At 45.9% G+C, this 104,870-nt stretch overlaps 3 protein-coding genes across 3 annotated transcripts; all 3 read left to right on the top strand.

Annotated features, from left to right (window-relative positions):
* Positions 1-2,319: 2,319 nt before the first annotated feature.
* LOC116974690 (deleted in malignant brain tumors 1 protein-like) lies at positions 2,320-29,937 on the top strand. Its single transcript, XM_033023410.1, has 10 exons — positions 2,320-2,410; positions 3,847-4,161; positions 5,873-6,028; positions 7,765-8,079; positions 11,753-12,067; positions 12,831-13,145; positions 15,458-15,772; positions 21,117-21,431; positions 28,517-28,831; positions 29,609-29,937. The coding sequence occupies exons 1-10, from the start codon at positions 2,320-2,322 to the stop codon at positions 29,935-29,937; spliced, it is 2,781 nt and encodes a 926-aa protein (XP_032879301.1).
* A 2,678-nt stretch (positions 29,938-32,615) lies between these two features.
* Positions 32,616-36,336, top strand: LOC116974689 (scavenger receptor cysteine-rich type 1 protein M130-like). The gene is made up of 3 exons (XM_033023409.1): positions 32,616-32,779; positions 33,557-33,871; positions 36,197-36,336. Exons 2-3 carry the CDS (start codon positions 33,592-33,594, stop codon positions 36,334-36,336), a joined length of 420 nt encoding a protein of 139 aa, XP_032879300.1. The 5' UTR covers positions 32,616-32,779; positions 33,557-33,591.
* Positions 36,337-38,806: 2,470 nt separating this feature from the next.
* LOC116974688 (deleted in malignant brain tumors 1 protein-like) lies at positions 38,807-72,465 on the top strand. The gene is made up of 14 exons (XM_033023407.1): positions 38,807-38,870; positions 39,020-39,334; positions 40,812-41,126; positions 41,838-42,152; positions 43,631-43,945; positions 47,324-47,638; positions 49,114-49,428; positions 50,144-50,458; positions 53,001-53,315; positions 54,233-54,547; positions 64,512-64,826; positions 67,060-67,104; positions 71,716-71,816; positions 72,379-72,465. Exons 1-14 carry the CDS (start codon positions 38,807-38,809, stop codon positions 72,463-72,465), a joined length of 3,447 nt encoding a protein of 1,148 aa, XP_032879298.1.
* Positions 72,466-104,870: the final 32,405 nt, after the last annotated feature.

The raw sequence follows: 104,870 nt of genomic DNA, 5'->3' as shown, positions 1-104,870 counted from the left end.
CACCAGGATCTGAGGAGACAGATGGACCTTCTTCAGTCTCCTCAGGAAGAAGAGACGCTGGTGAGCCTTCTTGATCAGAGTTGAGGTATTGTGGGTCCAAGAGAGGTCATCGGAGATGTTGACTCCCAGGAACCTGAAGCTAGAAACACGTTCCACCTCCGTCCCGTTAATGTGGATGGGGGTGTGCGTGCCGCCCCTGGACTTCCTGAAGTCTACAATGAGCTCCTTGGTCTTCTTGGAGTTAAGGGCCAGGTTGTTGACAGCGCACCATGCTGCTAAGTGCTGGACCTCCTCCCTGTAGGCCGACTCATCGTTGTTGCTGATGGGGTCAATCACCGTTGTATCATCTGCATACTTGATGATGGTGTTAGTACCATGTACAGGTGTGCAGTCATAGATGAAGAGGGAGTAGAGGAGGGGGCTCAGCACACAGCCCTGTGGAACGCCGGTGTTCAGGGTGAGGGTTGAAGAGGTGTGCTTGTCTAACCTAACAGACTGGGGTCTGTTGGTTAGAAAGTCCAGTATCCAGTTGCAGAGGGAGGGGTCGATGCCCATGTTACCGAGTTTGGTGATCAGTTTTGATGGTATAATGGTGTTGAATGCTGAGCTGTAATCGATGAACAGCATTCTTACGTAAGTGACCAAAGAGTAAGTGACCAAAGTGATCATTCACTCATTGCATGAGACCAAATGCACCCGGGAAGTACACAGTAAATGGCAGGACCCTCAGGAGCATTGATGTACAGGGATAGCGTAAGTTAACAAGAGCTTGTTGAGGATGACATTCATCCACAATTTCCATGTAAAAAATACTCTTCATTGGAAGAGTATTTGTTACATGGAAATTGTGGATGAATATGGAGTATTTTTTCTGAAGCGTTGATGCTGTTGGGTGACTAGGTGGAAGAATATGAAATTTCCTCAACTATTAATTTCCCACTCTGTCTAATCCACTCCCCTCTCACGGCTGGAACGACATCATATTCCAGAGACTCTCCTCCCCTTTCACCAGTCTCAGAAGCTTTTGTTGACTTGATTCTGAATCTAACCTCATTCCATATCTGGTCCAGGTAAGATTCAGGAGGATTTTACCAGGAGTGAAGGGTTTGAGTTATTGGGAGTCACTGGATAATATAAGAGAAGTTAATAGATGGCAAACAGGAGGATAGAGCAGGGAAACTGGCCCTTCAGTCCACCGACTCCGCACTGATCATCACCCATTCACGCATACTAATCTCAGATCACTCTCCACACATTCCCGTCAACTCCCCAGACTCCCACCCTTATTGACACACTCGGGGAATTAACGCCAGACGATTAACTCAATCAGCTGAGATATGAGAGAGAGAATTGGAGCATCCGGGGGGAAATTCATGCAGATCAGAGGGAGTGGAAAGACCGGATAAGCTGGAGTGAAGCGACCAGGGTCTGAAAGAGGTTCATAAAATCACAAGGGGCACAGATAATGTGGACATTACAACATAAATTACAATAGTAAAGCTTTGCAGGGATATGGACAGAATGCAGGAAAGGGAACTGGTGTAGAGGGAGCATGCTGGGTCGGTTTGGGTGATGTGCTGAAGGGCCTTCTGCTCTGCAGTGTGACACAGAGTCTTTTGGGGTGGGAGTCGAGGTTTGTGGAAGAGTCAGGTTTTGTTGGGTGGTCTTGTTCTCAAGTGGCTGTGCAGCATCCTCCTGTCACCTGCGCTGTGATGAGCAGAGAGCAACCTGCTGGCTACCCTGCTGAAAATCACATGCAATCCTGCAGCAGATTTAACCTCATCCCCCCTCTATTGCAGGTCCGGTGCCCGTCCGTCTGGTGAATGGGAACAACATGTGCTCCGGGAGAGTGGAGGTCTATCATAACTCCACCTGGGTCACCGCCTGCGACAGGAGCTGGGATATCAATGCGGGGAACGTGGTCTGCAGGGTGTTGAACTGTGGGACGGCCTGGTTAGTCTCAACAGCTGCCTCCTACGGAGAGGCCACTGGGAACATCTGGCTGGATGGGGTGACGTGTAACGGGACAGAGCCTGCCCTCGACCAGTGTCCTGCCCGCCCATGGAGGGTGAATAACTGCACACACGGAGAGTACGTTGAAGTCTCTTGCTCAGGTGAGTGTGAGTGGGAATGGTCCCTCCTTGAGGAGTGGGTTTCATTGCACGGGTAAGGAATTTTACATTGAAACTGAAAGTGATGTTAGCCATAAATAAAGACAACATGAAAATGAGTTGTGGGCAGTGAGGGAGGTTGTGAATGGATGCAGCGGGATATAGATTAGTTGGGTATTAGAGAAGAGAAATGGCAGATGGAGCTTAAATGTACAAGAACGAAGTGATGCATTGCAAGAGAACAAATGCACCCGGGAAGTGCACAGTAAATGGCAGGACACTCAGGAGCTTTGATGTAGGTGAACAAGAGCTTGTTGAGGATGACATTCATCCACAATTTCCATGCAACAAATACTCTTCATTGGAAGAGTATTTGTTACATGGAAATTGTGGATGAATGTGGAGTGTTTTCTCTGAAGCGTTGATGCTGTTGGGTGACTAGGTGAAAGAATATGAAATTTCCTCAACTATTAATTTCCCACTCTGTCTAACACACTCCCCTCTCACGCCTGGCACCACGTCATATTACAGAGACTTACCTCCCCTTTCACCAGTCTCAGAAGCTTTTGTTTACTTGATTCTGAATCTAACCTCATTCCATATCTGGTCCAGGTAAGATTCAGGAGGATTTTACCAGGAGTGAAGGGTTTGAGTTATAGGGAGTCACTGGATAAAATAAGAGATGGCAAACAGGTGGATAGAGCAGGGAAACTGGCCCTTCACCCCACCGACTCCGCACTGATCATCACCCATTCACTCATACTAATCTCAGATCACTCTTCACACATTCCCGTCAACTTCCCAGACTCCCACCCTTACTGACACACTCGGGGAATTAACCCCAGACGATAACTCAATCAGCTGAGATATGAGAGAGAATTGGAGCATCCGGGGGGAAATTCATGCTGATCAGGGGGAGTGGAAAGTCCGGATAAGCTGGAGCGAAGGGACCAGGGTCTGAAAGAGGTTCATAAAATCACAAGGGGCACAGATAACATGGACATCACAACATATGTGTGGGAAGAAACTGCAGATGCTGATTTAAACCGAAGATGGACACAAAAAGCTTGTGTAACTCAGTGGATCAGGCAGTCTCTCTAGAGAACAGGAATAGGCTTCGGTTCGTGACCCGTCTTCAGACTGAAAAAGGGTCTCTACCTTAAAAATCACCTATTCCTTCTCACCAGAGATGCTGTCTGCCCACTGAGTTACTCTAGCTTTTTGTGTCGATCACAATATATGTCCCAGGGCATGAGAGTGGGACGACATAGAGGGCACAGGTTGAAGGTGAAAGGGAAAAGATTTAATAGGAACCTGAGACGTAACACACAGAGGGCAGTGGGTGCATGGACAGAGCTGCCAGAGGAAGCAGTTGAGGCAGTTGCAGCAAAAGCAACATTTAAAAGACATCTGGACAGATAAATGAATAAGAAAGCTTTGCAGGGATACGGACAGAATGCAGGAAAAGGGTCTGGCATAGAGGGAGCATCTTGGTCGGGTTGGGTGACTTGAGCTGAAGGGCCTTCTCCTGTGCAGTGTGACACAGAGTCTGTTGGGGTGGGAGTCGAGGTTTGTGGAAGAATCAGGTTTTGTAGGGTGGTCTTTTTCTCGAGTGGCTGTGCAGCATCTTACTGTCATCTGCGCTGTGATGAGAGGAGAGCGACCTGCTGGCTACCCTGCTGAAAATCACATGCAATCCTGCTGCAGATTTAAACTCATCCCCCCTCTGTTGCAGGTCCAGTGCCCGTCCGTCTGGTGAATGGGAACAACATGTGCTCCGGGAGAGTGGAGGTCTATCATAACTCCACCTGGAGCACCGTCTGCGGCACAAGCTGGGATATCAATGCGGGGAACGTGGTCTGCAGGGTGTTGAACTGTGGGCCGGCTTGGTTAGTATCAGCAGCTTCCCCCTATGGTGAGGCCACTGGGAACATCTGGCTGGATGGGGTGACGTGTAACGGGACAGAGCCTGCCCTCGACCAGTGTCCTGCCAACCCATGGAGGGTGAATAACTGCACACACGGAAAGTACGCTGAAGTTTCCTGCTCAGGTGAGTGTGGGTGGGAATGGTCCCTCCTTGAGGAGTGGGTTTCATTGCTCGGGTCAGGAATTTTACATTGAAACCGAAAGTGATGTTATCCATAAATAAAGACAACATGAAAATGAGATGAAGTTGTGGGCAGTGAGGGAGGTTGTGAATGGATGCAGCGGGATATAGATTAGTTGGGTATTAGAGCAGAGAAATGGCAGATGGAGCTTAAATGTACAACAACGAAGTGATGCATTGCAAGAGACCAAATGCACTTAGGAAGTACACGGTAAATGGCAGGCCCCTCAGGGTCAGTGATGTACAGGGATAGTGTAGGTTAACAAGAGCTTGTTGAGGATGTTTCCTCCAATGAAGAGTATTTGTTACATGGAAATTGTGGATGAATGTGGAGTTTTTTCTCTGAAGCTTTGATGCTGTTGGGTGACTAGGTGGAAGAATATGAAATTTCCTCAACTATTAATTTCACACTCTGTCTAATCCACTCCCCTCTCACTCCTGGCACCACGTCATATTACACAGTCTCACCTCCCCTTTCACCAGTCTCAGAAGCTTTTGTTGACTTGATTCTGAATCTAACCTCATTCCATATGGGGCCCAGGTATGATTCCGAAGGATTTTATCAGGAGTGAAGGGTTTGAGTTATAGGTAGTCACTGGATAAAGTAAGAGAAGTTAATAGATGGCAAACAGGAGGATAGAGCAGGGACACTGACCCTTCAGTCCACAGACTCCGTACTGATCATCACCCATTCACTCATACTAATCTCAGATCACTCTCCACACATTCCCGTCAACTCCCTAGACACCCACGCTTATTTGCACACTCGGCGAATTAACGCCAGACGATTAACTCAATCAGCTGAAATATGAGAGAAATATGAAATATGAAAGGAATTGGAGCATCCGGGGGGAAATTCATGCAGATCAGAGGGAGTGGAAAGACCAGATAAGCTGGAGCGAAGAGACCAGGGTCTGAAAGAGGTTCATAAAATCACAAGGGGCACAGATAACGTGGACATCACAACATATGTGTGGGAAGGAACTGCAGATGTTGATTTAAACCGAAGATGGACACAAAAAGCTTGTGTAACTCAGCGGATGAGACAGTCTCTCTAGAGAACAGGAATAGGCTTCGGTTCGAGACCCGTCTTCAGACTTAAACAGTGTCTCGACCTTAAAAGTCACCTATTCCTTCTCACCAGAGATGCTGTCGGCGCGCTGAGTTACTCTAGCTTTTTGTGTCAGTCACAATATATGTCCCAGGGCATGAGAGTGGGACGACATAGAGGGCACAGGTTGAATGTGAAAGGGAAAAGATTTAATAGGAACCTGAGACGTAACACACAGAGGGTAGTGGGTGTATGGACAGAGCTGCCAGAGGAAGTCATTGAGGCAGGTGCAACAAAAGCAACATTTAAAATACATCTGGACAGATAAATGAATAGTAAAGCTTTGCAGGGATACGGAAGAATGCAGGAAAGGGAACTGGTGTAGAGGGAGCATCTTGGTCGGGTTGGGTGACTTGAGCTGAAGAGCCTTCTCCTGTGCAGTGTGACACAGAGTCTGTTGGGGTGGGAGTCGAGGTTTGTGGAAGAATCAGGTTTTGTAGGGTGGTCTTGCTCTCGAGTGGCTGTGCAGCATCCTCCTGTCCTGGGATATCAATGCGGGGAACGTGGTCTGCAGGGTGTTGAACTGTGGGACGGCCCGGTTAGTAACAGCAGCTGTCTCTAACGGAGAGGCCACTGGGAACATCTGGCTGAATGAAGTGACGTGTAACGGGACAGAGCCTGCCCTCGACCAGTGTCCTGCCAGCCCATGGAGGGTGAATAACTGCACACACGGAGAGTACGCTGAAGTCTCCTGCTCAGGTGAGTGTGGGTGGGGATGGTCCCTCCTTGAGGAGTGGGTTTCATTGCTCGGGTCAGGAACTTTACTTTGAAACCGAAAGTGATGTTATCCATAAATAAAGACAACATGAAAATGAGGTGAAGTTGTGGGCAGTGAGGGAGGTTGTGAATGTGTGCAGCGGGATATAGATTAGTTGGGTATTAGAGCAGAGAAATGGCAGATGGAGCTTAATTGTCCAAGAATGAAGTGATGCATTGCAAGAGACCAAATGCACCCGGAAAGCACACTGTAAATGGCAGGATTCTCAGGAGCAGTGATGTACAGGATAGCGTATGTTAACAAGAGCTTGTTGAGGATGTTGCCTCCAATGAAGAGTATTTGTTACATGGAAATTGTGGATGAATGTGGAGTGTTTTCTCTGAAGCGTTGATGCTGTTGGGTGACTAGGTTGAAGAATATGAAATCTCCTCAACTATTAATTGCCCACTCTGTCTAATCCACTCCCCTCTCACTCCTGGCACCACATCATATTACAGAGACTCACCTCCCCTTTCACCAGTCTCAGAAGCTTTTGTTGACTTGATACTGAATCTAACCTCATTCCATATCTGGCCCAGGTAAGATTCAGGAGGATTTTACCAGGAGTGAAGGGTTTGAGTTATAGGGAGTCCCTGGATAAAATAAGAGAAGTTCATAGATGACAAACAGGAGGATAGAGCAGGGAAACTGGCCCTTCAACCCACAGACTCCGCTCTGATCATCACCCATTCACTCATACTAATCTTAGATCTCAGATCACTGTCCACACATTCCCGTCAACTCCCCAGACTCCCACGCTTATTGACACACTCGGGGAATTAACGGCAGCCGTTTAACTCAATCAGCTGAGATATGAGAGAAAATTGGAGCATCCGGGGGGAAATTCATGCAGACCAGAGGGAGTGGAAAGTCCGGATAATCTGGAGCGAAGGGACCAGGGTCTGAAAGAGGTTCATAAATCACAAGGGGCCCAGATGACGTGGACATCACAACATATGTGTGGGAAGGAACTGCAGATGTTGATTTAAACTGAAGAGGGACACAAAAAGCTTGTGTAACTCAGCGGATCAGACAGCCTCTGCAGAGAACAGGAATAGGCTTCGGTTCGTGACCCGTCTTCAGACTGAAAGAGGGTCTCGACCTTAAATATCACCTATTCCATCCCACCAGAGATGTTGTCTGCCCGCTGAGTTACTCTAGCTTTTTGTGTTGATCACAATATATGTCCCAGGTCATGAGAGTGGGGCGACATAGAGGGCACAGGTTGAAGGTGAAAGGGAAAGGATTTAATGGGAACCTGAGACGTAACACACAGAGGGTAGTGGGTGTATGGACAGAGCTGCCAGAGGAAGTGATTGAGGCAGGTGCAACAAAAGAAACATTTAAAAGACATCTGGACAGATAAATGAATAGTAAAGCTTTGCAGGGATATGGACAGAATGCAGGAAAAGGAACTGGTGTAGCGGGAGCATCTTGGTTGGGTTGGGTGACTTGAGCTGAAGGGCCTTCTGCTGTGCAGTGTGACACAGAGTCTGTTGGGGTGGGTGTCGAGGTTTGTGGAAGAGTCAGGTTTTGTAGTGTGGTTTTGTACTCGAGTGGCTGTGCAGCATCCTCCTGTCACCTGCACTGTGAGGAGCGGAGAGAGACCTGCAGGCTACCCTGCTGAAAATCACATGCAATCCCGCAACAGATTTAACCTCATCCCCCTCTGTTGCAGGTCCGGTGCCCGTTCGTCTGGTGAATGGGAACAACATGTGCTCCGGGAGAGTGGAGGTCTATCATAAATCCACCTGGAGCACCGTCTGCGACAAGAGCTGGGATATCAAAGCGGGGAACGTGGTCTGCAGGGTGTTGAACTGTGGGACAGCCCGGTTAGTAACAAGAGCTGCCTCCTATGGAGAGGCCACTGGGAACATCTGGCTGGATGGGGTGAGTTGTAAAGGGACAGAGCCTGCCCTCGACCAGTGTCCTGCCAGCCCATGGAGTGTGAATAACTGCACACACGGAGAGTACGCTGAAGTCTCCTGCTCAGGTGAGTGTGGGTGGGGACGGTCCCTCCTTGCGGAGTGTGTTTCATTGCTCGGGTCAGGAATTTTACATTGAAACCGAAAGTGATGTTTTCCATAAATAAAGACAACATGAAAATGAGATGAAGTTGTTGGCAGTGACGGAGGTTGTGAATGGATGCTGCGGGTTATAGATTAGTTGGGTATTAGAGAAGAGAAATGGCAGATGGAGCTTAAATGTACAAGAACGAAGTGATGCATTGCAAGAGACCAAATGCACTCGGGAATTACACTATAAATGGCAGGACCCTCAGAGGCATTGATGTATAGTGATAGCGTAGGTTAACAAGAGCTTGTTGAGGATGTTGCCTCCAATGAAGAGTATTTGTTACATGGAGATTGTGGATGAATGTGGAGTGATTTCTCTGAAGCTTTGATTCTGTTGGGTGACTAGGTGGAAGAATATGAAATTTCCTCAACTAATAATTTTCCACTCTGTCTAAGCCGCTCCCCTCTCACTCCCGGCACCACGTCATATTACAGAGACTCACCTCCCCTTTCACCAGTCTCAGAAGCTTTTGTTGACTTGATTCTGAATCTAACCTCATTTCATCTCTGGCCCAGGTAAGATTCCGGAGGATTTTAACAGGAGTGAAGGGTTTGAGTTATACGGAGACACTGGATAAAGTAAGATAAGTTAATAGATGGCAAACAGGAGGATAGAGCAGGGAAACTGGCCCTTCAGCCCACAGACTCCGCACTGATCATCACCCATTCACTCATACTAATCTCAGATCACTCTCCACACATTCCCGTCAACTCCCCAGACTCTTACCCTTATTGACACACTCGGGGAATTAACGCCAGACGATTTACTCAATCAGCTGAGATATGAGAGAGAGTTGGAGCATCCGGGGGGAAATTCATGCAGATCAGAGGGAGTGGAAAGACCAGATAAGCTGGAGCGAAGGGACATGGGTCTGAAAGAGGTTCATAAAATCACAAGGGGCACAGATAACGTGGACATCACAACATATGTGTGGGAAGGAGCTGTAGATGTTGATTTAAACCGAAGATGGACACAAAATGCTTGTGTAACTCAGCGGATCAGACAGCCTCTCCAGGGAACAGGAATAGGTTTTGGGTCGTGACCCGTCTTCAGACTGAAAAAGGGTCTTGACTTTAAAATCACCTATTCCTTCTCACCAGAGATGCTGTCTGCCCGCTGGGTTACTCCAGCTTTTTGTGTTGATCACAATATATGTCCCAGGGCATGAGAGTGGGAAGACATAGAGGGCACAGGTTGAAGGTGAAAGGCAAAAGATATAATAGGAACCTGAGCCGTAACACACAGAGGGTAGTGGGTGTATGGACAGAGCTGCCAGAGAAAGCGGTTGAGGCAGGTGCAACAAAAGCAACATTTAAAAAGACATCTGCACACTTAAATGAATAGTAAAGCTTTGCAGGGATATGGACAGAATGCAGGAAAAGGAACTGGTGTAGAGGGAGCATCTTGGTCGGGTTGGGTGACTTGAGCTGAAGGGCCTTCTCCTGTGCAGTTTGACACAGAGTATGTTGGGGTGGGAGTCGAGGTTTGTGGACGAGTCAGGTTTTCAGATTCAGATTCAGATTCAGATTCAACTTTAATTGTCATTGTGCAGTGTACAGTACAGAGACAACGAAATGCAGTTAGCATCGTTGCCCTCAGCATCCCTCAGCATGCCCTCAGCATCCATAAGGACTCATCACACCCCTGCCACGGTCTGTTTCAACTACTTCCCTCCGGCAGACGTTACAAGGCCTTCTACGCCCGAACCTCTAGACTCAGGAATAGTTTTATCCCAAGAGCTATAGCGGCTCTGAACCGGCCCTAATGAGTGCCCCCCCACCCACCCCCTTTGGACAGTCTCCCTCAGATGGTCACGTCAATCAATTCAGCTTGTTTATTTATGTATTGTATTTATTTACCTTTCTTGTACATCAGTGGAGCTGCATACTTAATCTCGTTGCACTGACGTGCAATGACAATAAAAGATATATTATATTATTATATTATATTATATTATCTCCCTAGAAGAGCGACATAGAAGATGAGCAATAAATAAATCTATTTACGTGCATACAGTCATAGTATTGTGTTTCCTGTGGGAGGAGTGTCCGGGGGGGGGGGGGGGGGGGGGGGGCGATTGGCAATCACCGAGGTACGGTGTTGAGTAGTGTAACAGCCGCAGGGAAGAAGCTGTTCCTAGACCTGCTGGTCCGACAACGGAGAGACCTGTAGCGCCTCCCGGATGGTAGGAGGGTAAACAGTCTATGGTTGGGGTGAGAGCAGTCCTTAGCGATGCTGAGCGCCCTTCGCAGACAACGATTGCTTTGGACAGACTCAATGGAGGGGAGTGAAGAACCAGTGATGCGTTGGGCAATTTTCACCACCCTCTGCAGTGCTTTCCATTCGGAGACAGAGCAGTTGCCATACCATACTGTGATACAGTTGGTAAGGATGCTCTCGATGGTGCAGCGGTAGAAGTTCACCAGAATCTGAGGAGACAGATGGACCTTCTTCAGTGTCCTCGGGAAGAAGAGAAGCTGGTGAGCCTTTTTGACCAGAGTTAAGGTATTGTGGGTCCAAGAGAGGTCATCGGAGATGTTGACCCCCAGGAACCTGAAGCTGGAAACACGTTCCACCTCCGTCCCGTTAATGTGGATGGGGGTGTGCGTGCCGCCCCTAGACTTCCTGAAGTCTACAATGAGCTCCTTGGTCTTCTGGGAGTTAAGGGCCAGGTTGTTGTCAGTGCACCATGCTGCTAGGAGCTGGGCCTCCTCCCTATAGGCCGACTCATCGTTGTTGCTGATGAGGCAAATCACCGTTGTATCATCTGCATACTTGATGATGGTGTTAGTACCATGTACAGGTGTGCAGTCGTAGGTGAAGAGGGAGTAGAGGAGGGGGCTCAGCACACAGCCCTGTGAAACGCTGGTGTTCAGGGTGAGGGCTGAAGAGGTGTGCTTGTCTAACCTAACAGACTGGTTAGAAAGTCCAGTATCCAGTTGCAGAGGGAGGGGTCGATGCCCAGGTCTCCGAGCTTGGTGATCAGTTTAGAGGGTATAATGGTGTTGAATGCTGAGCTGTAATCGATGAACAGCATTCTTACGTAAGTGTCTATGTTGTCGAGGTGGGAGAGGGCGGAGTGAAGTGCCGTTGAGATGGCACCCTCCGTAATCCCGTTCTTGCGGTAGGCAAACTGATAGGGATCCAATGTGGGGGGTAGGCAGCCTTTGAGATGTGCCAGGACCAGCCTCTTGTAGCACTTGGTGATGATGGGAGTAAGTGCAACTGGGCGGAAGTTGTTGAGGCTTGCCGCAGTGGAGTGTTTTGGCACCGGCAAGATGGAGGTGGTTTTAAGGCACGTGGGCACAACTGCTTGGGGAAGTGACAGGTTGAATATGTCAATCCAGACGTCTATCAGCTGCGCAGCACAGGCCCTGAGGACGGGCCCTGAGGATGTTTAAATCAACATCTGCAGTTCCTTCCCAAACATATGTTGTGATGTCCATGAAGTGTGATCTTGCTCTCGAGTGGCTGTGCAGCATCCTCCTGTCACCTGCGCTGTGAGCAGCGGAGAGTGTCCTGCTGGCTATCCTGCTGAAAATCACATGCAATCCCGCAGCAGATTTAACCTCATCCCCCCTCTGTTGCAGGTCCGGTGCCCGTCCGCCTGGTGAATGGGAACAACATGTGCTCCGGGAGAGTGGAGGTCTATCATAACTCCACCTGGGTCACCGTCTGTGGCACGAGCTGGGATATCAATGCGGGGAATGTGGTCTGCAGGGTGTTGAACTGTGGGACGGCCCGGTTAGTAACAACAGCTGCCTCCTATGGAGAGGCCACTGGGAACATCTGGCTGGACGGGGTGAAGTGTAACGGGACAGAGCCTGCCCTCGACCAGTGTCCTGCCAGACCATGGAGGGTGAATAATTGCACACACGGAGAGCATGCTGAAGTCTCCTGCTCAGGTGAGTGTGGGTGGGGATGGTCCCTCCTTGAGGAGTGGGTTTCATTGCTCGGGTCAGGAATTTTACATTGAAACCGAAAATGATGTTATCCATAAATAAAGACAACATGAAAATGAGATGAAGTTGTGGGCAGTGACGGAGGTTGTGAATGGATACAGTGGGATATAGATTAGTTGGGTATGAGAGCAAAGAAATGGCAGATGGAGCTTAAATGTACAAGGATGACGTGATCCATTGCAAGAGACCAAATGCACTCGGGAAGTACACTGTAAATGGCAGGACCCTCAGGGGCATTGATGTACAGGGATAGCGTAGGTTAACAAGAGCTTGTTGAGGTTGTTACCTCCAATGTAGAGTATTTGTTACATGGAGATTGTGGATGAATGTGGAGTGTTTTCTCTGAAGCGCTGATGATGTTGGGTGACTAGGTGGAACAATATGAAATTTCCTCAACTATTAATTTCCCACTCTGTCTAATCCATTCCCCTCTCACGCCTGGCACCACGTCATATTACAGAGTCTCTCCCCTTTCACCCCTCTCAGAAGCTTTCGTTGACTTGATTCTGAATCTAACCTCATTCCCTATCTGGCCCAGGTAAGACAGGGAAGTTTTAAAGGAGATTTACGAGATAGTCAGATCTTTATTCCTGTGATGGATTTGTCAAATTCTAAAGGGCACAGGTTTAAGGTGAGAAGGAGAAGGTATAAAGGAGAGTTTTGAGAACTTGACTCTAATTTCAACCTCATTCTCCCCCTGTTGCAGGTCCGGTGCCCGTCCGTCTGGTAAATGGGAACAACATGTGCTCCGGGAGAGTGGAGGTCTATCATAGCTCCACCTGGGGCACCGTATGCGGCAGGAGCTGGGATATCAATGCGGGGAATGTGGTCTGCAGTGTGTTGAACTGTGGGACGGCCTGGTCAGTACCAACTGGTGCATACTACGGAGAGACTACTGGGAATATCTGGCTGGATGGGGTGAAGTGTAACGGGACAGAGCCTGCCCTCGACCAGTGTTATGCCAGGTCATGGGGTGTGAATAACTGCACACACGGAGAGTACGCTGGAGTCTCCTGCTCAGGTGAGTGAGGGTGGTGAGGCAAGGTTGCAAACCTTCTACTGAACTTTGGTTGTATATTTGTGCTCTCATCCCTCCAGTCTTATCATCTTGGTTTGTAGTTTGGTTCACTGTCTTGCTGTGACTATAGAACTGCAGAATGCAGGGGATTTCATTTGTCTATTTCATGTGCGCCTCTAGTGCAATATAGGCATGTTTAAGGATTCAGATCAGTGAATGAAGAAGAACACTTCAGATTACAAACAGCTATCTTTATTAAAGTAAATCAGAAAAAAAGGTTAAAGGCCACGGTTTATAAGTCTTTTAAATGTCACTTTAGCATCTGCCTCCACCACCACATCTGGCATTGCGTGCCAGGCACCCATCACCCTCTGTGTGAAAAAGAACAAGCCCCATACATTGTTGTTTTCAGTGATATGACTACAAATTCTATCTGTACGGAGTTTGCACGTTCTCCATGTGATCACGTGGGTTTTCTCCGGGTGCTCTGGTTTCCTCACACACTCCAAAGACGTGCAAGTTGGTTGGCTTCTAGTGTGTAGAATATGACTATTGTATAGGCGATCACAGGTTGGCATGGACGGTGGACTGAAGGGCCTTTTGCAACGCTGTATCTCTAAAACAAAAAACTAAAACTACATTGGGAAAGTGGGCCAAGGACCGGCAGACGGAGTTTAATTGTGACAAGTGCAAACTGATGTATTATTGGAAGTTAAAGCAGAGAACAATTTACAGAGTAAATTGTAGGGCCCTGGGAAAGTTTGTAGACAGAGAGACCTAGGGCTACAAGTACTCGATTCCTTGAAAGTAGCAACACAGACAGATGGTGGTGAAGAAAGCATTTGGCACAATTGCCTTCATTGGTCAGGGCTTTGACTAGAGAAGGTGGGAGGTCTCAATGTAGCTCTATAAGGCTTTAGTTTGACCACTTTTGTAGTAGTCTGTTATATTCTGGTCTGCTCCATTACAGGAAGGACGTGGAAGCTTTGGAGAGGGAGCAGAAGTTCACCAAGAAGCTTTTAGATAGGCACATGGATATGGAGGGAATAAGAATATGAACTATGTGGAGGCAGCGGAGAATAGCTTATCTTGACATGACATTTATGCACAGGCATTGTGGGCCGATGAACCTGTTCTGATGTACGTGATGTATTGTGTGTGGTCTGGTAGTTCAAAGATTGCAGAAAAGATTCAGGAGGAAATTACCAGGAGTGATGGGTTTGAGTTACAGGGAGGCACTGGATAGAATAAGAGAAGTTAATTGATGGCAAACAGGAGGATAGAGCAGGGAAACTGGCCCTTCAGCCCACAGACTCCGCACTGATCATCACCCATTCACTCATACTAATCTCAGATCACTCTCCACACATTCCTGTCAACTCCCCAGACTCCCATCCTTACTGATACACTCAGGGAATTAACAGCAGACGATTAACTCAATCAGCTGAGATATGAGAGAGAATTGGAGCATCCGGGGGGAAATTGATACAGATCAGAGGGAGTGGAAACCCCGGATAAGCTGGAGCGAAGGGACCAGGGTCTGAAAGAGGTTCATAAAATCACAAGGGGCACAGATAACGTGGACATCACAACATATGTGTGGGAAGGAACTGCAGATGTTGAATAAACCGAAGATGGACACAAAAAGCTTGTGTAACTCAGCGGATCAGACAGTCTCTACAGAGAACAGGAATAGGCTTCGGTTCGTGACCCGTCTTCAGACTGAAAAAGGGGCTCGATCTTAAAAATCACCTATTCCTTCTCACCAGAGATGCTGCCTGCCCACTGAGTTACTCTGGCTTTTTGTGTCGATCACAATGTATGTCCCAGGGCATGAGAGTGGGACGACATAGAGGGCACAGGATGAAGGTGAAAGGGAAAAGATTTAATAGGAACCTGAGACGTAACACACAGAGGGTAGTGGGTGTATGGACAGAGCTGCCAGACGAAGCGGTTGAGGCAGGTGCAACAAAAGCAACATTTAAAAGACATCTGGACAGATAAATGAATAGGAAAGGTTTGCAGGGATACGGACAGAATGCAGGAAAAGGGACTGCCGTAGAGGGAGCATCTTGGTCGGGTTGGGTGACTTGAGCTGAAGGGCCTTCTCCTGTGCAGTGTGACACAGAGTCTGTTGGGGTAGGTCGAGATTTGTGGAAGAGTCAGGTTTTGTAGGATGGTCTTGCTCTCGAGTGGCTGTGCAGCATCCTCCAGTCACCTGCGCTGTGAGCAGCGGAGAGCGACCTGCTGGCTACCCTGCTGAAAATCACATGCAATCCTGCAGCAGATTTAACCTCATCCCCCCTCTGTTGCAGGTCCGGTGCCCGTCCGTCTGGTGAATGGGAATAACATGTGCTCCGGGAGAGTGGAGGTCTATCATAACTCCACCTGGAGCATTGTCTGCGGCACGAGCTGGGATATCAATGCAGGGAACGTGGTCTGCAGGGTGTTGAACTGTGGGACTGCCCGGTTAGTAACAACTGCTGTTTCTAACGGAGAGGCCACTGGGAACATCTGGCTGGATGGGGTGAGTTGTAACGGGACAGAGCCTGCCCTCGACCAGTGTCCTGCCAGACGATGGCAGATGAATAACTGCACACACGGAGAGTACGCTGAAGTCTCCTGCTCAGGTGAGTGTGGGTGGCGATGGTCCCTCCTTGAGGAGTGGGTTTCCATGCTAGGGTCAGGAATTTTACATTGAAACTGAAAGTGATGTTATCCATAAATAAAGACAACATGAAAATGAGATGAAGTTGTGGGCAGTGAGGGAGGTTGTGAATGATTGCAGCGGGATATAGATTAGTTGGGTATTAGAGCAGAGAAATGGCAGATGGAGCTTAAATGTACAAGGACGAAGTGATGCATTGCAAGAGACCAAATGCACCCGGGAAGTACACTGTAAATGGCAGGACCCTCAGGGGCATTGATGTACAGGGATAGTGTATGTTAACAAGAGCTTGTTGAGGATGTTGCCTCCAATGAAGAGTATTTTGTGGCCGTCCGAAAGGGGAGTACGTTGGGTGCGACCGCACCCTCCTTTTTTCCCTCCAGAGTAAGAAAAATTCCACACAAAAAAAAAATATCGGAGAAAAAAAATCTGCGTTTCCACTTTGGAAACGGCCAGTTCTCCGTTCTCCCGTCGCCGAGCGGGAGTGGCTGAATCTGTACCCAGTGGCTGTAACCCCAACACCAGATGCCATTTCGGCGGGGCCCGCTCCCCTCGCCTCCCCCCACCGCCAGGTCCAAGCCATCTTCCGCCGACGCCACACCCGCTGACTCTCGCTGGGCCCACGCCAACCCCACTGACTCCCGCTGGTCCCACGCCACCCCCGCTGACTCCCGCTGGGCCCATGCCAACCCTGCTGACTCCCGCTGGGCCCACGCCACCCCCGCTGGGCCCACGCCACCCCCGCTGGGCCCTCGCCACCCCCGCTGGGCCCTCGCCACCCCCGCTGGGCCCTCGCCACCCCCGCTGGGCCCTCGCCACCCCCGCTGGGCCCTTGCCACCACCGCTGGGCCCACGCCACCTCCGCTGGGCCCACGCCACCCCTGCTGGGCCCACGCCACCCCAGCTGACCTCCTCTGGGCCCACACCACCCCCACTGACCCCCACTGGTCCCACGCCACCCCCGCTGACCCCACGCCACATTAACCCCCCCCCGCCCCCTGGGTCACCGCTGGGCCCGCGCCACCTTCAGCTTCGCCCCCCCGCCAGAAAGAGGGGGGTGTGAAAGGGGGGAACGGGGAGAGAGAGAGGGGAAGGGAGGGGAGGAGAGAAATGGGGGAGGGGAGAGCTATTATATTTTCTCCTCCATATGAATAATATTAAACAATATCAAATAATATCAAACAATTGGAACTCCTTTCTTTTCCTTGATAACAATACTGAAAAATATGAATTCCATAGTTTGTGACATAAATATACATTTTAATGGGATCATTATATACAGATGTAACATTTCCATTTCGAGGTGGGGGGGGGGGGGGTTGGGGGCAAATATGCGTCAAGCCGATAGCCTAATCGTTAAAGAGTTAAAAGATAGCCTAATCGATAAAGTGCTGAGAAGAGGAATCAGAGCTGCCAAGGAAAGGTACTCTGAGAAGTTGAGGAGCAAGTTCTCAGCTAGTGACTCTTCTTCAATTTGGAAGGGCATGCAAGAAATCACCAGCTATAAGAGGAAAGCCCCCCGCTCTTTGGACAATCGTCAACTGACGAATGACCTGAATGAGTTTTACTGCAGGTTTGAAAATCAGAAACGTAACCCGGGTACCTCTTCCCCAACAAACACAGCCAGTCCCCAGTCTGCAAAGAATGGACCCTGCACCCTCTTCTTCCCATTCACCACTTCACACCTACTTAAGGCAAGACTCCAGTATGAAAAGAGTGCGCCCTTTCCCACCCCAACCAACATCTCACACCCACTCACAGCCTGGCCTCAGTCTGCAAAGACTGGGCCCTTATACACCCACCCCACTCCAATCACCACTTCACACCCAATTACTAATTTTTAATCAGGCCCTGCAAAGATGTACTGACCCTGCCTGCTTGAGGACGACAGATGGCACAATGGGCTAAGTGTTCGGCTGGCAACCGGAAGGTAGCTGGTTCAAATCCCGCTTGGAGTGCATACTGTCGTTGTGTCCTTGGGCAAGACACTTCACCCACCTTTGCCTGTGTGTGTCCTTGGGCAAGACACTTCACCCACCTTTGCCTGTGTGTGTGGATGTAATTATGTGAAGCAATTTGGGGTCAATGTAAGTTGACTAAAAATGTGCTATATAAATAAAAGAAATTTAAAAATTTAATTTAAAGTCTCCACTATTGTCCCTGTGCCCAAAAAGGTAAGGATTACTGGTCTTAAAGACTCCAGGCTTGTCGCATTGACCTCTGTAGTCATGAAGACCATTGAAATGCATGTGCTGGCCAAGCTGAAAAATATCACAATCCCTCTGCTGGACCCCCTGCATTTTGCATATTGGGCTAATAAATCTGTGGATGACGCAGTCAATCTGGGCCTGCACTTCATCCTCCAGCACCTAGACTGCCAGGGGACCTATGCGAGGATTTTGTTTGTTGATTTTAGCTCTGCATTCAACACCATTGTGCCAGAGCTACTTCGCTCCAAACTTTCTGAGTTGACTGTGCCTGAACCCCCCTGTCGGTGGATCACCAGCTTTCTGACAGACAGGAAGCAGCATGCGAGGTGGGAAAGCATATCACGGACCCGCAAACGCTCAGCATAGGAGCACCGCAAGACGCGTATTCTCCCCTCTCCTCTACTCTCGCCACACCAATGACTGCACCTCCACAGACACCTGTCAAGCTTCTCAAGTTTGCGGATGACACAACCCTGATTGGACTGATCCAGGATGGGGATCTCTGTACTCTTTTCAGTTTGACATCTTTCCTATAACATGGTCCCCAGAACTGAACACAATATTCTAAATGCGGTCTCACCAACGTCTTATACAACTGCTACATGACCTCCCAACTTCTATACTCAATACTCTGACTGATGAAGGCCAAAGTGCCAAAATACTTTTTAACCACCGGATATACCTGCGACACGACCTTCAAGGAACCATGCAACCATTCCTCTGCCCACCTGGCTAATTGGTCCAGATCCTGCTGCAATCTTTCACAACCATCTTCACTATCTGAAAAACCACTCACTTCTGTATCATCAGCAAACTTGCTAATCTTGCCCTGTTCTGTGTCGTTTCCCAGAGTGCTGGAGTAATTCAGCGGGTCAGGCTGAGTATAGAAGTTGGGAGGTCATGTTGCAGTTGCATAAGAAGTCGGTGATGCCGCATTCAGAGTATTGTATTCAGTTCTGGGCACCATGTTATAGGAAAGATGTCATCAAACTGGTAAGGGTACAGTGAAGATTTACGAGGATGTTGCCAGGACTAGAGGGCCAGAGCTATTGGGAGAGGTTGAGTAGGCTGGGACTCTATTTCATGGAGCACAGGAGGATGAGGGATGATCTAATAGTGGTGTACAAAACCATGATTTGAATAGATATGGTTGAGTCTTTTGCCCAGAGTAAGTGAATCGAGGAGCAGAGGACATAAGTTTAAGGTGAAGGGCAAAAGATTTAATAGGAATCTGTGGGGTATGTTTTTCACATAAAGGGTGGTAGGTGTATGGAACAAGCTGCCAGAGGAGGTAGTTGAGGCAGGGACTATCGCAATATTTAAGAAACAGTTAGACAGGTACATGGATAGGACAGGTTCGGAGGGAATGGATCAAACGTGGGCAGGTGGGACTAGTGCAGATGGGACATGCTGGGCCGAAGGGCCTGTTTCCACACTGTATCACTCTATAACTCTATCTATCTTTCCCTCTCAAACCCATTCTACTACCTTCTCCCCATTACCTCCGACAGCCGTATCAATCAAGAATCTATCATCTCCTCCTGAAAAATGTCCATTGAATTGATCTCCACAGCTGTCTGTGGCAATGAATTCCACAGTTCCCCACCCTCTGACTTAAGAAATTCCTGCTCATCTCCTTCCTAAAGGAATGTCTTTTAATTCTGAGGTTGTGGCCACTGGTCCTAGACTCTCCCACTAGTGGAAACATCCTCTCCAAATCCACTCTATCCAGGTTTTTACCAGGCTGGGAAAGATGGCAAAAACTTCACACCATGTCCCAAAGCTTGTGTCCTGTCCTGCATCACCCAAGGCAGCAGAGACATTATAGGAGAGGGCAAGCACCGTAACATAGTAGCTCATGATGGTTTGGGTAACATTCAGGAATATCTATGCATGTCACATCATGAATATTACTGAAGAACGGCCTTGACCCGAAATATAATCTATACCTTTTCTCCAGAGATGCTGCCTGACTCACTGAGTTACTCCAGCACTCTGTAACATGTCACCTATCCATGTTCTCCAGAGATGCTGCCAGACCCGCTGAGTTACTCCAGCACTCTGTGAAACGTCGCCTATTCATATTCTCTGCAGATGCTGCCTGACCCACTGAGTTACTCCAGCACTTTGTGACTATTTTCCCTTCACCCATCTGCCCAAGCTCACTCTCCCATCTTTCCTATGTTCCTTTCCACCCATAAACCTCTCTCTGCCTTTACATTTTACTCCTCTTTCAAATCTGCTCTACTTATCTACATGCATTTTTCTTCTTCATTTTTTAGTCATAGAAAGATGCAATGTGGAAACAGGCCCTTCAGCCCAACTTGCCCACACCGACCGACATGTCCCATCTAAACTAGTCCCACTCACACACGTTTGGCCCATATCGATCTAAATCTGTCCTATCCATGTACGTGTCCAAATGTCTCTTAAACATTAGGATAGTTCCAGCCTTAACTACCTCCTCTGGCAGCTCGTTACATACACCCAGCACCCTTTATGTGAAAAAACTACCTCTCAGATTCCTGTTAATTTCTGAAATATTGGTCTTAAATTTGGTGCAAAAATGCCCCAAAATAAGGCTCAGAATGCATCAGAAAGCATCTAAAACCCCTGAGCTTCCAGGGCCCTTAAGCGGGCCCTGGACCCCGGCATCAAGGGACTTCACGCTTCGCGCTCATGATGTGCGCAGCGCGCACATTATTTCACATTAAGTTTTTTGTAATCCTGTCATGCCACCCCGTTCTTTGAAAAGCTTCGTAATGGCCTGTATTTGTTACATGGAGGTTGTGGATGAATGTGGAGTGTTTTCTCCGAAGCGCAGATGTTGTTGGGTGAATAGGTGGAACAATATGAAATTTCCTCAACTATTAATATCCCACCCTGTCTAATCCACTCCCCTCTCACTCCTGTCACCACGTCAGATTACACACTCACCTCCCCTTTCACCAGTCTCAGAAGCTTTTGTTGACTTGATTCTGAATCTAACCTCACTCTATATCTGGCCCAGGTAAGACAGGGAAGGTTTAAAGGAGATTTATGAGGTGAGTTTTGAGAACTTGACTCTAATTTCAACCTCATCCCCCTCTGTTGCAGGTCCGGTGCCCGTCCGTCTGGTGAATGGGAACAACATGTGCTCCGGGAGAGTGGAGGTCTATCATAACTCCACCTGGGGCACCGTCTGCGGCAGGCGCTGGGATATTAATGCGGGGAACGTGGTCTGCAGGGTGTTGAACTGTGGGACGGCCCGGGCAGTAACAACTGGTGCATTCTACGGAGAGGCCACTGGGAACATCTGGCTGGATGGGGTGAAGTGTAACGGGACAGAGTCTGCCCTCGACCAGTGTTATGCCAGCCCATGGGGTGTGATTAACTGCACACACAGACAGTACGCTGGAGTCTCCTGCTCAGGTGAGTGAGGGTGGTGAGGCAAGGTTGCAAACCTTCTACTGAACTTTGGTTGTATATTTGTGCTCTCATCCCTCCAGTCTTGTCATCTTGGTTTGTAGCTTGTTTCACTGTCTTGCTGTGACTATAGAACTGCAGAATGCAGGGGATTACATTTGTCTATTTCATGTGCGCCTCTAATGAAATATAGGCATGTTTAAGGATTCAGATCAGTGAATGAAGAAGAACAATTCAGATTACAAACGGCTATCTTTATTAAAGTAAATCAGAAAAAAAGTTTAAAAGCCACGGTTTATATGTCTTTTAAATGTCACTTTAGCATCTGCCTCCACCACCACATCTGGCATTGCGTGCCAGGCACCCATCACCCTCTGTGGGAAAAAGAACAAGCCCCGTACATTGTTGTTTTCAGTGATATGACTATAAGTGCTGTTTGCACGTTCTCCTAGTGATCACGTGGGTTTTCTCCAGGTGCTCCATTTCCTCACACATTCCAAAGACATGCAGGTTTGTAGGTTAATTGGCTTCTAGTGTATTGAACAGGACTATTGTATAGGCAATCACTGATTGGCATGGAATCGGTGAGCTGAAGGGTCTTTTGCAGCACTGTATCTCTAAAACTAAAAACTAAAACTACATTGGGAAAGTGGGCCAAGGACCGGCAGATGGAGTTTAATTGTGACAAGTCAAACTGATGTATTATGGTAAGTTAAAGCAGAGAACAATTTACAGAGTGAATTGCAGGGCCCTGGGAAAGTTTGTAGACAGAGAGACCTAGGGCTACATGTACTCAATTCCTTGAAAGTAGCAACACAGACAGACAGGGTGGCGAAGAAAGCATTTGGCACAATTGCCTTCATTGGTCAGGGCTTTGACTAGAGAAGGTGGGAGGTCTGAATGTAGCTCTATAAGGCTTTAGTTTGACCACTTTTGTAGTATTCTGTTATTTTCTGGTTCACTCCATTGCAGGAAGGATGTGGAAGCTTTGGAGAGGGAGCAGAAGTTCACCAAGATGCTTTTAGATAGGCAGATGGATATGGAGGGCATAAGAATATGGACCATGTGCAGGCAGTGGAGAATAGCTTATCTTGACATCACATTTGTGCACAGGTATTCTGGGCTGATGGACCTGTTCCGATGTAGGTGATGTACCGTGTGTAGTCTGGTAGTTCAAAGAGTGCAGAAAAGATTCAGGAGGAATTTACCAGGAGTGATGGGTTTGTTATAGGGAGACACGGAATAGAATAAGAGATGTTAATAGACGGCAAACAGGAGGATAGAGCAGGGAAACTGGCCCTTCAGCCCACCGACTCCGCAATGACCATCACCCATTCACACATACTAATCTCAATCATTCTCCGCACATTCCCGTCAATTCCCCTGACTCCCAACCTTACTGACACACTCGGGAAATTAACGCAAGACGATTAACTCAATTAGCTGAGACATGAGAGAGAATAGTAAGATTAAACGAGAACTTACCAGTTTGATGTTTAATTTATGAGGAGTTGCGATGAGCGATTACGTGAAGAAGGCCGTGAGCCCGCATGCGCGTCAAACTTCAAAGCAGCGGTGTGAAATCACAGATAACAGTAGTTGAACTGAACATAGTAAGATTGGAGAGAACTACAACCTACCAGATGACCTTTATAATATGATGGTGGGAGCGGTGGGCACGTAATTGCTCATCGCAACTCCTCATAAAATAAAGATCAAACTTCAAACTGGTGAGTTCTCGTTTAATCTTACTATTTTACTTCGGAGTCACGTGAGTGACTACGTGAAGATTTTAAAGCTCTGTGATTTCATGCTGGATACGAGTCCAAGCGTCACACACTGCATCAATTGACCATGGATGAGTGAAAGAGATTAATGCATTCAGACATGACATAGTTTGTTAAAAATGCTGATGCTTTAATCATCAAAGGAAAATAATGGTGATGCCTCCCATCCTGGGGGGAAACTATGAAACAGAACATAAATAGAATTTGGCAAAAAAAAACCCGATCTGGAAATGGGTTATTATTAAATGTTGGAAAATTTGTTCATTTGACCATCCTGTAGCCGCTAGGATGTGGTCCAGTGGAACGTACAAATCCCTTGCTGCTGATGTTGTAGCAGCCCTAGTGCAGTGAGATTTGAAAATATTTCTCTCCTGCATAAGCCAAAACCCGTTTTGACCACCTGGAGATGGTCTGGATTGATACAATGTTATGATGTTTTTACTAACTAACAAACATTGCTAGTGCAGAGCCTCTAAGGCTCTAGGTGACCTGACGTATTGTTGTAAATGTGTGACCACACACAACCAAAAGTCCATGGGGTATGCCATAAAAACTTGTTTGGGACCTGACGCCCCTGGTCTGCCCTGCTTAATTACATCATAAACATTAAAAAATTATATTATTAGCCGATGTAACCATCCTGTGCAGTCGCAATTTATGTAGTGACTGGACCCGTTGCGCTGAGACTAGCGCCATGAGCATAACTACTTTGTAAGTGAGTTTGACCAGGGATAGCTGGGCCCCACCGGCGAAGCAGTTTTAGCTCAATGCTACCGTCCCATATCTCCGAGTACCTGGGCCTGGGAGGATTTGCGTTAAAGATATCCTAATAAATCTGGATATCAGAGGGTGAGATCGCAGCAGCAAATATGATGAGAAGGTACGTTGGCAAAGTTAATGGTACTATAACTTAATTAATTGTCAAAGACCCATATGAAAATGAACTCCGATGTTAGTTATGCGTGCCGTATTATATGTAACATTGGTAGTTAAACAAAACACTACCCATCTCCTGATGAGGAAAATGTACTGCTGTTTCGGTGCTGTCCCTGCCGTCTGCAGTGAGCACGTATATAGATCGGTCTAGCAACCCGAGCTGCAGGAACGGTCTTCTCAGAGTCTGCAAGCCTATCTATTGATTTTATCATGCCGAGGATGGTTTCCCAAGTCACGGGGTGAACCAGCAAATTTTTGTGTTTAGGATGACCATATAAGGTCCTATTATCATTCCCAACATAAGCGGGAACCATGGCTGCATAGGCCAGTCAGGCAGTACGAAATGCCTGAAGCGAGATCTTGCTGGATTTAGTGCAAGACCCGACTGATGAGGCAAAATGGAGGTAAGACATAAAGAACATTCCTCCTCTGTGTAGCGAGTATGCATCTGGTGATTGAACCTGGATGCAAACATATTGATATTCGGTGTTCCATTGAACCACAATGTCATTAAATACTTTGTGATACAACATTCATTCTGTGTTGTCATAGATTTTACGTGATGATACACCAGCGCCTAGTGAGGTTAGGTAAATTATCACGGAATATTTAACTTGACTGCACCCATGTGGTTAACATACGCCACCACCATAGTGTATCAACTCGGAGTTGAGCATGCATATTTGCACAATAAACCTTTTAACCCATGGAATACACCTAGTGTCTATAGGTAGTTGATACCATATAATTGAAGAATTGGTAACTCATGCAAATCCTATCCGCCCCGTAACTAGAGATGGTATTCGTGATTTTCATCTTTGAGCACTTGCATCAGCTTGTAATATAACTGAGGAGTTACTGAGCAAATGTTACTGGAGCAATGTTGAACACTGTTTGTCCACCATTGTGACTTTGATAGCTTCAGCTGGTAATAGCATAGGTCGGTTAATAATGACCTACATGGCACTTAAGAGGTTACTCCTTTGCACGTTTGTAAGTTCTGATAATGCAAAGGTCCAAATGCACTGCTGAAACACAGCCACCATATTGCCAATTACACTTGATGTATAGAGGCTGCTTCATAACAACAAGGATGTTACAGGCTTTTATTAATTCCAATCTCTTGCCCCAGGGTGGAGTCACAGACAAATTAATAGAGTTAAAGGTAAATCCCAATATTCAATAACTCTAGTTGGTATCAACTTAAATTTTAACTGGATGGATGAGAAACCCCAATTTCTCAAATATAGTGTGTGGCTGAAACAGTTAATTTTAGCAAAATACAGCATTAGAATATCATGCAGATAGGCCATAACAAGTGTTTTTGAGCTCTGAGCAGCCCAAGCTCCGGTTTTAGTAATTTGGTAAATAGCCTGCGAACTGAAGTTAGCATATTTTGCAACGCTTTAACTGTTATCATGCCGCATCCAGCTAAATTTCAAATATCTCCGGTGATCCCTGTGAATGAGAACTGAATAGTGTGTATCTTTGAGATCAATGCTTGCCATAAAGATCCTATGGAAATCAGTTATTAGACAGTAACGAAGTTTGCTATGCTGAAATGTCTATACTGCACATGCGAGTAAATTCGAAGATGAACCGACATCCTGCACCTTGCACAATGATCAGGCCATGCCTGCCATAGTTCAGAGCCTGCCTTGAAAAAAGACTCTGGTCATATTTCCGAGCCTGTGTCGAAAGGCAATCCTGGCCATAATACTGAGCTTGCTTCGAAAGACAACTCTTGGCCATAATTCCAAGCCTGCTTGGAACCCTTGTATAGAGCAGTATAAACTTTTCACATGTTTACATAGTCATTTGTACAAAAAACAAGTGTAAAAATTACTAACTTGTAAATGGTCCACATACCCCATGTTTTGGAAAGAACCAGACCCACCTACCTTCATGGTTACCGGTGGTCTTATGGTAAGCCCAAAGACCCCTGATGCGGGTTCTATTTCCGTCCTTATTGGAGAATAGGATTGGTAGGGTACGTGGATTCCATATTTTCCCTGAGACCGGCTTGGGCCTTGGCCTGCAAGACCTCTGCCCAGCTTACAGGCTGCCACCAGCTTCAGTGAACCGTTTACTGCCGATGGAGGCATGGGGTGTGTTCACACCGCAACGATGAAGCTGTACTCGTCGTTGGTACCTTGATTAGTTCGACAGTTTTGCTTCCTCATCTAGGTCTTACCTGTTGGATAGGTTTTCCCTGAAGAGAAGATTCGGCGGCTGGTTTCATTTCCTGGGTTTTCATGCCCACTCCAATGTCACCCCTGATGGTGCTGTTCACTGCCGGCACTTTCAGGAACAATTTTCAGGTGCATGGTATCTTACAGCCATCACCTGTTCCTGTTATGACGTGACGTGAGGTTTTTCTGCCAATGGCTGGACTTTCCTGCAGCAACTCCTTTGTTTGTGAGGATGTTGCAACCCTCGATGCCATGACAGACATTTCTTGTACCTCACACATGTACTCCAGTATGTTCCACGGACATACTTCCGAGTTTGGAGTCAGTTACATACTGACCCCACGCACTCCTCTCCATAGCGAGGGCGATTAGTAAGCAGCCCTGAACAGGTGCTGCCGCAGGCCCCCGAGGAGACCTGCGCTGATATGGTCCCTCCACAGACCATACCCTTCGTGCCTCATGGTATGTTCCCGGCTATACCTCCGAACTCCGAGTCAGACAAAACTGACCCCGAATGCTCCCCTCCTCAGAGAGGGACACATTGTGCAGCCCTGTAACAGGTGCCGCTACCGCGGGCCCCAGAGGTGACCCGCGGTGATATAACTCCCTCCTTTGGAGCATATCATTGTGGAGCACCTCTCCATCAGGTACTCCATGTGGGTTAGACGTCGGAAGACGCCACCTATTGAAGGAGGGGATCCTCTCCATCAGGAATCCTCCTGGCCTGACTCGTTTGAGTCAACGGGCCGTACAGACTTTCTTCATGGCTACCCTCCAAGCGGGGTTTCCAAGGTGCTACGGCACCAGTCTGAAGCCGCTGGCTCCACCGCCAGCGACTCGGAAGGCGAATTGGACCGTCACCTGCTGCCCGCACTTCCGCGGCCTCCGTAGCCGGTTACCCGCGGTCCATGCCGGGATTCCCCGAGGTCGTGACCGGGATTCCCCGTGGTCCGTGACTGGGATTTCCCACGGTCCATAAAGGTTTCGGACTTCGCCCTGAAATTCAGCAGGTGAAATCTGAAAATAGAGTTTCCTGCAAAAGAAAACATAACCTGGAAATAAGTTTAAAACTTACCTTCAGGTTTAAACTTACCGCTGGCAGGAGCAGCGCGCCTACCAGTCAGCCGTTGCGCAATGCACCAGACGTAATGACGCGCATGCGGCCTTCTTCACGTGGTCACTCACGTGACTCCAAAGTAAAATTGGAGCATCCGGGGGGAAATTCATGCAGATCAGAGGGAGTGGAAAGTCCGGATAAGCTGGAGCGAAGGGACCAGGGTCAAAAAAAGGTTCATAAAATCACAAGGGGCACAGATAACGTGGACATCACAACATATGTGTGGGAAGGAACTGCAGATGTTGATTTAAACCGAAGATGGACACAAAAAGCTTGTGTAACTCAGCTGATCAGACAGCTTCTCCAGAGAACAGGAATAGGCTTTGGTTCGTGACCCGTCTTCAGACTGAAAAAGGGTCTCGACCTTAAAAATCAACTAATCCTAGCTTTTTGTGTCGATCACAATATATGTTGCAATCCATGTTCTCGGGATACCTAAATCTAAATTTTATTAGTTATTTATGTTATGACATCGGATGGAAGCTGCATAACAAATCTCGTTGCGCTTATGTGCAATGACAATAAAAGATATTATCATTATTATCATTATTATTTTTATTATTATGTCCCAGGGCATGAGACTGGGACGACATAGAGGGCACAGGGTGAAGGTGAAAGGGAAATGATTTAATAGGAACCTGAGAGGTAACACACAGAGGGTAGTGGATGCATGGACAGAGCTGCCAGAGGAAGTGGTTGAGGCAGGTGCAACAAAAGCAACATTTAAAAGACATCTGGACAGATAAATGAATAGTAAAGCTTTGCAGGGATATGGACAGAATGCAGGAAAAGTGACTGGTGTAGAGGGAGCATCTTGGTCGGATTGGGTGACTTGAGCTGAAGGGCCTTCTCCTCTGCAGTGTGACACAGAGTCTGTTGGGGTGGGAGCCGAGGTTTGTGGAAGAATCAGGTTTTGTAGGGTGGTCTTGCATTCGAGTGGCTGTGCAGCATCCTCCTGTCACCTGCGCTGTGAGGAGCGGAGAGCGACCTGCTGGCTACCCTGCTGAAAATCACATGCAATCCTGCAGCAGATTTAACCTCATCCCCCCTCTGTTGCAGGTCCGGTGCCCGTCCGTCTGGTGAATGGGAACAACATGTGCTCCGGGAGAGTGGAGGTCTATCATAACTCCACCTGGGTCACCGTCTGTGGCACGAGCTGGGATATCAATGCGGGGAACGTGGTCTGCAGGGTGTTGAACTGTGGGACGGCCCGGTTAGTAACAACTGCTGTCTCTAACGGAGAGGCCACTGGGAACATCTGGCTGGATGGGGTGAATTGTAACGGGACAGAGCCTGCCCTCGACCAGTGTCCTGCCAAACGATGGCAGGTGAATAACTGCACACACGGAGAGTACGCTGAAGTCTCCTGCTCAGGTGAGTGTGGGTGGGGATGGTCCCTCCTTGAGGAGTGGGTTTCCATGCTCGGGTCAGGAATTTTACATTGAAACTGAAAGTGATGTTATCCACACTTAAAGACAACATGAAAATGAGATGAAGTTGTGGGCAGTGAGGGGGGTTGTGAATGGATGCAACGGGATATATAGATTAGTTGAGTATTAGAGCAGAGAAATGGCAGATGGAGCTTAAATGTACAAGGATGACGTGATCCATTGCAAGAGACCAAATGCACTCGGGAAGTACACAGTAAATGGCAGGACACTCAGGGGCATTGATGTACATGGATAGAGTTGGTTAATAAGAGCTTGTTGAGGATGTTGCCTACAATGAAGAGTATTTGTTACATGGGGATTGTGGATGAATGTAGAGTGTTTTCTCCGAAGCGCAGATGCTGTTGGGTGACTAGGTGGAACAATAGGAAATTTCCTCAACTATTAATATCCCACTCTGTCTAATCCACTCCCCTCACTCCTGGCACCACGTCATATTACACAGTCTCACCTCCCCTTTCACCTGTCTCAGAAGCTTTTGTCGACTTGATTCTGAAGCTAACCTCATTCCCTATCTGGCCCAGGTAAGACTGGGAAGGTTTAAAGGAGATTTACAAGGTCGTCAGATCTTTATTCCTGGGATGGATTTGTCCAATACCAGAGGGCACAGGTTTAAGGTGAGAAGGAGAAGGTTTAAAGGAGAGTTATGAGGTGAGTTTTGAGAACTTGACTCTAATTTCAACCTCATCCCCCTCTGTTGCAGGTCCGGTGCCCGTCCGTCTGGTGAATGGGAACAACATGTGCTCCGGGAGAGTGGAGGTCTATCATAACTCCACCTGGGGCACTGTCTGCGGCAGGAGCTGGGATATCAATGCGGGGAACGTGGTCTGCAGGGTGTTGAACTGTGGGACGGCCCGGTCGGTAACAACAGCTGTCTCCTACGGAGAGGCCACTGGGAACATCTGGCTGGATGGGGTGACGTGTAACGGGACAGAGCCTGCCCTCGACCAGTGTCCTGCCAGCCCACGGGTGGTGAATAACTGCACACATGGAGAGTACGCTGGAGTCTCCTGCTCAGGTGAGTGTGGATAGCGCTCAGGGTGTGGGCAGTGTTATGCCAGCCCATGTGGTGTGAATGACTGCAACCACAGTGAGGACGCTGGAGTCTCCTGCTCAGGTGAGTGAGGGTGTTGAGGCAAGATTGCAAACCTTCTACTGAACTTTGGTTGTATATTTGTGCTCTCATCCCTCCAGTCTTGTCATCTTGGTTTGTAGCTTGGTTCACTGTCTTGCTGTGACTATAGAACTCCAGAATGCAGGGGATTACTTTTGTCTATTTCACGCGCGCCTCTAATGAAATATAGGCATGTTTAAGGATTCAGATCAGTGAATGAAGAAGAACAATTCAGATTACAAACAGCTATCTTTGTTAAAGTAAATCATTAAAAAAATGTAAAAGCAACGATTCATAAGTCTTTTAAATGTCACTTTAGCATCTGCCTCCACCACCACATCTGGCATTGCGTGCCAGGCACCCATCACCCTCTATGTGAAAAAGAACAAGCCCCGTACATTGTTCTTTTCAGTGATATGACTACGTGCTGCCTGTACAGAGTTTGCACGTTCTCCTAGTGATCACGTGGGTTTGCTCCAGGTGCTCCAGTTTCCTCACACATTCCAAAGACTGCAGGTTTGTAGATTAATTGGCTTCTAATGTGTAGAACAGGACTATTGTATAGGCGATCGCTAGTTGTCGTGGACTCTGTGGGCTGAAGGGCCTTTTGCAACGCTGTATCTCTAAAAGTAAAAACTAAAACCACATTGCGAAAGTGGGCCAAGGACCGGCAGATGGAGTTTAATTGTGACAAGCGCAAACTGATGCATTATGGGAAGGTAAAGCAGAGAACAATTTACAGAGTAAATTGCAGGGCCCTGGGAAAGTTTGTAGACAGAGAGACCTAGGGCTACAAGTACTCGATTCCTTGAAAGTAGCAACACAGACAGATAGGGTGGCGAAGAAAGCATTTGGCACAATTGCCTTCATTGGTCAGGGCTTTGACTAGAGAAGGTGGTAGGTCTGAATGTAGCTCTATAAGGTTTTAGTTTGACCACTTTTGTAGCATTCTGTTATATTCTGGTCTGCTCCATTACAGGAAGGATGTGGGAGCTTTGGAGAGGGAGCAGAAGTTCACCAAGAGGCTTTTAGATAGGCAGATGGATATGGAGGGAATAAGAATATGGACCATGTGCAGGTAGCGGAGAATAGCTTATCTTGACATGACATTTGTGCACAGGCATTGTGGGCCGATGGACCTGTTCCGATGTACGTGATGTACCGTGTGTAGTCTGGTAGTTCAAAGGGTGCAGAAAAGATTCAGGAGGAATTTACCAGGAGTGATGGGTTTAAGTTATAGGGAGACACTGGATAGAATAAGAGAAGTTAATAGACGGCAAACAGGAGGATAGAGCAGGGAAACTGGCCCTTCAGCCCACAGACTCCGCACTGATCATCACCCATTCACTCATACTAATCTCAGATCACTCTCCACATATTCCCGTCAACTCTCCAGACTCCCATCCTTACTGATACACTCAGGGAATTAACAGCAGATGATAAACTCAATTAGCTGAGATATGAAAGAGGATTGGAGCATCCGAGGGGAAATTCATGCAGATCAGAGGGAGTGGAAAGTCCGGATAAGCTGGAGCGAAGGGACCAGGGTCTGAAAGAGGTTCATAAAATCACAAGGGGCACAGATAACGTGGACATCACAACATATGTGTGGGAAGGAACTGCAGATGTTGATTTAAACCGAAGATGGACACAAAAAGCTTGTGTAACTCAGCTGATCAGACAGCTTCTCCAGAGAACAGGAATAGGCTTCGGTTCGTGACCCGTCTTCAGACTGAAAAAGGGTCTCGACCTTAAAAATCAACTATTCCTAGCTTTTTGTGTCGATCGCAATATATGTTGCAATCCATGTTCTCGGGATACCTAAATCTAAATTTTATTAGTTATTTATGTTATGACATCGGATGGAAGCTGCATAACAAATCTCGTTGCGCTTATGTGCAATGACAATAAAAGATATTATCATTATTATTATTATTATTTTTATTATTATGTCCCAGGGCATGAGACTGGGACGACATAGAGGGCACAGGGTGAAGGTGAAAGGGAAATGATTTAATAGGAACCTGAGAGGTAACACACAGAGGGTAGTGGATGCATGGACAGAGCTGCCAGAGGAAGTGGTTGAGGCAGGTGCAACAAAAGCAACATTTAAAAGACATCTGGACAGATAAATGAATAGTAAAGCTTTGCAGGGATATGGACAGAATGCAGGAAAAGTGACTGGTGTAGAGGGAGCATCTTGGTCGGATTGGATGACTTGAGCTGAAGGACCTTCTCCTCTGCAGTGTGACACAGAGTCTGTTGGGGTGGGAGCCGAGGTTTGTGGAAGAATCAGGTTTTGTAGGGTGGTCTTGCATTCGAGTGGCTGTGCAGCATTCTCCTGTCACCTGCGCTGTGAGGAGCGGAGAGCGACCTGCTGGCTACCCTGCTGAAAATCACATGCAATCCTGCAGCAGATTTAACCTCACCCCCCCTCTGTTGCAGGTCCGGTGCCCGTCCGTCTGGTGAATGGGAACAACATGTGCTCCGGGAGAGTGGAGGTCTATCACAACTCCACCTGGGTCACCGTCTGTGGCACGAGCTGGGATATCAATGCGGGGAACGTGGTCTGCAGGGTGTTGAACTGTGGGAACGCCCGGTTAGTAACAACTGCTGTCTCTAACGGAGAGGCCACTGGGAACATCTGGCTGGATGGGGTGAATTGTAACGGGACAGAGCCTGCCCTCGACCAGTGTCCTGCCAAACGATGGCAGGTGAATAACTGCACACACGGAGAGTACGCTGAAGTCTCCTGCTCAGGTGAGTGTGGGTGGGGATGGTCCCTCCTTGAGGAGTGGGTTTCCATGCTCGGGTCAGGAATTTTACATTGAAACCGAAAGTGATGTTATCCACACTTAAAGACAACATGAAAATGAGATGAAGTTGTGGGCAGTGAGGGGGGTTGTGAATGGATGCAACGGGATATATAGATTAGTTGAGTATTAGAGCAGAGAAATAGCAGATGGAGCTTAAATGTACAAGGATGACGTGATCCATTGCAAGAGACCAAATGCACTCGGGAAGTACACAGTAAATGGCAGGACACTCAGGGGCATTGATGTACATGGATAGAGTTGGTTAATAAGAGCTTGTTGAGGATGTTGCCTACAATGAAGAGTATTTGTTACATGGGGATTGTGGATGAATGTAGAGTGTTTTCTCCGAAGCGCAGATGCTGTTGGGTGACTAGGTGGAACAATAGGAAATTTCCTCAACTATTAATATCCCACTCTGTCTAATCCACTCCCCTCACTCCTGGCACCACGTCATATTACACAGTCTCACCTCCCCTTTCACCTGTCTCAGAAGCTTTTGTCGACTTGATTCTGAATCTAACCTCATTCCCTATCTGGCCCAGGTAAGACTGGGAAGGTTTAAAGGAGATTTACAAGGTCGTCAGATCTTTATTCCTGGGATGGATTTGTCCAATACCAGAGGGCACAGGTTTAAGGTGAGAAGGAGAAGGTTTAAAGGAGAGTTATGAGGTGAGTTTTGAGAACTTGACTCTAATTTCAACCTCATCCCCCTCTGTTGCAGGTCCGGTGCCCGTCCGTCTGGTGAATGGGAACAACATGTGCTCCGGGAGAGTGGAGGTCTATCATAACTCCACCTGGGGCACTGTCTGCGGCAGGAGCTGGGATATCAATGCGGGGAACGTGGTCTGCAGGGTGTTGAACTGTGGGACGGCCCGGTCAGTAACAACAGCTGTCTCCTACGGAGAGGCCACTGGGAACATCTGGCTGGATGGGGTGACGTGTAACGGGACAGAGCCTGCCCTCGACCAGTGTCCTGCCAGCCCACGGGTGGTGAATAACTGCACACACGGAGAGTACGCTGGAGTCTCCTGCTCAGGTGAGTGTGGATAGCGCTCAGGGTGTGGGCAGTGTTATGCCAGCCCATGTGGTCTGAATGACTGCAACCACAGTGAGGACGCTGGAGTCTCCTGCTCAGGTGAGTGAGGGTGTTGAGGCAAGTTTGCTAACCTTCTACTGAACTTTGGTTGTTTATTTGTGCTCTCATCCCTCCAGTCTTGTCATCTTGGTTTGTAGCTTGGTTCACTGTCTTGCTGTGACTATAGAACTCCAGAATGCAGGGGATTACTTTTGTCTATTTCACGTGCGCCTCTAATGAAATATAGGCATGTTTAAGGATTCAGATCAGTGAATGAAGAAGAACAATTCAGATTACAAACAGCTATCTTTATTAAAGTAAATCATTAAAAAAGTTTAAAAGCAACGATTCATAAGTCTTTTAAATGTCACTTTAGCATCTGCCTCCACCACCACATCTGGCATTGCATGCCAGGCACCCATCACCCTCTGTGTGAAAAAGAACAAGCCCCGTACATTGTTCTTTTCAGTGATATGACTACGTGCTGCCTGTACAGAGTTTGCACGTTCTCCTAGTGATCACGTGGGTTTGCTCCAGGTGCTCCAGTTTCCTCACACATTCCAAAGACTGCAGGTTTGTAGATTAATTGGCTTCTAATGTGTAGAACAGGACTATTGTATAGGCGATCGCTAGTTGTCGTGGACTCTGTGGGCTGAAGGGCCTTTTGCAACACTGTATCTCTAAAAGTAAAAACTAAAACTACATTGCGAAAGTGGGCCAAGGACCGGCAGATGGAGTTTAATTGTGACAAGCGCAAACTGATGCATTATGGGAAGGTAAAGCAGAGAACAATTTACAGAGTAAATTGCAGGGCCCTGGGAAAGTTTGTAGACAGAGAGACCTAGGGCTACAAGTACTCGATTCCTTGAAAGTAGCAACACAGACAGACAGGGTGGCGAAGAAAGCATTTGGCACAATTGCCTTCATTGGCCAGGGCTTTGACTAGAGAAGGTGGTAGGTCTGAATGTAGCTCTATAAGGTTTTAGTTTGACCACTTTTGTAGCATTCTGTTATATTCTGGTCTGCTCCATTACAGGAAGGACGTGGGAGCTTTGGAGAGGGAGCAGAAGTTCACCAAGAGGCTTTTAGATAGGCAGATGGATATGGAGGGAATAAGAATATGGACCATGTGCAGGCAGCTTATCTTGACATGACATTTGTGCACAGGCATTGTGGGCCGATGGACCTGTTCCGAAGTACGTGATGTACCGTGTGTAGTGTGGTAGTTCAAAGGGTGCAGAAAAGATTCAGGAGGAATTTATAGAAGGTGAACAGGAGGATAGAGCAGGGAAACTTGCCCTTCAGCCCACAGACTCCGCACTGATCATCACCCATTCACTCATACTAATCTCAGATCCCTCTGCACATATTCCCGTCAACTCTCCAGAGTCCCATCCTTACTGATACCCTCAGGGAATTAACAGCAGATGATAAACTCAATTAGCTGTGATATGAGAGAGGATTGGAGCATCCGGGGGGAAATTCATGCAGATCAGGGGGAGTGGAAAGCCTGGATAAGCTGGAGCGAAGGGACCAGGGTCTGTAAGAGGTTCATAAAATCACAAGGGGCACAGATAACGTGGACATCACAACATATGTGTGGGAAGGAACTGCAGATGTTGATTTAAACCGAAGATGGACACAAAAAGCTTGTGTAACTCAGCTGATCAGACAGCTTCTCCAGAGAACAGGAATAGGCTTCGGTTCGTGACCCGTCTTCAGACTGAAAAAGGGTCTCGACCTTAAAAATCAACCATTCCTAGCTTTTTGTGTCGATCACAATATATATGAATGTTGCAATCGATGTTCTCGGGATACCTAAATCTAAATTTTATTAGTTATTTATGTTATGACATCGGTTGGAAGCTGCATAACAAATCTCGTTGCGCTTATGTGCAATGACAATAAAAGATATTATTATTATTATTATTATTATTATTATTATTATTATTATTATTATTATTATTATTATTATTATTATTATTATTATTATGATGTCCCAGGGCATGAAACTGGGATGACATAGAGGGCACAGGGTGAAGGTGAAAATGCAAAGATTTAATAGGAACCTGAGACGTAACACACAGAGGGTAGTGGGTGCATGGACAGAGCTGCCAGAGGAAGTGATTGAGGCAGGTGCAGCAAAAGCAACATTTAAAAGACATCTGGACAGATAAATGAATAAGAAAGCTTTGGCCAGCAGGGTAGCTGCGACCTGCTGGCTACACTGCTGAAAATCACATGCAATCCTGCTGCAGATTTAACTTCATCCCCCCTCTGTTGCAGGTCCGGTGCCCGTCCGTCTGGTGAATGGGAACAACATGTGCTCCGGGAGAGTGGAGGTCTATCATAACTCCACCTGGAGTCACCGTCTGCTGGCACGAGCTGGGATATCAATGCGGGGAACGTGGTCTGCAGGGTGTTGAACTGTGGGACGGCCCGGTTAGTAACAACTGCTGTCTCTAACGGAGATGGCCACTGGGAACATCTGGCTAGGATGGGGTGAAGTGTAACGGGACAGAGCCTGCCCTCGACCAGTGTCCTGCCAGCCCATGGAAGGTGAATAACTGCACACATGGAGAGTACGCTGAAGTCTCCTGCTCAGGTGAGTGTGGGTGGCGTTGATCCCTCCTTGAGGAGTGGGTTTCCATGCTAGGGTCAGGAATTTTACATTGAAACAGAAACTGATGTTATCCATAAATAAAGACAACATGAAAATGAGATGAAGTTGTGGGCAGTGAGGGAGGTTGTGATGGATGCTGCGGGATATAGATTAGTTGGGCATTAGAGAAATGGCAGATGGAGCTTAAATGTACAAGGACGAAGTGATGCATTGCAAGAGACCAAATGCACTCGGGAAGTACACTGTACATGGCAGGCCCCTCGGGCAGTGATGTACAGGGATAGTGTAGTTTAACAAGAGCTTGTTGAGGATGTTGCCTCCAATGAAGAGTATTTGTTACATGGAAATTGTGGATGAATGTGGAGCATTTTCTCCGAAGCGCAGGTGCTGTTGGGTGACTAGTTGGACCAATATGAAATTTCCTCAACTATTAATATCCCACCCTGTCTAATCCACTCCCCTCTCACTCCAGGCACCACTTCATATTCCACAGTCTCACCCTCCCCTTTCACCAGTCTCAGAAGCTTTAGTTGACTGATTCTTAATCTAACCTCATTCCCTATCTGGCCCAGGTAAAACAGGGAAGTTTTAAAGGAGATTACGAGGTAGTCAGATCTTTCGCATGTACAGACCTGGGTGTCATAGTACATCAGTCATTGAAAGTAGGCATGCAGGTGCTGCAGGCAGTGAAGAAAGTGAATGGTATGTTAGCATTCATAGCAAAAGGATTTGAGTATAGGAGCAGGGAGGTTCTACTGCAGTTGTACAGGGTCTTGGTGAGACCGCACCTGGAGTATTGCGTACAGTTTTGGTCTCCTAGTCTGAGGAAAGACATTCTTGCCATAGAGGGAGTACAGAGAAAGTTCACCAGACTGATTCCTGGGATGTCAGGACTTTCATATGAAGAAAGACTGGATAGACTCGGCTTGTACTCGCTATAATTACAAAATTTTGTATAACTTACAAAATTCTTAAGGGGTTGGACAGGCTAGATGCAGGAAGATTGTTCCCGATGTTGGGGAAGTCCAGAACAAGGGGTCACAGTTTAAGGGTAAGGTGGAAATCATTTAGAACCGAGATGAGAAAAACATTTTTCACACAGAGAGTGGTGAATCTCTGGAACTCTCTGCCACAGAAGGTAGTTGCGGCCAGTTCATTGGCTATATAGAAGAGGGAGTTAGATGTGGCCAAAGGGATTAGGGTTAATGGAGAGAATGCAGGTACAGGATACTGAGTTGGATGATCAACCATGATTATATTGAATGGCGGTGCAGGCTCGAAGGGCCGAATGGCCTACTCCTGCACCTATTTTCTATGTTTCTATGTTTATTCCTGTGATGGATGTGTCCAATACCAGAGGGCACAGCTTTAAGGTGAGAAGGAGAAGGTTTAAAGGAGAGTTATGAGGTGAGTTCTGAGAACTTGACTAATTTCAACCTCATCCCCCTCTGTTGCAGGTCCGGTGCCCGTCCGTCTGGTGAATGGGAACAACATGTGCTCTGGGAGAGTGGAGGTCTATCATAACTCCACCTGGGGCACCGTCTGCGGCAGGAGCTGGGATATCAATGCAGGGAACGTGGTCTGCAGGGTGTTGAACTGCGGGACAGCCCGGTCACTAACAATAGCTGCCTCCTACGGAGAGGCCACTGGGAACATCTGGCTGGATGGGGTGAAATGTAATGGGACAGAACCTACCCTTGACCAGTGTCCTGCCAGCCCATGGGGTGTGAATAACTGCACACACGGAGAGTACGCTGGAGTCTCCTGTTCAGGTGAGTGAGGGTGGTGAGGCAAGGTTGCAAACCTTCTCCTGAACTTTTGTTGTTTATTTGTGCTCTTATCCCTCCAGTCTTATCATCTTGGTTTGCAGCTTGTTTCACTGTCTTGCTGTGACTATCGAACTCCAGAATGCAGGGATTACATTTGTCTATTTCATGTGTGTGAAATATAGGCATGTTTAAGGATTCAGATCAGTGAATGATGAAGAACACTTCAGATTACAAACAGCTATCTTTATTGAAGTAAATCAGAAAAAAAGTTTAAAAGCCATGGTTTATAAGTTTTTAAATGTCACTTTAGCATCTGCCTCCACCACCACATCTGGCATTGCGTGCCAGGCACCCATCACCCTCTGTGTGAAAAAGAACAAGCCCCGTACATTGTTGTTTTCAGTGATATGACTACAAGTGCTGTCTGTACGGAGTTTGCACGTTCTCCTTGTGATCACGTGGGTTTTCTCCTGGTGCTCCGCTTTCCTCACACATTCCAAAGACATGCAGGTTTGTGGTAGTTCAAAGGTTGCAGAAAAGATTCAGGAGGAATTTGTGGAAGAATCAGGTTTTGTAGGGTGGTCTTGCTCTCGAGTGGCTGTGCAGCATCCTCCTGTCACCTGCGCTGTGAGCAGCGGAGAGCGACCTGCTGGCTACCCTGCTGAAAATCACATGCAATCCTGCTGCAGATTTAACCTCCTCCCCCCTCTGTTGCAGGTCCGGTGCCCGTCCGTCTGGTGAATGGGAACAACATGTGCTCCGGGAGAGTGGAGGTCTATCATAACTCCACCTGGGTCACCGTCTGTGGCACGAGCTGGGATATCAATGCGGGGAACGTGGTCTGCAGGGTGTTGAACTGTGGGACGGCCCGGTTAGTAACAACTGCTGTCTCTAACGGAGAGGCCACTGGGAACATCTGGCTGGATGGGGTGAATTGTAACGGGACAGAGCCTGCCCTCGACCAGTGTCCTGCCAAACGATGGCAGGTGAATAACTGCACACACGGAGAGTACGCTGAAGTCTCATGCTCAGGTGAGTGTGGGTGGGGATGGTCCCTCCTTGAGGAGTGGGTTTCCATGCTAGGGTCAGGAATTTTACATTGAAACAGAAACTGATGTTATCCATAAATAAAGACAACATGAAAATGAGATGAAGTTGTGGGCAGTGAGGGAGGTTGTGATGGATGCTGCGGGATATAGATTAGTTGGGCATTAGAGAAATGGCAGATGGAGCTTAAATGTACAAGGACGAAGTGATGCATTGCAAGAGACCAAATGCACTCGGGAAGTACACTGTAAATGGCAGGCCCCTCAGGGGCAGTGATGTACAGGGATAGTGTAGTTTAACAAGAGCTTGTTGAGGATGTTGCCTCCAATGAAGAGTATTTGTTACATGGAAATTGTGGATGAATGTGGAGCATTTTCTCCGAAGCGCAGATGCTGTTGGGTGACTAGTTGGACCAATATGAAATTTCCTCAACTATTAATATCCCACCCTGTCTAATCCACTCCCCTCTCACTCCAGGCACCACTTCATATTCCACAGTCTCACCCTCCCCTTTCACCAGTCTCAGAAGCTTTAGTTGACTGATTCTTAATCTAACCTCATTCCCTATCTGGCCCAGGTAAAACAGGGAAGTTTTAAAGGAGATTACGAGGTAGTCAGATCTTTCGCATGTACAGACCTGGGTGTCATGGTACATCAGTCATTGAAAGTAGGCATGCAGGTGCAGCAGGCAGTGAAGAAAGTGAATGGTATGTTAGCATTCATAGCAAAAGGATTTGAGTATAGGAGCAGGGAGGTTCTACTGCAGTTGTACAGGGTCTTGGTGAGACCGCACCTGGAGTATTGCGTACAGTTTTGGTCTCCTAGTCTGAGGAAAGACATTCTTGCCATAGAGGGAGTACAGAGAAAGTTCACCAGACTGATTCCTGGGATGTCAGGACTTTCATATGAAGAAAGACTGGATAGACTCGGCTTGTACTCGCTATAATTACAAAATTTTGTATAACTTACAAAATTCTTAAGGGGTTGGACAGGCTAGATGCAGGAAGATTGTTCCCGATGTTGGGGAAGTCCAGAACAAGGGGTCACAGTTTAAGGGTAAGGGGGAAATCTTTTAGAACCGAGATGAGAAAAACATTTTTCACACAGAGAGTGGTGAATCTCTGGAACTCTCTGCCACAGAAGGTAGTTGCGGCCAGTTCATTGGCTATATAGAAGAGGGAGTTAGATGTGGCCAAAGGGATTAGGGTTAATGGAGAGAATGCAGGTACAGGATACTGAGTTGGATGATCAACCATGGTTATATTGAATGGCGGTGCAGGCTCGAAGGGCCGAATGGCCTACTCCTGCACCTATTTTCTATGTTTCTATGTTTATTCCTGGGATGGGTGTGTCCAATACCAGAGGGCACAGCTTTAAGGTGAGAAGGAGAAGGTTTAAAGGAGAGTTATGAGGTGAGTTCTGAGAACTTGACTAATTTCAACCTCATCCCCCTCTGTTGCAGGTCCGGTGCCCGTCCGTCTGGTGAATGGGAACAACATGTGCTCTGGGAGAGTGGAGGTCTATCATAACTCCACCTGGGGCACCGTCTGCGGCAGGAGCTGGGATATCAATGCAGGGAACGTGGTCTGCAGGGTGTTGAACTGCGGGACAGCCCGGTCACTAACAATAGCTGCCTCCTACGGAGAGGCCACTGGGAACATCTGGCTGGATGGGGTGAAATGTAATGGGACAGAACCTACCCTTGACCAGTGTCCTGCCAGCCCATGGGGTGTGAATAACTGCACACACGGAGAGTACGCTGGAGTCTCCTGTTCAGGTGAGTGAGGGTGGTGAGGCAAGGTTGCAAACCTTCTGAACTTTTGTTGTATATTTGTGCTCTTATCCCTCCAGTCTTATCATCTTGGTTTGCAGCTTGTTTCACTGTCTTGCTGTGACTATCGAACTCCAGAATGCAGGGATTACATTTGTCTATTTCATGTGTGTGAAATATAGGCATGTTTAAGGATTCAGATCAGTGAATGATGAAGAACACTTCAGATTACAAACAGCTATCTTTATTGAAGTAAATCAGAAAAAAAGTTTAAAAGCCATGGTTTATAAGTTTTTAAATGTCACTTTAGCATCTGCCTCCACCACCACATCTGGCATTGCGTGCCAGGCACCCATCACCCTCTGTGTGAAAAAGAACAAGCCCCGTACATTGTTGTTTTCAGTGATATGACTACAAGTGCTGTCTGTACGGAGTTTGCACGTTCTCCTTGTGATCACGTGGGTTTTCTCCTGGTGCTCCGCTTTCCTCACACATTCCAAAGACATGCAGGTTTGTGGTAGTTCAAAGGTTGCAGAAAAGATTCAGGAGGAATTTGTGGAAGAATCAGGTTTTGTAGGGTGGTCTTGCTCTCGAGTGGCTGTGCAGCATCCTCCTGTCACCTGCGCTGTGAGCAGCGGAGAGCGACCTGCTGGCTACCCTGCTGAAAATCACATGCAATCCTGCTGCAGATTTAACCTCCTCCCCCCTCTGTTGCAGGTCCGGTGCCCGTCCGTCTGGTGAATGGGAACAACATGTGCTCCGGGAGAGTGGAGGTCTATCATAACTCCACCTGGAGCACTGTCTGCGGCAGGAGGTGGGATATCAATGCGGGGAACGTGGTCTGCAGGGTGTTGAACTGTGGGACAGCCCGGTTAGTAACAACTGCTGTCTCCTACGGAGAGGCCACTGGGAACATCTGGCTGAATGGGGTGAGTTGTAACGGGACAGAGCCTGCCCTCGACCAGTGTCCTGCCAAACGATGGCAGGTGAATAACTGCACACACGGAGAGTACGCTGAAGTCTCCTGCTCAGGTGAGTGTGGGTGGCGTTGATCCCTCCTTGAGGAGTGGGTTTCCATGCTAGGGTCAGGAATTTTACATTGAAACAGAAACTGATGTTATCCATAAATAAAGACAACATGAAAATGAGATGAAGTTGTGGGCAGTGAGGGAGGTTGTGATGGATGCTGCGGGATATAGATTAGTTGGGCATTAGAGAAATGGCAGATGGAGCTTAAATGTACAAGGACGAAGTGATGCATTGCAAGAGACCAAATGCACTCGGGAAGTACACTGTAAATGGCAGGCCCCTCAGGGGCGGTGATGTACAGGGATAGTGTAGTTTAACAAGAGCTTGTTGAGGATGTTGCCTCCAATGAAGAGTATTTGTTACATGGAAATTGTGGATGAATGTGGAGCATTTTCTCCGAAGCGCAGATGCTGTTGGGTGACTAGTTGGACCAATATGAAATTTCCTCAACTATTAATATCCCACCCTGTCTAATCCACTCCCCTCTCACTCCAGGCACCACTTCATATTCCACAGTCTCACCCTCCCCTTTCACCAGTCTCAGAAGCTTTTGTTGACTTGATTCTTAATCTAACCTCATTCCCTATCTGGCCCAGGTAAAACAGGGAAGTTTTAAAGGAGATTACGAGGTAGTCAGATCTTTTGCATGTACAGACCTGGGTGTCATGGTACATCAGTCATTGAAAGTAGGGATGCAGGTTCAGCAGGCAGTGAAGAAAGCGAATGGTATGTTAGCATTCATAGCAAAAGGATTTGTGTATAGGAGCAGGGAGGTTCTACTGCAGTTGTACAGGGACTTGGTGAGACCACACCTAGAGTATTGCGTACAGTTTTGGTCTCCTAGTCTGAGGAAAGACATTCTTGCCATAGAGGGAGTACAGAGAAAGTTCACCAGACTGATTCCTGGGATGTCAGCACTTTCATATGAAGAAAGACTGGATAGACTCGGCTTGTACTCGCTATAATTACAAAATTTTGTATAACTTACAAAATTCTTCAGGGGTTGGACAGGCTAGATGCAGGAAGATTGTTCCCGATGTTGGGGAAGTCCAGAACAAGGGGTCACAGTTTAAGGGTAAGGGGGAAATCTTTTAGAACCGAGATGAGAAAAACATTTTTCATACAGAGAGTGGTGAATCTCTGGAACTCTCTGCCACAGAAGGTAGTTGAGGCCAGTTCATTGGCTATATAGAAGAGGGAGTTAGATGTGGCCAAAGGGATTAGGGGTAATGGAGAGAAGGCAGGTACAGGATACTGAGTTGGATGATCAACCATGATTATATTGAATGGCGGTGCAGGCTCGAAGGGCCGAATGGCCTACTCCTGCACCTATTTTCTATGTTTCTATGTTTATTCCTGGGATGGGTTTGTCCAATACCAGAGGGCACAGCTTTAAGGTGAGAAGGAGAAGGTTTAAAGGAGAGTTATGAGGTGAGTTCTGAGAACTTGACTAATTTCAACCTCATCCCCCTCTGTTGCAGGTCCGGTGCCCGTCCGTCTGGTGAATGGGAACAACATGTGCTCCGGGAGAGTGGAGGTCTATCATAACTCCACCTGGGGCACCGTCTGCGGCAGGAGGTGGGATATCAATGCGGGGAACGTGGTCTGCAGGGTGTTGAACTGCGGGACAGCCCGGTCACTAACAATAGCTGCCTCCTACGGAGAGGCCACTGGGAACATCTGGCTGGATGGGGTGAAATGTAATGGGACAGAACCTGCCCTCGACCAGTGTCCTGCCAGCCCATGGGGTGTGAATAACTGCACACACGGAGAGAACGCTGGAGTCTCCTGTTCAGGTGAGTGAGGGTGGTGAGGCAAGGTTGCAAACCTTCTCCTGAACTTTTGTTGTATGTTTGTGCTCTTATCCCTCCAGTCTTATCATCTTGGTTTTGATGTCCAGCCTTGGTTTTGGTCTGCCCAGCCTTGCCAACCTCAGCGGCTGCTCCACTGACCCTCCCCCATCCCCCCCCAACCATGTCACCCCGCTCTTCCCCACCCACATTACAGCCCTCTCTCCCCCCCACCCCCTGACCACCCACCACTCCTCCAACACCCACAACCCCCCCCCCCCCCCACACATCGCCCCGTCCCCAGTCCACCCACCTGCCTTCCTCTGGCCCCAACTCCCACCCCTACCGGGTGTTCACCACCGACCTCCCCCTCTCCCCCACCCAACGGTCTGTCCTCAGCAGAGGTCTTACCTTTGTCCCCCTCCGTCCCCATCTCAATGAGTTACGCGCCCACCATGACTTGGAGCGCTTCTACCGTCGTCTCCGCCTCACAGCGCACTTCCATGGGAAGGAGTCCTCGCCCCCCAATGATGACCCCTTTTCCCGTCTCCAACGCACCCCCTCCTCGTGGAACCCCTCTCATAAAGTCCCGGCTCTGGAACTCTTTATCCAGAACTGCCGCCGCGACGTCAACCGCCTCAACTTCTCCACTCCCCTGTCTCACTCTAATCTTTCCCCCTCTGAACGCACTGCCATTGAATCACTCCGCAAAAACCCAGATTGGGTCATCAAACCAGCCGACAAGGGAGGTGCCGTGGTAGTCTGGCGCGCCGACCTCTACAAAGCTGAGGCCACGCACCAACTCTCGGACACCTCCTCCTACTTACCCTTGGACCATGACCCCACTGACGAGCACCAGGCCACCATTTCTAGCACCATCACCGACTTCATCAATTCCCACGCCCTGCCCGACCAAGCTTCCAACCTCATCATTCCCCAGCCCCGCACGGCCCGTTTTTACCTTCTCCCCAAAATCCACAAACCCGGCTCTCCCGGCAGACCCATTGTCTCTGCGTGTTCGTGCCCCACCGAACTCATCTCCACATACCTTGACTCCATCCTATCCCCCTTGGTCAAATCCCTCCCCACCTATGTTCTAGACACCTCAGACACTCTCCGCCGCCTCCACGCATTCCACTCTCTGGGCCCTCACCCCCTCATCTTCACCATGGATGTCCGGTCACTCTACACCTCCATCCCCCACCAGGATGGCCTCAGAGCCCTCCGGTTCTTCCTCGACCAGAGGAGCAACCTATACCCAGCCACTGACACTCTCCTCCGCTTAGCGGAGTTGGTCCTCACCCTCAACAACTTTACATTTGACTCCTCCCATTTCCTCCAAACACAAGGCGTAGCTATGGGCACACGCATGGGCCCCAGCTACGCCTGCCTCTTTGTCGGGTACGTTGAACAATCCTTGTTCGAGACGTACCAGGGCCCCATCCCCGACCTCTACCTCCGTTACATTGACGACTGCTTTGGGGCCACCTCCTGCACCTACACACAACTGACTGACTTCATCCACTTCACCACCAACTTCCAACCGGCACTCCAATACACGTGGACGATTTCCAACACTTCCCTACCATTCCTTGACCTCTCTATCTCCATCGCAGGGGACAGACTCCTGACCGACATACATTACAAACCCACTGACTCACATGGCTATCTGGACTACACGTCTTCCCACCCTGCCCCCTGTAAAGACTCCATCCCCTACTCCCAATTCCTCCGCCTACGCCGCATCTGTTCCCAGGATGAGACATTCCATACCAGGGCATCGGAAATGTCCTCGTTCTTCAGGGAACGGGGATTCCCCTCCGCCACCATAGATGAGGCTCACACCAGGGTCTCATCCATACCCCGTAACACTGCTCTCTCTCCCCATCCCCGCACTCGCAACAAGGGCAGAGTCCCTCTGGTCCTCACCTTTCACCCCACCAGCCGGCAAATACAACACATAATCCTCCGCCATTTCCGCCACCTCCAACGTGACCCCACCACTCGCCACATCTTCCCATCTCCCCCCATGTCTGCCTTCCGCAAAGACCGCTCCCTCCGCAACTCCCTCGTCAATTCTTACCTTCCCTCCCGCACCACCCCCTCCCCGGGCACTTTCCGTTGCAACCGCAAGAAATGCAACACCTGTCCCTTCAACCTCCCCCCTCGACTCCATTCAAGGACCCAAGCAGTCGTTCCAGGTGCGACAAAGGTTCACCTGTATCTCCTCCAACCTCACCTACTGCATCCGCTGCTCTAGATGTCAGCTGATTTACATCGGGGAGACTAAGCGTAGGTTGGGCGATCGTTTCGCCGAACACCTCGCTCAGTCTGCAATAACCTACCTGAACTCCCGGTGGCTCAGCACTTCAACTCCCCCTCCCATTCCCAATCCGACCTCTCTGTCCTGGGTCTCCTCCATTGCCAGAGTGAGCAACAGCGGAAATTGGAGGAACAGCACCTCATATTCCGTCTGGGGACCTTGCGTCCGGATGGCATTAACATTGAATTCTCCCAATTTTGCTAGCCCTTGCTGTCTCCTCCCCTTCCTTAACCCTCTAGCTGTCTCCTCCCACCCTCCCATCCGCCCGCCCTCGGGCTCCTCCTCCTCCTCCCCTTTTTCTTCCTTCTCACCCCCCCCATCCCCCATCAGTCTGAAGAAGGGTTTCGGCCCGAAACGTCGCCTATTTCCTTCGCTCCATAGATGCAGCTGCACCCGCTGAGCTTCCCCAGCAATTTTGTGTACCTTATCATCTTGGTTTGCAGCTTGTTTCACTGTCTTGCTGTGACTATCGAACTCCAGAATGCAGGGGATTACATTTGTCTATTTCATGTGTGTGAAATATAGGCATGTTTAAGGATTCAGATCAGTGAATGAAGAAGAACACTTCAGATTACAAACAGCTATTTTTGTTGAAGTAAATCAGAAAAAAAGTTTAAAAGCCATGGTTTATAAGTTTTTAAATGTCACTTTAGCATCTGCCTCCACCACCACATCTGGCATTGCGTGCCAGGCACCCATCACCCTCTGTGTGAAAAAGAACAAGCCTCGTACAATGTTGTTTTCAGTGATATGACTACAAGTGCTGTCTGTACGGAGTTTGCACGTTCTCCTTGTGATCACGTGGGTTTTCTCCGGGTGCTCCGTTTCCTCACACATTCCAAAGACATGCAGGTTTGTGGTAGTTCAAAGGTTGCAGAAAAGATTCAGGAGGAATTTTTGTGGAAGAATCAGGTTTTGTAGGGTGGTCTTGCTCTCGAGTGGCTGTGCAGCATCCTCCTGTCACCTGCGCTGTGAGCAGCGGAGAGCGACCTGCTGGCTACCCTGCTGAAAATCACATGCAATCCTGCTGCAGATTTAACCTCCTCCCTCCTCTGTTGCAGGTCCGGTGCCCGTCCGTCTGGTGAATGGGAACAACATGTGCTCCGGGAGAGTGGAGGTCTATCATAACTCCACCTGGAGCATTGTCTGCGGCAGGAGGTGGGATATCAATGCGGGGAACGTGGTCTGCAGGGTGTTGAACTGTGGGACAGCCCGGTTAGTAACAACTGCTGTCTCCTACGGAGAGGCCAATGGGAACATCTGGCTGAATGGGGTGAGTTGTAACGGGACAGAGCCTGCCCTCGACCAGTGTCCTGCCAAACGATGGCAGGTGAATAACTGCACACACGGAGAGTACGCTGAAGTCTCCTGCTCAGGTGAGTGTGGGTGGCGTTGATCCCTCCTTGAGGAGTGGGTTTCCATGCTAGGGTCAGGAATTTTACATTGAAACAGAAACTGATGTTATCCATAAATAAAGACAACATGAAAATGAGATGAAGTTGTGGACAGTGAGGGAGGTTGTGATGGATGCTGCGGGATATAGATTAGTTGGGTATTAGAGAAATGACAGATGGAGCTTAAATGTACAAGGACGAAGTGATGCATTGCAAGAGACCAAATGCACTCGGGAAGTACACTGTAAATGGCAGGCCCCTCAGGGGCTGTGATGTACAGGGATAGTGTAGTTTAACAAGAGCTTGTTGAGGATGTTGCCTCCAATGAAGAGTATTTGTTACATGGAAATCGTGGATGAATGTGGAGCATTTTCTCCGAAGCGCAGATGCTGTTGGGTGACTAGTTGGACCAATATGAAATGTCTTCAACTATTAATATCCCACCCTGTCTATTCCACTCCCCTCTCACTCCAGGCACCACTTCATATTCCACAGTCTCACCCTCCCCTTTCACCAGTCTCAGAAGCTTTTGTTGACTTGATTCTTAATCTAACCTCATTCCCTATCTGGCCCAGGTAAAACAGGGAAGTTTTAAAGGAGATTACGAGGTAGTCAGATCTTTCGCATGTACAGACCTGGGTGTCATGGTACATCAGTCATTGAACGTAGGCACGCAGGTGCAGCAGGCAGTGAAGAACGCGAATGGTACGTTAGCATTCATAGCAAAAGGATTTGAGTCTAGGAGCAGGGAGGTTCTACTGCAGTTGTACAGGGTCTTGGTGAGACCACACCTGAAGTATTGCGTACAGTTTTGGTCTCCTAGTCTGAGGAAAGACATTCTTGCCATAGAGGGAGTACAGAGAAAGTTCACCAGACTGATTCCTGGGATGTCAGGACTTTCATATGAAGAAAGACTGGATAGACTCGGCTTGTACTCGCTATAATTACAAAATTTTGTATAACTTACAAAATTCTTAAGGGGTTGGACAGGCTAGATGCAGGAAGATTGTTCCCGATGTTGGGGAAGTCCAGAACAAGGGGTCACAGTTTAAGGGTAAGGGGGAAATCTTTTAGAACCGAGATAAGAAAAAAAAATTTCACACAGAGAGTGGTGAATCTCTGGAACTCTCTGCCACAGAAGGTAGTTGAGGCCAGTTCATTGGCTATATAGAAGAGGGAGTTAGATGTGGCCAAAGGGATTAGGGTTAATGAGAAGGCAGGTACAGGATACTGAGTTGGATGATCAACCATGATTATATTGAATGGCGGTGCAGGCTCGAAGGGCCAAATGGCCTACTCCTGCACCTATTTTCTATGTTTCTATGTTTATTCTTGAAATGGGTTTGTCCAATACCAGAGGGCACAGCTTTAAGGTGAGAAGGAGAAGGTTTAAAGGAGAGTTATGAGGTGAGTTCTGAGAACTTGACTAATTTCAACCTCATCCCCCTCTGTTGCAGGTCCGGTGCCCGTCCGTCTGGTGAATGGGAACAACATGTGCTCCGGGAGAGTGGAGGTCTATCATAACTCCACCTGGGGCACCGTCTGCGGCAGGAGCTGGGACATCAATGCAGGGAACGTGGTCTGCAGGGTGTTGAACTGCGGGACAGCCCGGTCACTAACAATAGCTGCCTCCTACGGAGAGGCCACTGGGAACATCTGGCTGGATGGGGTGAAATGTAATGGGACAGAACCTGCCCTCGACCAGTGTCCTGCCAGCCCATGGGGTGTGAATAACTGCACACACGGAGAGTACGCTGGAGTCTCCTGTTCAGGTGAGTGAGGGTGGTGAGGCAAGGTTGCAAACCTTCTCCTGAACTTTTGTTGTATATTTGTGCTCTTATCCCTCCAGTCTTATCATCTTGGTTTGCAGCTTGTTTCACTGTCTTGCTGTGACTATCGAACTCCAGAATGCAGGGGATTACATTTGTCTATTTCATGTGTGTGAAATATAGGCATGTTTAAGGATTCAGATCAGTGAATGAAGAAGAACACTTCAGATTACAAACAGCTATCTTTATTGAAGTAAATCAGAAAAAAAGTTTAAAAGCCATGGTTTATAAGTTTTTAAATGTCACTTTAGCATCTGCCTCCACCACCACATCTGGCATTGCGTGCCAGGCACCCATCACCCTCTGTGTGAAAAAGAACAAGCCCCGTACATTGTTGTTTTCAGTGATATGACTACAAGTGCTGTCTGTACGGAGTTTGCACGTTCTCCTTGTGATCACGTGGGTTTTCTCCGGGTGCTCCGCTTTCCTCACACATTCCAAAGACATGCAGGTTTGTGGTAGTTCAAAGGTTGCAGAAAAGATTCAGGAGGAATTTGTGGAAGAATCAGGTTTTGTAGGGTGGTCTTGCTCTCGAGTGGCTGTGCAGCATCCTCCTGTCACCTGCGCTGTGAGCAGCGGAGAGCGACCTGCTGGCTACCCTGCTGAAAATCACATGCAATCCTGCTGCAGATTTAACCTCCTCCCCCCTCTGTTGCAGGTCCGGTGCCCGTCCGTCTGGTGAATGGGAACAACATGTGCTCCGGGAGAGTGGAGGTCTATCATAACTCCACCTGGGGCACTGTCTGCGGCAGGAGCTGGGATATCAATGCGGGGAACGTGGTCTGCAGGGTGTTGAACTGTGGGACGGCCCGGTCAGTAACAACAGCTGTCTCCTACGGAGAGGCCACTGGGAACATCTGGCTGGATGGGGTGACGTGTAACGAGACAGAGCCTGCCCTCGACCAGTGTCCTGCCAGCCCATGGGTGGTGAATAACTGCACACACGGAGAGTACGCTGGAGTCTCCTGCTCAGGTGAGTGTGGATAGCGCTCAGGGTGTGGGCAGTGTTATGCCAGCCCATGTGGTGTGAATGACTGCAACCACAGTGAGGACGCTGGAGTCTCCTGCTCAGGTGAGTGAGGGTGTTGAGGCAAGATTGCAAACCTTCTACTGAACTTTGGTTGTATATTTGTGCTCTCATCCCTCCAGTCTTGTCATCTTGGTTTGTAGCTTGGTTCACTGTCTTGCTGTGACTATAGCACTCCAGAATGCAGGGGATTACGTTTGCCTATTTCACGTGCGCCTCTAATGAAATATAGGCATGTTTAAGGATTCAGATCAGTGAATGAAGAAGAACAATTCAGATTACAAACAGCTATCTTTATTAAAGTAAATCATTAAAAAAGTTTAAAAGCAACGATTCATAAGTCTTTTAAATGTCACTTTAGCATCTGCCTCCACCACCACATCTGGCATTGCATGCCAGGCACCCATCACCCTCTGTGTGAAAAAGAACAAGCCCCGTACATTGTTATTTTCAGTGATATGACTACGTGCTGCCTGTACAGAGTTTGCACGTTCTCCTAGTGATCACGTGGGTTTGCTCCAGGTGCTCCAGTTTCCTCACACATTCCAAAGACTGCAGGTTTGTAGATTAATTGGCTTCTAATGTGTAGAACAGGACTATTGTATAGGCGATCGCTAGTTGTCGTGGACTCTGTGGGCTGAAGGGCCTTTTGCAACACTGTATCTCTAAAAGTAAAAACTAAAACTACATTGCGAAAGTGGGCCAAGGACCGGCAGATGGAGTTTAATTGTGACAAGCGCAAACTGATGCATTATGGGAAGGTAAAGCAGAGAACAATTTACAGAGTAAATTGCAGGGCCCTGGGAAAGTTTGTAGACAGAGAGACCTAGGGCTACAAGTACTCGATTCCTTGAAAGTAGCAACACAGACAGACAGGGTGGCGAAGAAAGCATTTGGCACAATTGCCTTCATTGGTCAGGGCTTTGACTAGAGAAGGTGGTAGGTCTGAATGTAGCTCTATAAGGTTTTAGTTTGACCACTTTTGTAGCATTCTGTTATATTCTGGTCTGCTCCATTACAGGAATGATGTGGGAGCTTGGGAGAGGGGGCAGAGGTTCACCAAGAGGCTTTTAGATAGGCAGATGGATATGGAGGGAATAAGAATATGGACCATGTGCAGGTAGCGGAGAATAGCTTATCTTGACATGACATTTGTGCACAGGCATTGTGGGCCGATGGACCTGTTCCGATGTACGTGATGTACCGTGTGTAGTCTGGTAGTTCAAAGGGTGCAGAAAAGATTCAGGAGGAATTTACCAGGAGTGATGTGTTTGAGTTATAGGGAGACACTGGATAGAATAAGAGAAGTTAATAGACGGCAAACAGGAGGATAGAGCAGGGAAACTGGCCCTTCAGCCCACAAGACTCCGCACTGATCATCACCCATTCACTCATACTAATCTCAGATCACTCTCCACATATTCCCGTCAACTCTCCAGACTCCCATCCTTACGGATACACTCAGGGAATTAACAGCAGATGATAAACTCAATTAGCTGAGATATGAAAGAGGATTGGAGCATCCGGGGGGAAATTCATGCAGTTCAGAGGGAGTGGAAAGTCCAGATAAGCTGGAGCGAAGGGACCAGGGTCTGAAAGAGGTTCATAAAATCACAAGGGGCACAGATAACGTGGACATCACAACATATGTGTGGGAAGGAACTGCAGATGTTGATTTAAACCGAAGATGGACACAAAAAGCTTGTGTAACTCAGCTGATCAGACAGCTTCTCCAGAGAACAGGAATAGGCTTCGGTTCGTGACCCGTCTTCAGACTGAAAAATGATCTCGAACTTAAAAATCAACTATTCCTAGCTTTTTGTGTCGATCACAATATATGTTGCAATCCATGTTCTCGGGATACCTAAATCTAAATTTTATTATTTATTTATGTTATGACATCGGATGGAAGCTCCGTAACAAATCTCGTTGCGCTTATGTGCAATGACAATAAAAGATATTATCATTATTATTATTATTATTTTTATTATTATGTCCCAGGGCATGAGACTGGGACGACATAGAGGGCACAGGGTGAAGGTGAAAGAGAAATGATTTAATAGGAACCTGAGAGGTAACACACAGAGGGTAGTGGATGCATGGACAGAGCTGCCAGAGGAAGTGGTTGAGGCAGGTGCAGCAAAAGCAACATTTAAAAGACATCTGGACAGATAAATGAATAGTAAAGCTTTGCAGGGATATGGACAGAATGCAGGAAAAGTGACTGGTGTAGAGGGCGCATCTTGGTCGGATTGGGTGACTTGAGCTGAAGGGCCTTCTCCTCTGCAGTGTGACACAGAGTCTGTTGGGGTGGGAGCCGAGGTTTGTGGAAGAATCAGGTTTTGTAGGGTGGTCTTGCATTCGAGTGGCTGTGCAGCATCCTCCTGTCACCTGCGCTGTGAGGAGCGGAGAGCGACCTGCTGGCTACCCTGCTGAAAATCACATGCAATCCTGCAGCAGATTTAACCTCATCCCCCCTCTGTTGCAGGTCCGGTGCCCGTCCGTCTGGTGAATGGGAACAACATGTGCTCCGGGAGAGTGGAGGTCTATCATAACTCCACCTGGGTCACCGTCTGTGGCACGAGCTGGGATATCAATGCGGGGAACGTGGTCTGCAGGGTGTTGAACTGTGGGAACGCCCGGTTAGTAACAACTAATGTCTCTAACGGAGAGGCCACTGGGAACATCTGGCTGGATGGGGTGAATTGTAACGGGACAGAGCCTGCCCTCGACCAGTGTCCTGCCAGACGATGGCAGGTGAATAACTGCACACACGGAGCGTACGCTGAAGTCTCCTGCTCAGGTTAGTATAGGTGGGGATGGTTCCTCCTTGAGGAGTGGGATTCCATGCCAGGGTCAGGAATTTTACATTGAAACCGAAAGTGATGTTATCCATAAATAAAGACAACATGAAAATGAGATGAAGTTATGGGCAGTGAGGGAGGTTGTGAATGGATGTTGCGGGATATAGATTAGTTGGGTATTAAAGCAGAGAAATGGCAGATGGAGCTTAAATGGAGATTGTGGATGAATGTGGAGGGTACACAAAATTGCTGGAGGAACTCAGCGGGTGCAGCAGCATCTATGGAGCGAAGGAAATAGGCGACGTTTCGGGCCGAAACCCTTCTTCAGACTGATGGGGGGTGGGGAAAGAAAGAAGGAAAAAGGGAGGAGGAGGAGCCCGAGGGCGGGCGGATGGGAGGGTGGGAGGAGACAGCTAGAGGGTGAAGGAAGGGGAGGGGACAGCACAGGCTAGCCAAATTGGGGGAATTCAATGTAGATGCCATAAGGGCGCAAGGACCCCAGACGGAATATGAGGTGCTGTTCCTCCATGAATGTGGAGTTCGAAGCGCAGATGCTGTTGGGTGACTAGGTGGAACAATATGAAATGTCCTCAACTATTAATATCCCACCCTGTCTAGTCCACGCCCCTCTCACTCCAGGCACCACGTCATATCACACAGTCTCACCCTCCCCTTTCACCAGTCTCAGAAGCTTTTGTTGGTTTGATTCTGAATCTAACCTAATTCCATATATGGCCCAGGTAAGACAGGGAAGGTTTAAAGGAGATTTACGAGGTAGTCAGATCTTTATTCCTGGGATGGATTTGTCCAATACCAGAGGGCACAGCTTTAAGGTGAGAAGGAGAAGGTTTAAAGGAGAGTTATGTGAGTTTTGAGAACTTGACTCTAATTTCGACCTCATCCCCCTCTGTTGCAGGTCCGGTGCCCGTCCGTCTGGTGAATGGGGACAACATGTGCTCCGGGAGAGTGGAGGTCTATCATAACTCCATCTGGGGCACCGTCTGCGACAAGAGCTGGGATATCAATGCGGGGAACGTGGTCTGCAGAGTGTTGAACTGTGGTACGGCCCGGAGAGTACCATCTGGTGCATTCTACGGAGAAACCACTGGGAACATCTGGCTGGATGGGGCGAAGTGTAATGGGACAGAGCCTGCCCTCGACCAGTGTTATGCCAGCCCATGGGGGGTGAATAACTGCAGCCACAGTGAGGACGCTGGAGTCTCCTGCTCAGGTGAGTGAGCGTGGTGAGGGAAGGTTGCAAACTTTTACTTAACTTTGGTTGTATATTTGTGCTCTCATCCCTCCAGTCTTATCATCTTGGTTTACAGTTGTTTCACTGTCTTGCTGTGACTATGGAACTCCAGAATGCAGGAGATTACATTTGTCTATTTCATGTGCGCCTCTAATGAAATATTGGCATGTTTAAGGATTCGGATCAGTGAATTAAGAAGAACACTTCAGATTACAAACAGCTATCTTAATTAAAGTAAATCCGAAAAAAAGTTTAAAAGCAACGGTTTATAAGTCTTTTAAATGTCACTTTAGCATCTGCCTCCACCACCACATCTGGCATTGCGTGCCAGGCACCCATCACCCGGTGTGTGAAAAAGAACAAGCCCTGTACATTGTTGTTGTCAATGATGTGACTACAAGTGCTGTCTGTATGGAGTTTGCACGTTCTCCTTGTGATCACGTGGGTTTTCTCCAGGTGCTCTGGTTTCCTCACACACTCCAAAGACATGCAGGTTTGTAGGATAATTGGCTTTGACTATTGTATAGGCAATCACTGGTTGGCGTGGACTCGGTGGGCTGAGGGGCCTTTTGCAACGCTGTATCTCTAAAGCTAATAACTAAAACTACCTTGGGAAAGTGGGCCAAAGACCGGCAGATGGAGTTTAATAGTGACAAGTGCAAACTGATGCATTATGGGAAGTTAAAGCAGAGTACAATTTACAGAGTAAATTGCAGGGCCCTGGGAAAGTTTGTAGACAGAGAGACCTAGGGCTACAAGTACTCGATTCGTTGAAAGTAGCAACACAGACAGACAGGGTGGCGAAGAAAGCATTTGGCACAATTGCCTTCATCGGTCAGGGCTTTGACTAGAGAAGGTGGGAGGTCTGAATGCAGCTCTATAAGGCTTTAGTTTTACCACTTTTGTAGTATTCTGTTATATTCTGGTTCGCTCCATTACAGGAAGGACGTGGAAGCTTTGGAGAGGGTGCAGAAGTTCACCAAGAGGCTTTTAGATAGGCACATGTATATGGAGGGAATAAAAATATGGACCATGTGCAGGCAGAGAAGAATAGCTTATCTTGACATTACATTTGGGCACAGGCATTGTGGGCCGATGGACCTGTTCCGATGTACGTCATGTATTGTGTGTAGTCTGGTAGTTCGAAGGGTGCAGAAAACATATAAGCAAGACGGCTCTGAGGGAGCAGCAGTGAGGGAGTGGCTTTGTGAGTAAAGTGCAAGTCTTTTGCTCGAGAGTCTTTGGCAAGGAGGCTGAGGAGAGGAGACTGAGGAGAGGAGGCTATGCCTAAAGCTCGAGAGGATGGAGCGTGGTGAGCACATGTCGGGGCAGATGAGACAGTGAGGCTTGCAGAATGTGGGAGCCCAGGGACACAGATGGAGCCTCTGGCTGCTACATCTGTGGCAAGTGCGTCCAGCTTCAGCTCCTAAAGGACCGTGTTGGGGCACTGGAGAAGCAGCTGGATGACCTCAGGGCCATCTGGGAAAACAAGAGTTTCCTGGACAGGACCTACAGTGAGGTAGTCACGCCGAGGATATGGGAAGAACCAAGGTGTGTGTCGGAGAGAAAGGGTGGAAATCGTGGTGTGCAGAAGACTCAGGTGGCTGTACCTAATGTAAACTGTCCGGGGAGACGATGTTTCCAGTCCGAGCAGCGGAAACATCGGTGGCTCCAATCCTAGAGATGGGACTCGACCAGCGAGACCAACGTCGGGCAGAGCCCTAGTGGTGGGTGACTCCATTGTCCGAGGAGTGGACTGGAGATTCTGTGGCAGCAGACGAGATACAAGGATGGTCTGTTGCCTCCCTGGTGCCAGGGTTCAGGATGTCACGAGCCGAATTCGGAACATCCTCGAGAGAGAAGGTGAACAGCCGGCAGCCAGCAAACAACATCGGGAAGAAGAAGAAGGAGGTTCTCCAACATGAGTTCAGAGGGTTGGGAAGTAGACTGAAATGCCGAACTTCTCGGGTGGTTATCTCTGGATTGCTTCCGGTACCTCGTGCTAGTGAAGACAGGAACACGGAGATAGGGGATCTGAATGTGGTTGAGGGGCTGGTGCAGGGAGCAAGGATTTAGATTTATAGACCACTGGGATCTCTTCTGGGGTAGGAGTGACCTGTACAAAAGGGACGGGTTACGCCTAAACTGGTGGGGGACCGACATTCTGGCAGGCAAGTTTGCTAGGGCTACACGTGTGGGTTTAAACTAAATAGTGGGGGGGGGAGGTATTGACAAATTGGGAGTATAAAGATGGAGTTGAAGAGGAAGTGACTATAGGAAAAATTACAAAAAATTCTCGAATGAATGGGAAGGAAAGCTCGAGAAGGGGCAACCGAGTAAGGTCAGGGCCAATTGCGAGGGGAAAGTGAATAAGGAGGTCAAAGTGATGTATATGAATGCGCAAGGTAAAAGGAATAAAGTGGACGAGCTTGAGGCTCAGTTAGAAGCTGGCAAGTATGATGTTGTGGGAATTACTGAGATATGGCCAGGGTTGGGAGCTGAATATTCAGTGGTATACCTCCTATCGAAAAGACAGACAGGTGGGCAAAGGGGGTGGGATTGCCCTGTTGGTGAGGAATACAATTCAGTCCCTTGCAAGGGGTGACATTGATACAGGAGATGTGGAGTCAGTATGGATAGAACAAAGGAATTGCAAGGGTAAAAAGACCCTAATGGGACTAATCTACAGGCCCCCAAACAGTAGCCTGGACATAGGGCGCAGGTTGAATCAGGAGTGAAAATTGGCATGTAGCAAAAGCAATGCTGTGGTTGTTATGGGAGATTTCAATATGCAGGTAGACTGGGAAAATCAGGTTGGTACTGGACCCCAAGAAAGGGACTTACAGAGTGCCTTTGTGATGAATTCTTAGAACAGCTTGTATTGGAGCCTACCAGGGAGAAGGCAATTCTGGATTTAGTGTTATGTAATGAACCGGATTTGATAAAGGACCTCGAGGTTAATGAGCCATTAGGGTCAGATTTAATCTACAATTGGAGAGGGAGAAGAGGAGGTCGGAGGTGTCAGTGCTGCAATTGAATAAAGGGGACTATGGGGCCATGAGGGAAGAGCTGGCCAAAGTTGACTGGAAAGATACACTAGCAGGGATGACAGTGAAACAAAAATGGCAGGTGTTTCTAGCCCAGTCTGTTTAGGTGAGCCTGGCTTGATTGCATTTATTCATGTTAATCCTTTGTGTCTTGCTGACACTGAAAAAGGGTGCAAGATTCTTTAGACTCATCATTTAGCTGTTGAATAAGTATTAACTGGGTTCCTGCTTAATTAATGTTTCTATACTTAGCTGACGATTCAATTTCAATGGTTTTTTTAAATCTGTATTCTGGGTCAAGGGATGAACCATGGACATATGAACATTCAAATTGTGAGCCTTCTCGAACCGCTTCTCACATTGGTTACAAGCAAATTCAAGTTCAGCTTCTGCCTTGTGCTTGGTCATATGGTATTTCAAGGATGCTCTTTGCCTGCACTGGTAACCACAAACACACTGGTTTTGCTCCAGTGAGGCGCATTTGGTGAACTGACAGGTGTTTCAGCTGTTTGAAAGTCTGTCCACATTCATCACAAATGTAGTTTATTTTCACAAATCGAGTCATTCTTTCTCCCAAGTTGTCCATCAGCGTGTGAAACCAGCATTCTTCTTCCTTCTCCATCAATGCCAACTGGCTGTCTGATCCATTCCAACCCAGCTCCTCACTTTGATCCTAGCTGGGATTTACCTCAATCCAGTTCTGTAACTGAGTTGCACTCCAAAATCAAGGCTGTTCAACTGCACAACCTGATTGCTCTCCTTCAGCTGTTGTGTGATGGAAGCGAGATAGTCATTTTCATACTGGGCATTGGTGAGCACATTTATCATCTGTTTTAGCTCGGACTGTTAGCTCCGGGATAAGCTGCAACCTTTTTCTGGTTACTTCAAGAACCTGTGATCCATCTTGGTCAGTGTTATAAACGTAAGGATAGTTGTCAGCCTTATTCAGGACGTCTTGGTGCAGGGGTGTTTCCCCAAGTCCAGCCCATCTGGGCCAACCTCAGGATAAAAAGTAAGGTCAATTGTCCTTTTTTGGTTCTCCTCCATTTACAATAGCAGATGTCTCCAACAGGGGTAATCTTCAATCTTCATGGCAGTTGGTGTCATAGTAGCACAGTCCCCTCCAACACAGTCCCAATTTAGTCCGATCCCACTACCTTATCAGTACGTAGTCTCCCAGTAGTATGTACTGTGTCTGTGTTCAACTGGCAGTGGCTTCTGCATTTTCAACCCCTGTGAATGCAAGACTGACAAGTTTCTGCTTAATTGCTGTGCGCATGCAATTAATTCACTGCTGTGGGCCTGTAGATCATAACTAACTTCCACACTCTTTAGTGTCCTATTCATTCCCTCCACTAATCGAGAATTCTACGGGTGGTGGGGCATGTGAGATCACTCTTTAACTACCTATGGCAGACCCTTTAAATATGGATCATTATTGAAACAAAACAATTTAAAAATATTCCCAATTGTTCCAATCTCCCCAAATTTACAATTTCAAGTTAACAGATTTTGTTCTGAGATAAAGGCATCTCCAATCTCATCTAACACATCTACCTGAATGCAACGTGGCCATCGTGGAATTCAGGTCTCTATTTGAACTCAATTCAAAAGGTAAGAAATAGGAAGAAAATAAACTTAAAGTTAAGAGAAAACAAAGAATAAACCATTAATTTTCATAGATTGCAAGCTCATTCAATGACATCCTATTTCATCTGACATGAACCATTTCATCAAAAGGGTCATATATATGAATATATAAATATAGCCTGGGACTGGATGTCAAGTATCCCGAAAGGCTTTGGGAGAAATGAAATAGACAGAGCGAAATCCTGACACAGTAGTATAGAGCTGCCATTATCTTGGCAGCATAGCCTTGAAAAGAACACAGAGCTCTCTAGTCAGATAAGGAAAAGAACATGGATGAGTGACAACTCAGAACGTGGATGAGTGAGAACATGAAGATCTGTCTAATCTGATAAGGGCCAGAACTTGGATGAGTGGCAACTTGAAAGAACATTCTAGAATACTTTTTAGAGAGCTTTTGGTTTATAACAAATACTTCGATTCGATCATTAAAAGAAAACTAGTACAAAATACAAGCAAAATATACAACAAATTTATCTGAGTGTAGTGGGCCAGAGCAGCGCAGCTCCCTCATTTCCAAAAAATCATGCAAAACATTAGGGACTTCTCTCTGTATTAACTTTAGATTCTGCTCCCTTGTCTGACAAAAGCCGTTCTGTTTAAAATAATCTTTATTTCTGTGGGGACCAATTTGCAGAATTTGTGAACTAGGACTGGAAGGTTTAAGGCTTGCATAGAAACATGGAAAATAGGTGCAGGAGTAGGCCATTCGGCCCTTCGAGCCTGCACCGCCATTCGATATTATCATGGCTGATCATCCAACTCAGTATCCCATCCCTGCCTTCTCTCCATACCCCCTGATCCCTTTAGCCACAAGGGCCACTCTCTCTTAAATATAGCCAATGAACTGGCCTAAACTACCTTATGTGGCAGAGGATTCCACAGATTCACCACTCTCTGTGTAAAAAATGATTTTCTCATCTCGGTCCTAAAAGACTTCCCTCTTATCCTTAAACTGTGACCCCTAGTTCTGGACCCCTAGTGCCTTTAAATTGCAAAAGTCGTCTTGTTGGAGTCAGAATTTAAAATGAACAAAGGGAGTAGTTTAATGTAATGGTGGGCGGGCTAATGTTCAAAATGGGAGTGGTCAGAGCTGTGATTGGACAGTGATCTAGATTGTGATTGGCCACCTCCCCTTCTTCTATAGACAGGGATGCCATTGCCAGACATAGGGTCTCGACAGGACTTACCGGTACCGGGTTTGTTCTCCAAACACTTATCATTGCTTTCTTTCTCTGCCTTAGCCCTTATCTGCTATTCCTTTGCCCACTGGCATTCCATCTGAAGTACTTACCATTCTTTGACTAGTTCTGCCTTTATTCCACAATTTAATCCCTCTTTTACAGGCATAATCCAACCAACTGCTATCTCGCGTCTCCTGTCCTCTCTCTCTCTGTCTCTCTGTCTCTCTGTCTCTCTGTCTCTCTGTCTCTCTGTCTCTCTGTCTCTCTGTCTCTCTGTCTCTCTGTCTCTCTGTCTCTCTGTCTCTCTGTCTGTCTCTGAACAAAGGGGACTATGAAGGCATGAGAGGGGAGCTGGCCGAAGTAGACTGGAAAGAAATCCTAGCAGGAATGACGGTGGAACAGCAATGGCAGGAATTTCTGGGCATAATCCGGGAGACGCAGGATCATTTCATTCCAAAAAGGAAGAAAGATTCTAAGGGGAGTAGGAGGCAACCGTGGCTAAGAGAAGTTAGGGATAGAATAAAACTAAAAGAAAAGATGTATAACACAGCAAAGAGTAGCCGGAAGCCAGAGGATTGGGAAACTTTCATAGGACAACAGAAGGAAACAAAACGGGCTGAAAAGATGAAGTACAGGGGGAAGCTGGCCAGGAATATAAAGAAGGACAGTAAAAGCTTCTATAGATATGTTAAGGGGAAAAAGAGTAGCAAAGTCAAATGTGGGTCCCTTGAAGGCAGACACGGGTGAAATTATTATGGGCAACAAGGAAATGGCAGAAGAGTTGAATAGGTACTTTGGATCTGTCTTCACTAAGGCAGACACAAACAATCTCCCAGATGTACTGGACAGAGGATCTAAGGGGGTAGAGGAACTGAAAGAAATTTTAATTAGGCGAGAAATAGTATTGGGTAGGCTAATGGGACTGAAGGATGATAAATCCCCTGGGCCTGATGGTCTGCATCCCAGGGTCCTCAGGGAGGTGGCTCGAGAAATAGTGGACGCATTGGAGATCATTTTCTGAACAACCAATTGTTATATGGTTATATATGGTTATATGGTTATTGGAGATCATTTTCCAATGTTCAATAGATTCAGGATCAGTTCCTGTGGATTGGAGGATAGCTAATGTTATCCCACTTTTCAAGAAAGGAGCGAGAGAGAAAACGGGGAATTACAGACCAGTTAGCCTGACTTCGGTGGTGGGAAAGATGCTGGATGCAATTATTATTAAAGGTAATTAAGGGACTGAAGTTTAGGGGTAACATGAGGGGGAACTTCTTTACTCAGAGAGTGGTAGCTGTGTGGAATGAGCTTCCAGTGAAGGTGGTGGAGGCAGGTTCGTTTTTATCATTTAAAAATAAATTGGATAGTTATATGGATGGGAAAGGAATGGAGGGTTATGGTCTGAGCGCAGGTATATGGGACTAGGGGAGATTATGTGTTCGGCACGGACTAGAGGGGTCGAGATGGCCTGTTTCCGTGCTGTAATTGTTATATGGTTATATGGTAATAATGGGGCATTTGGATAGCAGTAAAAGGATTAGTCCAAGTCAACATGGATTTATGAAAGGGAAATCATGCTTGACTAATCTTCTGGAATTTTTTGAGGATGTGACAAGTAAAATGGATGAAGGGGTGCCAGTGGATGTAGTGTATCTAGACTTTCAGAAAGCCATTGATAAGGTCCAGCACGGGAGACTGGTGACTAAAATTAGAGCACATGGTATTGGGGGTAGGGTGTTGACATGGATAGAAAATTGGTTGGCAGACCGGAAGCAAAGCGTAGGAATGAATGGGTCCTTTTCAGAATGGCAGGCAGTGGCGAGTGGAGTGCCGCAAGGCTCGGTGTTGGGGCCGCAACTGTTTATAAAAAATAGATATTAATGATTTGGAAGAGGGAATTAGGAGCAACACTAGCAAGTTTGCGGATGACACAAAGCTGGGTGGCAGTGTGAACTGTGAAGAGGATGTTAGGAGGTTGCAGAGTGACCTCGACAGGTTGAGTGAGTGGGCAGATGCGTGGCAGATGCAGTATAAGATAGATAAATGTGAGGTTATCCACTTATCGGCAAAAACAAGGGGGCAGATTATTATCTCAATGGGGTTAGGTAAGGGGGAGGTACAGCGAGACCTGGGTGTCCTTGTACACCGGTCACTGAAAGTTGGCGTGCAGGTACAGCAGGCAGTGAAGAAAGCTAATGGAATGTTGGCCTTCATAACAAGAGGATTTCAGTATAGGAGTAAAGAGGTTCTTCTGCAGTTGTATAGGGCTCTGGTGAGACCACATCTGGAGTATTGTGTACAGTTTTGGTCCCCTAATTTGAGGAAGAACATCCTTGTGATTGAGGCAGTGCAGCGTAGGTTCACGAGATTGATCCCTGGGATTGCGGGACTGTCATATGAGGAAAGATTGAAAAGACTGGGCTTGTATTCACTGTAGTTTAGAAGGATGAGGGGATATCTTATAGAAACATATACAATTATAAAAGGACTGGACAAACTAGATGCGGAAAAATGTTACCAATGTTGGGCGAGTCCAGAACTAGGGGCCACAGTCTTGGAATAAAGGGGAGGTCATTTAAGACTGAGGTGAGAAAAAACTTTTTCACCCAGAGAGTTGTGAATTTATGGAATTCCCTGCCACAGAGGGCAGTGGAGGCCTAGTCTCTGGATGGATTTAAGAGAGAGTTAGATAGAGCTCTAGGGGATAGTGGAGTCAAGGGATATGGGAAGAAGGCAGGCACGGGTTATTGATAGGGGACGATCAGCCATGATCTCAATGAATGGCGGTGCTGGCTCGAAGGGCCAAATGGCCTCCTCCACCTATTTTCTATGTTTCTATGATTCCATATTCTTCTACTGGCCAAGACACAATATCTAAACGTTTGGTCAATTTATAATTAAATATTCTATAATCCTTGTTGTTCTTATGAAACAAATAACACATGTGTTGTACAGCCGTCTTTCCGTCACTCTTATCCAAAATATTTCTATGTCTATCTAATCTTCAAATCACTTCTTAATACACAAATTGTAACAAACTTTTTCAGCCTGTTAAGGCCAATTCTTTACATTAGTAACAACCCTTTGCAGTCTGTTAAGATCAATCTGGTTATTCTCTCTCTCTCTCTCTCTCTCAGGCAGCAAGTTCACTACAGTCTTTTCAAAACACTGTCTCTTCAAGACGCATTGCCTTTTCAATACACTTCTTTTCAAGACACCTTGTCTTTCCAATACACATTAGTGACAAAAACTTTGTAGTCTGCCGTGTCCAATCCTTTACTCATTCCCAATACACAAGCCAAACCTTTATACAAGTGGTCTCACCTTCACTGTCTGCTTCTAGATCTGCTTCTGGAACAGGATCAACCTCAGACAGAAAGATTTTTACCGGGAGCTTCTTCGGGAGAACGGACTCAAAGGGTCCGAGTAGAGCTCAGTTTTCTCCCCTTCAGATCATGATCAACTGCACCCTCTTAGTCATCTGTTTTGCTGGTCCCAGCGAGATCCTGCCGACTACGCCAAATGTCAAACTTCATTTCTTAAAAAGTAGATAGCAACGACACTGTTAAAGGTAAACCATGGCAATCTTTAAGTGATTCGTCAGATTGGAGTGGCAAATATTGCAATGAACACAAAACGTTGCTCAGTGCTTCTCGGGCTCCACTCATAGAACAGAGGAAAGTTAGCACAATTATACATTTTTCTTATCAGTAAGATACTCCTACCAAGTCTGAAAGATTCTGCAACCTTTCAGAATATAGGAAAGCTGGGTCAACATCAAGCTGATCCAATAACAAGTTATTACTTATCTGGAGCGTCAGCTATTTTTTTCAATCTTGGCTTCTTTATAGCCTTGAAAAGAAGCACATGTTATTACGCAGGCTGCCATCTTAATGTCTGTATTGAAAAGACAATCTGTTCTACATATTGTGTTCCATATAATTTGCAATGTCATTCAGACTTGGCACTGAGGCATTTTTTTGTTCTACTAGTCCATGCTTTTGTAAAAGACCGACTCCATTTTAGATTTGACTATTAGCTCTTTCACCCCCTCTGTTGCAGGTCCGGTTCCCGTCCGTCTGGTGAATGGGAGCAACATGTGCTCCGGGAGAGTGGAGGTCTATCATAACTCCACCTGGGTCACCGTCTGTGGCACGAGCTGGGATATCAATGCGGGGAACGTGGTCTGCAGGGTGTTGAACTGTGGGACGGCCCGGTTAGTAACAACTGCTGTCTCTAACGGAGAGGCCACTGGGAACATCTGGCTGGATGGGGTGAATTGTAACGGGACAGAGCCTGCCCTCGACCAGTGTCCTGCCAAACGATGGCAGGTGAATAACTGCACACACGGAAAGTACGCTGAAGTCTCATGCTCAGGTGAGTGTGGGTGGGGCTGGTCCCTCCTTGAGTGGGTTTTCATGCTCGTGTCAGGAATTTTAACATGAAACAGAAAGAGTTGTTATCCATAAATAAAGACAACATGAAAATGAGATGAAGTTGTGGGCAGTGAGGGAGGTTGTGAATGGATGCTGCGCGATATAGATTAGTTGTGTATTAGAGCAGAGAAATGGCAGATGGAGCTTAAATGTACAAGGACGAAGTGATGCATTGCAAGAGACCAAATGCACTCGGGAAGTAAACTGTAAATGGCAGGACCCTCAGGGGCATTGATGTACAGGGATAGCGTAGGTGAACAAGTGCTTGTTGAGGATGATGCATCCAATAAAGAGTAATTTGTTACATGGAAATTGTGGATGAATGTGGAGTGTTTTCTCCGAAGCGCAGATGCTGATGGGTGACAAAGTGGAGCAATATGAAATTTCCTCAACTATTAATATCCCACCCTGTCTAATCCACTCCTCTTTCACTCCTGGCACCAAGTCATTCTACACACTCACCCTCCCCTTTCACTCGGTACTTTCTGTGACTTATCTCAGGCTTGTTCTTGCTTGTTTCTCCAACTGACCCTATCAGTCCATATACTGGCAACTCGAATCAAGGAAGTCTCTGGAGGAACATTGAAGTGGTACTTAAGAGAGAACTTCACAAGTTGGATAAAGGAGTATACCAATAATTTCTTTGTCAGGAACCAGAGGGCAGCTAGGAAAAGGTTCTGTGCCTTAGGAACCAAAGGGGTGATTCATGTGTGGAACCAGAGATGAGCGTTTAACAGCACTGGACCTGTACTCACTGGAGCTTAGAAGGATGAGTGAGGACCTCATTGAAACTTACTGAATAGTGAAAGGCTTGGATAGAGCGGATGTGGAGAGGTTGATTCCATTAGTGGGAGAGTCTATGACTGTAGGTCAGTTGAGGAGGAATTTCTTTAGTCAGAAGATAGTGAACCTGTGAAATTCTTTGTCACAGAAGGCAGTGGAGGCCAAGTCAATGGATATTTTTAACGTAAAGATAGATGGATTATTGATTAAAAGGATGTCAGGGGTTATGGGGTGAAGGGAGGAGAATGGGTATGAGAGGGAGAGATAGCTCTGCCATGATTGAATGGCAGAGTAGACTTGAAGGGCCGAATGGCCTAATTCTGCTTCTATCACATAACCTTATGTGGGCAAGGTCCTAAATGGACAACTCTCAAGAACATTAGAGTACCAAAGCACAGGAACAGCCCCGCTACCCCATCTTGGCCATGCTGACTAAGGTGTCTCATCTAAGTTAGTGCCTTTTGACTGCAATTGGCCCCAATCCCTCTAATCCATTTATATCTGTTTCTGTCCCAGTGCCTTTTTAATGTTGTTATTGTGCCTGCCTCAAACACTTCCTCTGGCAGCTTCCTCCATAAACCCCACACGTAGATATGTGAAAGTTGCCTTTCAGGTTGGTATTAAACCTTTCCCTTTTCCACATAAATGAGGAAGAATTTCTCTGGTCAGATGGTGGGGAATCTGTGGAATTCATTGCCACAGACGGCTGTGGAGGACAAGTCCGAGGATATTTTTAACACGGAATTTGACAGATTCTTTATTAGTGAGGATATCTGGGATTAAGGGGAGAATGCAGGAGAATGGGGATGAGAGAGGAAAATTAATCAGCCATAATTGAATGGCGGAGTACACTTGATGGGCTGAATGGCCTAGTTCTGCTCCAAGAACATGAATTTATGAACTCAAATCTATGCCCTTGATTCACATACCCTGGGAAAAAAACTTTGTACATTCACCCCAAGATAGACACTGGATTTGCTGGATAAAATGCTGGATTTACTCAGCAGGCCAGGCAGCATCTCTGGAGAGAAGGAATGGGTGATGTTTCGGGTCGAGACCCTTCTTCAGACTGATCTCAGGGGAGTGGGCGGTACAGAGACTCCCCTGACTCTCAGTCCGTTGAAGGGTCTCCAGAGATGCTGCTTGTCCCGCTTAGTTACTCCAGTATTTGGTGTCTATCTTCGATTTAAACCAGCATCTGCAGTTCTTTCTTGTACATTCAACCTATCTATTCCCCTCGTGACCACCTGATTCCGACACAGACTGGAGCGGCAGATTATCTGAAATTGCCCAGCGTGGAGCAAGGGGCTGCCCGTCGACCTCAGCCTGGGGCAGACGCTGCGAAAGGTCACGGACGCGGCTCTGACGACTCTCCTCTCTCTTCCTTTCAGGACGCATCAGGAACTTGGCTCAGAAACGCTGCCTCACGGACACAGGTAGGTGGGAGAAACACATAGAATATAGAAGAGTTCAGCACAAGAACTGGCCTTTTGATCCACAATGTTTGTGACGAGCATGATGCCAAGTTACACTGATCACCTTTTCCTGTACATGATCCACATCTCTGTCTTCCCTGCCCCTCCATGTGCCTATCAGAAGGCCTCTTGAACACCGCTATCTTCTCTTCCTCCACCACCATCCTTGGCAATGCGTTCCAGGCCCCCACCACCCTCTGTGTAAAACATCTGCCCCGCACATCTCCAATGAACTTTCCCCCTCTCACCTTATAGCAATGCCATCTAATGCTTGACATTTCCATCCTGGGAAAAAGGTTCTGACTGTCCACCCTATCTAGGCCTATCATTTTTTTAGTCTATCAAGTCTCCCCTCAACCTCCAACGTTCCAGAAAAAACAATCCACGTTTGTCCACCCTCTGGATAACCGTACATGTATAGGATAGGTTTAGAGAGTTATGGGCCAAGCGCGCGCGGGCAGGTGAGACCAGTGGAGATGGGGCAAGTTGGTTGGGCTGCATTTGGAGTCGAAACAAAGCAATACAGTTGTTGGTTTATACCAAAGATGGATACAAAGTTCTGGAGCAACTCACCGGATCGGGCAGCATCTGGAGAAAAAGGATAGGTACATTTTGGGTCGGGTCCCATCTTCAGACTGAAAGGAGAAGATTGGAGTGGGAGGGGGGTGGGTGAAGAAGAGCTGGAGGTGAGAAAAGATGCAGTTCTGGTCGCACCATTTCAGGAAGGAGGTGGAGGTTTTGGAGAGGGTACGGAAGACGTTTACCAGACTGATGCTCTGACTGATGGGTTGTTTTCTCTGGAGCATTGGCGGTTGACGTGAGACCTGTAAATATATAAAATTATGAGACCCTTCGATAGGTAGACATTCAGAATCTTTTTTTCTCGGGTTGGAAATACTAAAGTCAAGAGGCATATCTTTCAGGTAAGATTTAGAGTGCAAGTTATTTTTTCACACAGAGTGTTGGGTGCCTGGAACGCACTGCCATGGGTGGTGGTGGAGGCAGACATGATGGTGGGTGTTTAAGAAGCTTTTAGTTAGGCACATGGATAAGCAGACAATTGAAGGATATTGAAAACGTGCGGATAGGTGATATTAGTTCGATCAGCAGGGACACGCTGGGCGGAACTGCCTTTGTTTCTGCACTGATCTGTTCTGTATGAAAGGTTTGGACAAGGGGGGTTTGAGCGCAAGAACCTCCCAACACTTGGTTCAGTACGAAAGGCGCAGGGGGAGGGAGCTGGGGAATTGTGCAACATGGGCAGAGTCCAGGACGAAATGGAACCCTTGCATAAAATGGGTGGGGATGGAGGGAAGGGGGCGGATGGCAGAGAGTGGGGAAGGGGGAGGTAGGTGCCATCATAGAAACATAGAAAATAGGTGCAGGAGGAGGCCATTCGCCCCATCGAGCCAGCACCGCCATTCATTGTGATCATGGCTGATCGTCCTCAATCAATAACCCGTGCCTGCCTTCTCCCCATATCTCTTGATTCCACTAGCCCCCCTAGAGCTCTATCCAACTCTCTCTTAAATCCATATGATTAGCGATGTTACAAAACTTACCTTCAGCGGAGCTGCAGTTCTGCCACTGGCCATGTGCGCGATTTTGGCGCCTTTGAGGAGGGGGGGGGAGAGGGGTGGGGAGGGAGATGGTTGGGGGGGTGGGGGGAGATAAGTGGAAGAATGGGGAGGTAAGTGGCAGAAATCCAGCTTTCTACTGCCAGTTGGAGGCGGATTTCCTTGGGCTGCTAGCTGCTGAAGATAAAATGAATCGGACATCCGTTCCCGTTTTTTTTTTTAATCGCGAGACAATTTAATAATTAGATTAAATGGGCGGGGATGCGGCATCACACGCACACTAACCACCCCCCAAATACACAGGTGGGGGGAGGGGGAGACGGGGGTGAAGAGGGGAGGGTGAGAAGAGGGGAGGGAGGGGAGAGGGGGAGGAGGAAATGGGAGAGATTTGGGAGGGAGAGCAGAGCGGGGTAGGGGGAGTGAGAGGGGGATGGGAAGGGGAGGGGAGTGGGGAGGGCAGGAAGCGGGAGAGAGGGGTAGGGGGGTGGGAGAGGGGTAGCGGGGAGTGGTGCAAGAGAGAGGGGAAGAGAAGTGGAAGTGGGTAAGGAGGGGTAGGGGGGAGTGGTGGAAGAGGGACAGAGGGGTAGGGGAAGGGGGCGGGGGGAGAGAGGGAAGGGGGTGGGGTAGAGAGGGAAGGGGGGTGGGGGAGAGAGGGATGGGAGAGGGAGAGGGGTGAGGAGAGAGAGAGTGGGGAAGTAGAGAGGGGTGGGGGAGGTGAGGAGAGAGGGGGGAGGTATGGGGGGTGTGGGAGAGTGGGAAGGGGGTGGGAGAGGGAATGGGGTGGGGGAGGGAAGGGGGGTGGGGGAAAGAGGGATGGGGGTGGGAGGAGGAAGAGAGGGAGAGGGGTGAGGAGAGGGAGATGGAGAGAGGGAAGGGGGAGGGGATAGAGGGATGGGGAGGGAGGGATGGGGAGCGAGGGATGGGGAGCGAGGGGAGGAGGGAGATGGGGTTGGGGAGGGAGGGGTAAGAGTGTGGAGGGAGGGGGAGAGGGGTGGGGAGAGAGGGAAAGGGGTGGGGGAGGGAAGGGGGGCGGGGGGTGTGGGAGAGAGGGAAGGGGGTGGGGGAGGGAAGGGGGGTGGGGAGAGAGGGATGGGGGTGGGAGGAGGAGGGGAAGGAGAGGGAGAGGGGTGAGGAGAGGGAGATGGAGAGGGGGAGAGAGGGATGGGGGAGGGGGAGAGAGGTGTGGGGGAGGGATGGGGTAGCGGAGGGAAGGGTAAGAGTGTGGAGGGAGGGGGAGAGGGGTGAGGGAGAGAGAGGGAAAATAGTGGAGAAGGAGAGTGGAAGGGGGAGGGGAAGGGACAGTCCATCTGTTCCCCATTCCCTTTCACCCCCAATCCTCTTTCTCTATTCCCACACACGTGATGACGCGCTTCGACACAGGGTGGGGGGGAGGGGCTGGGGCTGGTGCTGGTGCTGGGGCTGCTGCAAAGGCATATGTAAATGGATCCATTCCGATTGGAAATCTGTGAGCATTTGGCATTGTGACATCACACGATGGAACGTTCAGCAACATTCTATGGGTGAGAAGCCAGTTTTCTTTTGATATTTGGGGGGGGGGGGAAAGGATTTTATTTTTAAATGTGTACATAAACACAACGAAATTTAATAAGGAGTGGATACTTGGAATGAAAAGTGAAATCTCTACCGAAATGGCAAAAATCTCGACGATTCTGCGTCTGGTGTGGGCGTAGCAACGAATCAGGCAGAAATAGATAGATAGATAGATAGATAGATAGATAGATAGATAGATAGATAGATAGATAGATAGATAGATAGATAGATAGATAGATAGATAGATAGATAGATAGATAGATAGATAGATAGATAGATAGATAGATAGATAGATAGATAGATAGATAGATAGATAGATAGATAGATAGATAGATAGATAGATAGATAGATAGATAGATAGCAGTTTTAGTTCCAAGTATTGTGCAAAAAAATGATAATCTTGTTTATATTGAGTGGATGTCTCTGTATTAATGTATGGGAATTAAACATTAAATTCCTTCCATCTGGCATAAATTCATGACAGTGAGATATAAAAATCACGTTATATTGTGAATTCTTATGTGAACGGGTTTGTTATTTGGATATTTAGGCTATTTAAAAAATATATCCTTTTCTTAAGAAATTGAATCTACAGGACATTCTTAATGGGAAAGTAGTGGGCAGAAAGGCATGTCATGTTTGAAGAGAACAAACTTGTAGTTTACAATGCCAAAATTGAAAAGTTGAGGAAAAACATGGTGTACAGAGTTGCTTATTGGTTACAATCTGAGGAGTATGATGATGCTACTGATTATGATATGCCAATGTACCAGCTAGCAACTGATTTCTCCATAAAGACTTGGTCTATTGCTAGAAATTGTAATTTATTTACCTATCTGTTTCGGACTTACAGCATATAATACAATAATATTAAAGTTTTGAGGCAGTCTGGGTGTTATTACTATTTCTGTCACAATGGTCAATTTTGTAATTAACTACAATTAGGTAATTGACTAATGATATGCTTTAATTTCAGGTCATCCAAATAAGATGTTTTATATTTGTTTCAGAATGCTTCAATCTACAATAACTGAAAATTTCATTCAGTTCTCTTTATTTTTAAGAAAGTTATGGGCTTTTGACTGTCCTCGATCACAGCTTTTGTGTTGTCGAGGGAAAAGCAATAGGGAACAAGATGCCAATTTCCGAGTATGAAAATGGCCATAACCTTTTTAATACTGAAGATATGAAAGTGAATTAGGTGTCAAATTAAACTTCCTTTTATGCTTTATCTGATGGGATAAATTGCAGACTTGATTTTAAAAATCTCAAAACTTTGTAACATTGCTACATGATGTGGTATGGGCCAGGCAAATAGCTGGGGCAATGCTTCCCCGAGCTGCGGAGTGATGGGACTGGGCAAGATGGAAGAGGGGGAGAGATAGAGTTAAAAGTGACTGGCGCTGGGAGAATCCGTGATGACAAATCCTTTCCGTCTGCCCAGACCTGCAGAAAACACGGGTCGCTGGAATGATCGAGTTCACCCTGGTTGGCAGTGAGCTCTGTCCATCCGATCCAGAGGTCACCGAGGCATTAGAGCAACTGGTGAGAAACTTCCCTGACTGGGCGAGGAGAGGAAAGTAAGAAAGAAGAGAAAGAGAAAGAGAAAGAGAAAGAGAAAGAGAAGGAGAAAACGAAAGAGAAAAGGAAAGAGAACAGAGAAAGAGAAAGCAAAGAGCATCTCCTAGGACAGCTATCTCTCTATCTCCTCTCACTCCCCCCTCCCCCTCTGACTCTCTATCGCCCTCTCTCCCCTGACTCTCTATCGCCCTCTACCACTCTCTCTCTCTCTCCTCCGACTCTCTATCGCCCTCTACCACTCTCTCTCTCTCTCTCTCTCTCTCTCTCTCTCTCTCTCCTCCTCCTCCGACTCTCTATCGCCCTCTACCACTCTCACTCTGTCTCTCGCTCTCTTTCTCCCTGTTTCTTTAGCAGTCTCTCTCACTCACTCTGTCCCTCTCTAACTCACTCTCTCTGAGACACGGTGAGTGTCTTTAATCCATGCAGACTGTGACCCATTCCATGTCTATATCCCCGTGGGACATTGGGACCGATTGAGAGTGAATGAACTGTATAAATATATCTGCCTTGCTCTTATCATCCACAGATTAATACCCTGCTGTCATCCATCCCAGGAAACAGTGTCCTTGACATCCAAGTGAACCCAGAGAGGAGGCGGAAGAGAGGCGCCTGAGCTGAGGCCACACCCCGTGGCGTTGAAAGTGCAGGGTGTCCCCACCACAACTGAGCTGGAGTCCCACAGGGAACCCCAGCCCCTGCCCCTCCACACCAGTGGTGTGTCACTGCAGCAGCTTCACACACCCACACACTAGTGCCTGCATCCAACTCCTCTCTCTGCCTTTTCGCCTCCCGCTCTGTAACTCGTGAAGGCCACAACGACTTCCACAGAACTGTACAGAACACGTACACACCCTTTGGCCCATTGTATCTCTGGCAATTTGAAGTCACATTTGCCTGCACTTGATCTATATCCATATAATAATAATATAATAAACTTTATTACGGACTCAAGGTCCAGACAAGGGGCAACATTATATTAAAAATGCATTGCATATCAAATATCATAAATATATATAAAATCATGGTATATCACATAAAAACATCATAATTTATATATTTTTTAAACCCACAATACTTAAGTTAAAAATCCAGATTTATAGATGATCAATGTCCTACAACGAGACAGCGATACCAGTGTCTCCACAACTGGGATTCGTAGCGTGTAGTGCTAACCCTTATGTTTGTCAAGGCCACAATAAGCACATTTTTAGAGTCATTTATCCTGCAAATGAATTTATACATGAATATACATCCATCCTCTGCCTGTTTGTGTATGAGTGCCTCATATTTGTATCAGCCACTGTGAGAGCTTACATGTTACACGATGTGAGGCACCCAGGACTGTTGTTCCTGATAGGACAGGGGGCTGCAAAAGCTGTGTCTCTGTGATGTACACACAGGTGTGAGTGGCCACAGGCAATTTAACCGATATGGCTTTCATCCTGGATGGCTGTATACAAAGGGCATCAATCATCCAACATATAGATAAGGAAGCTTGGTTTTCAGCAGTATATTCTGTGTCTGTTCTGTCAGAGTGTAGACACAAAACGCTGGAGTAAGTCAGCGGGTCAGACATCATCTCTTTAAAAGAGGAATAGGTGACGTTTCGGGTCAAGACTCTTCTTCAGACTGAGATTGAGGGGAAAGGGAAATGAGAGATGTAATCTATGACAAGGTCAAAAATATTATACACCTTGGCCGGAGACCCCCTAGATTTTGAGGCCCTAGGCATCAGCCTATCAAGCCTATAGGTAAATCTGGCACTGGTTGTAGACGGTGATGTAGAGAGATATAGAACAAATGAATGAAAGCTATGCAAAAAAAAGGAACGATGATAAAGAAAACAAGCCATTGTTAGCTGTTTGATAGATGAGAATGAGTACAGACTCAACAAGATAACTTTGAATTCTACATTTGTTCCATATCTCACGACATCACCATCTATATCTCTTGGTTCCCTTTCCCCTGACTCAGTCTGAAGAAGGGTCTCGACCCGAAACATCACCTAATCCTTTTCTCCATAAATGCTGCCTGTCCTGCTGAGTTACTCCACCTTATAGTGTCTATCTTCAGTTTAAACCAGCATCTGCAGTTCCTTCCTGCACACTGTAAGAGGGTTAGTCCAGTGTCTTTAGTCCTTTAGTTACAGTTCCATAGTTTCTATGTTTTGCTAGCTATGATATGTTCAGTTTTTAATTAAGATTTGCAGATATTTTAATGCATTGGTCTGATGCCGTATAACATTGTGGATGAATAAAAAGTTTAAAAACGCTACTCCTGGACTCGACAAATCATTGAGCATTCAGTCATCCTACAGCCACCAAAATTATTTTCCACACTTAAATTTTATTCAGAATAAAAATTATATACAAACCAAAAACGAATCAAAAACTCTTGAGATAAACTGAGCCTCTATGCATTCACTGATGTAATGTACAGTCGTGTTCAATTTATCAGCTCAGTTTACCGAGGTACAGTGAAAATCTTTTATTGTGTGCTGTCCAGTCAGCGCAAAGACAATACATGATTACAATCGAGCCATTTACAGTGTACAGATACATGATAAGGGAATAACATTTAGTGGAAGGTAAAGCCAGTAAAGTCCAATCAAAGATAGTCCGAGGGTCACCCATGAGATAGATAGTAGTTCAGGACTGTTCTCTAGTTGTGGTAGGATGGTTCAGTTCACATTAATCTTCATACAAACACCCTTACCACACATGTCCCCTGGGGTGATATTCATTCCCTTGTTTGAGGGTGTCCCCATCAGACCTTGCCCCTCAATATCCCTCAGCAGAAGGACCCTAGCCCCAAGACGGTGGTCCTCACGCACAGAGTCTTGCCATTGGGTGTACCAGGCTTCGGGGAGAACCTGTGCCTGTTAGCTGGGTGTTAGGTGAGAACAAGTATGGACAATGAGACTCATTGCCGGCGGCGCTGAAGCATCGGCGGCGATGGTGCCACGGCGGTGGTGAAGTCCCATGGCGGCTGCGAAGCCTCGCGGGTCACCCGTGGTCGGCGGTCGATGAGAGCGTGGGGGAAATGCCGTGAGGGAGGGGGAGGACAATGGGGAGTGAGGGAGGAGAACAATGGACAATGGGGATGAGAGGGGGAGAACAATAGGCAATGGGGACCCGGCCTGGGGGAACCGCTGTGGACAAAGGAGGAGCTGGGTACTTTGTCACCCTATGTGGTGACTATTTATATACCTTGGGTATGCAAGCAAATAATTTATTTGGGCCTTGTCACGTGCAACAATAAAGTATTCCATTCCATCTGGTGCCTCATTGGAGTTGTCTCATCCTCCTGGGATTTGGAAGAAGCCAATTGTCAGCATTCCCTGAAGGACGTCTTGTGCTGGGAGGCCATCAAGTTTCAGGCAGACCAAAGAGTTTCCTTCACTCAGTTCATGATCTTCCAGCTTGTTTTTACTAGAATGCTATTTCATACGGTGGGCAATAACTTTTCCTGGGTTTGTCAAATAAACTTTTCCGTTTGATTTGGCACCATTAATCATATCAACTAGACTGTTAACTAAAGGTTTTTGTGAAGGTTTGCTGAAATAAAGGCAATGGAATGTAGCATAGCTACTGAATTAGAATCACCTAACATGTTGACTATCCCTAATCAGCCCTTGTTCATCTAAGTGCATGTATATCCTATCCTTCAGAATACTCTCCAGTAACTTTCCGACCACAGATGTTAACATCATTGTTCCCAGCCTTTTCTTTGCAGCCCTTCTTAAATAGAGGAACAACATTTGCCACCCACCAGTCTTCCGGCACCTCGCCTGTATAAATATCCACGAGGGCTCCTGCAATTTCCTCTCTAGCTTCCCACAGTATCCTCAGATATATCTGATCTGACCTGGGAAATTTGTCTATCTTCATACACATCAGGACCTTCAGCACCACTTTGATTTTAATACTGACTGCTCTCAAGACACTTCCAGTGACCATCACATGTTCCTCAGTCCTCTCGTCTTTCTCCACGGTAAAATCACAGGATAAACACTCATTTAAGACCATGCCCATCACCTGTGGCTCCACGCAGAGTTGACCACTTTGATTACTGAGGTGTCCCACTCTCTTTGCGTACCCTTTTCCCCTTTATGTGCTTATAAAATCTGTTGAGATTATCCTTATTGCTATCTGTCAGAGCGTTCTCCAGTTTCCCTTTTATCCTTCTGATTTCCCTTTTTAGCTTACTCCTTAGTTCCCAAAACTCCTGCAGGGATACACTGGATCCCAGCTGCCTACACCTGTCCCATGCCTCCTTACTCTTGACCAAAACCTCAACTTCCCTCATCATCCAGGCTTCCTTGCGTTTAATTACCTTGACCTTCATTCTAACATGGACGTACATGTCCTGACCTCTGGTCAGCATACTTTTAATAACACCCCACTTTCCTGACATTACTTTTCCATCAAACAACCTACCCCAATCAACTCAAGCGAATTCCTGTCTCTTATCCTCAAAGTTGGCCTTGAACCAATTTAGCATTTTAACTCGTGGGCCCGTTCTGACCCTATCCATGATTATCTAAAACCTAACAGAACAGTGGTCGCTGATCCCTAAAGGCTCATCCACGAATACTTCATCCACTTGCCCCCACCCCCTCCTCACTTTCCCACTTTCCCAAGACTAAATTAAGCGTTGCCTTATCCTGTGTACGGCCCTCAAAATATTGCCAGAGAAAACTTTCCTGAACACATCTGACAAATTCCACAATGTCTCAACCTATCGCACTATGACATTCCCAGTCAATGTTGGGAAAATTAAAATCCCCTACAACGACAGCATTATTAGACTTGCAGCTGCCTGCAATCTCCTGGCACATTTGCTCTTCTAATTCCCATGGAATATTGGGGGGTCTGTAGTACACCCTCAACAAGGTGATCATCCCTTTCTTGTCCCTCAGCTCCATATAGCCTCACTAGATGAACCGTCCGTAATGTCAACTCTGACCACTGCCATGATTCATGAGATACTTCAGAAATGTTACTCTACAACACGTTTTGCAAGTAATTTTAGTTAATGGCCGTAGAATGTAAACAATGACTACTGCTTTAGAAAGACTGGCAACGGCAAGCAGCATTCATTTCCACTCATCTTACCATCAATTTTCAGGGCAGGATGCTGCAATGAATTGAACGATTCCAATTGATTCAGCTTTATGAGATACCTCAGAAAAATTGTTTACAACACGTTATTACCAGCTACGTTTTTGTTTACCGCTGTTGAATGAAATCTATCTCTACTACATTGGAAACACTGTTTGTGGCAAGCAGCATTCATTTCCATTCATTTTGCAATAACTTTTTGGTCCAAGGTGCTACAATCAAATAAACAACTCAAATAGATTCAGATACATGTAATCTCTATATAACTAAAAGTCTTCGTCTTGTTTGTGCCCACGATGTGTGTGTGGCCGTCTCTGTGTGTGTCATTCTGGATAATTCCTATCTTCTTACAAACGCTAGGCCACAGCCTTCCCATTTTCACACATCCTACTCACATTTTTCCCGTGGTGGTGATAAACATCTTCCCATCGCATTTCCACCTATATTCTGAAGTTATTAATCATTGAAATTTTAAAAACAGCCCGATTTCTTCAAACTCACCCATTTTGGGAAAAAAATCCAAGTGACGTCATAATGCACTCGCAAGGCAGGGTGGGCCACTCTGAGAGGGAGGGGCACTCCAGCACTCCAACCCCTCCCCCTCACCCCCTCCCCCATCACTGCACCTCTGTAGAATTACAATAAACTGAACACAAGGCTCATCGTGTCCATGCCACTTTTCAGTCCAAACTTATCAATGCCATTACACCATATTTCTGTGCCCTATTTTCCATTCGCACCTTCACTGATTTGCTTTTGGCAATTTGAAATGGCCAATTAACCTGTCAACATGCAGGTGTTTGTCATGAGGTGATATCCTTGTATTTCCTGGGAGAACATGCAAACTGCACAGATCACACCACAGGTTCGAATGAAACCCAAACAGTTCCTGAAGCTGTGAGACAGCTGCACTCTATCTGCAGTTTAACTGTTCTGCCCAGAATTGAAACAGAGGAGGATATTTTGAGCTGCATACACTTTTAATTATGTAGAAGTAAAGTAAGATTACAATTTAACATTTGCCAGTAGGAGTACATATGTTTGTATGACTTATTGTGGATTATATTACAATCTCTGAAGAAGGCTTTGAACAAAAGCTTTGCACTATATCTCAGTACATGTGACTCTAAACTGAACTAAACTAAACTAAAGACCCCGACTTGACCTGAACGTCTGAAGAACGGTCCAAACCCAAAACGTCACCTATCCATGTTCTCCGGAAATGCTGCCTGTAACCAGCATCTGCAGTTCTTTGTTTTTATATTAAATCTATTTTTTACTTTTTCTTGTTGCTTTATATTTACATTTGATTAAAGTCCAGAAAGCATGCTTTCAGTAGTTTTGTGAGGCAGCAGTTCTATTTATACTGGTCATTCATTTGCTACTCAGTTTATGTAAGTTGTATTAGCAAATTGGCATTGATCTCTGAAAGATTAAGCATGTAAGTCAGATGCCACACTTTGTTTTGGATTGAGCTGCCAGAGGAATTCGACAGGTACAATGACATATATTTAAAAGACATTTGGACAGGAAAGGAAATAGACATGGATAGGAAAGCTTTCAAGAAATAGGGGCTAAATGTGGGGAAATAAGGGTAATTTAGAATGGGCATCTTGGTTAGTACGAATAAGTTGAACCCAAGGGCCTGTTTCCATGCTAGGACTCTATAACCTAATTTGTTAGTCAATAAAATTGTACAGTGCATGTTCCTTTAACAATTAAAAACATCCTAATGGAAAGTGGGTTGAAATGTGTGATGATTGAAGAACAGTCTTAACATGTATGGGGACTGAAACAACTATCTCAGCTCACCCTCAAGAGTAGGAGAAGTGAATTTTTGAGCAAATCAGCTTTGGCCAACATGTTCATTTTGAAACCAGTTGCTGCCAAATAAATATAATAAAAACTTGACTTAATAATAACTTTAGCAACTTTATTTGTACAGCACTTTTCATACAATTGAATGCAACCCAAAAACACAGGTCTAAATAAAAACACAATTTAAAACAGTAAGGATATAGACAGTTCATAGCAGAAAAAGCACAGATTTATATAAAAATATAAAATAAAAAATTGAGTGTAAAAGGAGAAAAAACAAAAACACTGAGGTAAAATACAGAGTCCCATAAACTATAGGAGCACACAGGCAATTAAATCTAATAAAAATGATGCTTTGAAATGTTCCTACGGCAGCTGAGGAGCAACAATCTGCCACAGGCAATGATGGTCCAATTCTACACGGCCATCGTAGAGTCTGTCCTCAACTTCTCCATCATGGTCTGGTTTGGCTCAGCCACCAAACACGACACCTGGAGGCTGCAGCGAATTGTCCGATCAGCAGAGAAGGTTATTGGCTGCAATCTTCCCTCCATCGACGAACTGTACACTGCAAGGGCCAGGAAGCGAGCAGGCAAGATCATCTCTGACCCCTCTCACCCTGGCCACAAACCTTTGAATCATTTCCCTCTGGAAGGCGACTCCGGACTGTCAAAGCTGCCACAGCCAGACATAAAAACTGTTTTTATCCACGAGTAGTTACTCTACTCAATAGCCAAAAATCTGTAGCCTCCCTTTGATTGATGATATTGATGATATTTTGTTGGTTCACATGCTTGATCAATGGTGTTTTATCATTAATGTTTTATTATTATTAATGTTTAGTCTTTTCCGAGTCATTCGTAACTGGCACTGTATGTCATGTTGTTACTTGTGGGCAGAGCACCAAGGCAAATTCCTTGTATGTGAATACTTGGTCAATAAACTTACTTACTTTCTTACCTACTTACTTAAAGTTGCTATCTTCCATCATTAGTTCTGTCATTGATCACAATACGTGGAAAAGGATTTTCACACACACTTCTCTAATTACAGCAGCTGTGTGTTGAGGTAAGCCAATGACCCTGTTCATTTACTGGGTAGCAACAGCTGTAACAGCTACTCCAACAGCCAGACAGTTAAGAAATGCTCTCCATTAGACTGCAAGCTAATTCTTTTTCTTGCTCTGAACAACCATGTTTAAAGAGGGGAGTTACCTGTCGATGGATTCACACGGATTTATAGAGAAACTCTGTGTCGAAACTTACAAGCCTTCATTTATTTCCTAAGCTATAATTGTGGTTCAAGTATAATAATTGCAAAATATTTTGGTATCCATGAGGCACCACAGTGTCATAAGGAAGCAACAAGTAACCACGCAAACAATCGGCAAGGATAAGGCAGGATAATGGTTATTGAATTCAAAATTGATCCAGCAGCTTCCCCGAGTCATCTTTACATCTAGAGTTGCTAGTGAGTAACATTCATGATAAATACCACCAGATTTGTAGCTCCAGGATTACCATCTCATGGGATGATTTCATGCTTTGTGACAGTATCAGCTGCTTTAGAATCCATTTATTCTTGTCACAAAAGGCTCGAGGTCTTGACCGCTCATGAGTTCAGGAATGCAGCTTTTGTGTTCCTGCGTGCAAAGGCTTTGAACAAATATTCAGCCTGCCCTGTGTCCACAAACAGGCAAGTACGCCACTGCTATTGAGCAACTGCTGCTATGTAATTTTGTACTTAGGAAATCTCTTCATCACATGCTCCTTTGTTCTGAATACATTCTGCAATCTCTGAATTTGCCAGCATCCAACACATCATGGACCAACTTCAATTAATAGGGGGATATCAATATAAAATAAATGGAAAAAGTGAAGGTGTTCACAGTGGGAGTACAAGGTGGTGGTGATTTCCTGCCATTTATACAGTGTAAGATTCATCTGGTGTTGGGATGAAACCCAAATTACATCCATGGAGCAATATTGACCTTTTTGTTTGCAACTTTTCATAAGGTGATAAGTGAGAGGAGCAGAATTAGGCCATCAAGCTTACTCCGCCATTCAATCATTGCAGATCTATCTCCCCCTCCTAGCTCCATTCTCCTGCCTTCTCCGCAAATCCCTGAAACCTGTACTAATCAAAAATCTATCTATCTCTGCCTTATGGGCCTGTCCCACTAAGGCGACTTTTTAGGCGACTGCAGGACTATGCAGTCGCCACATGGTCGCCACTTGTTCGCGGGTGGTTGTCGGGGAGTCGCCTCCATGGTCGTAAGGAGTTCCCGCATTCTGGGAACTAGTCGCGGCCTCATTCTGGTCGCCGAGAATTTTTCAACGCTGTAATATTAGCGGCGACTAGAATGAAGCCGCCATGGAGAGTAGCAAGAATTCTCGAGCCGTAGGTGGGTTGCAAGGAGGTCCTAGTGGGTTGCCAGGAGGTAGAAGGTTCTCTTAGGTTCTCGTAGGTGCTGACCGGTGAATTTCATTGGCTCATTGGGGAAAAAAAACGTAAGCAGTAGTTTTAAGAACCAAGGATAACCGACCAGTAATGTAAATGTCCGCCGAACTTCACAGCCCGCCTTTACGATGTGTTTGCATGTGTGTGTGTGTGTGTTCCACACTGACAGTCACCGTTCCAGTTCCCGATTTTTCAGGCGACTGCCGGCAACTTAACAGTCGCCGGCAGTCCGCTGAAAAATCACCTACGTGGGACAGGCCCATTAAAGATATCCAATGACTTGGCCTCCACGGGCCTCTGCGGAAATGAATTCCACAGATTCACCACCCTCTGACTAAAGAAATTCCTAATCATCTCCTTTCTAAAGGCACGTTCTTTATGTTTGAGGTTATGGCCTCTGATCCTAGACTGTTCCACTAGTAGAAACATCCTCTCCACATTCACTCTATCCAGGCCATTCACTATTTGGTAAATTTCAATGAGGTCCACCCTCATCCTTCTAAACTCCAGTAAGTACAGGCCCAGAGCCGTCAAACGCTCATCATATGTTAACACAATCATCCCCGGGATCATTCTCATAAACCTCCTCTGGACTCTGTATACTAAGCACATCTGTGTGCCTTTATATAGCCTCAGCATTAAATCCCTGTTTTTATATTCTAGTCCTCTCTAAATAAATGTATTGCATTTGCCTTCCTTACTACCGATTCAACTTGCAAATTAACTTTTTGGGAGTCCTAAACCAGCACTCCCAAGTCCCTTTACACCAATTTCTGACAGACAAGATCTCCCTTTCACAATTTTATCATATGCTTCTAAGTATTCAGATATCTCATCTTTTATAATGGACTCTAAAATCTTACCAACCACTGAAGTCAGACTAACCAACCTATAGTTTCCACTCCCTTCTTGAACAACGGAGTAATATTTGCAATTTTTCAACCATCTGGAACCACCCCTGACTAATGATTCTTGAAAGATCACAACTAATGCCTCCACAATCTCTAAAGCCACCTCTTTCAGAACCCTGGGGTACAGTCCATCTGGTCCAGGTGACATATCCACCATCAGATCTTACAGCTTCCCAAGTCACTCCACAAACTTCCACCCCTTGACTCCCTTGAATTTCAGGCACGTTGCTGGTGTCATCCACTGTGAAGATTGATGCAAAAATCTTATTCAATTCCTCTGCCATTTCTTTAATCCCCATTATCACTTTTCCAGCATCATTTTCTGACAGTCCGATGTCCACTCTTGCCTCTTTCTTACTCTTTATATAGCTGAAGAAACTTTTGTTATCTTATTTTATATTATTGGCTAGCTTACTTTCATATTTCTTCTTTTCTCCCTGTATTTTTAGTCACTTTCTGTTATTTTTTAATAGCTTCCCAATCCTCCAGCTTCCCACTATTCTTTGCAATGTTATATGCCTTCTCTTTTAGTTTTACGCTGCTTGTCAGCCACGGTTGCTTCATTCTCCCATTAGAATCTTTCTTCCTCTTTGGAATGAAAAGATGCTGCATCTTCCAAATTATTCCCAGATATTTTCCACAGTCATTCCTGCTGGAGTCCCTTTCCAGTCAACTTTAGCCAGCTCCTTCCTCATGCCTCTGTAGTCACCTTTGCTCAACTGAAATACGGACATATCCAATTTCATTTTCTCCTTCTCAAATTGCAGGTTGAACTTCATCATATTATAGTCACTACCTCCTAGTGGTTCCTTTACCTTAAGCTCCCTAATCAAATTCATTATACAATACCTAATCCAGAATGACCTTTTCCCTGGAAGGCTCAACTACAAGCTGCTGTAAGAAATCTTCTCATTGACCCTGCCTGAGGAAACTTTCCTGAACATATTAAACAAATTCTACCCCATTTAAGACTTTTGAACAATGATAGTCACAGTCTGCATTGGGAAAGTTAAAATTTCAATCACTATGGCAACTTTATTCGTCTCGCAGGCACCTGCAATCTCCTGCCATATTTGCACTTCTAATTCCCGTTGACTATTTGGGGGCTTGTCGTCCACTCAGATTGGCATATCATAATCAGTAGCATCATCATACTCCTCAGATTGTAACCAATAAGCAACTCTGTACACCTTGTTTTTCCTCAACATTTCAATTTTGGCATTATAAACTACGTTTTTGCTCTTCAAACCACACATGACATGCCTTTCTGCCCACTACTTTCCCATTAAGAATGTCCTGTAGATTCCATTTCTTAAGAAAAGGATATTTTTATTAAATAGCCTAAGTATCCAAATAACAAACTAATCCCATTCACACAAGAATTCACAATATAACATGATTTTTAAATCTCACTGTCATGAATTTATGTCAGATGGATGGAGTTTAATGTTTAATTCCCATAAATTAATCTAGAAACATCCACTCAATATAATCAAATTTTTTTTTTTTGCACAATACATGGGACTAAAACTGATATTTAGTATAAAAATATTGACTATGGGTAGACAATAACACAAAATATAGACAATTTAGATGCTCTTATGACATGAGTGTCCAATAAAAAAGAGCATTTAAATCATCTTGCGAGTGGGTTTTGCTGGAACGGGATCGATTGGAACGTTGCATTTGCGGTGAATTTGAAGTCCACATCGGCAGGAAAAACACTGCCAGTTCGTATGGGGCCCAAATCACATTTTTGCATTGTAAAATTAGATTAAAGCCATCTGAAGAAGCAAGTTTATATGTTTACCCTTTGTTTTGTCCCGTTCTTGCGATCCGTCATGTTGTAGGCCTTGAGGGCGTTAGAAGTCGCTTTTTATTTTAATCAAATTATTAAATTGGGAACGGAAATCGGATCGATTATTCTTCGGCAGCTAGCAGCCCGAGGAAGTCCGTCTCCGACAGGCAGGAGAAAACGGCATTTTAATCCTCCCCCCCCCCTCCACCCTCCCCGCCCCCACTCCTTTTCCAAAACTGATATTCACGAGTTGCACCAAACCACCAGCTAGCTTTTAAAATTTCCCGTTCCTTCTCCGACACAAACTAACCGGCTATATCAGTCCGGCTGTGGAATTCTCTGCCTCAGAGGGCGGTGGAGGCCGGTTCTCTGGATACTTTCAAGAGAGAGCTAGATAGGGCTCTTAAAGATGGCGGAGTCATGGGGATATGGGGAGAAGGCAGGAACGGGGTACTGATTGTGGATGATCAGCCATGATCACATTGAATGGCAGTGCTGGCTCGAAGGGCCGAATGGCCTATGCTTGCACCTATTGTCCATTGTCTTTTGTCACCCGCTTACTTTTAAGTTCTCCTATTTCTCAGGAGAGTTCTAAGTTTCTCGTATATCGTGTGAGAAAGGATATATTTCATCTCGGATTTGTTTTTTAACTTATTGTTCATGGCTGAACCTGTGCTTAATCCTGTTTAGCAGGAACTGCATCTACAGTACTGATGATTGCTGTGGTTTTGTTTCCTAGACACCAAATTTGCCCTTTCACTTGCTCATACGTTTCTTGCAGGGGATAATTTACAGTATGCTTTAATTCTAATTTTTTAATGTTCTCACCCTTGGGCTTTTTGTATTTGAGAAGGGACGCAGATGGTAAACGTTTACTGCCCGATGATACGAATCCCCTCACTTCAAACTGTGGCAAGACGTCTGTTTGACTTTTTTATGCACTTAGCAGCTTGGCTGAGCACATACAGTACGTTACAATGATTAGTTTAGTTTAGAGATACAACGAGGAAACAGTCACTTCAATCCACCGAGTCCGCGCCGACCTGCGATCCCCGCTATCCTACACACACTAGGTACAAATTACACTTATATCAAGCCAATTAACCTACAAACCTGTACGTCTTTGGACTGTGGGAGGAAGCCGAAGATCTCGGAAAAAAACCCACACAGCCCCCTCATCATTATTTGGCCCGTTTTTGCCCTTCTAATCACCTGCTTGAATTCTTTCCTCCTTTCTTTATATTCCTCAAAGGCCCTGTCTGATTCTATCCTCTTAATCTTGCCTGCACTTCCTTTACCTTTTGAACAAATTTACAACCAATTTGGTCAGCCGAGGTACTCTTAACTTTGCCATCATGATCCCTCCTCCTTACCTGAACATGCCAGTTCTGATCTTCGGTGAACTGGCCTTGAAAAGATTTGCCCACGTCAGATGTGGACGTACCCACGTACACAACCCAGTGTACCCTCCCGAGCTCCTACCTAATAATATTGTTTATTTTAGTTTTGAGATACAGCATGCAAGTAGGCCCTTCAGCCCACTGATTCTATGCCCACCACTGATCACCCGTTCGCACTAGTTCTATGTTATTGCTCTTTCGTAACCATTCCCTACGCACTAGGGGCAATTTACAGAGGCCAATTAACCCACAAACCCACCTGTCCTTCCATTGAGTCTAACTGTCCTATCTTCATATTCCTACCCTGAAGGGCCTGTCCCACTTGGGCGATTTTTCAGCGGACTGCCGGCGACTGTCAAGTTCACGGCACTCACTGAAAAACCGGGAACTGGAACGGCGAGTGTCAGAGTGGAACACACACACACGCACACACACAAACACATCGCAAAGGTGGGGGCCAGGGAAAGCGGGGGAGCGCTGTCTGAAATTCACACGATGCAAAGCCAAGGTGATACAGACACACACCGCGATGAACAGGAAGGTTAAGACGGCTAGCACAGTGGAAGGGTATTATTCAGACTAGAGGTGTATGACCAGAAAAGTTTGACAGTGATCTTTGCCTCTGTTGTTAGTGATGTAGTCAATGACTTGGCCATAAGTGTAGATGGGTTAGTTACTAATGCCCCTGTCCCACTTAGGAAACCTGAACGGAAACCTCTGGAGACTTTGCGCCCCACCCAAGGTTTCCGTGCGGTTCCCGGAGGTTGCAGGTGGTTGCCGGAGGTTGCAGGTAGTGGAAGCAGGTAGGGAGACTGACAAAAACCTCCGGGAACCGCACGGAAACCTTGGGTGGGGCGGAAAGTCTCGAGAGGTTTCCGTTCAGGTTTCCTAAGTGGGACAGGGGCATAAGTTTGCAGATGACACCAAGATTGCTAGAGTTACGGATTATAAGGAATGGCTGTTAAAGTATACATTGGGATATAAATCATCTGCGGAAATGGGCAAAGATATGGCAGAGGGAGTTTAATCCGAGCAAATGTGAGGTGTAGCACTTTAGCGATGAAATATATGGGGAGATAGATAGTTAATAGCAATTAATGAAGAACATTAATGCACAGAGGGATCTTGGGGTCCCAGTCCATAGCTCCCTGAAACTGGTAAACCAAGTGGGTAGAGGTAATGAACTCCTCTGGTATGCTTGGCTTCATTGATCGGAGCATTGTGCAAAGGAGTCAGAAAGTCTTGATGTAGCTTGATAGGACTTGGTTTGGCTGCATTGGTAGCATTGCCTACAATGCTGCTCATCCCATTCCAGTGGTGGGTGGGTGCCAAGAGCCCACTGCCTGGTGTAGTGATGGAGCCAATATTATTGTGGCTTTGGAGGCTTTTGGATAGGTGCATGGATATGCAGGGAATGAAGGGGTATGGATCACGTGTAGGAAAATTAGATTAAAATAGCTTGGTATCATGTTCGAGACAGACATTGTGGGCCGAAGGGCATGTTCCCCCTGCTATGATTTATGCTCCCTGTTCTATGTTCCAATAAAGGAAAATAAATGATGGGTGGGTGGGGGGGGGGAATCCCACACAGTCACAAACCAAAGTGAACTCACAAGTTATCCAACATCATGCAGCATTTGAAACGGTTAATAAAACAAGAATTGAATTAGAGTTGTGAATTTGTGGAATTCCCTGCCACAGAGGGCAGTGGAGGCCAAATCACTGGATGGATTTAAGAGAGAGTTAGATAGAGCTCTAGGGGCTGGTGGAATCAAGGGATATGGGGAGAAGGCAGGCACGGGTTAGTGATTGGGGCCGATTAGCCATGATCACAATGAATGACGGTGCAGGCTCGAAGTGCCGGATGGCCTCCTCCTGCACCTATTTTCTATGTTTCTATCTATGTTTCTAATAATACAATCATATAAACATTAAGAATACATGTAAACTTATAAGACTTAAATACGAAAGGAATATTGAAAATGAATTTAAGGAGGGCATGGTGGCGCAGCGGTAGAGTTCCTGCCTTACAGCGCCAGAGACCCGGGTTCAATCCCGACTATGGGTGCTGTCGGTACGGAGTTTGTACGTTCTCCTCGTGACCACGTGGGTTTTCTTCGAGATATTCAGTTTCCTCCCACACTCTAAAGACGTTCAGGTTTGTAGGTTAATTGGCTTGGTAGGTTAAATGTAAATTGTCCCCAGTGCGTGTAGGATAGTATTAATGTGCGGGGATCGCTGGTTGGGGCAGACTCGTTGGGCCGAATGGCCTGTTTCAACTAAACTAAACTAAATTAATCATCTACCACAAGTAAGCACTCAATGTGTTTAAAGTGTCATGTCTCTTCATCAAACAAATCACCACCAATTTCTAATGTTTCCCACATTTCAAATTCTAATCTATGATAAGATTCAGATTACAAGACCTTCTTGTTGTATAGTTTTGTGCATAATGACCCAGGTTACCACAGTTGAAGCAGTCTCTGACTGCCTTTCCCTTTTCCTCATAAGTCTAGTCAAACTGCATTTGAATGTGATGTTGATGATGATGATGGTACTTTATTGACACTTGTACCTAGCTACGTACAATGAAATTCTATGTTTATGGATTCAGTACACTAAAGATTCGCCACAAAGGAACCGAATAAGTTTGAAAAAATACACATCCTTTCTTCATCCCCCCCACCCCTCTTAGTTCTCGGCTGCCACCCCCCCCCCCCCCCCCACACACACTGGATTCCCCTTTGTTCTTCTTCTCCCGTCCGACAGAAGGTACATATGCTTGAAAGTGTGCACGACCAGACTCATGGGGGTGTCCCACTGTACGAGCTAATTCAAGAATTCTCCCGAGTTTCCCCTAATTCGAACTCGGAGATTTATGGTAATAGCCGCTCGTAGGTACTCGTACAACAACATGTTGAAAAATCTTCACAAGTCTTCCCGTGCTTACCGCTTTTCCTGAGTATCTGCCGTTAGCGTTACGAGCCGCTAAGAGACGTCCCGAGCTCCAACGTACCCGCTACATACATTCTACGTGCTTACCACGAGTTAGATTTTTTTTTAAACTCGGGAGAGCTCTTAAATTACCTCGTACAGTGGGACAGCCTCTTCAGGAACAGCTTCTTCCCCTCCATTATCATTCCGATTGGACATCTGCGAGTATTGGGCATTGTGACATCACACGATGGAACGAATCAAAAGGCAGAAAGGCAGCCGGATGGCAGCCGGTCGGATGGCACGAGAGTTTTATATATTAACTAGACCAAGTGCAGACCCGTTGGGTCTGTTTCCCCAACGGCGTTTTTGGGGGGGGGTGAGAAACTTCTATAAACATTGTACTACCGTGTACCGATCTGGCTGTATTTTGGCAACTTCCTCTCGTCTCTTGTGCTGTTCTGCTCATTACTGCTTCTCAACGTTGCTTTGTGTTGTTCCTTGAACATCCAGCAACTCGATTGCTCCCATCTCTTTGCATGATGAAAAAAAAAGAGAAAGATATTTATCACGATGTAGATATTCATAAATTTGTAAAGGTAATTTCATCTATTGTAGACATTTATAAACTTCTTAAGACAATTATGTATATAAATGCATTTACCTATAATTTAAAAAAAAAACATTACACAATTATGTACCATTTTGTATTTAATTTGGAAGCTTATTGTTGTGTCTCTTGTTCCATGCAAACTTCCAATAATTTTTGAAGCTCCTCAAGAGGTTCAGTCCTTTCTTGTTCTGTCTCTTGTTCACTTCTGCTCCATGCTGCTTCTCAACATCTCTTTACAGTGTCCATTCACCATCATGCAACTTGTTTGCTCCTGCTTCTGGGCATGAATTTAAAAAAAGGAGATATTTATTTCAATGTAGATATTTATAAAATTCTATCTGTCAATCCATCAACATACAAATAAAAAAGAGTTTTTGTATCATATACCAATTTCGGTGTTTTCTATCAATTTCTTGTTGTGTTGCTTGTTCCCTACTGTCCTTCATTTATTTCTCGCAGATCCCAAAGACGTTCAGTCTAAATATCTCGGATCCAGAAATGAGGCGACAGTGACAGCTCTAGACAAAAAGGCAGCATTTGAATGGTATTAGGGCATTCTGATAAAACTGAAGTAAATTTGTATCATGGATAAAAAAAAACAATGCACGGGTCTGAAATAATCTCAAATACTGACCTTTCATCCATCTTAAGATCTGAAGTTGATTTTCACTGATGGTTACAGAATTTTCAATTCCACTGCAACTCCTGGGAAAATGCAGTCAATCCTTACAAACAAAATAACTCGACAATAGACCAAAGTGGAAAGTAACACTCATGTCAAACAACAGAAAAGGTAACGATAATTTCCTACAAGGCAGAAATTAACCACATAACCTTGATACGCAATGCCATTACCAACACCAAATCCTCAAACATCAATATCTCGTCAATCATCATTTACTCAATAATTGACTCAACAATTGAACTGTACCTGATACATATACCCTAGATGTGCAAGCCTGTAGTTTTATATCCTGCAGCAAATAATCCATCTGCAAGCTTTATCGTGAAGCATGAGAACAGCTCCAGCAACTTTCGATCCAAAAATCAAATACAACTGTTAAGATTTTACATGTCACTTAATGTGTCCTTGAAGCTTTTTCTGAGGCAGCATTTTAAACTTTTGTGTGCAGAAATGCGATTCCTGTGTTAAACATCCCTTGTTGAACTGAGGAGCAATAATCAAAAGTGTCGAAACTCTGGACATTCAGTTCCTTCCTGCATCGCTTTTTGCCTTCAGTTTTGCCTACTTTCATTGACTTTAGGAAAATTTGAGCACTTAATGCAGCAGTCATTTCTCAACAAAGCATTTGTTTAATCACAACATTCCTGGTTGATGTCCCATCTTTCAGGAACACTTTTACTTGTTCCTTCACCTTTCCTCTGCTAAGAGCTACATATAGTTGGCCATGTTGAAATACTGGTTTCTCAAGGTATATCAAGACCTTCTCCATGGTTTGTCCTTGTGCCTTATGAATTGTCATTGCAAAACTCGACAGAATAGGGAATTGGCTCCGCCTAATGGGAATGTTTTCATCTTCTGTCAAATTGATCTTCATCCTAGGAATTAGAACAATATCTTCTTTGTAGGCCCCCATGTTGATTCTAGCAACTATGAGATTATTGTGTAGCTGTTCTACAATCAACCTCGTTCCATTGCATAGCTTTGGGGGTTGCAAGTTTCTGATTAAAACAATTGGAGATCCTTTCTTCAACTCCAATTTGTGTGGTGGTAAACCACAAATCTCGACTGAATCGAGGAATTCCGTTGGGAAGTGAGTTGAATTTGTTCCGTCAGTGACAGAATTGAAAGAATAGTACTCCCTCATGGTTCCAGGGAAGCGTCTGACACACGCAGAATTGATTCTTCTCATCGTATCATTGTGAGGAACCAAGATACAATTGTTAGAGAATAATGTTGCAGGGTGGTCAAATGCTGGATAGATATAATCAATGCAGTCATCCAGTGTTCTTGCTGAGAGAACCATGTCTTCTGGAATGTTAATTTCATTGTCTTCATTCTTTGCAATCTTGTCCTCTCCTACATCCAACAAAAATTTAGAATACTCACCCTTTCCTTCGCTCAATCGCATATTTCTCTTCAATTCAAACTTTGTGAAAGTCCGCCACAAGTACGATGTCTTGATGCAGGCGTTTTGAACATCAATATCACTTCCCATCTTCACTACAGGAAGGAGTTGTCTAAAATCACCACAACAAATGGTAAGAATTCCGCCAAAATGATCCTTTTTGCGGCATACATCTTGAAGAGTTCTGTCCACCGCTTCAAAGCACTCCCTCCTAATCATTGGACACTCATCCCAAACAATGAGCTTCACTCTCCTGAAGAAATCTCCCGTTTTAGAGTTGCTGTTGATGTTGCATGTTGAATCCTCCGTCACATGGATAGGTATCTTGAATCGTGAATGTGCAGTTCTTCCACCAGGCATTAATGTGGCTGCGATACCAGACGATGCTACAGCAATGGCAATTTGACCTTGAGCTCTAACCGTGGAGAGGATCAAATTTATGATAAATGTTTTTCCTGTTCCTCCTGGTGAGTCAATGAAAATCATTGAAGATAGATCCCTCTGCAAGTAGTCGCACACATGGTCATAAACTTCTCTCTGCTCAGCATTCAGCAGAGGCTCATTCTCATCAACAAATCGCTGTTGTTCTGATCTATTGTAATTCAATTCATTAAGTAAATCAACATTTTCACCATCAATGTCCATCCTTTCATTTCTTGGTCGGGGCAAGGTAAAATTTTCCAGTGTGGTGTTGCAATTCTCAAGCTTGTCCTGAATATAAAAGAGAGCCTGATCATGATGTCTGTCATCAATTGTGATATTCTGACCACTTTTTCTTCTTCGCTCGCTTTCAAGGTAATCCTCAGACATGCAATTCTTGAAGCGATCCCATAATTGTAGAGGATCATTGATGTCAGTATTTGTCAGCAGAACAACAAACAAATCCCTGATTGCCCTGGGGAGTCTTGTCATTTCAGCATCTTCCATTGTTTGTTGCCAATGGTCGTCAGCTTCCAACAAACCTCTTTCTCTGCAGACGTCTTTGAAGGAAGGAAGAATTACTCCATTATGTGTCTTCAAGGACTCGAAAGACACTGGTCCTTTCACGTGATGCAGAAGCAGTCTCATGTAGAAGAGGTCACCTAGTTTTGGAGAAATGACATGTATTCGTCCAAGAACGTTGACTTCAAAAATACCTGGGAAGTTATCCACACTCTTTCCAACCTTCCTTCTTTGCCATCTCTTGCTGCTCCATGTATAAAATCGAGGTACATCAACGTACAATAGTGTTCTTGCAAACGGATCTTCAGAACTCAATCGAACAAATTCAGTCAAAGTGGTTCTCGCAATTCCATCATTCATCCCTTGCTGAGCAGCATCAAAAAATACTTGTTGTTGGTCTGGTAGATGTATATCAAGTCGAATGACAGGGGGGTGTCTCTCATGAGTAAGAAATCCAAGGACTGATGCCCCTGCCTCTGAAGGACCAATGTATCTTCCATTCAGGTACTGTTTAATCTCGTCATTTACGTTAATTCCAAAAGCTGCCTGATCACATCCCTTCAAGGTGTACTTGATGACGTATTTGATTGACTGTACAGAGCAGCATATTTCGACGTTGAGGTGACATTTGAAAGCCTTCAATAGTTCTGCATTATAGGGCACAACCCAATTAGAAGTAATAGTCTTTAACGAACGTCCTTCTTGATGTCCCTGAAATCCTCCCATTGCGGGAGATCTTCTCCTGTACAGAGGATACGAATCATCTCCATACATTGTGCTTTCGACAAATGGCTTTGGGAATCTCTTGGTGCATCTTCCTTCCTTCCAACATCGAGATGTGGCCTTGCAGAACGGTCCATGGATCATGTGCTTGAGTACCAATTTATGCAGCTCAGGATCTGCTTGTGGGTCTGGAATTTCAGCTTGCACAAATCTTTCATATTGTTGAGGTCTTGGCTTACTCGCTTCATCAAGCCAAAGCAGACAATGGAAATGAGGCAGGCCTCTCTTCTGATATTCCATAGTCAAGATGAAAGCAATACAGTTTCCAAAGAAGCCATCTGGTCCAGTGACGGTCTTCATGAATATTTTTCTTTTCAGCTCGAATACTCTTGCTATTAATTCCGGTCTATCAGACGGCTGCTGATTTGGAAAGAGGCACTGTCGGATCTCGCTCCAATTTGGATTGCAGGTCATTGTAATGAAGAATGCAGCAGTACCATACTTCCGAACATACATCATGGCGTCCTGGCATCGTCCCATCATATATCTGGGACCACCGACAAATGTTGAAGAGAGGATGATGCGCCTTCCAATGTTTTCCAAGTTATCATCATCATGTAATGCATCCGTCAGTCCTTTGTACGTCGTTGACCTCAACGATACCTGATTCATGCGAATATAATTCAGTCTATCACCTTCAATTTTAGCCGCCATATCTACAAAATATTGTTGGAAGAGTCGTCCTCCTCTCAAAAGCTGGTTGAATTCATTGTCACGATTCATGATCCTATATGCATAATATCACATTAGTGTCAATTTTCTGCCGGTACTCATTTGGAGTTGTGAATGCCATCCGTCATCACCAAGTGGAAAGAAAAGGATGTATTGAAAACTGTCATAAGACCTATGGGACTCTGAAATGATTTGCAGACCTCCTTCTGCTCCTCCTCTTCCTCTACTTCTCAAGACAATGTGGCGTGATGTTGCCACAGGCTCATTACTGTTTGCTATGAGGACGGCAACTTCATTTGCAGTTTGTGTGTTAAACCTCCGTTCATGTTGGAAAGGTGGCCGATAATTGGGATCAATAACGATTGATGCCTCCGGTAAATCTCTAATTCTCTCCATCGCCATCACAAGTGAATGAATGTAAGGGTTGTTTAGTCTTATCATGTTTTCAAGCGTTTCAACAGTGTCCCTTTGAATACCAGCATCTTGGAGTATACTCATTCGCAACCCAATGCTATCTTGCGGGTCCATGAAATAGATTTGTAAGAATTTATTTTGTTGATCTTGGTCAGGCATCAAAGAACCAATGAAATGATGAATCTGGCCTTGAATGATCACTGAAGGATTCCATCCATGTGACATCACTTCCTTGGCACCAAATGACGTGAATTGAAAGAGACAATTGTATTGTCTAATATTCTTTTGGAACTCATGTGCTTGTGGCGTGTCACCTGTATACAAATTAATGAGTGCATTCGGGAGTGTTTTCAGAGGTGCAATCTTGACCTTACCCTTCATGCAGCAAAAGTTGGTCGTTTCTGCTGAGAAGTGTTGAGCTCGACAATGAAGGCAAACATGGGTCATTTGACCAACATCAGCATTAATATTTCTCCTTTTTAGTCGTGCATTTCGTTGTTCATCCAGCCTTCCAGTTCTTTCATTTCCCATCTCTGAATCCCTTCTCATTTGTATTATTTCTTGATGTTCCTCAAGATGTTGAGATGTTTCTTGATGCATTTCTTGAGTTCTTCTCTCCTGCTCCCTCTCTCGTTTATTTCTGAGACGCTGACTTGTTTCTGGCTCTGTCTCTTGAGTTATTCTCTCCAGGTCCCTCTCTTGTTTATTTCTGAGACGTTGACTTTTTTCTTGCTCTGTCTCTGGAGTTCTTCTCTCCTGCTCCCTCTCTCGTTTATTTCTGAGACGTTGACCTCTTTTTGGCTCTGTCTCTCGAGTCCTTATCTCCTGCTCCCTCTCTCGTTTATTTCTGAGACGTTGACTTCTTTTTGGCTCTGTCTCTCGAGTCCTTCTCTCCTGCTCCCTCTCTCGTTTATTTCTGAGACGTTGACATCTTTTGGCTCTGTCTCTCGAGTCCTTATCTCCTGCTCCCTCTCTCGTTTATTTCTGAGACGTTGACTTCTTTTTGGCTCTGTCTCTCGAGTCCTTCTCTCCTGCTCCCTCTCTCGTTTATTTCTGAGACGTTGACTTATTTCTGGCTCTGTCTCTTGTGTTCTTCTCTCCTGCTCCAACTCTTGTTTATTGATGAGACGTTGACTTCTTTTTGGCTCTGTCTCTCGAGTCCTTCTCTCCTGCTCATTCTCTCGTTTATTTCTGAGACGTTGACTTCTTTCTGGCTCTGTCTCTTGAGTTGTTCTCTCCTGCTCCCTCTCTCGTTTATTTCTGAGATGTTGAGTTGTTTTTTGCTGCATCTCATGTACACTTCTCTCCCGCTGTCTCCCCTGTCTATCTTCTAGACACTGAGATGTTTCAGGCTGTGTCTCTTGTGCCCTTCTCTCCTGGTTCGTCTCATGTGCACTTCTCTCCCGCTGTGTACCCTGACTATCTTGGAGACAGTGAGATGTTTCTGGCTGTGTCTGTTGTGCCCTTCTCTCCTTGTTTATTTCTGGATTATCTCGGAGATTTTGTGTTGTTTCTTGCTGAGTCAGTTGTTCCTTTCTCCTCCTCATTACTTCTCGATGTTTCTTTTTCTCATCACACGACCGCCCTGTATGTTTATTCTTTCCTCTTGGCATGATTTGAAAACAGAATCTCTGTTGGCAATGAAGACTGTAATAAGTTATACAAAATGGAATTTTTCCGAATTTTAAAAAGCCGAAACACACTCTCAGATGAATTTATTCAAAATGGTAGATATGAGATCAAATGAAATAAATCACAAAGAAATTTTGTTGAAATCTCAGTTGTCAAAGAAAACAGATCAATTTCTTGAAAATTGTTCCTTTCCTCTAGAATGAAATCAATCACAATGAAACCTGTTGCCAATTACAATGAAATGTCTTTTTAAATATGTTATCAATTTAAACGTCAAATAAAAACCAATAAAATGTTTTCAATGAAAGACAATCGTTAATCTCAAAATTGTAAAGATGTAACAAATGGGGTAATTTTAATGTTAGAAAACAGTCTTTATGAATTAAAGACAATAGTCAAGAAGTCTGTATTCTCAAAATGATAAAGATTTTTCAAATTGGGTAAATTTAACGTATAAAAAGTTTATGTCAAAATATTTTGTGTAAAAAATTTAAAAAATAGTCAACGATGACAGTGAAAAAACAATGAATTTGAATCTAAGTTGTCAATGAAAAGTCAGCAATTATTTTTTTGTTAAACAGTTTTTGAAATTAAAAGTATGTGTTAAAATGCAGTAATATTAAGTGAGAAGTAAATCAATTCAATGAAAAACAAACAATGAATTTTACAATGAAATGCAATCAAATGGTAATGTTATAAAATTATTCGTTTAAATGAAATGCACTCTTCTCTATGCTTGCGCCTCCACAAACAGATCAGAGCGTCTTCACACTATGCACCCGACCTCACAACTTATCTTCTTTTAAAAAAGTCAACGATGACAAAGTGAAATTTCAATGATTTTAGTTTTCAAAGGCAAGCGTTTAGAATCTAGAAATTTCAAAATGGTAAAGATGAAACAAACGGGGAATATTTAACGTTAGTAAAACGTTTTTTCAGAGGCAGGGGAGGAAGAGGGGGAGGGGAGGGGGGAGAGAGGGAGGGAGGGGTGTTGAAATTATCAGTTTTTAAAAGTAATGTTAAGTGAGAAATAAATCAATTTGCAGACCTCCTTCTGCTCCTCCTCTTCCTCTACTTCTCAAGACAATGTGGCGTGATGTTGCCACAGGCTCATTACTGTTTGCTATGAGGACGGCAACTTCATTTGCAGTTTGCGTGTTAAACCTCCGTTCATGTTGGAAAGGTGGCCGATAATTGGGATCAATAACGATTGATGCCTCCGGTAAATCTCTAATTCTCTCCATCGCCATCACAAGTGAATGAATGTAAGGGTTGTTTAGTCTTATCATGTTTTCAAGCGTTTCAACAGTGTCCCTTTGAATACCAGCATCTTGGAGTATACTCATTCGCAACCCAATGCTATCTTGCGGGTCCATGAAATAGATTTGTAAGAATTTATTTTGTTGATCTTGGTCAGGCATCAAAGAACCAATGAAATGATGAATCTGGCCTTGAATGATCACTGAAGGATTCCATCCATGTGACATCACTTCCTTGGCACCAAATGACGTGAATTGAAAGAGACAATTGTATTGTCTAATATTCTTTTGGAACTCATGTGCTTGTGGCGTGTCACCTGTATACAAATTAATGAGTGCATTCGGGAGTGTTTTCAGAGGTGCAATCTTGACCTTACCCTTCATGCAGCAAAAGTTGGTCGTTTCTGCTGAGAAGTGTTGAGCTCGACAATGAAGGCAAACATGGGTCATTTATCGCAGTCGCTGCCTCAAAAAGGCTGGCAGTATCATCAAAGACCCACACCATCCTGGCCACACACTCATCTCCCTGCTACCTTCAGGTAGAAGGTACAGGAGCCTGAAGACTGCAACAACCAGGTTCAGGAATAGTTACTTCCCCTCAGCCATCAGGCTATTAAACCTGGCTCGGACAAAACTCTGACTATTACCAACCACTTCTGTTATTTGCACTATCAGTTTATTTATTCATGTGTGTATATATTTATATCATGGTATATGGACACATTTATCTGTTTTGTAGTAAATGCCTACTATTTTCTGTGTGCTTAAGCAAAGCAAGAATTTCATTGTCCTATACAGGGACACATGACAATAAACTCACTTGAACTTGAACTTGAACTTGACCAACATCAGCATTAATATTTCTCCTTTTTAGTCGTGCATTTCGTTGTTCATCCAGCCTTCCAGTTCTTTCATTTCCCATCTCTGAATCCCTTCTCATTTGTATTATTTCTTGATGTTCCTCAAGATGTTGAGATGTTTCTTGATGCATTTCTTGAGTTCTTCTCTCCTGCTCCCTCTCTCGTTTATTTCTGAGACGCTGACTTGTTTCTGGCTCTGTCTCTTGAGTTATTCTCTCCAGGTCCCTCTCTTGTTTATTTCTGAGACGTTGACTTTTTTCTTGCTCTGTCTCTGGAGTTCTTCTCTCCTGCTCCCTCTCTCGTTTATTTCTGAGACGTTGACCTCTTTTTGGCTCTGTCTCTCGAGTCCTTATCTCCTGCTCCCTCTCTCGTTTATTTCTGAGACGTTGACTTCTTTTTGGCTCTGTCTCTCGAGTCCTTCTCTCCTGCTCCCTCTCTCGTTTATTTCTGAGACGTTGACATCTTTTTGGCTCTGTCTCTCGAGTCCTTATCTCCTGCTCCCTCTCTCGTTTATTTCTGAGACGTTGACTTCTTTTTGGCTCTGTCTCTCGAGTCCTTCTCTCCTGCTCCCTCTCTCGTTTATTTCTGAGACGTTGACTTATTTCTGGCTCTGTCTCTTGTGTTCTTCTCTCCTGCTCCAACTCTTGTTTATTGATGAGACGTTGACTTCTTTTTGGCTCTGTCTCTCGAGTCCTTCTCTCCTGCTCATTCTCTCGTTTATTTCTGAGACGTTGACTTCTTTCTGGCTCTGTCTCTTGAGTTGTTCTCTCCTGCTCCCTCTCTCGTTTATTTCTGAGATGTTGAGTTGTTTTTTGCTGCATCTCATGTACACTTCTCTCCCGCTGTCTCCCCTGTCTATCTTCTAGACACTGAGATGTTTCAGGCTGTGTCTCTTGTGCCCTTCTCTCCTGGTTCGTCTCATGTGCACTTCTCTCCCGCTGTGTACCCTGACTATCTTGGAGACAGTGAGATGTTTCTGGCTGTGTCTGTTGTGCCCTTCTCTCCTTGTTTATTTCTGGATTATCTCGGAGATTTTGTGTTGTTTCTTGCTGAGTCAGTTGTTCCTTTCTCCTCCTCATTACTTCTCGATGTTTCTTTTTCTCATCACACGACCGCCCTGTATGTTTATTCTTTCCTCTTGGCATGATTTGAAAACAGAATCTCTGTTGGCAATGAAGACTGTAATAAGTTATACAAAATGGAATTTTTCCGAATTTTAAAAAGCCGAAACACACTCTCAGATGAATTTATTCAAAATGGTAGATATGAGATCAAATGAAATAAATCACAAAGAAATTTTGTTGAAATCTCAGTTGTCAAAGAAAACAGATCAATTTCTTGAAAATTGTTCCTTTCCTCTAGAATGAAATCAATCACAATGAAACCTGTTGCCAATTACAATGAAATGTCTTTTTAAATATGTTATCAATTTAAACGTCAAATAAAAACCAATAAAATGTTTTCAATGAAAGACAATCGTTAATCTCAAAATTGTAAAGATGTAACAAATGGGGTAATTTTAATGTTAGAAAACAGTCTTTATGAATTAAAGACAATAGTCAAGAAGTCTGTATTCTCAAAATGATAAAGATTTTTCAAATTGGGTAAATTTAACGTATAAAAAGTTTATGTCAAAATATTTTGTGTAAAAAATTTAAAAAATAGTCAACGATGACAGTGAAAAAACAATGAATTTGAATCTAAGTTGTCAATGAAAAGTCAGCAATTATTTTTTTGTTAAACAGTTTTTGAAATTAAAAGTATGTGTTAAAATGCAGTAATATTAAGTGAGAAGTAAATCAATTCAATGAAAAACAAACAATGAATTTTACAATGAAATGCAATCAAATGGTAATGTTATAAAATTATTCGTTTAAATGAAATGCACTCTTCTCTATGCTTGCGCCTCCACAAACAGATCAGAGCGTCTTCACACTATGCACCCGACCTCACAACTTATCTTCTTTTAAAAAAGTCAACGATGACAAAGTGAAATTTCAATGATTTTAGTTTTCAAAGGCAAGCGTTTAGAATCTAGAAATTTCAAAATGGTAAAGATGAAACAAACGGGGAATATTTAACGTTAGTAAAACGTTTTTTCAGAGGCAGGGGAGGAAGAGGGGGAGGGGAGGGGGGAGAGAGGGAGGGAGGGGTGTTGAAATTATCAGTTTTTAAAAGTAATGTTAAGTGAGAAATAAATCAAAGCAATGAAATAAAAATATAGAATTTAACAATAAAATGTTAATGTTAAAAATGAAATGCACTCTTGAAGATTTATAATGAACAGTTAAATGAGAAAAATCAAATTGATAAAAATAAAGAAAATTACAATGAAACTAGACCAAGTGCAGACCCGTTGGGTCTGTTTCCCCAACGGCGTTTTGCAGGGGGGGGGGAGGGGGGGGGCTGCGGCATCAAACTCATATTAACCAACCCCCAAACACACAGGTGGGGGGGGGGGGGGGGGGGTGTGAAGAGGGGGGGGAGGGGAGAGGAGGTGGAGGAAACGGGACAGATTTGGGAGGGAAAGGAGAGCGGGGTAGGGGGTGAGAGAGGGGGATGGGGAGAGAGATGTGGGGGAGGGGGAGGATGGGGAGCTAGGGGAGGAGAGAGAGAGGGGAAAGAGTGGGGAGGGAGAGTGGAGGGGGAAGGGGGAGAGGTGAAAGAGTGGGGAGGGAGGTGGAGAGGGGTAGGGGGAGTGATGGAAGAGGGACAGAGGGGTAGGAGGAAGGGGGTGGCGTAGAGAGGGAAGGGGATAGAGGGATGGGTGGGAGGGGGTGCGGAGAGGGAAACATAGAACCATTGAAATTAAGTGCAGGAGTAGGCCATTCGGCCCTTCGAGCCTGCACCACCATTCAATATGATCGTGGCTGATCATCCAACTCAGTATCCTGTACCTGCCTTCTCTCCATACCCCCTGATCCCTTTAGCCACAAGGACCACATCTAACTCCCTCTTAAATACAGCCAATGAACAGGCCTCAACTACCTTCTGTGCCAGTGAATTCCAGAGATTCACCACTCTCTGTGTGAAAAATGTTTTTCTCATCTCAGTCCTAAAAGATTTACCTCTTATCCTTAAACTGTGACCCCTTGTTCTGGACTTCCCCAACATCTGGAACAATCTTCCTGCATCTAGCCTGTCCAACCCCTTAAGAATTTTGTAAGTTTCTATAAGATACCCCCTCAATCTTCTAAATTCTAGCATGTACAAGCCGAGTCTATCCAGTCTTTCGTCATATGAAAGTCCTGACAACCCAGGAATTAGTCTGGTGAACCTTCTCTGTACTCCCTCTATGGCAACAATGTATTTGAACATTGGGCATTGTGACATCACACAATGGAACGTTCACCAAGTGCTTGTGCTCCTGCAAAGGCATATGTAAATGGATCCATTCCGATTGGACATCTGTGAGCATAGGGCATTGTGACATCACACGATGGAACGTTCACCAGGGGCTGGGGCTGGTGATGCTTCTATGGGTGAGAAGCCAGTTTATTTTTGAAATATTGGGGGGGGGGGTGAAGGATTTGATTAAAAACGTGCACTTAAACACGACGACCAATGGCAAACCCGTTGGGTCTGATCCCCCAACGCAGCCGTACCCTACCCGTAGCCCCCACTGGGGGGGGGGGGGCGGCATCACCCCCACTAACCACCCCCACACACAGAGTTGGAAAAGTGTATAAAGACCGTCCCCTACCTGTAGCCCCCAGCGGAGACGTGGTCGTCGAAGTCGGGTTCTGGCCGTCTTAAAATAGCGTATATTGAAGTCGTTGAAGTCGGGTCCGTCTCGGCAACGGGGGGGGGGGGGGGGTGGCGGGGCGGCATCACACACACGAAGCATCCCCACACACAGAGTCTTAAAAGTGTAATGCCCCAATGCAGCCGTTGCCTACCCGTAGCCCCCACGGGAGACGTGGTCCTCGAAGTAGAGCCGTTCCCGAAAGGCCGTTTTTAAATGGCGTCGCGTGAGGTTGTGCTGCGGGCGCCAGCAGCCGTTATGGTCGCAGGCCAGCAGGAGGCGACAAAATGAGTGAGGGGGGGGGGGGAGGAGAATGTTTTAAAGAAAAAAATGGACATAAACATAACGAAATGTAATGAGGAGTGGATAGCTGGAAGGGAAAGTGAAATGTCTACCGAAATGGCTGCTTGTATGGGTGAGTAGCCAGTTTTTATTTGAAAAACTGGGGGGGGGGGGGGGGGGGGGGGGGGGGAGGCATTACACTTTTGCGTTGGGGCATTACACTTTTAAGTGGTGAAAGTTCTGACATAACAGGACTCAGCCTGGTGAACCTTCTCTGTAATCCCTCTCTATGGCAACGATGTCTTTGAGCATTGGGCATTGTGACATCACACGATGGAACCTTCACCATTGGCTGGGGCTCCTGCATAGGCATATGTAAATGGTTCCATTCCGATTGGACATATGTGAAGATTGGGCATTGTGACATCACACGATGGAACGTTCAGCAGGGGCTGGGGCTGGTGAAGGTTCTGTGGGTGTGAAGCCAGTTTAGGTTTGAAATATTGGGGGGGGGGGGGGGTTAGGATTTGATTAAAAACGTACACTTAAACACGTCGAAATGTAATGAGGAACGGATACTTAGAAAGAAAAGTGAAATACCTACCAAAATGGAAAAGATGTCGGCGATTCAGCGTTCCCCCTTATCCTTAAACTTTGACCCCTTGTTCTGGTCTTCCCCAACATCCGGAACAATCTTCCTGCATCTAGCCTGTCCAACCCCTTAAGAATTTTAAACGTTTCTATAGGATCCCCCTCAATCTTCTAAAATCTAGCGAGTACAAGGCGAGTCTATCCAGTCTTTCTTCATATGAAAGTTCTGACATTCCAGGAATCAGTCTGGTGAACCTTCTCTGTACTCACTCTATAGCAAGAATGTATTTGAGCATTGGGCATTGTGACATCACACGATAGAACGTTCAACATGGGCTGGGGCTCCTGCATTGGCATATGTAAATGATTCCATTCCGATTGGACATCTGTGAGCATTGGGCATTGTGACATCACACGATGGAACGTTCAGCAGGGGCTGGGGCTGAAGCTGAATCTATGAGTGAGAAGCCAGTTTAGTTTTGAAATATTTGGGGGGGGGGGAAGGATTTGATTAAAAACGTGCACTTAAACACGACGGAATGTAATGAGGAGCGGATACTTAGAAAGAAAAGTGAAATCTCTACCGAAATGGAAAAGACGCGGGCGGTCCTGCGTCCGGTTTTGGAGTTGCGGAGAATCAAAGGGAGCGCGCCAGCAAAGGGAGTGGGCCAGGCTGCCGGACGGACGGCCGGACGGAGTTCCGTTTCGGAATCTGGGGCGAGAGTTTTATATAATAATAGATAGATAGATAGATAGATAGATAGATAGATAGATAGATAGATAGATAGATAGATAGATAGATAGATAGATAGATAGATAGATAGATAGATAGATAGATAGATAGATAGATAGATAGATAGATAGATAGATAGATAGATAGATAGATAGATAGATAGATAGATAGATAGATAGACAGACAGACAGACAGACAGACAGACAGACAGACAGACAGACAGACAGACAGACAGACAGACAGACAGACAGACAGACAGACAGACAGACAGACAGACAGACAGACAGACAGACAGACAGACAGACAGACAGAGAGACAGACAGACAGACAGACAGACAGACAGACAGACAGACAGACAGACAGACAGACAGACAGACAGACAGACAGACAGACAGACAGACAGACAGACAGACAGACAGACAGACAGACAGACAGACAGACAGACAGACAGACAGATAGATAGATAGTGTTTGTATCTGCGGATCAAACGGCTGTAGGATCAGGAGAGAAGGTCCATGGGGAGGAGCGAATTCCACCTGAACACGTCGTGGTCTGATCAACCCGGAGTGAGGGTGTCTGTTGTTGAAAGACCCGAAACACCCAATGACCCCAGGTTACATCACTGATGACGTGTTCAGGAGCATCTATAGACGTATTTGTATCAACCAGGTCCGGCCGTCTAATTGAATGGTTTGAACACGAGCAACTGCTTTCGCGCAGATTACGCAACGGTGATAGTGTTTCCCCCTCCAGATTACAGGTTTATTGACGGCATGACATGACATTATGCTGTACAATGTCAGATGGAAATAAAGACTCAGAACTAAATATGAATGCTTGAATCAATCAGATGTCAATGCATTAAGCAAATGATTGATCAATGGCATTTCTGTATGGAAATACTCCTGTTTTGCAAAATATGAATCTTCGTCTCCAAAGAATGTATTTCTTTCCTGGTGTTTTTATTACGCGGAAGTGACTGTTTCTTTATCATTTATATTTCCGATAACTGTGGTTTTGTGAACCTCGTCGATTCGGACCACAAGGAAATATAATCTTCGACCAACCACGGTCCTATTGAGTTTGAGGAACCTACTGCACGGTTCCTCGATAACATCCGAACCTACATTTGCAGGTTAATTGGCTTTGTAACATGTAAAACTAGTCCCTAGAGTGTGTACGGTAGAGTTAATATGCGGGGAACGCGGTTCCGGTGCGCCGAGGGTCCAGTTTCCGCGCTGTATCTCTAAACTAAGTGAAATATTATCTCTACGAGCAGATGCTCCGTCGCCTTCAAAGGCTCGTGGATTCATTCAGATACGCCCTAAATATCGTTTGTATGTCACTGACTTCATCAGGCTGTGCGTTTCAGATGTCAATCGTGACCCTGCTGATGAAAGTTGTTCATCCGATACACTTTCTCTAAACCGGTCAGCGGTCTTTTCACACCTTCAAAACGTACGGGGATTTCTGCTTACATACACGTGTCATCCATATATCGGTTAGATTCCCTCTTAGCATCTGCCTCAAAAAGTAAATAGGACCATGTTATGCAATCACATTCAGAAGTACATCATTCCGCTCCAGGGCGCATCCCAAAGTATCATTTCCGTACTCAATCCCTTGTGTTCAGAGCTTCCGTAGTCCCTTCATTCTACAGGATCATTCCCCATCTTTATGTTTGGTAGGTTCGGTCAATCTTTATCCGTCTTTACCGTTCAAAGAGCATAGATCATGCAGCAGAGATGTATATATTTTTGACCCACAATGTGTGTAACGAACATGATGTCTAGGCAAACTAATCTGGTCTACCTGAACGTGGTTCGTGTATTTCCATTCCCTGCATATCAATAGGTCAACTAAAAGCCTATTCAACTCCACTACGGTATCTGCCCCATCGCTAATCTGGCAAATGGTACTGGCGACCTCCTGTTATCTATTGTTTGGTCGCACCAAAC

The sequence above is a fragment of the Amblyraja radiata genome, chromosome 6 (assembly GCF_010909765.2).
Source record: "Amblyraja radiata isolate CabotCenter1 chromosome 6, sAmbRad1.1.pri, whole genome shotgun sequence".
In the NCBI taxonomy this organism is placed as follows: Eukaryota; Metazoa; Chordata; class Chondrichthyes; order Rajiformes; family Rajidae; genus Amblyraja; species Amblyraja radiata.
The sequence above is the reverse complement of the archived record's forward strand: the minus strand, read 5'-3'. Positions and strand labels throughout refer to the sequence as shown.

Coding starts and splice junctions, on each gene's coding strand:
- LOC116974690 (XM_033023410.1), top strand. CDS start 2,320: ATGTACAAGAACGAAGTGATGCATTGCAAGAGAACAAATGCACCCGGG. Junction 8,080..11,752: donor CGCTGAAGTCTCCTGCTCAG/GTGAGTGTGGGT, acceptor CCTCTGTTGCAG/GTCCGGTGCCCGTCCGCCTG. Junction 13,146..15,457: donor CGCTGGAGTCTCCTGCTCAG/GTGAGTGAGGGT, acceptor CCTCTGTTGCAG/GTCCGGTGCCCGTCCGTCTG.
- LOC116974689 (XM_033023409.1), top strand. CDS start 33,592: ATGTGCTCCGGGAGAGTGGAGGTCTATCATAACTCCACCTGGGGCACT. Junction 33,872..36,196: donor CGCTGGAGTCTCCTGCTCAG/GTGAGTGTGGAT, acceptor CCTCTGTTGCAG/GTCCGGTGCCCGTCCGTCTG.
- LOC116974688 (XM_033023407.1), top strand. CDS start 38,807: ATGCAGGTTTGTGGTAGTTCAAAGGTTGCAGAAAAGATTCAGGAGGAA. Junction 47,639..49,113: donor CGCTGAAGTCTCCTGCTCAG/GTGAGTGTGGGT, acceptor CCTCTGTTGCAG/GTCCGGTGCCCGTCCGTCTG. Junction 67,105..71,715: donor ACGCTGCCTCACGGACACAG/GTAGGTGGGAGA, acceptor CCGTCTGCCCAG/ACCTGCAGAAAACACGGGTC.